Source organism: Dama dama, chromosome 5 (genome assembly GCF_033118175.1).
Source record: "Dama dama isolate Ldn47 chromosome 5, ASM3311817v1, whole genome shotgun sequence".
NCBI lineage: Eukaryota > Metazoa > Chordata > Mammalia > Artiodactyla > Cervidae > Dama > Dama dama.
Genome location: NC_083685.1, coordinates 96922535 through 97051503, shown reverse-complemented (window position 1 = coordinate 97051503; position 128969 = coordinate 96922535). Strand labels below are relative to the sequence as shown.

Here is a 128969-nt window from a genome sequence, read left to right as displayed (position 1 = left end):
TTATCCAATCGTAGTCAGGGGTCCCGGACGCGGTGAGAGAAACCTAATTGTGACGTCACACACAGTCCAATTGAAGCGTGAGCGTCTGGGGGGTTGTTGATAGCTCTGGGGGTGGCGGTTTTTGAGGACTGTCAGCGTCGTTGCCTGAAACTACCTGCCAGGGTTCCTTTGGACTCTTTATTCGTGGCTTTAAAACCTAAGTTTGGTTGGACTAGAGTTCAAGATGGGCTTGTCTAGAAACACCCGCGAACTCTTTTCGCCCCAAAAGCCAGCCCGCTCTGTTTCTGCGGAGAAGTGAAGGGATTGCCACACTGTCGAAAGACATATCCGGTCTCAAGTGGTACGGAGTGTGACCCTCTTTATTTACAAAGCTACCTCTATGTGCTCAAGGCCCCCTCACACCGCTTCGAGGCGCGTGGAGCAAATGAAAGGCCCCACCTCCTCTTGCCGTAAAGCGAATACTTCAAAGTGTTGCCTGTCCTCGACGAAGGCAGGGTCGTCGGTGTCGCAAAGCTGAAAGTGTTTGGGCACCACCCCCAAGTCGTAAAGGTGCCTGCGGCAGTCGTTTCTTCCACTGTCGCAAAAGCTCCCGGCGCGTCTTCGCCCCTCTCCGTCACCTCGCCCGTGCCGTAAAGCAAACCTGCCCGACCCAGTCGTCCTTTCTCTTCCCACCGTTGTAGTCCTTAGTTCCCTACTCCGGGATGCTTTATTGCCCGGCACTGCCGTAAAGCATATCTGGCCCCAGCCCCCGAGTCCTATTCCCCCAGGGCGTCCGTACACCGCGGTTGCCACGGTGCCGCCAAGCGCGGCTGTCGCGCGGCCCCGGTGTCAGCGGCGATGGCGGCGGGGTCGGGTGGGAATGGGGGCTCCGGGGGAGGCCCCGGGCCGGGGCCGGGTGGGGGTGGTGGCCCCGTCGGGAGCGGCCCAGGGCCGGGGTCCGGCGGGGGTCTGGGCAGCGGCGGGGAGCTGCACCCGCGCACCGGGCGCTTGGTGAGCTTGTCGGCCTGTGGGCGTACAGCGCGGCGGCAGCAGCCAGGCCAGGAGTTTAACCACGGGCTGGTGTTGAGTCGGGAACCCTTGCGCGATGGACGCGTCTTCACCGTCCGCATCGATCGCAAGGTGCGGAGCTGGGGCCGCGGAAGCGAGATGTGGAGGGTGGTGGGAGGGGACCAGAAGGCGATGGGGGAGGACAGCTAGGGTAGCCCACATTACCGGATACCGAGAGGGAACCGCTAGCCAGGACACCAGGTGATGGGCAGGAAGGGAGCATGAAGCGGAAACATTAAGTCACAAAGAGAAGGAGACAAGGAGAGCTTGAGTTTTGTCAAGACCCAGGAGCAGGGAAGGGACACGGGGCCCCACCCACTATAATGATTAGAGAACAATCCTCCTGCGATAATTTCTGGGAGATGGAGGATGGAGAAATGTCAGAGATGTGATGGAAGAAGAAGAGAGATAACCAAGAAAAGAGCAACCATTGAAGGACAAACGCACACCGATGGGGACAGAAAGATGGGTGAGGAGAGATACTCGAAGCAAGAGATGTGTGTGCCTGTGCAGTGATGAGGCGGAAATGCCAGGTGCACAGAGGTAGAATTTGAGAGGAGAGTGAGTTTGAGTGCAGCCAGAGCCTAGGAGAGAGGCCCAGAGAGAGCGAGCAATACACCAGCAAGAATAGAGAGCTGTGAATTTTACTGGTTGAGGGGCCACAGAGACCAGAGCAGTTAGAGATGGCAGGAGGCTGGAGCCAGGGAATTTAGCCAGCTTGGTGAGCCAGCGTGCGAAGTGCATGGGCTCATAGACAGCGTGCACCCAGAGTACAGAAGAGAGTTGCTAAAGGAGATCAAGCCTAATCATTCCCTGAGACCAAAGTCCAGAAAATACTTTCTGGGACTGGATCTCTGGATTGGGGATGCCTCCTATCTCAAGAGAGCAAAGCCCAGTTAGCTGTCTGAGAGGCGGGAAGAGGGGGACACAGTGACCTGTGAAATGTGGGAGACCCCTTCGTAGCCCATCCTGAGCCACTGTCCACCGCCCCATCACAGGTCAACTCCTGGAGTGGCTCCATTGAGATTGGGGTGACGGCACTGGATCCCAGTGTGCTGGATTTCCCAAGCAGCGCCACAGGGCTGAAGGGGGGCTCGTGGGTAGTGTCGGGCTGCTCGGTGCTGAGGGATGGACGGTCTGTGCTGGAGGAGTATGGGCAGGACCTCGACCAGCTTGGCGAAGGGGACCGTGTGGGCGTGGAGCGCACGGCTGCCGGGGAGCTTCGGCTCTGGGTGAACGGGCGGGATTGCGGCGTGGCTGCCACGGGCCTTCCGGCTCGTGTCTGGGCCGTCGTGGACCTTTACGGCAAGTGCACCCAGATCACTGTGCTCCCCCCTGAGCCGGGCTTCAGCCCCCCTACTCCCAGCCCCACGCCTCCCCTTGAGCCCTCTGCCCCCCCTGAAGATTCTGCCTTGGCTGAACAGGGGACCTCTGGGGATGAAGGTGAGAATGCAGCTAGGGCAGTGGTGGGGGGATGGGGCAGAGGGAATGGCTGAATGAGCGGGGGTGGGGCAAGGCAATGACAGGTGAGGCTGGGTGTGGGCTGGGAGAGCAGGGGCTAGCGGAGGGGTCTCCTGACTGTGGTCCCTGCAACAGGGGCTGAACCCTTATTCCCCTCCCATTCCACCTGGTCCCCAGCCTTCATGGTATCCCCAGCGCAGGCCCGACCGGAGACGTTTCCTAACAGCCTTGAGTCGCATAATGGTGAGGGTTCCTGGGAGGCCTGGGAAGGGGAGCGGGACGTGAGGTGGACAGGGGGGCACCTCAGGAGAGGGGTAGGGAAAGCATGGTGAGCCTGAGACTGAGAAGACTCATTTCTGCTTCCTTCCTGTGTCCTGCTGTTGCAGACTTTGCCAGCATGGAGCTCTCCGAGGTGGTGAGCAATGCCATCCTGTCTGCGTACAACGGGGGGCTCCTAAATGTGAACCTGAGCTCCCCCCCAGCAGGGGAAGCACCGGGGCCTAGCGGTGCTGCCACCTCGCCCATTGTCACCTCCAACGATGCTCTCCTTTTCCATGAGAAGTGTGGAACCCTCATCAAGCTCAGCAACAATAATAAGACTGCTGAGCGCCGCCGGCCCCTGGATGAATTCAACAACGGGGTTGTCATGACCAACCGCCCGCTCCGGGACAATGAGATGTTTGAGGTGTGCAGGGTGCTGGGGCCTGGCCAGTGTCTCACCCTCTGGGAACTAGAAATGGGGCTCGATCCCCAATGCTAGAAGAGGGTGGAGGTGGCCTAGGGAAGTGCAAAGGGCGGAGAGATTTTTTTTTTCCTCTGCGTTTACATTTCCCCTCTCCCTTCCACTGTCATTCCACCCAAGATCCGCATCGATAAGCTCGTAGATAAGTGGTCAGGCTCCATTGAGATTGGTGTCACCACCCACAACCCCAACAATCTGGAGTACCCAGCCACCATGACCAACCTGCAGTCAGGTACCAGCCCCTGGCATGGTGGGGGCGTGGCGTGTGGTCACCAAGGTGCAGGGAGCCCGTACCCTAACCAAGGTGTCTGCTTTCCCAGGCACCATCATGATGAGCGGCTGTGGGATCCTGACCAATGGCAAGGGCACCCGCCGGGAGTACTGTGAATTCAGCCTGGATGAGCTGCAGGTAAGGGTGGACACAGCGCCGGCCTCTCTCCAGGGGCACCCCGGTATATACCGAGCAGTCCTGCCTGGGCCCCGTGCTGTCTGACCTGGAGCAAGGAAGGCCCTTTATCTTTTGTCTGAAGGTTCCTTCTGAGAAGGGCTTCCCTGGTGGCTCAGACGGTAAAGAGTCTGCCTGCAGTGCAGGAGACCTGGGTTTGATCCGTGGTTTGGGAAGATCCCCTGGAGATGAGAACAGTTACCTGCTCCAGTATTCTGGCCTGGAGAATTCCATGGACAGAGGAGCCTGGCAGGCTACAGTCTGTGGGGTCACAAAGAGTTGGACACAAATGATTGACTTTCACTTTTCCTTCTGAGAAGGCAGGGCTGCCCAACTGTTAAGCACTCAGATTTTGCAGTCAGGTGGGTTCCATTCTTCTTTCAGTTTGGCCTTTGGTGGTGGTGACCTGCGGCCAGAAGCTCATTTTTTTGGGTAGTTTTTTTTTTTCCCTTAATGTCTGAAAATGATCCTGTCAGTACTATTTGATAGAGTGCCGTGAAGGTTGAGTTGGTGTTGATAAAATAGTTTAACATAGTGCCTGACTTGCCTTGAACATTCGGAGTGGTCTGAGATGCATGGGAACCAGTTGGAGCTGTTCCCCTGTCACATCGGTTGAGGGGAAGGCTGGAGGACTACTCTGTTCCCAGTCTCCAGGACAAGTCTGGAGCTAAGCTGTCAAAAGATTCCAGGTTTTTATTTTTCTGCTTTGAATAGGAGGGTGACCACATTGGTCTCACAAGGAAGTCCAACTCTGCCCTGCACTTCTTCATTAATGGCATTGATCAGGGTAAGGAGAAGTCAGAGAGAGCCCCTGGGCCAGGGCTTTCACTGAGGGGGGGTCTATCTCATTTTCCCTTTATTGATTCTTCTCCCCTCCTCCCATGCACAATGAGACGGCCATCATTCCTCCATTCCCCGTGCCTTCCACCCCTGCAGGTGTGGCGACCCCCTTGACGCCCCCAGTGGTGTATGGTGTGGTGGACTTGTATGGGATGGCCGTGAAGGTGACCATCGTCCACAACAACAACCACAGTGACCGCCTTCGCCGGAACAATGCCATCCTGCGGGCTCTGTCCCCTGAGGGTGCTCTCCGCCGGGCTGCTCCTACAACCCAGGCAGAACCTGAGCGCCTGCTCTTCCACCCCAACTGTGGGCAGAAGGCAGCCATCACCCACGAGGGACGCACTGCCCTGAGGCCCCAGTATGGCCCATGGGGTGGGGAGAAGCCTGCGGAGGGGCTATAACGGGATTGGGGGAGGGTGGGCAAGTGGGAGGCAGTGGGAGTCTGGTCGGGGGGCCTCCTGGAGTGTGGACCGTGGGTGCTTGACTTGGGCAATGGGTGTCACCTGGGCGTTGCAGGGCTGAGCTTTGGAGCACTGTTGGGGGGGGGATCTGAGTCCCCACTTGCCATGCCCTCAGTGCCACCGACGACTTCAATCACGGCGTGGTGCTGAGCAGCAGAGCCCTGCGGGACGGAGAGGTGTTCCAGGTGCGCATCGACAAGATGGTGGACAAGTGGGCTGGCTCCATCGAGATTGGCGTCACCACCCACAACCCTGCCTACCTCCAGTTGCCCTCCACCATGACCAACTTGCGCTCTGGTGAGCTCCCAGGAAGGGCAGGGCCAGGATAAGATGCTGGGGGGAAGCTGTCCCTGTTTTCCAGACCCTCTTTCGCTTGTCACGTTTGTGATGACACATTGAGTGCCTGAGGCATGCCATGTGTACAGGGCCTGTGGTTGGCGTGAGAACTGCAGAATTTTCTGGCTCTGCCCTGAGAAGAAAAGGCAGGCTGGACTGGTAGCTTCCAGCAGTAACTGGGGGACTACTGTGTAAAGGAAAGAAGCCTTGGCTTCCTCTTCATGACTTCTGCCACTCGTTGTCCGCTAGGGACTTGGATGATGACAGGGAATGGGGTGATGCACAATGGGACGACCATCTTGGACGAATACGGGCACAACCTGGACCGACTCAAGGTGGGAGACTGGGGGAGCCGCCACCTGTCGGTAGCGGGGAGGCAGGCCAGGTGGGGCTGCTGAAGGACCAGCCCAGGCAGGAACTCGGCCTGACTCCTCACTCCAGCCCCGCTTCTTCCAAGGCAGGGGACACGGTGGGCGTGGTGCGGCGGGAGGATGGGACTCTCCACTTCTTCGTCAATGGCATGACTCAGGGTCCCGCTGCCTGGAATGTGCCCCCAGGAGTCTATGCCGTCGTGGATCTCTATGGCCAGGCGGCCCAGGCCACCATTGTGGACGACGTGGGTGAGGGCCGGGCTGGGCAGGGGCTGGGGTGGCCTTGGGAGGCCTCAGAGATGGCTGTAGGCCTAAAGGGTGATGTCCACTTGCAGAGGTGCCCCCAGTCCCTGAACCACTCACTGAGGGGAACAACCAGATGTCCCCAAGCTCCCCATCGTCTGGGGCTGGGGGCTCGGACCTCCGCTTCCACCAGCTGCACGGCAGCAATGCCGTCATCACCAACGGGGGCCGTACTGCGCTCCGCCACAATTGCCGCAGCGAGTTCAATGACGCCATCGTCATCTCCAACCGGTCAGTGTCTGGACTTTTATGTCCCCACTTCTCTACTGCTCAGCATCAGCCACCCAAGTGGGGCCTGTCTGATGGCCATTCTCCTGACAGAGCCCTGAGAGATGGCGAGCTGTTTGAAATCGTCATTCAGAAGATGGTGGACCGCTGGTCAGGCTCCATTGAGGCTGGTGAGGGGCGTGTGTGTGTGTGTGTGTGTGTGTGTGTGTGTGTGTGTGTGTATACATGTGCTGGGGAGGTGCTGGCTGCCAGAAGCTGGGGCCTCGGCTCTGACCCACCCCTGCCTCCTTCTAGGAGTGACCGCTATTCGGCCAGAGGACCTTGAATTCCCCAACACTATGACAGACATTGACTATGACACATGGATGCTGAGGTTGGGCTGTCTGCTTTGGCAGCCAGCTTGGTGGAGCTGGCCGGGATGAGGGAAGCAGGGTTTGGGGCTTATGGTAACTGTAGACCATGACAGACCTAGGTGGTCTGGCTGTTCCCTCCCCCTAGACCCTTAGAGTAGCTTCTACTTTTGCCAGGGGGGTTCCCAGGGTATAGGAGACAAGATTGGGTCTCACACCCCAGGTTAGCATCCCAGTCCAAGGCCCTGGACAATTCCGACAAGCAGAGATGGGGCAGAGGCCTGTGTGGGGAGGAAGCTGGGAGGCCGACCTACCCGTTCTGTTATTCCTGCAGCGGCACAGCTATCATGCAAGATGGGAACACCATGCGCAACAACTACGGGTGTGATCTTGACGCGCTGGGCACTGGCGCCCGCATTGGTATGATGCGCACGGCCAAGGGCGACCTGCACTACTTCATCAACGGCCAGGACCAAGGCGCTGCATGCTCAGGCTTGCCTCCCGGTAAAGGTGACTATTCTGTGGCTTTCGACCTGCCACCTTCGGCCCAGCCCACCCCAGGCTATTGGGCTCCTGACACCTTACGTTCTTACCCAGAGGTGTATGCAGTAGTGGATCTGTACGGCCAGTGCGTCCAAGTGTCTATCACCAATGCCACCGGCCCCATGGACAACAGCCTGGCGACCAGCAACACCGCCACTGAGAAGTCATTCCCCCTGCACTCCCCAGGTTCAGCCGGCAGGGAGGGAGGGGGGAAGGGCTCTGTCTGCCTGCGGTGGGCCTGTGGGGTGCAGCCTCCAGGTCAGGCAAGCTGTTCAGACAGGCTGACTGCAGCAGTGGTAGACCCAGGGGCACGGGGAGGGCTCAGCCTCTGGTGGGGAGCTGCCAAGAAGAGGGGAGGAAGTTCCACCTGGACACAGGGCCTGGATGCTTCCCTGCCACCAAAGGGTTGGGACACCATCGCTGGGCATGGCAGGTTTGGGACTGAGTCCTGCTGTGGTGAAAGAGGTATCAGAGGTCTTGAGGGAAGACTGGAGGTGGGACCATCATGTCAACTTCCTGCTGCATCTGAAAGCCTCGCCCTATCCTCTCTGAAGCTTGCTGCCCCAATCCTCCCCCTCCTCTGGTGCTGTCTTCCCACAGTGGCTGGCGTGGCCCACCGATTCCACAGCACCTGCGGCAAGAACATTGCTCTGGAAGAAGACGGCACGAGGGCGGTGCGAGCAGCCGGCTACGCCCATGGCCTCGTCTTCAGCACCAAGGAGCTCAGGACTGAGGAAATCTTCGAGGTGGGCTGTGGCGATGTGACCCAGGGGGCCACCAAGCCTCCATGGCAGGGCCAGCCTGCTTCCCATCCTCCTGCAGTGTGCTAAGGGCTCCTCTGCCTCCCAGGTAAAGGTGGAGGAGCTGGATGAGAAGTGGGCCGGCTCCCTCCGCTTAGGGCTGACCACGCTAGCGCCTGGGGACATGGGGCCCGGTGCGGGCGGGGGCCCGGGACTGCCTCCCTCCCTGCCAGAGCTCCGGATGAAGACCACCTGGATGGTGTCCAGCTGTGAAGTGAGGCGTGACGGGCAACTCCAGAGGATGAACTATGGCCGGAACCTGGAGAGGCTGGGGGTAAGGCAGCTGACCCCGGGGCCGGGGGTGGGCCCGGGAGGGGGCAGTGGGGAGAGGTGGGCTGAGCCCTCGTCCTTGCCACGCCTTGGCCCTAGGTGGGAAGCCGTGTGGGCATTCGCCGAGGGGCAGATGACACAATGCACGTCCTGGTAGACGGAGAGGACATGGGTCCTGCAGCCACCGGCATCGCCAAGGTAGACCCCAGACCTTCCGTGGGTCTGGAGGAGGATCGAGGTTCTCCGCTAATTCCTAACCTCGGTCTGTGTGCCCCCAGAGTGTGTGGGCTGTGTTGGATCTATATGGGCCAGTGCGGAGTGTCTCTATTGTCAGCTCCACCCGTCTGGATGAGCCAGAAGGCACTCAGCCTCCTTCCCCCAGCTCGGACACCGGCAGCGAGGGCGAGGAGGACGACGAAGGCGAGGAGCATGGCCTGGAAGTAAGAGGTGGCAGCAGGAACCACCGGGCTCAGGGATGGACTGTTGGTGGGCCATCAGCCACCAGGTCATTTTCGGATTCCCTGATCTAGTCCTGGATGGGCAGAGGCTTATTGGCAGGCTCTATGTCCATCCTGGTGGGGTGAGTTGGTTTTGAGTCGGCACCCCGAGTAGCTCAGTCTCTCCTCCTTACCAGGGCCAGAACCAAGTGGCCATTATGCCCACAGCCCTCGAGTTCCTGGAGAACCATGGGAAGAATATTCTCTTGTCCAATGGGAACCGTACGGCTACGCGAGTGGCCAGCTACAACCAGGGTATCGTTGTCGTCAACCAGCCCCTGGTGCCCCAGCTGCTGGTCCAGGTGGGCCACACCTCCTTATCTGCAGCTCCTCTTGCTCCAGGTGACCCAGGGCCAACTTTCCTGCAGAAAGGCTTTTTTTTCCCAAGTGGAGGATGAAGTGGAAGGCATGCATGCCCCTTAGCTTTCTGGGTGTTTGCTCATACCCTGTGGTGGGAGTTGTAGATCAGTATCCACATGAGTACCTCAGTACCCACCTGAGGGCTGTGATGAGGGAAGCAGTGCAGAGGGGCTTGGGGAGGCCAGGAAGGCTCCTGATCCTGTATGTGGGAACGGGGCATGCTTTCCAGGGGAGGGGGCGTTATGCTGTGAAGATGTCAGTTAGGCAGGTGAAGGAAACCCCCGGGGACAAGAATCCTTTTAAAGGCAATAGCAAGACCAAGGCTGAAAGAGGGAAGGACACAAACAACTTGGCCATTCCGGGTCCCTCCAGGTATCAGAACGGGCTGCATCCCAGGCTGCACTCTGGGGTGCCGTCTTCTCTCCCTGGTTGGGGGTGAGGAGCCCGGTCCTGCTGGGTGGGGGACCTCTTTCCAGGAGGCTGTGATTGTGGAGCAATTGCCTTCTCCCCAGGTGCGGATAGACTTCCTGAACCGGCAGTGGACATCTTCCCTTGTCCTGGGAGTCATCACCTGCCCACCGGAGAGGCTCAACTTCCCTGCTTCCGCCTGTGCCCTCAAACGGGCAGCCTGGCTGCTGCGGGGCCGAGGGGTCTTCCACAATGGCCTTAAGGTGGGTGGGGAGCAGGGGAGGGCCCTGCCTCTGAGAGGGAATGGCACATTGACCAAGGGACAAGAGGGGCCCTGAGCCCTGGAGGTAGGAGCACAGGTGTATAGTGGCCCTGTAGCAGGTGGGCAGAGGTGTGAGTGCCATTACCTGGACAATCTCAGGCTCACTGCCTCCTCCGACATCCCTGCCATTGAGAATGTCACAAGGGGAGAAAGGGAAGGTGGACTTTAGATAACTGAAGCAGTGGGCAAGGGTAGAGGCAAAACCCAGGGACTGGCTGTCAAAGCTTAGTGAAGGGCGGCGGTGGCTGCTGCCAGTGGGGAGTCTGATCTCCCTGAAGACAATAGGTCTTTCCTCCTAGATCTGTGAGAAATTTGGGCCAAATCTGGACACATGTCCAGAAGGCACCATCCTGGGACTGCGGCTGGACAGCTCTGGGGGGCTGCACCTCCATATCAATGGAATGGATCAGGGGGTGGCTGTGCCAGATGTCCCCCAGCCCTGCCACGCGCTTGTGGACCTCTATGGGCAGTGTGAGCAGGTGAGTGGCTGTGGGAAGAGGGGCACCTAGGAGGCTGGGTGGTCCTAGGAAAGGGGAAGCCGGTAGTTCATGGAAGGGATCAGCAGGCCCTGGGGGCTGGTCACACCCTGACTGACCACCCCTCTCCTCTGCAGGTGACAATCGTGAGCCCTGAACCAGGGGCTGCCAGTGGGAAAAGTGCTGGAACCCAAGGGGACATGGAGAAAGCTGACATGGTGGATGGTGAGCCAGCCCAAGGGGCCAGGATCCCACCTCACCCTGACTTTGTACTTCTGGCTCCAGCCCCTGTGACATGGGCCCACTCTGCTTCCTCAGGTATCAAGGAGAGTGTGTGCTGGGGCCCACCACCCACCACTAGCCCCCTCAAAAGCTGCGAGTACCACGCCCTTTGCTCCCGTTTCCAGGAACTGCTGCTGCTTCCTGGTGAGTCCCCAGGCCCCCAGAACCTGCCTTATTCCCAGCCCAGCCCAGGGCCATGGCCAGAGCCCCAGGACTGCGTGGCTGAGACCCAGGGTGGGGGCCATGCCACAAAGTCTGCTGCTCACTCTCCACAGAGGACTATTTCATGCCTCCGCCAAAGCGTAGCCTATGCTACTGTGAGTCTTGCCGAAAACTTCGAGGGGACGAGGCCCACAGGCGCCGTGGGGAGCCCCCCCGTGAATACGCTCTGCCCTTTGGCTGGTGCAGGTTCAACCTCAGGTACATAGGGGGAAGGATCGTGTGCCTCCTGCACTATTCTTTGCCCACCTTGAGAAAAGGTCCTGAGAGGGTGTGTAGAAGACAAAACTTCCTGTCTGGGGAATGACCTTGGGGAGCCAATGACCTTTGTCCTATCTGTCTACCTGCTAGGGTGAACCCCCGCCTGGAGGCTGGGACGCTAACCAAGAAGTGGCACATGGCCTACCATGGGAGCAATGTAGCGGCTGTCCGGAGGGTGCTGGACCGAGGGGAGCTGGGGGCAGGTACACAGCGCCAGCAGAACCAGAGCAGGTGGGCCTGTGGGTGGTAGGAGGGCCACCCTGACCCAGCTCTCCTCCCTTGCAGGCACTGCTTCCATCCTGAGCTGCCGGCCCTTGAAGGGAGAGCCTGGGACAGGGTTTGAGGAGCCTGGAGAGAACTGTGCACCCCCCCGGGAGGAGCAGCCCCCTCCAGTGCTGCTTTCCCCCTCCCTCCAATATGCTGGGGCTGAGACCCTGGCATCCAAAGTGCAGTGAGTACATGGGAGGGGGCCCAGGGCCACATGGGTCTCCATGATTCCCTCCTGTCCACCTTGTCTGCCTAGTTCCTCAGTCTCCAGCCAGCCCTTCATTCAGTCTTTGTACAAGTACCATTTATTTTGTTCTATCACAAAGAACAAAGAAGGGAACCCAGTTATTTAGTATTTTTAAAGGTGACAAGTAAGTACTATGGAAGCGAAAAGTAGAGCAGAGTGAAGTGGATCAGGAGTGTGGTTGGAGCATACAAGTAGGTATCACTAAGAAGGTGAATCTGAGCAGACACGGGCAGGACGGAGTCAGTCGAGCACGCATTGGGAGGAAGACCATTTCAGGTAGAGATGAGGCTGCAGCCAAGCCCCTATAAGGAAGGAGTGACTACCAGGAATAGCAGGGCCTGTTGCTAATTGAGGTGGTTGCAGTTGCCAAGGGGCAGAGGTACTGGGGGCCAGAGGCCTCACTGCCCTATTTCTGCTTGTTACCTGACAGATTCCGGGACCCCAAATCCCAGCGGACGCACCAGGCCCAGGTGGCGTTCCAAGTGTGTGTGCGCCCTGGCTCCTACACCCCGGGACCCCCTTCCGCGGCCCTCAGAGAGCCTCCCGACCCTCACTTCAGCCCAGCCGAACTTGAGTGGGTGACCAAGGAGAAGGGGGCCACGCTCCTCTATGCCCTGCTGGTACGGGTGGAGTGAGGGGCGAGGCCGCACCACTACAAGCACAGTTGGGCCTCGGCCCGTGGACTCGGAATGATGACTGCCTCCAGGTCATTCCAGCGCCCCGCGACATGCACGGTGCTCAGCCTGGCAGATGCACAGAAGCGTGTGGGCAGGCTCTCAGACTAGCTGGGAAGCGGAGCTTGGCTCTGTGCCCCGGCGGAAGGGGACGTCCCTCCCTCCGAGGTGAGGGTGCAGCGGCGGGCCCGGCCGCAGACCCCGGGAAACCCTGTCCATGCACTGATCTGGGGAGCCTGACTCCCCGCGACTCCTCCCCCATACACTTAATTTATTTCCGTTTCTGTTCCCTGGTTACTGTGAATCCCAGAGGCGTCTCCCCGTGCCCCAGCGAAGCTGCTTTTCCGGCCCGGGCAGGAGTGGGGAAGGCGGGGGCCGGGGCTCGGGCCTCTGTACAGTTGTTACTGACTCTGATTTCTAAGGAGCCAATAAACGCAATCTAAGAGCAGTCGCCTCGGCCCCTCTTTCGCGTGCCTCTCGCCCACGGGAGGCGCTCCGTACCCGCCAACTTTGGGGGCTCCGCCCGCTGGGCAGGCCGGGTCGGGGAGTCTCGCGGGGCACAGAGGAGGAGTTTGGACGCCACGGGCACCCGTCGCCCGCACTTCCGTCTGCGCCGCCCCGCCCAACCAGCGAGCCCACAGCGGCCCGACTCCGGAAGGATTCGGCCCAGCGGCCGGATGTGACGCCGCGGCCCTGCCGCTCGTGAGGCCGCGGAGAAAGCGACGAGAAGGCGGGTAGGGTGGGGCGGGCGCCCGGGTGGCTGGCAGGGGCGGGAGCGCGGAGGCCAAGACCAAGGCTCGCGCACGCGGAAGAGCCACGCTGCGAGCCCGGCCGGGCGGCGGGCACGTGACCGGGGCGGCGGGCGGTGGCTTCCGCCTGAACCCGGCGCGCTCCCACTGAGCTGCCGCCTCCCCGTAGGCCCAGCCAGAGGTCTGGCAGCCAGCGACAGAGCCGGGCGCCCAAGGCCCGACCGTCCCCAGCAGCACCATGCCTGCGCTTCTGGAGCGTCCGAAGCTGTCCAACGCCATGGCCAGGGCGTTGCACCGACACATCATGATGGAGCGAGAGCGCAAGCGGCAGGGTGAGCCGGGCCCAAAACAGGAGGACGCACGGTTCGGGGCGTACCGCGCTCCACGGTGACCCCCACCCACGGGCAGACCAGTGAACGGCGGCCGAAGCCAGAGGGACAGCCAGCCCCGTGGTGATGGTGGTGGGAGTTAAAAGGCCACGTCTGGAGCTGGGAAGGACCTTGGAGAGCACCTAATAAACCTCCCCGTTCCAGCCCCCTCACAGTGATGAAGCCTGTTCCAGAGCACTGGGATAACCAGTTTTTGCTGGTCTTCAGTTATTAATGTTCTGATATTTTAACACCCTGCCGCTTGTCCATTCTGCATCTTATTCCAGAGGAGGAAGAAGTGGACAAGATGATGGAACAGAAGATGAAGGAAGAGCAGGAGAGAAGGAAGAAAAAAGAGATGGAAGAAAGAATGTCACTAGAGGAGACCAAGGAACAAGTAAGCAGTCCCTCCATCTCTCCCAGTTCTTTCTTCTCTTGGCTCTCCTGCTTTCATCTTCTCTCCCCTCCCCAGATCCTGAAGTTGCAGGAGAAACTTTTAGCTCTGCAGGAAGAGAAGCATCAGCTTTTCCTGCAGCTCAAGAAAGTTTTACATGAGGAAGAAAAACGGAGGCGAAAAGAGCAGAGGTGAGATTAAAGAGCTAAAAATAAAATCGAGGCCAAAGTGTAACAGGGATCAGGTAACAAAAGACCAGTGTTTAATGGCAAATGGGAAGGGGAGTGTGTGGGGGTGGGGACACAACAGACTTGTCTTTGACCCGCCTTCCTTTTGCTCCAGTGACCTGACCACTCTGACATCAGCAGCATACCAGCAAGGCCTGACCGTTCACACTGGAACTCACCTCCTCAGCATGCAGGGTGAGGGTTAAGAAACTACTGGTCAGAATGGGCCCTCCTGGGGGTTGCAACATCATGAAGCACCCCTCTCCCTCTCTAGGGAGCCCTGGAGGACACAATCGCCCAGGCACCCTCATGGCAGCTGACAGAGCCAAACAGATGTTTGGACCCCAAGTGCTTACGGTAAGAGGAGGACTGGGTGTCTAGGCTGAATTTTTTTTCCTACTTCCATCCAGACCCTAGCATCTTCACCAGCCAGCACTCAAGTCTCAAGTGTGTCTACATCCTGAATAGGGGAAATGGGGGTGCAGTCACTTGAATTTCTGCTTCATGGAGTTTACAGGCAGTGAGTTCTCATCTTTCCTTCTTAGACCCGGCACTACGTGGGCTCAGCAGCTGCTTTCGCAGGGACCCCGGAGCATGGGCAATTCCAAGGTAGCCCGGGTGGCGCCTATGGGACTGCTCAACCCCCACCTCACTATGGACCCACGCAGCCTGCCTACAGTCCTAGTCAGCAGCTCAGAGGTGAGGTGGGAAGAGGAATTTTCCTCAAGACCCAAAGGGAGGAGTGTTGAACAGGCTACAAGGAGGTTCTAATGGTCTCCTGCCTTCCTCAGCACCTTCCGCGTTTCCTGCAGTGCAGTACCTATCTCAGCCACAGCCACAGCCCTATGCCGTGCACAGCCACTTTCAGCCCACCCAGACAGGTGATGGGAACACTCCATGCTGGGGTCCAGTTCCATGCATCCTACCTTCCTCCTTTCCCCATTCTCTACTCACTTCCCACTCTTCCTTCCCCACCTAGGGTTTCTCCAGCCTGGTGGTGCCCTGTCCTTACAAAAGCAGATGGAACATGCTAACCAGCAGACTGGCTTCTCTGACTCAGTGAGTAGAGCCTTGGAAAGTCAAGGGCTGCCTATGCTAAGGGGAGCCTCAGGCTGCCTCAGTTGCTGACACTGTTCTCTGCAGTCCTCCCTGCGTCCCATGCATCCCCAAGCTCTGCATCCCGCCCCTGGACTCCTGGCCTCACCCCAGCTCCCTGTGCAGATGCAACCAGCAGGAAAGGTAAGGTTGGTAATCAAGTCCCTCAGAATCCCTGCATTGCAGGGAAACAGTATCGGGTAGGGTAGGTGGCCCCCACCCTGTTTTCCCTTCCCCTCCCTGGGGTGGCTCTCTGGTGTGAAGTAGAGAGGAGGGCGTGCACACTGACAAAGCCCTCCTTTCATCACCGCTGCCAGTCGGGCTTTGCAACCACCAGCCAGCCTGGCCCTCGGCTCCCCTTCATCCAGCACAGCCAGAATCCACGATTCTACCACAAGTGACCATCACATTTATCTTCAGCCTCGGCCCCAACCCCTGCCCTTGGGGAGGATCCCTGGTGTCCCAGTACCAGGCCAATAAAATCTACCTGCCACTGCCCCTGACTGTTTGTGTTGCCTCCCACTGGACTGCTTGGAGGGTGGGCAGTGGCTGGCAGGAATCACAGGGTGACAGCAGGGTTGGTTGTAATGAACTGAGCAGCAGAGTTCATTCAACCTGTACTCTTCAATTTCCAAATAAATACCCATTTAATTCGAAAAAGCAGCTGAGTTGGGGACTTCATATTAAACTTGTAGTTTTATTCAGGTTCGATTTTAACAAATGTGTCGGGGAGAGAGCCCGCAGGAAAGGATGAAGCCCATGGGAGCAGGGCCCTCCCAGATGCCTGAGGAGGGGGCAGGTCCCCTCCCCTCTCCTCCTCTTCCCTCCCCATCTAAAGGGATCTGGGGAGAGACATAGGCAGGGGAGGGGGCTGGTCCCCAGTCTGTGGGGGTGGTGCTTGGGATAGAGAGCTATGGAGGAAATAAGGGGTCAGATCAGGTAAGAGTTGGGGAAGGGCATAAGGACCATTTGCCAGAATCCACAGCTTTCTGATTCCAGATTGAATTAAAAAAAAAAAAAACCAAAAAAAAAAAAAAAAAAAAAACACTAAACCACAAGCAGCACCCACCCCGTCTCCCCCACCAGGGTTGTAGTGCGAGGGGAGTAGAGGAGGGCAGCTTCACCAAGGCCATGGTGCACTCACTCCTGGCCAAGGGAGCAGGGTGAAGGGCAGGGGCTCCCCGACAGATTGAAGGGGTAGGGGAAACCAAAATAAAACGTCAAATAAATCGTATAGGAGGAGTCCAGCCAAGAGCCAGGCCAGAGCTGGGCCACGCTGGGGGAGGGGGCCTCTGCAGGCTGGAGGATCACTGCTACCACCACAGCCACCCTGGGTAGGAGAGAAAAACCAGGTAAGACAGGGTAAACCTTCACAGGGAAAAAGGGTGAGGGGGCAAAAAATAAGCCATAAAGACTAATCTAGCTCTTTAATGGAGATAAAGTGTGTGAAAGGGGGGAGTCACACTTACCTGGGAGCCAGTTATTTTGCCATGGCCTTGATTGCAACAGCCGCCTCCTCTGTCATGGCGGACAGCACCGTGATCTGGGAGAGCACAGGGAAGGGGAGTCATGTCTGAGTGCAAAGCAAGGGAAGAAGCACAAAGAACAAAGCTGGGTACAAAGATGGGGGGCACCATACCAGGATCTCTTCTCCACAGTCATATTTCTGCTCAATCTCCTTGCCAAGGTCTCCCTCAGGCAGACGGAGGTCCTCTCGCACCTCCCCACTGTCTTGGAGCAGTGATAGGTACCCATCCTGGATGCCAATCAGCTAGGGGAAGACAGAGAAGAAAGCTGAAGATGAGCCCAAGTAGCCTGAGGATGAAGGGTGTGATGGGCAAACTAGGGCGGCAAACAGCGAACACCAAATACCCTCTCTTGCCCATCTCCCTTCTCTCAGCACAAGGTCTTTGGTCAGTCTCAACTTCTACTCCCCCCAGACTCCTAAACCATCTACAATCACATCACCTACATACCTGAAAATCGTTCCTTTTGATGTTGGGGACATCCATATTATGAGTTGACGGGCAGATATCTTCATATTTCTTCCCAGTGAAGATGTCAATACCAACCAGATGGACCTGTATGTATACATCACATCAAAGAGAAATCCATTTATACTCTAGGATGGAGGAGATCCTTGGCTGGTGGGGGGAAGTCACACTAGGTTGTCAGGACAAAGAAGAGTTGGAATTGAACCAATCAACTCAAAAAGGAAAACACTAAAAGGCTCACTACTAAAGGGCTCTAAAAAGAGCCTGAAGTCAAAAGACTGCCACTGAAATTGCAGCTAACCACACAAGTAAGGTTGTAGGGCAGCCTTGGAGCAGTTACCTCAAGCTATCAAAACATTAACAAGAGACCAAGATTCTAGGGGAGTAGGAGGAACCTAGGTAAAAGTTTACAAGAAGTTTTATTGACATCAATATAAAAGGCCAAGAACTTGGAAGGTAGGAAATAAGAGAGTTCAGAAAACAGGAAGGAATAAGAGCTGAAAATAAAAGGAGTTGGGAGAGAACAGAACTACACATATAGGAAATAGGGAAACCGGAAAGAACAGAGAATGATCTAGACATTTGGGGGTAACCCATGATGAATGGGAAGTCAACAGAAGACAGAAAAAGTGATTAAGGAACAAAAGCAGAGGAAATCCAAAGATGAATCAGGTTGAAGTTTTGGGTGGGGGTGGGGAGTCTGAAGTTACAAGGAAAGCTGTAAAGAAAAATGTTGACTAAGTAAGCAAGCAGGCTCCACAAGGGGGCAGGTAGAGGCACTCTGACCTTGCATCAGAGATCTGATGGGAAAGCTGGAACTGGAGAGTGGAGCAGTGACGTACAGAGGTGCAGAGATGGGCACTGGTGCCCTGCCAGGGGAGGGGTGCGTTTTATGTTAGGATTGGTGAAAACATGGGCAAAGCAATGGAAACCAAGAGCACCTAAAAAGACTCAAACGGAGACAAAAAGCAAAGGCCAGGAAAAAGAGCAACTGAACAGCCAGAACATAGACAACCACGAAGAAAAACTGGAGACACACAAAGATGGAGAAAGGAAGGGGCTTCCAAGGATGCTGGGGCACAGGGGGGAACCAAGGAGGAAGCTGAAGGCTGGTGCAATAGTTGGAAAAGGTGTCCAGGGCTGAGTACTGACCACAAGGAGCCAGATGGTAATAATACAAGAGCTAAGTAAGATAGGGGGTTAGTACTGATGACAGCAGGTGGGGAAGGCAAGGTATAGAAATGAAATTCTAACCTTGGCATGGCCGTGCTTGCCAGTCTTGGAAGTTGACATCTCCACAATCTTACATGGCCGGCCTTTGAGCACCACGAAGCCATTCTTACGTAATGCTGAGCACTGCATCGGGAAGGTGGCTGAGGCCCCTGCATCTCCTGTCTCGAAGTCCAAATCATCTGCCATTTTAAGAGGCTACGATTCCAACTAGAGTCAAGAAGAGAACTAGGGTCAGTAAGGAAAGAATTAACAGGGTCTCCAATCCATCCCACTCCACTCTAGAAACATGCTTCATTCCCCACCCCCCGCCCGCAGCACTTTATCCCTTTACACACGTAAAATAGCTTCTAGACTAAATGCTGATTAGATCAAAATACCGAAAAACTGGTGTATGTGGCAGTGGCGATAAGCTGGATCCCCACCCCAAATGAAAGCTAAAAGGGTGGCTTGAAGTACAAAAAGCTCCAGGAATTTAGGATCCCAAATCTCTGATATGGGCAAAGGCCTAATTCTTGGTCGAGGGAGGGCTCAGGTGTTACTTGCCACTGAAACCAACCACCCCTGTTCCCCACACATAACCAGGGCTATAATTAGGTGAGCAGCTATGAGCCAGCAAAAGGGCGGGGCTAATGTGGGGGGGGAGGGGGTGGAGACCGGAGGACTGGGAGCCCCACCCGTCTGTTACACCCCCCCCACTCTATCCACACACGAGCCCGTCATTGGTACAGGAAACCACAAGGCCGCTTTGGGGGATTCCCGCCTCTCCAACATGCATTTGCAGATGCAGCCGAGAGGGAGAAAGCAAAGTTGTTTTCTAACTGATCTCCCTGCCAAACACCTCTGGTTTCCCAAAGGGAACCCAGGAACCCAGCCTCTCCTCAAGGGCCCTCCCACTTTTCCCAGGATGCATCAGTCCTGTCGGCTTTTCAGGCCAGGCCTGTACAGTCAGTAGAAAGTGGGGGAGTGGGGAGTGGTGAATGACAATAAAATGAAAGCAAAATGCTGGTAGTAGTGAGTAGTGTAAGTTATAACTAGGCTAACAGAGTTAAGGACCGTAAAACCAGGCACTCTCAGGTCAGACACCACGACAAAGACAGTGACAAGGTGAAGAGCACCTATCACAGCGGGTAACTCATCTGCCCGGGACTTTAAGGCGCCGTCGGCACGTACGAGAAGAGTTGGGCTCCCGTCCAATCACCCTCGGTTTCCCCATTTCTCTGGCCTCCCAGCACGGACGAGCGCCACTTACACCTGGCTGGCCGCCTCACTTCACAGGAGGGCTGGGGGGAAAGCTCCAAAGGTCCATGAGGTGGGGGGAGCCGTAACATATGCCCACAGCGGGCTCTCCGAGGTGATCCGGGTCCGGGCCTTCGGCCTCTCCCACTCCTCAAAATTCCAAGCTCCCTCAGGCGCCCGCGAAGACCAGCTCTCTCCGCGCTGGGGGTTGCCGGCTCCCGCCCACCATGTGGCCGCCCGGGGCTTCCGGTGGCCGGGACCTGGGGGGAGGGGTCCCCGCGCTGCCATGCGGCCCCCGTCCACGTTCGGCCATGCGGCCTCCGACCCCGAGAGCAGCCTCCCGTGGGGGGCACTTCCGGTACTGCAGCCTACCCCCTCCTCAAAGGCCGCGCCAGGCCGGAGCCACGCCGCCTCCCCTCCCCCCCCCCCCCCCGCCAGCCGCCAACCCCCCCCATGCCCTCTCACCGAACAGCCCCCTCCCCCACCTCACGTGGCCTCGCGGCTCCCGGTTCACAACGGCGCAGGTACCCTTGCCCCGGCGGGCCGATCTGGCCCCCGGCTCTCGCCCCGGCGTGGCCGCCCGGCGGCCTCTCCCGCGTGGCGGCCTCGCGGCTCGCCGTCCCCCGCCCTGCGTCGCTCCAACGTCACCCGGCCAGCCCCAACCGTCACCTCGCGCGCCAACCGGGTCGCGCGCCCAAGTCTCTCCGCACCTCGCGCGGCTCGCAGACGGAACCCCGTGCTGCGGCGGCCGCCGCTCCCCTCTGCCCCCTCCCCGACCCTCGCGCAGTCCCATCTCTACTCCCAGGCCCAAGTCAAGGTTCCGCGCACGCGCGCCCTGCCCGCTCTCACCTCGCGCGAACGCACTGACTCGACCCCGTCCGCTCGCCGCGAGCCCAACCGCTGCCTCCGAGCCCACTGCCGCCGCCGCCGCCGCCGCCGCCGCCTCTACCGCCGCCGCCGCTGCTGCACACGGGTCTTAGTACGCAGGCGCCGACTCCCCACTGACCAACCAAGCAGCCCTGTGACAGCCGCGCAAGCGTGCTATCTATCTCCTCCGCCCTCCACCCCCGCACTGCGCAAGCGCACAGATACTCCCTGCTCTCCACCCTCCCTCCCACCTACCCATCCAATGACGCGGATACGTGACCCCGCCCCTCACAAATCCTAAGTTCGTCCCACCAGTAGGCAACGCGCAGGCGCATCCGGTTTTTTAATCCCTTCAACCTCCTCTGCCCTCCCCGTGTTAGACCACCAGCCCTACCGGACAATCCTTGCGCCTGCGCAATAAAGAGTCCTACACTCCACACCCTCTGAAGGAAACGCCTCAGCCTCAAGGCGCATGCGTGTTGGGAATACTGAACGCCCCTTCCACCTCAGACGTCGTCTGTACGCCAGGCGTTGAAAAGACCACGCCACTGTATTGCTGATCTTGTCTAGAACGCATGCGTCTTAGGAAACGCCCCACCTCGACTTTAGCTGGACTTGGAAGACTCACACGTTTCAGAAAACTTGTACTGTGGGGTGGGCCCCTTGTCGCAAAACCCATCCCTCTCCCCCTGCTCCCTCGTTCCAGACATGCGCGAGAGAGCTCTTTCCGCTTCAGTCTTCCCTGCGCGCTAGTGTGGTCGAGTTACCACCCATCTCAGCTTCACTTCTCTAAAACTGTGCGCCTCTACTCTGCCATAGAGTTTCACCCGGAAAGATAGAGCGGTCCCGTCCCAGCCACCATCTTGTTTAAACTCTTAGTCCGTATTGGTCCCTATGGCTTCCATAGAGGCAGTTCTGCTGAATCCTGGAATAAGATTTACATGGCATTTCTCTTTTCCCTTGCTGTCCTCTGCGGTCTCCAAACAATTGTCTACGAGCACCCTGAGAAAATGGAGAAGGAAATGGTAACCCTCTCCGGTATTGTTGCCTGGAGAATTCCATGGACAGAGGAGCCTGGCAGGCTATATAGTCCATGGGGTCGCAAAGAATCGGACACGACTGGGCAACTCTCAAACACGCACACACACCCCCTCTTAGAAGAGAATTCTCTATAAAGTGTGGTATATAGAATCCCATTGATGTTCCCTTTCATAAGAGGTGACCATGAAACCAGAAACTCGCAATGAATTTCCCTGGCCCTCGTTCTAGGGAAGAAAGCTGCTGCTTTTCCTGAAAGTTTGTAGTCGTCTACCTCTAGTTTCTAGGTTTTCAGCACTACCTTCGTGACTACCTTGTTTGCTTCCGTAGACTGGTGGACAATATTGTGGAGCAAGACAAGCAACTAAATAGCTGGGCTTGGAATCCAAAATCCTGAATCTGGTTCTTGTCTAAGAGGTGACACGGTAGATATGCACTACGAACACTAGCTTGAATTAATACATTTATGTAGCACATTGTACTATCACCCCCAAATTCTCCCACTCAATTTTCTGAAATTTCTGCCATTTCCTTTGGGAAAAAAATTTCCTGGGTGCATTGTTTAAAAGTCCAATTCCTGCTCTTCTCAAAGACATCCATATGACCCAAGAATTCCACCTAGTTATATTACCCCCAAATTAAGAACAGGTACTCAAATCATTGTAGGAAAGTGCTTAACGCTATTCAGTAGTAGTAAAAAGGTGGAAACAAGGCAAATATCCATCAACAGATGAATGAATAAACAAACTGTGGTGTATACATGTAATAGAATATTAATCACACAAAAGAATGAAGTATAAATGCATGCTATAACCAGACGAACTTTGAAGATGTTACAAGTAAAAGAAGCCAAACAAAAGAGTCACATATGATTCCACTGATGTGAGATACACAGAATAGGTAAATTCAAAGAAACAAAAAGCAGACTGATGGTCAGTAACTGCTTAATGATCATGGGGTTTTAGAATGATGAAGTGCTTTGGAATTAGATAGAGGTGGTGGTTGTACAACCTGTGAAGTTGAATGCAGTGAACACCACTGAGCTGTTTATTTAAAAATGTGAATTCACCTCAGTTATAAAACTCTTGTACACAGATGTTCATAATAGCCAAAAAGTAGAAACTACCCAAAGTCCATCAACTGATGAAGGAATAAATAAAATATGGTATATCCATAAAATGAAATATTATTCAAAAATAAAAAAGAAGGAAGGATTTCTATGGTGATACAATGCATAAGAATCCACCTGCGAAAGCATGGTACACAGGTTTGTTCCTGGTCCAGGAAGATTCCACATACTGAGGAGCAAATAAAGCCTGAGATTGCTGGGAGAAATATCAATAACCCCAGATATGCAGATGACACCACCCTTATGGCAGAAAGTGAAGAACGAAAGAGCCTCTTGATGAAGGCAAAATAGGAGAGTGAAAAAGTTGGCTTAAAGCTCAACATTCAGAAAACTAAGATCATGGCATCCGGTCCCATCACTTCATGGCAAATAGATGGGGAAACAGTGGAAACAGTGTCAGACTTTATTTTTCTGGGCTCCAAAATCACTGCAGATGGCAATTGCAGCCATGAAATTAAAAGACGCTTACTCCCTTGGAAAGAAAGTTATGAACAACCTAGACAGCATATTAAAAAGCAGAGACATTACTTTGCCAACAAAGGTCCATCTAGTCAAGGCTGTGGTTTTTCCAGTGGTCATGTATGGATGTGAGAGTTGGACTATAAAGAAAGCTGAGCACTGAAGAATTGATGCTTTTGAACTGTGGTGTTGGAGAAGACGCTTGAGAGTCCCTTGGACTGCAAGGAGATCCAACCAGTCCGTCCTAAAGGAGATCAGTCCTGGGTGTTCATTGGAAGGGCTGATGTTGAAGCTGAAATTCCAATACTGTGGCCACCTGATGCGAAGAGCTGACTCATTTGAAAAGACCCTGATGCTGGGAAAGATTGAGGGCAGGAGGAGAAGGGGACGACAGAGGATGAAACGGTTGGATGGCATCACCGACTCGATGGACATGGGTTTGAGTGAACTCCCGGAGTTGGTGATGGACAGGGAGACCTGCCGTGCTGCGGTTCATGGGGTCGCAAAGAGTTGGACACGATTGAGCAACTGAACTGAACCTCAACTACTGAGCCTGCCTGCTGCAACTACTGAAGCCCACGTACCTAGAGCCTGTGCTCCACAAGAAGAAGCCACTGCAAAGAGAAGCTCACAGGCCACAATGAAGAGTAGCCCCTGCTCACCACAACTAGAGAAAGCCTGTGTGCAACAACAAAGACCCAGAGTAATCAAAAATAAAATAATTTTTTTTTTTAAAAAGAGGAAAAAAAAGGAATGATGTACTGGGTATACACTACAACATGGCATAACTATGAAACATATACTAAATAAAAGTCACAAAAGATCACATACAGTAATGTATTATTCTGTTTACATGAAATGTCCAGAATAGGCAAATCCATAGAGACAAAATTTGATAGATTGTGGTTGCCTGGTGCCTAGGGAGATATGAAGACATGGAGAGAGATTACTAATGACTATAAGGAAAGAAGCAGAGGGTGTCTTTTGGTGTGATGAAAACGTTCTAAAATTGGAGTGATGCTTGCTCTCTTCAGATATTGAAAATGAATTGTACACTTTAAATAATTAAATTGTTTCATATGTGAATTACATCTTGATAAAGCTGTTACTTTAAAAATGTATTTTTAAAAATGTATTATTCAGGGGCTTCCCTGGTGGCTCAGTGATAAAGAATCCTCTTGCCAATATAGGAGACACAGGTTTGATCCCTGGTCCAAGAAGATCCCACATGCTGTGGGGCAACTAAGCCAGGCACCGTAAGTACTGAGCCAGTGTGCTGCAGCTGCTGAAGCCTCCCACTCTAGAGCCTGTGCTCGACCATAAGGGAAGACACCGCAATAAGCCCACACACCACAGCGAAAAATAGTCCCCTCTCACTGCAACTAGAGAAAGCCCAAGGAGCAATGAAGACCCAACACCACCAAAAATAAATACTTTAAATAAATACACAAAATTATTTTTAAAAAATAAAAATGTATTGTTGGGAATTCCCTGACTATTCAGGTTTGATCCCTGGTCAGGAAACTAAGATTCCCACAAGCTGCACAGGGTGGCCCAAAAAAAAAAAAAAAAATGTAATGTCATCTTTCTTCTTAATTGGGTCACTTCTCTGAGACATTGGTAAAGAGTCCTAGGTGACCTAAGTCACAAGCTCCATGATTTTAAAAGGGGCTGAGTGATGACAGCTCCCAACAATTCCCATTCAAAAAAAGAAGGGCACAAATAATTTTGACAGAAGGCTAAGACATACACACTCAGAGAAAGGGAAGGGCAAAATATTGCACAGTGTTGTAGAATGATAAGACAATCAGTATCTGAGAGACCACTCTGGCATTGCATCTATGGAATTACCAGAGCCCAGGGTACAGTCCTCTGCTTTGTAAGCCCCAACATTTTATTTTGCCAATCAAGTCACTTCTTCAGGGAGCACTTTCCTGACCTACCAGACTAAGCCAACTTCCTGTGTTGTATGTTCTCATAGCAAACATTATATCATTTACCACAGATTGTTGGTTACCACAAATCCATTTATTTGTTCGATTACTTTATTAATGTCTGGTCTTCTCCATTAGAATATAACATATATAAGGACAGGAGTCTGGCTGATTTTGTTTACCATTGTGCCCCCAACTCCTAGAACTGTGCCTGGCAAATATTTATTTGGTACATTGTAAATTTAACGTCGAGTGAAGGTACACCTGACTGAAACCAAGTGGACTCACAAAAAATTGACAAAGAAATGGCATATCAACTTCTTTATAAATGAATTGAATTGGTCAAGGACAACAACATCTGTGTTGGCTGATCCATCTGTTCATCCTCTCTATAAGAAAATATAAGTGGAAAGAAAAAACCTAGTCAAGGAACCTTGAAATCAAAGTAAAGGAATTAACTGCACTTACTTCATGACAGCTCTAAGACCATAGTGCTTTTGTCTTCAGTGAAAAAGAGGCCTACCTGTCTCACCTTCAGAAAGAATCCTGGAATAGTGATAATCCTGGATTGAAACTCCCCTGAAAATTATTAGACAATCTTTCTGGCCTTTTTTTTTTTTCCTGATTTGCACACTGAGTATTTGTCTTCAGTCCACACAGAAGACAAGAACTGATTTTGAGAATTGATTCAAAATACAATTGGTCAGATTCTATCTTGTCTTAATGACATCACATTCCTTTCCCACCTTCTTATGGTTACACCCACCCTTGAAAAACTCTCCAGTTACCCTTATGTAGATTTTTTTTTTTTTTTGCCTCACTGCATGGCTTGTGGAATTTTAGTTTCCCACCAAGGACTGAACCCAGGGTCCTCGGCAGTGACAGGGCAGAGTCCTAACCACTGGACTGCAAAGGAATTCTCTCTATAGACTTTCATTGGCTTTGGAGGATGTCTTGGCAATTAATTGCATTCATTATTTCCTCATTCCTTTCTCAGAGGGTAACAGTTTAGAGAGTACCCACATTTTGCTGAAAAGAAGTTTGTCAGCAAGAAGTGAGTCTAAATCTGTTCTGGTAGACATTTTTGGTAGGCTTTTTAAAAGCTCTATTTTGAAATAATTTTAGATTTACAAAGAGCTGCAAATATAGTACAAAGAGTATTTTAAAGAATGTCAGTGAAGAGTTGTAAATGGGAATCAATGGTGTGGTGAAGGTTGATTATATAGGCATGTGTCTTTAGTCACCAGGTCATGGCCAATTCTTTTGCAATGCCATGGACTGTAGCTACCAGGCTCCTCCGTCCATGGAATTTTCCCAGCAAGAATACTGGAGTGGGTTGCTGTTTCCTTCTCCAGGGGAATCTTCCTGACCCAGGGATTGAATCCATGTCTCCCGCACTGGGAGGTGGATTCTTTACCACTAGGCCACCAGGGAAACTGTTATATAGGCATATGAGAACCAACTGTGCACATCTCCTACTAATTCTGAGTTCAATAAAGTCTTATTAGTAACTTAAAGTTGGCACCACAGAAGTATTTACACCATGGAAGTTGGCAAATATTGCAAATCAGGGTCCCTTTACCCTGAGCTGGCTGTTAACCATTTAGCAGCACACCACACATAAGGAAAATATAGGGAAGGCAGCTCTGATGTATTCAAATAATGTTAGATCAAGATAGTCCAGCAATGGTGTAAGAGTTGGGTTGAAAGGGTGAGAGACTGGAAGTAAGAAGGCCCTTGGAAAGTTGTCGTGTAGTTCAGATCACAAGCAATGAGTTTGGACTAGGAGTTCCTGGGGTAAGAAGCATTTAAATAATTGGACTTTGAAAAATGGTTGGAATTTGGGGGAAAGGTAGAAATAAAGGAAAAGTGCATTCGAAACAATGGGAACAGTGGAGCAAGAGTGTGGAGGAAGACAAACAGAGTGAAGAGAGAGAGTTGTGTTAGTGGTTGGGCATGGAGGGCAGAGATGGTAAATGAAAGGTAGATGGGGAAGGGAAACCTGGACAAGATCATGGAATCTTGCATCTGTACGAAAGAACACACTCTTTTTTTGTATGTATTGGAGAGACAATGCCAGTCACTGAAGCTGCTGTGCTCTAGAAAACTCGTCTCAGCCGTGGGTGACAGAAGATCAAAATGAAAAGGCAGTACACACAGAATTTTCAGGGCAATGAAACTACTCTGTATGGTACTTATGTGGTAGATATAATCATAAATTCACCCAAACTCACAAAATTTATGACACCAAGAGTGAATCTAATGGAAACTATGGACTTGGTGATAATGATGTATCAATGTAGGTTCGTCAATCATGACAAGTGTGCTGCTCTAATGGGAGATATTGATAATGTGGGAGGTGATGCATATGTATATGGGAAATCTCTATACCTGCCTCTCAGTTTTGATGTGAACCTTATAACTGCTCTGAAGAATTAAAGTTACTATATTTGAGGGGAAACAATGGAGCTGGACTGGAAGCAAGGCCCAGTGAAGGGCCTCTGGCAGTAGCCCAAGCAGACAAGAATAAAAGTCTGGATCAAGGCATTGGTGGTGAGGCTGAGAGGAAAAGATGAGCACCAGAGACCTTTTGGAGATCTAATAGATGGCATTTTGTAGGTAGTTGAATGAGGAAGATGAGGTCAAAAGGTAGGTCAAAGATGTCTTCAAATCTGTGTGTTTGGGGGACATAATGTATTAATCAAGTCATTCCTGAGGATAAATGTAGTAAAACAGGAATGGGGAAATCCACCAAAGGTTCTGGGATTCTGAGATTCTTGGGGACAATTCTTGCTCAGAGCCAAATGGTGCGTGCTCATTAGTCTCACAGCAAAGCTGGGCTTAGAAAGGTGGGTAGGACTGGGGTTGAAGACAAATCTTTTTTTCAATATTTATTTATCTATTTGGCTGCCTTGGGTCTCAGTTGTGACATATGAGATCTTTGGTCTTTAGATTTAGCTGTGGCACATGGGAGCTATTTCCCTGATTGGGGATTGAACCCAGGCCGCCTGCACTGGGAATTCGAAGTCTTAGCCACTGGACCACAAGGCAAGTCCCAAAATCAGCTATGCTTTGTAACATGTTTCCCTTACCTGGAAGGGAAAGGTCTCCAGTTGTATAAAGAGGAATGGTTTTACATGGTTAAAAAGACTATTAAGTTTCCTTTATTATAAAAATACAAATCTATTGTTGAAAAAATTTTGGAAACTATAGAAAAGAATAAGAAAAAAGTTAACCCAAAACCCAACACCAGAGGCAACTGCTATGAATCATGTATTCCTTCATCCTTGGTTTTATGCCCTTTAAAAAATCCATCTTAGGTCCTAATGAACAGATTCTGTGTTGCATGTGAAGATAAATTGTTGACTGATGGAAGGAATTTCCAGATGCAAAGAAAAGCCAGGCCAGGACTGGTGGGGAAGTGGTGGGGGGTTTTCTGTGGTACAGATGTTTCACAGTGAGAATTTATCCTTATCAGAGGACCTTGGTAGGGACTATTGTCCCTTCTATCTTCAAGGGTTGCATGAAAGTCATACACACCAAATGAAGCTGTGGATGTGTGCTAAGTCGCTTTAGTTGTGTCCAACTCTGTGTTACCCTATGGGCTGTAGCCTGCCAGGCTCCTCTGTCCATGGGATTCTCCAGGCAAAAATACTGGAGTAGGTTGCCATTTCCTTTTCCAGGGAATCTTCCCAACCCAGGATCCAAACCACATCTCTTATGTCTTCTGCATTGGCAGGTGAATTCTTTACCATTGGTACCATCTGGGAAGCCAAATGAAGCTTGAGGATGAGCAAATGGGTAATGCTATGGTGAGGGTGTGTGGTGAGGGGTTCTTGGACCCACTTTTGTAGCACCCAGCTGCTACGATCAGAGCAGAAACCTTACTGCATTTGCTCACTCATCCATTCATTCAGTTAACATTTACTGAGTCCATTAAGTGCCAGATACACCTGATACAAGGGTTGTGAGTTTAGCAGTGTGGTCTCTGCCCCACAGTTGGGAGGAGGAGATTAACAGATGTATAACCTTGGCTCAGTTCAGTACCAGTGACTGATGGGTTTATGAGTGGCAGTTGGTTTGAGATAAGAGGAGCACTCTGAGAAGATGCCTGAGGGATATTTTGTGATTTTTGACCTTGCTTCTTTGGAAGCTAAGAGGGTGGAGATGGAGAAGAATGAAACTGGAGTGGTTCTGGGCCTGAAAGAAAAGACCAGAAATTCTCCCCACCCTTCATTCCCAGAGGTCTTGCAGAACCCAGGTGTTAGGGAGAAAAGTCAGAAAGTTTCTTAAAAACTGGACCAAGCGAGTAGGAAATCGGCTGGAGACGGAATAGGGACCCAGCTCATAGAGGAAGGAAACTCAGTGAGATCATCACAAATGACTCTAGAGCATTAGCTGTGATCATTTGTTCAGTCACTCACTCTCCAGGTGGAAACTGAGGCCCACTTTGTGGCCAGAGTGAAGCAGTAGCCAGGCAGCTGCAGAGCAGAGCAGAGCAGAGCGGCCAATGGCAGGGCACGTGTGGGCTGAGCGAGCACCAAGGTGGGAACAAACCCAGTCTGGAAGCCTGGCAGGTCTTTTGGTGGGGAGACACTGGAGCTAAGGAACCTGGAGAAAGATTGATCTTCAACAGGGTAAGGGAGGGCCTGGGAGCTCAGTAGGAGAGGGAAAAGGCAAACTTGACTGGGTGTGAGCCCTTCTTGAAGGATTTAGATCCAAGAAAATAATACCTCAAGGTTGGGGGGAAGAGAGATGGAATGAATTGGGAGATTGGGATTGACATAAATACACTAATATGTATTTTATCTTCTTGGGCTCTGAAATCACAGCAGACAGTGACTGCAGCCATGAAAGTAAAAGATGCTTGCTCCCTGGAAAGAAAGTTATGACAAACCCAGACAGCATATTAAAAAGCAGAAACATCACTTTGCCAACAAAGGTCCGTACAGTCAAAGCCATGGTTTTTCCAGTAGTCACGTGTGGTTGTGAGAGTTGGACCATAAAGAAGGCTGAGCACCAAAGAATTGATGTTTTCAAATTGTGCTGGAGAAGACTCTTGAGTCCCTTGGGCAGCAAGAAGATCAAGCTAGTCAATCCTAAAGGAAATCAACCCTGAATATTCATTGGAAGGACTGATGCTGAAGCTGAAGCTCCAGTACTTTGGCCACCTGAAACAAACAGCTGATTCACTGGAAAAGACCCTGATGCTGGGAAAGAATGAGGGCAGGAGGAGAAGGGGGCGACAGACATGAGTTTGAGGAAACTCCAGGAGATACTGGAGGACAGGGAAGCTTGGTGTGCTGCAGTACTTGGGGTTTCAAAGAGTCGGACACAACTTAGCAACTGAACAACAAGGAGAACCTACTATATAGCACTGGGAATGTTACTCAGTGCTCTGCAGTGACCCGAATGGGAAGGTAATACAAAAAAGAAGGGATACATGTGGATGTGTAGCTGATTCACTTTGCTGTACAAGCAGAAACTAACACGACATTGTAAAGCAACTATACTCCAATAAAAATTAATTTAGGTACTTGCCTGGTAGTCCAGTGGTTAAGCATTTACCTTCCAATGCAGGGGACACATAGGTTCTACCCCTGATCAGGAAGCTAAGATCCCACATGCTTTGCAGCCAAAAAACCAAAACACATAAAACAGAAGCAGTATTGTAACAAATTCAATAAAGACTTTAAAAGTGGTCCACATTAAAAAAAAAAAAAAAAAGATTAGGAGACCAAGGACTTCCAGGTGGTCTAATGGTTAATACTGAGAGAGGATTAAAGCAATCCAGGCTTGCACACACCCATATCTTACCCTTGAACCACTGCCATAAAAATTCTTCACTAATTCCTCCTGGGGTCTGGATGCACAATTTTGAGAGGCATGAGTCCAGTGTGCCTCTCTTTGCCTGGCAAAGCAATAAAGCTATTCTTTTCTATTTCACCCAAAACTCTTGTCTGTGTCTCAGACTCTATTCGGCACTGGTGCATAGAAGTTGTTTTCAGCATCACTTTGGTCCAGTCACTTAGCCTCTCTGAGACCAGCTCCTCACCTATGAGTTTAGGGAGCTCAACACTTACTTCATAGGGAGCTCAGCCTGACCTGGGCCTGTAAATCCTATCTATGCGCAGGGCTCCAAATGCCTGACTTCAGCCCCAACTTTCTCCTGAGCTGCAGACCTATCCCTCCAAATGCCTGCCTGAGCTCTCTTCTTGGATGTTTCAAAGAAGCCCCAAACCAAACTCCTAACTATGTTCCTCTTCCAGGGTTTTTCATGGAAATAAATAGCATCATCATCTACCCACATTCAAGCTAAAAACCTAGATTCCTTGATTCCTTTTCTCTCACCCCCACGTCCAGTCCACCACCAAACCTTGCAGACACTATTTTCTGTGTCTGCAAAACGTACTTCAAACTGGTCACTTCTCTCCATCCTCATTCATCCACGCCCCATCACTTCTGCCTCCCTCCAATTTTTTTTCCCCAAAGCAACCAGTCAAGTAGTATTTTTTAAACATAAATCAAGTAACGGAGGTTGTATGTGCCTGGGGACAGAGGGTATATGAGAAATCCCTGTGTTGTCTATTTAATTTTGCTGTGAACCTAACATTGTTTATATACATAGGCTTCCCTGATGTCTCAGTAGTAAAAGAATCCCCTTGCGATGCAGGAGATGTAGGTTAGATCCCTGGATCAGGAAGATCCCCTGGAGAAGGAAATGGCAACCATTCCAGTATTCTTGCCTTGAAAATCCCATGGGCAGAGGAGCCTGGTGGGCTATAGTCCAAGGGGTCAAATAGAGTCAGGCATGACCGAGCTACTGAGCACACAAATATATGTATATATAATTACATACTTATTTATTTTTGGTCGCACTGCTGCCGCTGCTGCTAAGTTACTCCACTCATGTCCAACTCTGTGCGACCCCATAGATGGCAGCCTACCAGGCTCCCCCAACCCTGGAATTCTCCAGGCAAGAACACTGGAGTGGGTTGCCATTTCCTTCTCCAATGCATGAAAGGAAAAGTGAAAGTGAAGTCGCTCAGTCGTGTCCTACTCTTAGCGACCCCATGGACTGCAGCCTACCAGGCTCCTCTGTCCGTGGGATTTTCCAGGCGAGAGTACTGGAGTGGGGTGCCATTGCCATCTTCAGGTCGCACTGCTAAGCATGTGGAATCTTTAGTTCTGCACCCCCTTCATGGGAAGCCCCTAAAACTGCTTTAAAAGGTACAAGTTATTGGGGATTTCCTTGGTGGTCTTCAGTAGTTAGGACTCCATGCTTTAACTGCTGAGGGTGTGGGTTCAATCCTGGTTAGGTAACTAAGACCCCACTAGCCATGAGGAGCGGCCTCCCCAAAAAATGCTTATTGAAAAAATAAAACAGACCATATCACTCACTACCCCTTTTTAAACCCTTCAAAGACTTCCTATCATTCTTAGGATAAAATCCAGATTCCAAACCTTGGCTGGTCTGACCCTGCTTATGTCATTCTTCTCCTTGTTCATATTTTCTTCCAGTCTTTTCTGCCTCAGGGCCTTTGCGCTAATTTTTTTCATGTGCCTGGAGCTCTCTTCCCTAATCCCAACATTTGGTTGCCTTCTTCTCATCTTTCAGGCATAAACGGCGACACACCTCCTAAGCAGTGTCTTCCTGAGAGCCTAATTCTAGATTATTCCCCTACATCCTCCTCTCCTCCATCACATCAATCTGTGCATTTCCTTTATGGCTTTTATTATATCTGATATTTTCATGTATCTCTGTTGACTTATCTCCTTTACTAGACTGTAAGCTGTGTGAAGTCAGGGAGTATCTTGTTGTTCAGTCGCTCAGTCATGTCCAACTCTTTTTGAACCCATGGACTACCACACGCCAGGCTTCCCTGTCCTTCACTATCTCCCAGGGTTTGCTCAAACTCATGTCCATCAAGTTGGTGATGCCATCCAACCATCTCATCCTCTGTCGTCCCCTCCTCCTCCTGCCCTCAATCTTTCCTGGCATCAGGGTCTTTTCCAATGAGTCAGCTCTTTGCATCAGGTGGTGAAAGTATTGGAGCTTCAGCTGCAGCATCACTCTTTCCAATTCACCACCATTTCCTCAGCACTTCATTTTTTTTTTGCCACACCTCAAGGCATGTGGGATCCTAGTTCCTGACCAGGGGTCGAGTATGAATATGCATATTTTATTGCAAACCACTGGAACTATTTTTGGTTATTTATTGGCCAAGCTGTGCAGCTTGTGGAATCTTAGTTCCCCCACCAGGGATTGAACCCAGGCCCTCAGCAGTGAAAACATGGAGTCCAAACCGCTGAACCACCAGAACTATTTTTAGTCCCACCTGAAGTTCCACTTGAACTATTTTTAGAAGATGCACACAGTTGCTAAGGAGCACTGTGATGATCATTCCATTCACCCTTGTCTTCCCCATCCCATGGTCAGAGGAAGGTACTCAGTAAATGTCAGTGAAGTTAATTCAAACAGGGAATCCCTGGAACTTTGAGAACAGGTTTAGTATTGTGGAAGCTGAGGAAGAGGGTGGTCTGGGTGGGAGGAATCTGTGTTTGGGTTGTCTGTTGGTTTCCTAGTGTTGCTGTAACAAAGTGTCACAGACTTGGTGCTGAAAACAACAGAAACGCATTCTCAAAGTTCCGTAGGACAGAAGTCTGAAGTCAAGATGCAGGCAAAGGCCGCACTCTCTTCCAAGTCTTGAAAAGAGATCCTTCCTGGCCTCTTTCAGCTTTTGGTAACTCTGGGGTTCCTTGGCTTGCAGCTGCCGCATTTCTGCCTCTGCTCCATCGTCACACTGTAATGTTCCTATGCGTCTGTCTTTACATGGTATTTTCCTCTTAGAAGGACACTAGGCATATTGGATTAGGGCCCAGCCCAAAGACCTCATCTTAATTTGAGTTCATCTGCAAAGACCTTATTTCCAAATAAGGTCATATTCACAGGTACCAGAAGTTGGGGCTCCTACACATTTTCTAGGGAAACACAGTTCTACCCGTAACAGGTCATTGCTGAAGCAGTGTGAGCGGACAAGTTCTCCAAGGGTTATAGAGTCAGGACAGGAGAACTGGGGACTCTGGCCTTTAGGAAGGGACAAAGAAAAGACCGAGGAGTCCACGAAGAAGTCTGAGACGGGGATGGTCTCCAATCACATCTGTCACATAGACAGAGGTGAAAGAACAAAGGCAAAAAAGTACCCCTTGAACTAAGTAACTGGGCAGATGTCAGTGTCTTTCCTCATGTACACTCACCATCCCCCCAACAAGGGAGGAAGCAGTGCCTGGGTATCACAAACAGTCTTTTAAGAAATTTAGTTTTGAAGGCTGGAATATATAGAATGGATAAACAACAAGGTCCTACTGTAACAGCACAGGGAACTATATTCAATATTCTGTGATAAACCATGACGGAAAAGAATATGAAAAATAATGTGTATATATGTATAACTGAGTCACTTCGCTGTGCAGTAGTAATTAACACAACACTGTTGTTGCTGTTGATTAGTTGCTTCAGTCACGTCCAACTCTCTGCAACCCTATAAACTGTAGTCCACCAGGCTCCTCTGTCCATGGGATTTTCCAGGCACGGATACTGGAGTGGGTTGCCATTTCCTTCTCCAAGGGATCTTTTCAACCTAGGGATGGAACTCTTGTCTCTTGCTTGGCAGGTGGATTCTTTACCACTGAGCTACCTGGGAAGCCCCAATTCAACTATAGCTCAATTTTAAAAAATAAATTTAAAAAATTAGTTTTGAAGGAAAAGTCTGACATATGGAAAGGACTAGAGGGAAAGTGGGGCCAAGGGATTGTTAGGGAAGATGTAAAAGTGGAGTCCCAGCACAGTTGAAGGAGGTTGATGGCTTAGAAGCTGGGCTCTGGAGGTGGGCTACTCTGCACTGGATTCTCAGATTGGCTTGTTCCACAACTGTCTGATTTTAGGCTGATTGCTTAACTTCACCACACCTCCGTTTCCTTATCTGGAAAATGGGCATAATTATACTAGTATCCACTTCCCAGGACTGTTGTAAGGAGTAAATGAATGAGGACATTGAACGTGCTTAACATAGCATGTGGCACATACTAAGTGCTCAATAATGTTAACTCTTACTGCAATTAGTTTTTAAAAAAAACAAAAACAAAAAACCAAGCAAGACAAGGAGGAGGTTTCAAGAAGGAGGCAGGAAGCAATATCAGACACAGTAGCTAGGACAGGAGGTAGAGAGAGGGTAGAGAAAAGGTCAAGGATTTGGCAGAGTGCTAGCAAAACCTGGAAAAGGAGAGGGCAGAGCTAACACTAGCTAAAGAGCAAATGGGGGAAGAGAGAAGGAGCTGTAGGTATGAAACACTCGGTAGCAGCTGAGAAATAAGAGAGCAAGTGTAAGAAGAAGCAGACCTTGATTTGGGCTGCATGGAGAAAGTCGGAGGGGAAAGTTGCTCAGTGTTTGGTTCTAGGAGCCAGACAGAGGCAACGGTATCTTGTAAATCATTCAAATATTTCAATTTGGTACCATAAATCTTCACATTTGCTGTGCTGAGCCTGGGCATCCAGGGACTGTTCTACAAAGAATGAATGGCTACCAAGGAATGATTGTGGATAAATGGTGACATAAATCAGCATGGGAGTGGGGAAAGAGGAACCTGGATGAGGACTTAGGTTTCAGAAGCCCGAGGTGCAGTTGGCAGAGGATGCCTGTCTCAGAGTCTGCTAAGAAGGTGGGAAAGACTCAGGGCTGGAGACACAGGGTTTAAGAACCATCAGTAGCAGAGTCATCAAAATCAGGAGAAAGGATAAAATGTCCTACAGAAGGCAGGGAGCAGAAGACAGTCCAGGAAAGACTGAGGCTGGTGGAGAACAAGGCATAGGAGGACAGGTATGAAGGCAGGGAGGAAGGTTAGGTTGTGGAAGCTTTGGCAGGAACACTTCTGTGGTTGGAGTTGAAAGAGAACCCCAAACCAGGTCCCGAATGTCTCAGGAAGAGGTTGTGGACCATTGCCAAAGCCATCTCAGTGGAGTGCTGGGGACAGAAACCAGGTTTGGGTTGGTGGGGTATGAAAGAAGGATGGGGAAGTAGAGACAGTAAAGACTTGTTTTTTCAGGAAGTTCGCTGTTAAGTTGATGGAGAGATGCAGAGCAAGAGTTGAGCAGGCAGGGGTTTTTATTTATTTATTAACAGTGAACAAGATCGGCCAGATTGCAGGTGGGCAGGAAATGACAGAAAGAGAGGGACAGAAAGAGGAGGAAACCTGGAGCCCTTGTTATCTACAGCAGTTAAAAATAATGAAAAAACAGGAAAACTACATGCACAAACCCTTCAACTGAACAGGGGTAGTAATCTGCAAATCTCTGTGGCACCTGCTACTTCTTATCCAAGGGGAAGGAGAGTTTATAACTGCTGCATGTCTAAGTATTGTTTCATGCCTCGTCTGCCAAAAGTCTTTTTCCTGTAGCACCATCCCACCCTTGGTCTCCTGACATTTTCAATTTTACTACCAACAGGGCTCACCCTTCCTGTGAGCTTCCTCTCTCTCACCCTCTAACCTTCCAGTCCACACCTGAGCTCCCTCTGTACCTTCCCCGCGTTTCCGTGGTTTTTCTTCAGTTGCCTGGGTCACACTATGAGTTACCTTGCTTGCCTCCCCCAGGCTTGGTCTCCTGCTTCTCCTATTCCTGGAGCTTGGAGTGTACATTCTAAGTTGCTTCAGTCTTTGATGCTGAAGTGGACAATAGTCCTCCAGGCTTCTCTGTCCATGGAATTCCCTAGACAAGAATACTGGAATGGGTTGACATTCCCTTCTTCAAGAGATCTTCCCAACTCAGGTATTGAACCCGCGTCTCTTACCTCTCTTGCATTGGCAGGCAGTTTCTTTACCACTACCGCCACCAGGGAAGCCAGGGAGGACACAGGTAAGTCGGTCCTTAATAGTCTAAGAGAGGGTGGTCATTTCTGTATCCTTTACATCCTGGACTTGATTTAGTTGTTTTCGCATCTTGTCTGTTTTTCGGGACCCGACGCCCTGGCAAATAGAATCTTCAACTACGAAAGGGCTGGAGCGGGTGGGGCGGGCTGGGTAGCAGTCGGAAGGACAGAGAGGAAGCCAGGGCAGGCCGCCTCCCGAAGCGGCAGGCAGAGGGCGCGCCGGTACCGGGATTGGAAGCGGCCGCAGCTGGAAAGGGGACGCCTGCCTGCCTGGCGGGGGCGGGGTGGGGTGGTACTCCGGGACTGGGGAAGCGCACGTGGGGCCGGGCAGCGCGTGGCTGCACGTGTGGTGCCCCGGGGATTGTTGTCCCGGCTAAAAATACGCGTCCTGCTGGGGTCGGGAGACTGCCCTCGGCGGGAGAGACTTCTGGAGCCACAGCTTTCTGGGTGGGAGATTGTGGCTTCCAAGCCTGACACCAGGGCTCCCAAGAAACCCGGGGCAAGCCTCGCACTGGGCCTCAGTTTTCTCATCTGTGGAATGAAAGTGAAAGTCTCTCAGTCGTGTCCGACTCTTTGTGACCCCCGTGGACTATACAGTCCAAGGAATTCTCCAGGCCAGAATACCGGAGTGGGTAGGGTAGCCTTTCCCTTCTCCAGGGGATCTTCCCGACCCAGGAATAGAACCGGAGTCTCCTCCATTGCAGGCGGATTCTTTACCAACTGAGCTATGAGGGAAGCCTCATCTGTGGAATGGGGACTATTTATCTGCTCAAGAAATAGGGAGCGCCTATGTTGTGCCAGACTGTTCCAGGCGTCAGACATAACTACACAGTTCTTGCCATGGAGTTCACTGTCTAGAGTTTCGGAGGGGGCAGGAATAATGTAAATAAGCAATTTCTATTTCCAAAACTGCCATGAGAAAAGTAAAGGATGAAGTGATAGTGAGGAGTGATATATAAGATGATACTTGAAGAAGTCACCTATAGAGACATAGTGTCACTCTGTCACTTCGGCTTGAGTGAAGAGCCTGGCTAGTTGGATAAAAGACAGGTGAAGGGAGCTGCCAGGGAGAGGGCAGGGAGCTGGAGAGCGAGGCCCAGCTGGAGACCAAAGCACCCAGTACTGTGGATCCTGAAACTGATCTCCGGTGGAAAAGGTCAGCGGTGGTTTGTGAGGAGTCTGGGCCTGCCCGGAAAGGGTTCAACAGCAAGGGAAAAACACCTTGATTAGGGTGTTGATTGCATAGATGAACGCGTTTATCAAAACTCAGCGAAGAATTGTGCATTTTGCTGTATGTAAATCGTACGTCAAAAACGGCCCAAAAAGTGTGAGAGTGCTCGGCTTGAGAGAGCAACCGTGATCTGGGAAAGTCTGGTTGGCCCCGCGGGCTGATCCCGCAGACCAGGGTACGGGGCATCCTCTAGGGAGACGGTCGCGCAGGCTGGGAGAAAGCAACCACACCCGGCGGTGTGCGGGCAAAGGTGGTCTCTAGAGTGGAAGTGAGCCGTGCAGCCCACAGCCAGGACCAAGGTTACGGGCTCAGGCCCCCGCCCGGGTTGTCAGGGGCAACCTTGGAGCTGCGCCCTCGCCCCGCCCTTCACTTAGAGGCCAGGTGGCGGTTGGGGCGAGACCAGCCCGTTTGATTTCCCGCGGCCGGTGGAAAGGGGCGGAGGGGGGAGGGGAAAGCGGCCGTCGGCCAATGGGTTGGGTTGGGACAGTCATGTGATGGCCTCGGGGCGGGGCCCAGGTGTACTTACTAGGCTGCGGGCGGGGGCCGCAGCCTCCGCGCGAAGTCCGGGAGGCGGGGCTGGCGTGCGGGCCCTGGGGTTGCTCCGCTAGGATTGGCCTGTGGCCGGGAGGCGGGGCCTGCACGCGCCGCGGCTGCGGGCTACGATTGGCCTCGGTTCAGGGCCGGCTGCCGGCGTGCAGGCTAGGCTCGGGGCGCGAGGACAGAGCGGGGCGGTGGGTTCGCGAGCCAGGGGGAGGGGCCGGGGCGGTGGCGGCGGCGGCGGCGGAGGTGGTGGTGGTGGCGGCGGGGGCCGGTACTGGACCCGGCGGGATGAGCGAGGCGGAGGCGGCAGTGGTGGCGACAGCGGCCCCCGCGGCGACGGTGCCCGCGACGGCGGCAGGGGTGGTAGCGGTGGTGGTCCCGGTGCCCGCAGGGGAGCCACAGAAAGCAGGCGGCGGGGCGGGCAGCGGCGGGGTCGGAACGGCCTCGGGCCCAGCTGCTGGGACCCCCTCGGCGCCAGGCCCCCGCACCCCTGGCAACCCGGCGACGGCGGCCTCGGGAACCCCCGCGCCCCCGGCCCGGAGTCAGGCGGACAAGCCGGTGCTGGGTGAGGGGCGGGGCGCGTGCAGCGGCGGCTCTAAGGGGGAGGCGGGGGGTCGACGGGCTGGGGGAGGGGCATCGTGGAGCCCGGCGGGGTCCGGAAAGCCGAAGGCCGGTATGGCTCGGGGCTCAAAGGACCAGCGGACCTTAGTGAGTTTACCTAGTGGGAAATTCTGCAGTGTCTTCCTGGGTGAGAGGGAGTGGCTGGCCGGTCCATAGGGTCTGGCCACGCCCCCGGGGCGGGAGACTTGATCTTGTTGATTTGGGCTAGTATTAGGTAAATATCTGAGCCCGGAAAGCAAGTGCACTAGTGACCCTTAAAATAGGAGGGCTAGAGAGACCCCAGTTATGACCTGAGGGCGGAACTTCGTGAACCAGGTAAGTACCCGCTTCTAGGTTAAGGGCCTAGATTTGTAGGATGTGAGGAACATGCCTTAGAATCGGAAGAGGTTTGAAACCCTGAGCCCCGCTCTATGGCCGGTTCCATTTGGTAGAATTGGGTAAGAATGCCTTGGAGCTACTGGGTAAAACCTGGTTCGCATGAAGTTTAGCTTAATAGATAATAGGTTGGTTAGATTTTGGAGTGTCCCAAAACTGAGTCCAACTCCATCTCTTCCCCCTATCTTACTGCCCCCACTGCATCTCTGCCTGGCAGCAATCCAAGTCCTGGGCACTGTCAAATGGTTCAACGTGCGGAATGGTTACGGATTCATCAACAGGTATCTGAGGAACCCAGGGAGGGGATGGAATGGGTGTCTTCCAAACTGATCTATGGGACTGGACACCTTCCCAGCCTCATCTCTACCCCTGCCAAGGCACATGGTTGCAATGTCCAGCTGATGCTGATTGAAAGTCTTTAACCACAGCACAGATGTGGGCATGACGAAGCCTTCTCCACATCTTCAAGGGCAGCAGAGGGTTAATGATCTAGGAAGTTGGCAAATCTGGCTCTGATCCTCTCAGCTGGTCTGTGTCACCTTCTGGTTTAGTTTGCCGCCGCCTTTGGGGCAGAATGTACCTGCAGAATGTGCCTCCGGCCGGAATCCTCACTCATTTCCTGTTTCGGGCAGCACACATAGCACTCTCATAACTCATCCCCCTTAGAGAGCTGTTAGCTCATTGAATCCCCCACCTGACGGGACTGAGTCTGGTGGGGGTTGGGGAAAGAAGGCACCAGCCCAGCCTGAGGCTGCTGCTTTCCTTCTGCAGCACCCCCGCACTCCCCAAACTGGGAGGGGCCATAGTGTCAGATTCTGAGCCGAGTCAGGTCTCCCCCAGTGGGCCCTTCCCCAGTCCAGGCACCTTGCCCGGCCCAGCCCTCCTGGGAGACCTCAGTTCCCTCTTAGCAGGCTGACCTTTGTGCAGATCCAAGTGCTTTAAAGCCAGAACACTTGTTCTAGGGAAGGGTCCTTCTCTAATTCTGGAAACTGAGGACTCCTGGAAGGTTCTGAAGGAAGACCTCTTCACACCCACCCCCTGCTGGGGTGCTAGGGTAAACTAGGGTGATGGGCAAAGTAGTGACAGAATGATCTAATATCTTCTTTCTCACCCTTGATCTCTTGGTGTGCTGAGAGGGGGCCTGACGGGGTTCACCTCCAGGCTGAGAATAAAGTTTTGTGGGCTGTTTGGAGCCAGTTTCTGACACATTTTCCCCTCCTCAAAGGTGTTCTGCACCTCTGCTCCTGTTCCTACTCACTCCCTCCTTGACTGCAGTAGGAAGGAGACTGAGAGGAATTCTCCACCCACGATGTGGGTTGGGGAGCAGGGGTTGTTGGCTGGGACAGTGACACCCAGCACTACCAGGTTCTAAGGTGCCCCGGGGTAGAGGGTGGAGAGCTCCACAGGTAAAGGCTGAACCAGCTCCTTCAAGGTGCCTTTGCCAACCCTGCAGCCCTTTCCTCATGAAGCCCAAGTTTTTCATGGAGGTTTTAGGGATCTGCTCTTCATACCCGCTTCAGGGGGCCCTATTGGCTCTTGTCTCACTCTCTGGGCCCTGTTTAACCCCAAGCAGCAATGGAAGGTGGAGAGGATGGGGCCACAGGTCTTGGGAATGGGCAGCTAGGGAGGCCTCAGCAGAGGTGAATGCCTTACCAAAATCATAACCTAACACCCCATCCTGTCCTGCAGGAATGACACCAAGGAGGATGTCTTTGTTCACCAGGTAAGAGCTGGGATGGCTTTCTGAGGGGAGGAACCCGCCCTCCCTGATGGTCTTTGCCACTGTCCTCTTAGCACAAGTCCCGGCTCTCCAGCTTTCACCTCCCACCAGGAAATAGTTCCCTATCCATCCCACAGGTGCTGTATTAACTGCATTGGCCCCACTTGTGCTGGGTTGTCTCTGTAAGAGTTGCCCTCTGGGTACGGGACCTGTGAACATCCCAGGAGCGAATCACAGGCACTGTCCGAGGGAAAGGACACAGGCTAGCGCTACTTGGGCACAGTGGTTCTCAAAGTGTGGTCCCCGCACCAGCAGCATCTCCTGACATCTGGATTCTCAGGCCCACCCCAGACCTAGCCAATCAGTCAGGCTTGGGGGCGGGGCCAGCTGCCAGTTTTAACTAGCTCTCCAGGTGATAGTGATGCACGCACAGTTTGAGAACCACTGCTTTGGTGGAAAGCATGCTCAGTGGGACTGAGGTAAGAAACACAGTATGTGTTACCCACTTTGCAACTTAAGACTGTTGGCCTTTTGTTTGGCTTTTGAGTTCATGTTTCTTGCTTCCCTTCTGGAAATCCCTGAGAGGTCAGGGGAGGAGGGAGTGAGTCCTGGGGACCATGGTAACTACACAGTTGTTCAGATTGTGGCTTTTCCCCTGCTGAACTTTGCCTTCTCCTTGCTTCACCCTCCAGCCCCAGCTCACAAGTAAAATTTTGAGAAGAATGGAAGTGGGTGGTGGGCCCCACAGGGGTGCGAGAGATCCCAGCCATTCTCACCTTTCTCCTGGCCTTTCCTTAACCAGACAGCTATTAAGAGAAACAACCCCAGGAAGTTTCTGCGCAGCGTTGGGGATGGGGAGACCGTGGAGTTCGATGTCGTGGAAGGAGAGAAGGTTCGGGGGCTGCGGTTGGAGAGCCCGCCAAACCAGGGGAGGGTGGCCTGGAGGTCGCCCCCAGGCTCTGCCCGGGCAGCACAGGCCATGGGGCTGGGACCGTGTTCTCGAGCAGAACTTGTCCTTAAGGCTCTGGCTGCTTCAAGGGGTGTCCGAAAGAAGGTGTCCCTGTCACAGTCAGGGTGCTCCCTGCAGTTCAACAGGCCCATGTCTGTTCTCCATGGGGCACCTGTGCCCATGTTCTCCTCTCAGAATCAGCCCTCCAGGAGATGCTCCCCTGCTGCCAGCCCTCTTTCTCCATCCCCACCACACCTCCAGGCTAAGCCTCATGAGGGTCCAGTGGCAGTTATTTCAAAAGGACCAGTTGCAGATGCGGCCCCTTCCATAAGGGTCCCAACACCACTGGCCCCTGCTCCTCTGGGGAGGGTGGAAAGAACCAGAAGTTAGAGGAGCTGGAGAGGGGGCAGTTATCTGGAAGGATGGAAGACAGTGATTCAAGCCAGACTGGGAGGATTGTGCATCTGTCATGGGAGCTGGTTCTCACCAGTTCCTCCCCACCTCCTCCCCAGGGCGCAGAAGCTGCTAACGTAACTGGGCCTGGGGGGGTGCCAGTGAAGGGCAGCCGCTATGCCCCCAACCGACGCAGGTTCCGCCGATTCATCCCCCGGCCCCGCCCAGCTGCCCCGCCACCCATGGTGGCAGAGGCTCCATCGGGTGGAACAGAGCCAGGCAGCGAAGGGGAGCGTGCTGAAGACTCCGGGCAGCGGCCCAGACGACGGCGCCCACCGCCCTTCTTCTACCGACGGCGCTTCGTGCGAGGCCCTCGGCCCCCCAACCAGCAGCAGCCCATAGAGGTGAGGGGGACTGGGAACATGGGAACCAGCTGCCCACATCCTGGAAAAGGAGCAGAGTTAATGAGGCTGGAGCCCAGAGGAAGCAGGGTGGAAGGTGGGCTGGGAAGAGCTGTGGACACCAAAGCAGCTAGTGCCACCCGGCTCCCCTCGGCCTTTGCGTGTCCCCAGGGCACAGACGGGGTAGAAGCCAAAGAGACAGCCCCGTTGGAGGGAGACCAGCAGCAGGGGGATGAGCGGATACCCCCACCCAGATTCCGGCCCAGGTACCGAAGGTAAGACTCCCTTTCTTGGGCCCTGGCTTCCCCTTCACCAGCCAGTGTGGGGACCCGAGGATGGGAAGGGGAGGGGCCTGAAGCCAGAGGTCAGGAGGGCTGGGCCACTGAGCCATTACTGCCCAGGTGCCCAGAGTTAGCAGGCACCCCTGGGATGGGACGGGAAGGCAGGCTAGTCTGCCCCTGCTGGGGGTGGTCCTAGGAGGGAGGGATGTGGTCTGCACTGGGCTCCTGTCCCTTCAGGGTCCTCGCTTCTCGCCCCAGGCCTTTCCGCCCCAGGCCACCCCAGCAGCCCACCACAGAAGGTGGGGATGGCGAGACCAAGCCCAGCCAAGGCCCCACTGATGGCTCCCGACCTGAGCCCCAGCGCCCACGAAACCGTCCCTACTTCCAGCGGAGACGGCAGCAGCCCCCGGGACCCAGGCAGTCCACAGCCCCAGAGGTGAGGACCTGGGACTGTCCGTGTCAGGGGCCAGAGAAGGAAAGAAAAGCCTGGAGCCAACTTCCCCCTGTCCCTTCTTCCCCCACTCCTGACTTCCTTTCCCTTTCCTTCCCACTCTCTTTGTCCCCCCTTCTCCTGCCCCCACTCACCCTGGCTTCAAGGCAGCCTGACACCCAAGAGCCAGGACTGCCAGGTCCACCCCTGGCAGCCACCCATCAACCCACCCACCAGGAAAGCCCAGCAGAGGCGTTGGAGCCCACGTCACACCCTGCAGCCTCCCTCTCGGCTCTGCTGGAGCCCCCACACCAGCCTGTGGATGGGAATTGAGGGAGGAACAGGAACAGAAAAGGTGCAAGAGGTTGAAACTGGGAGCCCTGAAGAACAAGAGGGTCTCAGCCAACCACGCTTGTTCTCTCTAGACCTCAGCCCCCATCAACAGTGGGGACCCCCCAACCACCATACTGGAGTGATTCCAACTCAAAGGACACCCAGAGCCACCATCTGGTGAGTGGCAGGCCCAGGGCTGGGTACCAAGAGGCGGGGGTGGGGCTGGGTGGTGACAAGTTGCTGGTGTGATTTTTTTCCATCTCTCCTCCTCTCAGGTATCTGCCAGTTTTTCCAACTGACCTGTATCTTACCCAGCACCTCCCTCCCCTCTTTCCCATAATTCATGACATCAAAACACCGGCTTTTCCCCCCATTCCTTGAGACTCAGGAGGGCCAAATCAACAGCCTTTTGCTTTTTTTTTTCCTCTCTCCCTTACCAAGGGTTGAAGGAAGGGATCCATCCTTATTGTTCAGAGGCATCAACTCCCTCCCCTAAATCAGGCTGAGAAGGAACCAGCCAGCTCTTCCCTCCTCCTGGTTGTTTTTCTTTCCCACCCCAGTTTATTTTTTGTTTCCCTGCTCCCCCTACCTCTGAAGCCATTTTATGAACTGTCATGTGCCACCTGAGCCTCCAGTAAAAACAAAAACGGGCTTTCCTGTTGTCTTGGTCTCTGCCTCTTTTCTGTTCGCCTTGTTGGTAATGCACTGTTGAGGGTGGCAGGAGAGAGAGGGGTTGGTGGGCAGGGCCTGCTCTCGGATCCTTGTTCCCACGGTTCTAGCTTTGCAGCTCTGCAGAAGTGCCTTCATCCCTGGGACACTGACTTTTCCCATCTGTGAAATGGGACTATTGCCTCCCTGGTCGAATGAGTGATTCCTGAACTGCCAAGAGCAGGGTCTGGCAGCTGCAGCGTCAACTTACTGAGGCTTTACTACTGTTAACAAATTCAGTGATTCCAGCTCTTAAGTGGAGGCATGAGTGACAGCGTCCAGTCCAGAGGATTCTGTGGCCTGGAACTGAGGCAGAATGGAGAAGAGGTCGGGGTGGGGAGGCTGCGGTCCGGGTCTCAGCCCGTCTTGGAGTGCCTCCACACGACAGGATGCACATCTCATACAGTAACTTTATATACGGATCTCTATATATACATTTAGTACAACAGACCTTCAGTTTCTTCTCCCTGCCCCTGCTTTTTCAAACATATACAAAAATATCTGAAGGCTCCTCCCAGCCCAGTGTTCACAGGCAGCCTTTCAAATCCCTCTTGCCCTTAGTTGGTCAAAAGCCTGTGGTATAATACCCTCCCAGGATGGGAGAGGAGGGAAGAGCTGGGGCCCCCACCTGGCAGCCTTGGGAGCAGCAGGGGTGGAGCCCAAAACCCTGAGTCTAGAGGGGAGCCCACTGTCCCTTCCTCTCACCATGGATGGACATGTGTTCCCTCTCGCCCTGGAAGGCTGAGCAAGAGGACTGAGCCTGCCATATGACAAGTGAGATTAGATTTTAGGAAGGGGGGTGTGTCCTTTGCCCTGGAGGGGACAGACAGACCCCCTCCCCTTTCACCCAGAGTCTGTGGCAAGAATTCCAAGGAAGTGCCAGAGAGGGAGGAGTCCAAGGTGGCAGGAACTGGATCTCTCTTCTCCTGTCCTGCTCTCGGCTTTGGTTCACCCCCACCCGAAAGTCAGTCCTAGAGTCTCTCCTCCCTGTAAACCCCCTTCACTAGCCAGGGCACAAGTATTCTGGAGCTGAGGCGGGGTGGGGATGCCTACTGAAGAAGGAGGGGATGGAGGGGAGACTGACCCACCCCACAGCCACTGCCTAACCACAACACAAATAATCGAAGAGGTCACACGAGGGGAATGAGGGGGTGCTCAGACCACCCTTCCCTCCAGCTTCCCAATCCCACCAGGCTGCAGGGGTTTTCTCCGCCCTGGAAGTAATGGGGGAGAGAGGGTTAAAGTGCTGCAGAGGAAAGGAGAGGGGTCTCTGGGCAGGTGGAGAGAACTGGCTCTCCTACTCCTGTGTGGCCCCTCAGTCATTCTCATCTGGCCCTAAGTACTCCAGTTCTGTGCTGGGTTTCACTTCCTGCTCCAGAAGAGAAGGTGTCCGGCGGAAGACGGCTGAGATCTGGTCAAACGTCCTGCCACGGGTTTCAGGCACTTTTAAGAAGGTGAAGATGAAGAAGCCAAGCAGGAGGACCGCGAATAGAAGAAAGACGTAGGGACCCATAGCATCCTGGGACAAGTGGAGAAAGAGGTGTTGACAGAGGGGAGGGAACGGGTGGCTTTGGGCAAGCCAGGACTAAAGGACTGGCTTGGGGCCAAAGGTCCTCACAGGGAACTGGGACACTGCACGAAGCAGGTTGCTCCTTGGTGGGCAATGGAAATTACCAGGAGAATTTAGTGAAAAGAGAATTCTCTGAACCCCATCTCTCCTGGTTTTTCCCTCTTTTACCATCCTGAGTTACTGCACTCAGTGGATTCCTGGCCATTTGCACTATTAATATGAAGTTTGTAATTTTATTCCTAAGTAAGTTATGCCACTAGTTGGCTTTGAAGACAGCTCTGTTATTTTCCATCTAGCTCAGTTCCCTTCTTTGCTTTGATTCTGGTGGAGCAGGTGGTCTTCAGGACCCACGTGGCCCACTAAAGTGATCCCCCGACCAGCAGTCTGTGGGCGAGGCAGAGTGGGGGGGGATGCTGAGTGGAAAGCATCTGGGCTAGTGATGTGTTGCCCTCCTCTGGCTGACGGTGTGGGAGATGGGGGCAGGGGCAGGGGACCTACCGCCACATACTGGAAACCCATGCCGATGATGAAGTTGCACGTCCAGTTAGAGAACCCAGCCACTGCCATGGCCGCTGGGCGGGGTCCCTGGCTGAAGAGCTCGGCCACGATGAACCAGGGGATGGGGCCAGGGCCAATCTCAAAGAAGGCCACGAAGCCAAAGATGGCCACAATGGAGACATAGCTCATGGCTGGAACCCGCTCCTGGGGGCCGGGCAGGGAGGGTGGAGAAATCAGGTCAGGTCTTTCAGGATCTTCCTTTGCCCTCCACCCAGGAAACTGGCATCGACCCCTACCAGCCATTCACAGGCAGGGACCTGCCACCTAGGTTGCAACAAGCCTTCAAGCATTTGACATTCAGCTGGCTGCCCTGTGATGATTCAGGGCAGAGGGAACATATGGTCTCTCAGCTCTTATGTCGATTCCCCCATGATTCTAGAGCTGGGTTCGTAGGAATTACTGTCCCTGAGGTTTGACAGGGGCTCTCCCCACTGGCTGCCAGGCTAATGCTACAGTGTCCTTCTAGAGCAGGAGGAAGTGCATGCAGCCTGGGTCCCTTGGGGGCATGGTCTTGGCACATGGCCTGGGCCCAGCGTCAAAGGCGTGTATGTTGAGGAATGACCCTGGCTGTCCACAGAGCCCCTTGGGGCAGTTCCCTGGGGTTTGGAGGCTGGTCCCCCTCCCTCTCCTCAGGCCTCACCAGCAGAAGCAGAGCCACAGTCATCAAGATGGCGCAGCCACACATGCCTGCCAGGCCCAGGAGATGGAGGGTCCGGCGCCCAGCCCGTTCCACCAAGAACACCTGCAGAGAGAGTCAGGGCTTGCCAGGGGCCTTCAGAGCTTGGGACGTGGGAGGGGTTGGGTGGGTGGGGTCAGCCAAAGGTTGGACCTTTGGGACACCCAGGTATGTAATGGTGGGGACCCTTCCAGAGGCCAGCAGTTACCGAGACCAAGGTGAAGACTGTGTTGACCACGCCGGCTCCGATGGTGGCATAGGCTGGTTTCTCTACCCCCGCTGACTCAAAGATGCTGGTTGAATAATAGAAAACCTAGAGGTGGGCCAGAAGAAAAGGTGATGACAAGGATGTTCCTTCCTCCCTTCAAGCCACACCAAGCTGGACTAACCCTGAATTTTAACAAAGCGGGGGCTTGCTCCCTTCATTCCTCTGGGGCTGTACCCTAACCCTGACCCTCCTGGAGATGGCTGCATCCACACTGCACTGATGCCCGTACCGCATTGATGCCTGACAGCTGCTGGCTCAGCTGCAGCACAATGGCGATGACGAGGGGCTGCCGGTGGGTGTGGCTGCCCAGAAGCTGGAGCAGGGACAAGGGCCGCTCACGCTCCAACTTCCGCTTCTCCTCCTTCAGCTCAGCCAACACCTCAGACACGTCGGCCCAGCCCGTCAGGCGCTTCAGACCTGGAGGTGAGGGGGGTCAGGCCTGAGAGGGCAGGCAGAGGGCCTGGGAGAGGCACAAGTGCCTGCAGGATGGTGCGGGAGCTCACTCTTTCTGGCGGGCCCCTCCAGGTTCCGGATGATGTAGAGGTAGCGGGGGCTTTCTGGGCAGAGGGGCAGCAAGACCATCTGCAGGAGGGCAGGCAGCACAGTGATGCCCAGGAGGAGTGGCCATAAGGTGGCCGTGCCCAGCATGGACTCCAAGCCTAGCACCTGTGAAAGAAAGCAGGGAAGAAGGACAGGATGTTCAGCCTGTACCCAGAGCCCCAACCCCCTGCCCAGCCTCCCAGGAGGCCAGGCCCAGTCACCTGGGCGATTAGGATGCCAGTGACGATGGCCAGTTGATTGAGGGTCCCCAGGGCGCCCCGCAGGTGAGTAGGGGCGATCTCCCCCACGTACATGGGCACCAGTCCCGACGTCAGCCCTGAGCAGAGGGAAGAAGAGAGCTTCTCAGGGCAGCTGCCCACCCACCCCCATCACCATCCCCAAGGCCAGGGTTAGTGAAGGAGAGCAAGGCCCTGGGCAGGGCCACAGTGCCCGTGGGTACCTGAGTAGGCGCCAATGAAGAACCGTCCAAGAATGAGCATCTCGTAGGAGGCAGCTGCCTTGGCCAGGCCCATGAGGGTGCCCCCCAGCACTGCCAGGGCGTTGTTGAACAGCATGGCCCTCTTCCTGGCAGACAGAGAGTGGGGCTGTGAGAGTCCAGGAACCCGTGTTCTGGCTCCCTTCCTGTCCCTCCACCCTCACTCTCCAGCCCCATACCTTCCCAGCCACTGAGAGATGATGCCAATCAGGAAGGATGAGATCATGCCACCCACAGAGAAGATGGCCACAGAGAGAGCCCAGAGGGTGGTGAGGGTGCCTGGTGGGATGGAGCCGGGTCCCTCAGGCCCCTGCCTCCCCAGCCAGGTCTCATTGTAGCTCTGTTCAATCACCTGGGGGCACAGCAAAGGAGTGATTGGCTGCCAGACTCTTCCCTCTCTGCTCACCCCCCTACCTTGTCTGGGAACCCCACTCTGCCAACTGTAGCCCCTCACCTTCTGGGGGGCATTGATGACCCCAATGTTGTAGCCAAACTGCAGGGATCCAAGAACAGCGGAGAATACGGCAAGGACCAAGGTCCCAGTGACTCGCTGCCGAGGGGGCTCCCCATCCTGGACAGGCAGAAGCATAGAGGAGGCATGTCACATGGAACTGTGGCATCTTTCCTTCCTTCAGGGGCCCAGGCCCAGTAGGAGCCTAAAGATGCTGGGTTTCATCCAACATGTGGGATGAGGGAAAGTGGACCATATTAGGAATCAATCAAAGATCTCAGTGTAAACAAGAGCAGGAAGAACCCAAGAGTACCAAGGCAGGAAGGAGAAACTGATGTTTGAGTCCAGCAAGCAGAGAAACGTTTGAGAACCTGGGTCTCACAATTCCTCTCTGACCTTGGGACAGGCTTGGCATTAACAGACCCCCGTTCAGATTTGTGTGACCTTAGGTAAGTCACTTCCTCACTTTGAACTGAAGAGATAGGGGTGATGTTGCTTGTCAAGTGAAAGTGTGAAAATAAAAACTGAATGTTGAGTGTCCCCAACAGTGCTGCTTTTATAAGGTAACAAGTGTGTTAGCATCATCAGTCTCTGTCCTCTTCTCTTCCATCTACGGGTTCTCTCCGCGGGCTCCTGGAAGCCCCCAATAGTCTCAAGAAGGACAATTCCAAAAAGGACATCGCGGTCATTCCTCCTGGCTTATGGCCTTCTCTGTCTCCGCCCCGGCCTCCCTTCCCCCTCCAAGCTGCGACAAAGGGCAGGGGGCCATGCTGGCTTTTGCCTGAGCGAGCCTTGCGCAGGGGATGGGGGCGGGAAGGTGGTGTGAGGGGCGGTAGCCTTGGTGGCTGACCGCTGGCGGCACAGACTGTCTCCAAAAGGAAACCTGAGCTGGGGGAGGGAGGGCTGACACTCCCCTCTACCCCTCCACCAACCGTAGGGCCGAGGGAAAGTTCAGCGTCCTGGAGGACTGCCAAGAGTGGGGGTGGGGGTGGACCTACGGAGCACCCCAGGTCTTCGAAAAACTGCGGGCGGGCGAGCCGGGACAGACGGACAGCTCCTGGAGGGCAAGACTCGCCTGAATCTGCTTTCTTGAGGGCAGGAAATCCTCGATCCCGGCGCAAAGCGCCGCGAACTAGAGAAGAGGGAGAACCCAGGACGCGCAGAATCCAGCTGTGGTTCTTGCCCACAATGATCCCCCAGACTCATTCTGTCTCTTGGAGTGACTGGAATCTGACAGTCACGGGTTGTCCTGCTCGGGTATAAATAGCCAGTCCCCCACCCCACCCCCTGCGCCTGCGCAAGGACCGCCCCCTAGCTGACCCCAACCGCGACCCCAGCCCGAGAAAAGCGGGACCCTTGTCCCCGTCCCGCCCCCTCATGCTAAATCCTACTTCAGAGCCGATCTGCTGGAAGCCCGACGGCATCTTGTCTTAGAAACTGGAGACGCAGGAGCTGCAGTAGACGAGAGGAAGGCGACTGAGGGGTCTGCGACCCCAGCCTGGTGGGCGGAGGACGCGAGGGTGATGGGGGTCCCGGAGTGTTGTGAGGAGGGCGAGTCTGGCGGGACCCACAGCTACAAGCCCAGGAGCCAGACAGCAGCTCCCGGGCATCTGGCGAAGCTTGGCTGGGGGGAAAAGACCCGAAGAGCAGCCCCCGCAGCCCCTAGGGCCACGCCTTTCACGGCACCCATTGGCCAGGAGCCCGCACACCCCAGCAGGCCACGCCCCTCCCTGAGCCTGGGGCTGAGAGTTTGGCAACGGCTGCGGGGTAAGCCAGCGAGGCCACGCCCCTCAGCGTGCCCGGGAGACACGCCCCTCGGGTTTCCGCCAGCCTGCCGCCGGGAAGTTTTGAGAACAGGGTCCTGGGAAACCTGGAGGCCCTGTTCCCCTTCATGTGAAGTCTCCGCCCACCGGCCGAGGTTCGGGGCTAAAGAAGCGACTTCCACGGGATGGGAGGGGACAGGCCAGGTACACTTGCCCAGGAGAGAACTAGGGCGGCCGGAGACTGAGCGCTAGCCGGCGCGCGGGGTGGGTGCAGAGCAATGGCCTGGAGTAACCCACAGCGGTTATTTTTAGCTCCTACGTTGGGAGACGCCAAATGTCAGGTCCCGGGTGTCCCAGCCTGTCCAGGGCGAGGGAGGACAGGGAGATGGAGCCTTAAAGGATCCGCGACAGGCTTCCCACGCGGAGATGACCCGGGGCACAGGAAATTCCGTTCCTAGCGGCTCAGGTGTCTGTCCTCGGGGGTCGTCTTTCCATGCATCCGTGCTCGGAGCACTGCCTCTCTGGCGCTTCTCCTACACCCATTCCCCACGTTGGTTCCTGGAGGTGGCCGGAGGGACAGGTGGTCACACCAACCACGTCACCAGCCCTGAGGTGCCTGAGCCGCCAAGAATGTGCTGGCCGCGTGAAAGAGTTGGACACGCTTTCTGGAGGTCGCTCCAGGTTTGAATGCCCAGCGAGGAGGGCGCGACCTAGAGTTGGCAAGTCCCCGGAGCAGCAGCAGGACGCTCTGCACAAAGACAGCGCGCGCTGCGAAGAACCGGACTCAGAAGCACGGGGCTCTAGTGCCACCTGGAGGGAGAGCGCGGATCCTCAGCGGATCGGGCCGGGGTGGTCTGCTGCCCACTGTCCCCCCTCATTCCACATCTTTAAGGCTTCCATTACTTCCAGCCCAGGCCTCTCTCTGGAGCTTCAGATTCGAGTTGTTCAGCTGCCGCCTGGGTGGGCAATTCACATGATCAGCATGTTCAAACCTGCTCCTCCGGCTAACTTCCTCATCACAGTGAACGGTCCTGTTAGCCAGCCTGTCACTCCTATCAGAAAGAGGAAGTCATGCTTGGTTCCTCCTCTCCTGCACCCCCCACCTTTATCCAGTTATCAGCATTGGTGTTTTGACCTCCTAAACCCTCATATTAATCTGATGTTTTCCCACCTGTACTGTGGCCAGTTCGGTTCAGACAGCCATCACCCTGCCTGATCTTCCTGCTCCTCTTCCCCTACAGGGAGGGGCAGAGTACAATTCAAAAAGAGTTCAACCTCCTCACTCTCCCCTCAGAAGTCTCTGTTGCCCACTGTCAAGTTCTAACCCCCTCTCAGAGTGAACAAAACCTCTTGCCTTTCCTCTTATCTCTGCCTCACATTCTATCCCCTCCCCTCAAGTTTTAGTCAATTCCTAGCTATTTCTTGTATCCAGAACACATCGCACTGTTTCACCCCTTGGTGGCTACTAATCCCTTAGTCTGGAATACCAGAGGACTCCCATTTGTCCTCTGAAAAACTCTTCCCCCCCTACCCCGCCCCCCACCCTGAGATACCTTCCTTGGCTTTGCTCCAGAAGACCATGTGTCCCCAGTATAGTACATGGTCATAATTTCTTCTCTGCACATTAACCCTGAGGACAGATAATCATCTTGTTTTACCTCTGTATCCTCAACACTCAGCTCACCCAGGGTGAGCACTCAATATTTATTTGTTGAATGAATGAAATGAGGGTCTGCTCCTGATGGTCAGGAATATGGACTGGGGAGCAGTCATGAATGGGGGAACCCTTTGGTAAATGGCTCCACATACCTGACCAAGGGGAACTAAAGTAGAAGAATTAAAGTCTGCTAGTTGAGAACAAATTGTTTATGAATAAAAAGGAGCAGAAGTGATTGTTGGAAGCCGAGAAGGAAGGTAATTGGGAAGGTAAAAGGAAAACCAGGGATGCTGGAATGCCATGAAGGGAAGAGGGCAGGGAGAGAGGGAAAGCTGAGAAAGGTGCCAAGAGGAAAGAAGGGAGCTGGAGGGAGGCACAGGTGGGAGGCAGATGATAAGTCAGGGTAGCAGATAGCGTGCAGGCCTTGGGGTCTCTCCTGGTACTCGGGTCAAGGAACTTTCTCAGTCTCATTCAGATGCTTTGTTCTGATGCTTCTAGGAGTTTAAGCCCCAGGGAAAGTAGAATCAAGGAAAGCAAGTCAGATCTAGATAAAGAAGATAAAAAGAAGGGAAAAAGTGATGGGGAGTAGAAGAGACAATGGGAATAAGAAGAGTCAGGAGGGAGGGAGAGAAATGGCTGGGAAGGTGGGAGAAAGAGACTAAATGAGAGAGGATGGAAAGGGAAGAAATGAGACACAGGACACAGTGGGCATTTAGCATTGGAGCATGTGTGTGTTCATCTTGCTTAGAAATTTATCGTTGGCTCATTTGATCTCAGAACCAGTTGTAGCCCTTCCTAAGCTCTGCCCAATGACATGGGGAGCTGATCCCTTCAGGCTTTTGTTTTCAAATTCCCATATTCACTGTCTTCTGACTGGATGTAGCCCATAGGAGGTGAGAGATTGGAGGGCAGGAGAAAGACAGGATGTTTCTTCACTCTCTCTGCCTCCAGCTCCTACTCTTCAGGCCCACTTCACTTTCAGCTTCTAGAGGGAAACCTTAGACCCCTGAGCTCTAGCAATGCCATCTCCTCCCTTTGTCTCCTCCCTTTGTTTTTGTCAATATATGAGGGTCTCAGGTACAGAGGATTGAATTAATGGCACAGTTCTTGGTACATGATCCACACTGATCAATGTCTTATCTTGTATTTATTAAAAAAATTATCCTTTTTTAAATTTCCATATCCATTTCTCATTTGTCTTCTCTCAAAAACCCATCATCCCAACGCATTTAAGGCTCCCTTTTGTTGTACTCTTGCAAAATATGAATTGTTTTATGTGCAGGTGGCTCAGTGGTAAAGAATCTGCCTACCAATGTAGGAGACGCAAGAGATGTGAGTTGGATTCCTGGGTTGGGAAGATCCTCTGGAGAAAGTAATGGCAACCCACTCCAGCATCTTGCCTGGGAAATCCCAAGGACAGAGGAGCCTGGAGGGCTACAGTCCATGGGGTGGTAAAGAGTCAGATACAACTGAGCACAACCCAGTACACAACATCTGTTTATATCTTTCAATCTGATCTTACTTATTTTCAGTAAGCACTATGTTTTGAAAACCCATTCATGTTCTGTGATTATCCAAGTGATGGTTTCATAATTATTTTATCGCATTATTTATTGATTCATTGCATAATGTACCATTGCCTAATGCTCCACAATGCCAGTCATCCCATTGATAAGCACCCATATCACTTCCACTTCCCAACCGTGACAAATAATGTGGCAGTGAACATGGAGCTATGTCTCTGCCTCTGCCTATGTCTTTGTCTTTATTTATATCTATCTCCATGAGCAGAATTGCTGAGTCATAGGGTATGCTGCTGCTGCTGCGTCACTTCAGTCATGTCCGACTCTGTGCGACCCTATAGACGGCAGCCCACCAGGCTCCCCCGTCCCTGGGATTCTCCAGGCAAGAACACTGGAGTGGGTTGCCATTTCCTTCTCCAGCGCATGAAAGTGAAAAGTGAAAGTGAAGTCACTCAGTCGTGTCTCTTAGCGACCCCATGGACTGCAGCCTACCAGGCTCCTCTGTCCATGGGATTTTCCAGGCAAGAGTACTGGAGTGGGGTGCCATTGCCTTCTCAGGAGTCATAGGTTATGCTTCTACCTAATTTGACTAAGAACTACCAGCTTTCTTTTGAGAATGACTATCACAGTCTCCACTTCCATCAGCAGTTCCGGAGAGTTCTGCTACTACCACACCACCCTCTTAGGCAGCAGCCACCCAGAAGCAGCTGAGTGAAGAGTATGGACTCTGGGCCTGAATTGCCTGAGTTTGAGTCCCAGCTCTGATAGTTAATAACTTTGCGCCCTTGGGAAAGTTACCTAAGCTCTTTGTGCCTTGTTTACCTCATCTGTAAAATGAGAAGGGAAATAATAATAGTATCCACATCTTAGGGTTTTAATGAAGGTGAATACTGTAATACTCATATAGTGCTTAGAAAAGACAGAAATAGATACAGTTTATTGTTTTTGTTTGGTTTTTGAAAAGCTCTATTGAGAAAGAATTGACAAACAATAAACTGTACATATTTAAAATGTACAGTTTGGTAAGGCAAAAGATTTTTTCTTGGGACTTCCCTGGTGGTCCAGTGGTTAAGACTCCCTGCTCCCAATGCAGGGGGCCCAGGTTCCATCCCTGGTTGGGGAACTAGATCCCACATGCTGCAACTGAGAATTTGTCAATTTTTGTCAGTTCAGTAGGTGAAAGGTGATATTGTACTTCAGTTTTCTCTGATTACTTATGTCTTGGAGCATCCCTTTAAACTCTTGTTAGCATTTTGGCTTTCTATTTTTTGGCAAATCCCCTCTACATATTCTTTGCCCATTTTTCTCTTGGAATATTTTTACTGTTGATTGGCAAGACATTTAAACAAATAATATTAGTTCTTTGTCATATTTGGATATTGCAAATATTTTCTCTTGTTCTATCATCTGCCTGTTAATTTTTCTTTGGTACTTCATTTAGCAGAAATCTTTAAATTTGGTATCATCAAAATGACCAATTTTCCCCTTAGGATTTGTGATTTTGAAATTTTGCATGTGTTCTTTTCCATTTTTGCATCAAAACTTACCTTTTCTTCTAATAACTTTACAGCTTTTAGATTTACATTTTTGTTTGTTTGGTTGGTTGTACCATGGCAGCTGGGATCTTAGTTACCTGACCAGGGATTGAACCTGCACCTCCTGCATTGGGATCACAGAATCTTAACCAGTGGACCACCAGGGAAGTCCCCACATTTAGGTCTTTTTCTTTTTTTTATTTCTACCAGTTTATTGCTACCAACCCATTTCCCTCTACCCTCCTCACATGTGCGTGCTCAGTCATGTAACCCAATGGACTGCAGCCTGCCAGGCTCCTCTGTCCATGGACTTTTCCAGGCAAGAATCCTGGAGTGGGTTGCCATTTTCTTCTCCATGTTTAGGCCTTTTTAATCCGTCTAGAGTTCATCCTTGTTTTGGGTATTAGGGATCCAATATATTTTTCTCATATTGCTGCCACATTTGCCACATGTCCACTTCTGGTCCGGGCTTCCCAGGTGGCACTAATGGTGAAGAACCCGCCTGCCAATGCAGGAAACATAAGAGACGCATGTTCGATCCCTGGGTTGGGAAGATCCCTGGAGAAGGAAATGGCAGAGAGAATTGCCTGGAGAATTCCCTGCAATTCTTGCCTGGAGAATTCCATGGACAGAGGAGCCTGGTGGGCTGCAGTCCACAGGGTCGAAAAGGGTTGGACACGACTTAAATGACTTAGCATACAGCACGCACTTCTGATATATATATAAGCACCTCTGTCTCTGGTATTCTGTTCCATTGGTGTATCTCTGTTCTTGCACTAATACTATACGGTTATTGTTGCTGAATGCTTTGTAGCAAGTTTAAATTTCTGGAAGAGCAAGACCCCTCTTGTTACTCTTACTTCTCAGTGAAGACCTAACTATTTGTGTGTATGTGTTTTAATTACTTCAAAAAATTTGAAGGTAAACTTACTAATTAAAAAAAACCACCAATTTAATTTTTTTGGGTAATATATCAAATTGTATGTTATTCTGGGGACAACTGATATCTTTATAATGTTAAGTCATCCCATTTAAGAGCACGGACTATTTCTGTATTCATTCATCTTCTATATTCTTACAGTACAGTGCAGTCGTTCAGTCATGTCCAACTCTTTTCGACCTCATGGAGTGCAGCACGCCAGGCTTGTCTGTCCATCACCAACTCCTGGAGCTTACTCAAACTCATGTCTATCATGTTGGTGACACCATCCAACCATCTCATCCTCTGTCGTCCCCTTCTCCTCCTGACTTCAATCTTTCCCAGCATCAGAGTCTTTTTCAATGAGTCAGTTCTTCACATCGGGTGGCCAAAGTATTGGAGTTTCAGCTTCAGCATCAGTCCTTCCAATGAATGTTTAGGACTGATTTCCTTTAGGATGGACTGGTTTGATCTCCTTGTAGTCCAAGGGACTCTCAAGAGTCTTCTCCAACACCACAGTTCAAAAGCATCAGCTCTTTGGCGCTCAGCTTTCTTTATAGTCCAACTCTCACATCCATACATGACTACTGGAAAAACCATAACTTTGACTAGATGGACCAAGCAGAGTTAAAATTTTTCTTCCATTGAGGTCTTATGAATACTTGGTTAGTTCCAAGATGTTCTATAATTTTTGCCAGAGTTTGCAAATTGAGTGTTATTTTAAAAATTATATTTTCTAATTAGTTATTGCTGGTATAGTAAAATACTAGTGACTCTGTGGGTGGATCTTGTGTACAGTAAACTTGCTGAACACCGTGGATAGTTCTAACAGACTCTCTGTTGCTTTTATTTGATTTTCTAGTAGGTGATTATATCATTTGTAAATCAGTTTTATTTTGACCCTTTCAATCTTTGCACAATGTATTTCTTTCTCTTCCTTGTAGTATTGATCAAGCTCATTGTCGTCTTCTTTATGCCTATGTTCTCATCATCATTGTTGTTGACTTCAAAACCTACCAGGGTACTCCATTTACTCACGTCCTCTCAGCCCTCAGTCTCATCTTCAACCATCTGTCTCTTCAGTCCACCTTCAGGCCCCTACCCATGGCTTTGTTATCTCCAAAAACACCCTCTTCCAATTTCGTGAATTCAACCCTGCCACCTCTGATGATCACCTCCTAGGCTTCTAGATCATCCATTCATGTATCCCCACTTCTCTCACTTTACGGAGACCTCAAAACCATTGACTGGATCAGTATTTCACTATCCACTGACTCCTTTTTATGTTTGCTCTCGTTAATACCCAATTTATAGCAATGATCTAGCACATAATCACCCTCGAGCAAATTAAAATTCCTTCTCTATTCTCTGTCTCTTTCTTTCTTTCTTTCTTTTGGCAACACTGCTTGGCTTTTAAGATTATCAGTTCCTTGACCAGGGGTTGCACCCAGGCCACAGTAGTGAAAGCCTGGAATCCAAACCACTAGGCTACCAGGGAACTCCCCCTTTTCTCTCTTTTTAGCAAAATCCCAACCCTGGCTAATTCCAACCATCCATCTACTTTCTTCTCACACACAACTCTTTACTTGAAGGTTTCTAGAGCAAAAACTCACAGTGATGCTGCTGACTGGTGGTACTTTAAATCAGTGGTTCTAGACTGGGACCAATTTTGCTCATCTCATCACTGGTACATCTGGTGATCTTTGCAGACAGATTTCTTTTTTTTTTAAATTTATTTTATTGAAGCATAGTTGATTTACAATGTTGTGTTAATTTCTGCTGTACAGCAGTGATTATATATATATATATATACTTTTCCATTATGGTTTATGACAGGATAATTGAATATGGTTTCCTGTGCTATACAATAGGACCTTGTTTATTCTGGAGACATTTTTGATTGTCACACTGGGGTGTGGGAGAGGATACTGGCATCAAATCAGTGGAAGTCCAGGCTGCTGTTAAATATCCTATGATGCACAGAACCATCCCATAACAAAGAATTATCTGGCCCCAAACACAATAGTGCTGAGGTGGAGCAATCCTGCTTTCAGTTAATACAAGTCTCAAAGGGACCAGAGAAACAGGGTTGTAGCACTTGCTGTTCCCTATGCCTATAATATGGTTCTTCCTGGGTGGCTCATTATTCAACAGTCCCTTCCTAGGTAGGTCTCCCTGACCTTACTCTGGAATGGACCCAACCTCATCACATTACCCTATTTTATTGCCTTGAAAACATGCACCATTTTATGTCTTTATTGCCTGCTTCCTCCCTCTAGAATCTAAGTTACCTGAATGAAGCGTCCTCTTTTTCTTTTTTGACCCCATAGAATGCCACGCAGAACTTCCCCGACCGGGGATTGAACCTGTGCCCCCTGCAGTGGAAACACTGAATCTTAACCACTGGCCCACCAGGAAGTCTGCAGTGTCCTCTTGTTTACAGCTGTGGCCCCAGTGTCAAGCATGGTGCTTGGTACATTATACAGGGACTCAGAAAATATCAAATCAGTAGATGAAAATCATGTTAATTTGCAATTTAGTCATTTATTCATCCACTATTTATTGGGGATAAAATCCAGACACATCTCTTAGAACTTACAGTATAGTGGGGAGACTGACGTTGAATAAAGAATCACACAAAGTGAATAGCTTCCAGTCATGATAAGAACCTTGAAAGTAAAGTACAGGTAGCAGTGAGAGCATTCAGCAAGGTGATCTGACTCAGTCCAGGGTGGGGTGCTCAGGCCAGGCCTTCCAGGAGAAGTCATATTTGAGTTGATAGCTAAGGATGAGTCGGTTAGCTGGGTAGAAGGAAGGTTGGGTGGGGGTAGATGAGAAGAGCACCCAGGCATAGAGAACAGAGTGCAGAGGCACTTTGGTGGGAAGGAACACAGTATAGTTCAGGAAGTGTGGCTGACATATGGAGTCTCATAAACCATAGTGTAACATTTATTTGCAAATCCAGTGGAGCAATAGGAGCCAAAGAATGCTGTTGGAAGTTTTAAGGATTTTAAAAAGAAGTGATAAGCTAAAAGTTTATTAAAAAAAAAAAAAAAAACTTGTTTCTGGAAAATAGATTTTAGAAGGACAAACAGGGAAGTAGAGAGATTGGTTTGGAGGCGGTTGCAGTGTCCAGGCAAGAGGTGATGGTGGCTTGGTCTGAGATGGTCTCACTGAGCTTGGAGAGGAGCTGGATATATTTAACTAACGAGAAACGTGGATTTTCAGAGCTGGAAGTCACCTTAAAAAAATACAAAACTCACCATTAATCAAAGGTAGAAAAATTAAAATGAATAATAAAGAGTTCCTTAAAGTCTGCATTTTACAGAAAAACAGGTTAATTAGATGACTGTGAAGGGCCATTAATATTTTTATTGAATAAAAGAAAGACTGAGAAATGTTTGAGAAGGAGCAAAGATGGGAAATATGAGAGACTTGAGGTTAAAAAATGAAACGAGAGAGACAGAGTAAGAAAGGTGTGTGAGCCTGAGAGTTGTCAGGTTGGAGAGGGAAAGACTGAAAGGAAATGACCATGAGGGAGCAGGGATGTGCTCTCGGGTAGATGCAAAGAAAGGCTACTGGGTGATGCTGGGCTCCAAGGGGTCTGGAGACAGGGTACACAGGTAGACTAAAAGATGAGGAGTAAAATAGGAAGCGGAAAGGACAGGAAGGGGAGATGATAACAGATGAGGGAGGAATGGGTAAGTGGGGGATGCTTGGTGGGATGGGGCAGAACTCAGGGAGAGTGACAGAAGAAACCTGAGGGTGAGGTGGGGGTCTGAGGACTGACTCAAAGGCCACCTTAGAGCCAGATGTTCTGGAGGACGGCACGGTGAGAGGGCGGGAGAGGGCACACAGACAGGCAGGTCCAGGCTCCCGATGAGGGTGAGAAACCAGTGCAGGGCTGGGGGAGGAGGAAGAGGGAAAGGTGGAGGACCGGCTGGAAAAACTCCAAGCGAAGAGAATGGTGGGTGTGGCCAAGACTCTGACCCAGGCCCTACCCGGCTCCCTCCCTTCGCTGGTTTCTGGCCTCAGTGGTTTCTTCCTTCTGCGGCAAGGACCCTTGAGGCGGGATGGGACAGTAATTGCGGGGCGGGGGGTGCCAAGGGCCCCCGCCATTAAGTTACGTCCAGCCAAGATCGGAATAGGGGGCGGAGGAGATGGGTGCTGGGGCACCGCGCCTGGAAGCCAGGTGTCTGGTGGAGACGACAGCGGTGAGGGGCGCTAGGCGGTGGCTCTGGCGGTGGAGACTCTAATTAGGCAGCTGAAGTGGGCAGTTTTGAGGAGTCCCCGGAAGGTGGGGTCGGCGAGGAAAGAAGACTTAAGAGAAAAAGAGTAGAACAGAGGGTGGGGGCGAAAGTAGGGCAGGATAAACAGCGAGCGCACGGAGTAGAAGCCGAGAGTCCCTGCGGGGGGTGGGGGTGGGGGTGGGGAGGCGGAGCCAGGGCTAGCCCGGGGCATCTCTCCCGCTCAGGCTCCGCCGCGTTCCTGGCGCACCTGTCCGGGAGCGGGGAAGGGACGTCCTTCCGCCCGAGGGACCTCCAGTCCGAGGGGCTTCCTCAGAACTCGGGACTCCAGAGAAGACTCCACCTACCCCCTCCAGCGGTCCGAGCCCAGCAAGTGAAGGGGCGTGACGCTGGGGCTCAGGTTTCTTCCTCCTCACCTGAGCCAGGAGGGGTGGGGGCAAGGACTTCCGGCTCAGGTGAGTGTCCCTTCGGTGACGTCATGTCACCCTCGGCCGCCCCTCGGTCCCTCCTCGCCTCGCGCTCCCGGTGCCCGCGGGGGCGCGCCCCCGACGCCCTACTTATACTCAGGTGCGCGGCACCTGTCCGCCCGCACCTGCCCGCTCACCGCTGAGCGACCTCTAGTTCGCACAGCAGCCTCGGGCCGACAGCCCAGGATACTCTGGGGACTTCCAGCACCCGGGGGCCGCGCCCGTACGGCCCCTCCACCTTTTGTTTGGGAAGAGTCGCCGAACGCCCGAGGGAACCGCCAGGCCTTCGCGGATCGCTTTTGTCGGTCACCAGTCCTGTTCCCTCTGCCGTGAAACTCTCGCCTTGCCGGAGGGGTCTGTTTGTGTTTACTCCGGAGACCAGATTTGCAAGCAGTCGACCAACTTCTTTTTTGCCTCTTTGGGTGACTTAAAAACTCGCCCGCCCGGCGCCCCCCGTCTATTCTGAGGGCGGAAATGGCCAATTCGGGCCTGCAGCTGCTGGGCTTTTCCATGGCTCTGCTGGGCTGGGTGGGCCTGGTGGCGTGCACCGCCATCCCGCAGTGGCAGATGAGCTCGTACGCGGGCGACAATATCATCACCGCCCAAGCCATGTACAAGGGGCTGTGGATGGACTGCGTCACGCAGAGCACCGGCATGATGAGCTGCAAAATGTACGACTCGGTGCTCGCCCTGTCGGGTAAGACCACGGGACCGACGGGGCGGATGCTCCAGAGGTGAGGTCGCGGGGTGGGTGAGGGGCCGGGCTCGAGGCCCCACGGCCGGACGCGCTGCGTTGCCCCGGAGAGCGGCTGGAGAGGAGGAAGCGGTAGGGCCGAGGTCCTGGGACTGCACGTGCGCGGGCCCGGCTGAGCCCCTTTTCGCCCACGGGCGGGCCTCGTCTCGCGGCCGAGCGGCCAGCGGCCCGCGGCCCAAGCCGCTCCCGGGAAGCTGAGTCCTAGGGCGCGGCCTTCCCCTCCCCCTTCCCCGACGAGGCCAAGGTCTCCGCCATCTCCCGCCCTTTTCTCGGACAAAAGGCGGCGCGGGCTGGAGGCCGCCGGGGTGGGTTGGGGGCCGCGGGGTAGAACCGAGGGCGGCCGAGGAGCCGCGCCCCCTGTCTGCCCCCTGGACCGCCGCTTGCGGCTTCTAATCTTATCGGCCTATTAGCCGAGGCCACAAACCGTGGCCTTGATAGTGGGGTCAGAGCTGAGACGAGAGCCGGGACTGCGGGTGGCACCGGGGCTGCAGCCACCGCTACCGGGGCTCAGGTCACCACCTCTGTTTTCCTTCGACGTCCCCTTTCACCCTTCCCCCTCCGCGGGGGCAGTTTCATCGAAACCCTGGCGCCCCGGGCGGATCCTAGAGCCGAGAGGGCGGGGCAGAGCGGGAAGGCCACGGAGTCGGGAGAGGGCGGGATCCGCCGGCTCCGGCCAGGGACTCGGGGTCTGAAGCGGTCCAAGGGCCGCCCCGTCATTTCCAGCAAGGATGGCATTCTTACCCCTTTTCCGCAGCGGCCATGCAGGCCACTCGAGCCCTAATGGTGGTGTCCTTGGTGCTGGGCTTCCTGGCCACATTCGTGGCCACGATGGGCATGAAGTGTACAAACTGTGGGGGAGATGACAAAGTGAAGAAGGCCCGGATAGCCATGACGGGAGGCATCATTTTCATCTTGGCAGGTGAGCCACAGGTCCAAGGTGGGGCCAAGGACTCTCTTTACCATCCTGAAGGGGTAAGTGTGGACACAGTGTGGGTTTGGCGGGTGGCTCACAGTATCTGAATCCTCGTTTTTTCTCCAGGTCTTGCTGCCTTGATAGCTTGCTCCTGGTACGGCCATCAGATTGTCTCAGATTTCTATAACCCCTTGGTCCCCATGAATGTTAAGTAAGTATGAGAGCCCTACCTCCTAAGGGGTCTGGGGTTGGGAGAGGCAGACCAGGGTTCGTGACCCCAATCCCTTCTCTCCACAGGTATGAGTTTGGTCCTGCCATCTTCATTGGCTGGGCAGGGTCTGCTCTGGTCCTCCTGGGAGGTGCGCTGCTCTCTTGCTCCTGTCCTGGGAGTGAGAGCAAAGCTGGATACCGTGCGCCTCGCTCCTATCCTAAGCCCAACTCTGCCAAGGAGTATGTGTGAGCTGGGATGCCCCTGCCCCAACCTGGCAGCCTACAGGCGCCTCCTTATGAAAGGACCTGGGGCAGAGAGCTCAGCCAGTGGGCAGGGTGCCAAGCAGAAGCCTTCGGTCACTCTAGCCCAGCACACCATGTACAGTTTCCTGGGGGGGTTGGGTGGGGGGGACAAAAAAGGGAGGGTGTGCTTTTTGTACAGTAATAAAAATATGTTTTGGAAAGTAGGCTTTTTTCCCCATCTCCTTCATGGCATCTGCAACGACTCAGGGGCTGGGCTTCCCTCATCCACTCCCAGCCTCCAGTCCTGTCTACTTGCGAGTCTTGCTTAAATAGCAACCAAAGAACTTTTGCTTTTAATAAGAAAATAAAAGATTTTATTAGGCTTGGGGGGAGGTGGTATTCTTATCTGTCACTTTCTCTTATGCCTCCAGCCCACTTTCTTCTCACTGGAAGCCGTTCCCTGGCTCATGGGTCACAGGGCAGGGCCTCCATGGAAACAAGAAACAAAGATGGAACAGAGAAAGGTTAAGGCCAACACACACAATTGAAGGACGGTTATGGGCCCATTGTCTTCCTCTTCCCCTCCAACTGCAGTCTAATCTCCTAGACAGTCAAACATCTAGATCATCGTCTGGGTCTTCTTGATCCAGGTCATCATAAGCATCTGGCTCATAGAAGATGTGGCTGGTAGCTTGGCCCGGCCCAGGGCGCAGTAGAGCCTGCTGTCTGAGGAGAGATAAGGGGAGAATTGGTGCTGGGGAGGGTGGGTAAAGGGTCACGTCTGGACACCCTCTTTCTGTGTGACAGTCACTCCCCCTCTGGCTTCTATGTCTTCTTGGTCTAAATTCCTTTGTCCGACCTTGTGTAGCACCAACTGGTACAGGGATGGATACTCGTAGACAGCTCTTGTTAACACCCTAAGTTCTTAGCAGCTTGAGGGCAAGGATACTGTGTAGTCTTGCTTCACCCGCCCACATGCTGGGCACAGAACAACAGGTGTCTACTAAGCCCTTATTAACCTGCCTCTGGCATACCATCTAGCTTTCTGCCCTCCCAGTGCTGCTACCTGGAGATAGGGCCACTTCCCTGGGGTCTGGTCTGGCTCAGCCCAGGCCCAGATTACTTTGGGGACATCAGTGGAGTTGGGACCCAAGGCTCTAATGGAGAGAAAAGAGACATCAAGGTCCTTCCTTTGACATTGCTGGAGTTTGGGTGGGTAGAGAGCCACTCCCCAGACTTGATTCTGGAGGTGGACTTCAGCCCCTATAAAGTTGAAAAAGTTAATCAACAACCTGCTGTCGCCCCACCTCTTAGGCCCAATGTTGGGCTCAACTCAGGGCTTGGGCACTGAGGCCCCAACCTTACTTTTCCGAGCTGAACTGGAAGGGCAGAGTCAGGCTATCTTTGGCTTCTCTCTCCTCCTTGGACAGATGAAGGTTAAAAGTCAAATGAGTAGTGGGGTCCACCTGCAGGTACAGAAGAAGCTGCGGCTCTGCGCCATCCCTGGAATCCCTGACCCCACGCCCCCAATGTCTGCAGTTTTTATCCCCCTCTCCTTTTTCCAGACCCCAAATTCCATCCCCTTGTTCCTGCCCTGGCTGTCTTAGGTACCGAGGGAGTATGAGGATCTGAGCGGGGCCGGGATTCCAGTGGCGGCTCCGCTTGGAGCTCCAAGCTGAAGTCAGGAAGGATGGAGAACCACTGAGTCTGGAGAGAAGTAAGAAGAGGGTTAAGAAAGTTTTTTCTCTTACTGAACAAACCAGAGAACCAGGACCTGCCACTCCAGCTCCTAGCCACCTATGTGACTGCCTTCTTCCGGCTCTTGCATTCCACCTCTCAGCCCCCCAAACCTCTCCACGGGGACCACTTTTGGCTTTTTCTCCTTTTCCATTTCCTGGAAGGTAGTGTCTTTTGCTGGTTAAGCTTATAGGATTTGAGCTTTCCAGGCTATAAAATGGGGATAATAAAACAATCTACCTCACAAGGCCTCTCACATAGGAGCTAAAATGGGGGAAATGCTACAAGGATGAGGGCCCAGGGAAGTGCTCCATCACATCATCTGTTTTACTGCTCTCCCTCTCTGTCTGACCCCAACATCCAGTCCCCTGTTTCTCCTGACCTGGTGGGTGGGGCGCTGTCTTGGCCTCCGATAGAGGATGTGAGCCGATGCCTGGCCCATCGTACCGCTCAGGGTTACCTCGGTCTGAGCAAGGCTGCTCAATGCTCCCAAAGGGCCTGGGCCGTGAAGCTCTTCATGCAGCAGACCCAGCACACGCACTTGCTCACCTGGGGGGCTATCACCTGCAGAGGGACAAGAAATGTGCACGAAGGGCAGTAGGGAGCATTCCAGGGATGCTTGGGATCAAACAGTGAAGAGGAAAAAAAAGGCCCACATCTCAGAACTCTGGCCAGATCCTGACTGACCTCGGTTAGTTTCACCACCCTGCTCTGACTTCTTTCAGGCCTCACCTTAATACACATTCTTATTCCAGCGTATATCGAATCAAGGCACTGCACTGACCTCAATCCTCAGGAGCACCCCAAGGCCTCCAGGAAAGAACTCACTTTCAATGTTTGTTCTACACTCGCTTTCAGTCTCAGCTCTTGTACACTGAACTACCTGCAGTGTCTGGAACTTGCCAAAAATCCCAGTCGGTGCCTTAGATCCCCTCCCATCTTTCTTTTTAGCTGAATTTAGTGTCAGGCACTACACTAAAGACTTGCATTTTTAGGTTGAACTGTATGAAATTGCTAACATCTGATCATATCTGACCTATAAAAACAGCAGTTCCAAGTGGTTCATCCTAATACTATATAAACTCCATCCTCCAGAGGAAACTGAAGCACTGTCAGACCAAACACCTGTGAACCGAGCTGGGTATCTGACTAAAGCCCATCCTAGGACCCACTGTACTTTAGGGCTAGTCCCAGAGCTATCAGCTGGACAAACTGGTCTGGCTGACCCTTTGATCTTCAAGCCTTCCTTAAGGTACTCTGTGCATGTCCCTTTATCATCACAGTCCTTATCAGACTATCCAGTAAATTGCTTGTTTACTAGTCTGTACCCTTTATGGGACTTTGAGCTCCTGGAAGGCAAGGACCCAACACAGTGTATGTATATACCTAACATTTGTTGAATGAATGAATGAGTGACAGAAAAACAAAAAACCTTGGAAAAGAAAAAAAGAGTCATTGATAGCATTATGAAGCAACCAAGAAATAGAATAAAGATAAAAGTGATGGAAGAAGGCCCAACTGGAGATCCCTGATATGTTTCTTGTTAGGGTGGAGAGGGGCACAGGGTTGGCAGGGGGAATGTATGAGGGGAAGAAACAAGAAGCCTCACCAGGGCAGGAGTCCTGATGGCTCAGCGCATGCAGGGTCTGGCAGAGTGTGGGGCAGGGAAGATGATGCAGCAACCAGCTGAGGGAATCAAGAGCAATGGTGGCAGGGCCAGAACCTGTCCTCTTGTCCAGGGCCCTCAAGGCTTCCAGGGGCCCGCCAGGAAGGGCTTTCCCAGGTTTTGACCAGCTGAGAGGGTCTCTAAAGAGATCATGGTAAACCAATCTGTAAAGGGAAAACAAAAGGCATGATTATACTACTCCCCTGCCCCTGCCATCTCCAACTTTGGCTTCTGATCTTTGTGGTTCTGTTTCCTTGATTTTCACTAATATTTTAAACATCAGTGAAAAGGTGTTTTTCTTTTTAAACTGAGAAGTAGAATATAGTGATTGACAGCAGAGACTTTGGTGTCAAACAGACCTGAGCTCCAAGCTTGGTTCTACTTGCCCAAGGTCACCTGATACATTATTTCATCTAAGACTCAGTTTCTTCACTTATAAGACAGGAATACCAACCTCCTGACATTTAGCACATTGCTTGACAAGTACTAAACACTTAATAAATGTTAACTATCATCATTATCAAATATTTCCTGAGTGGTGCCTAAAATGTATCATTCTCTGAATGGATAAAGAGGAAGGAGAAGACCTGAGACATGGTTCCTGCCTGTAGAACAGCTTAGAGACGGTCAAGCAGCAAGTCCTGTCATACTAACTACAGATAAAATAACAATTCAGGTAAAGAAACTGGCATGGACTAGAAATCCTGGGAAAGCTTCACAGTGGCAGAACTTGTTCCCAGACACCTCCTTTGTATCTTCTGCCTCTCTTGTGACTGTTATCTTTACAGCATCATGTCTGCTCTAACAACTGATACAAAATTTGGGCAGATGTAAACTACCGCTATCCAGCTAACTACACAGACCAGGAAATAATTTTTCTTAACCAGCCATGGGTTCAGGGACCTCCTGATCTGGGTGCTTTCCTCTGCCCCACATCAGTCTGTAAGTCCTGGAAGATGTACCTGCTAACATCCTTTTACATTTGTCCCAAACTGTCCACCCTGCCTTAAGCCAGGCCTCTGTCTCCTTCTACCATTATTCTCTGAGATTTCATTGGAATACAAATTCTACTTCAATCACTGCTCTAACCAAGCACAGTTCCTAGTTCACAACTAGCCCTTAACCAGCACTTCTACATCTGAGAGAACCTGCATTTTTGCAAAACCCTCCTCACTTGGTCTCCCTAAGTCCAGGCTCCCCCCCACCCGCCAACCCATTCTCCACAGTGTGGAGTCTTTGTAACAGGTATGATGTTATCACTCTCCTTTCAAGTTTTCCTTTTCATGCTCTGTAAGACGTTTCACTATTATCAGATACTGCTCTTTGTCTGACCTCAGGAAGCTCCTACATCTCCCACAAACAGGTATGGCTTCCATGTTGTTGTTTAGTCACTAAGTCGTGTCCTACTCTTTTGTGACTCCATGAACTGAAGTCCACCATGCTCCTCTGTCCATGGGATTTCCAGGCAAGAATACTACAGTGGGCTGCCATTTCCTTCTCCAGGGGATCTTCTGACGGAGGGATTGGACCGGCAGCTTCTGCCGCATCTCCTGGACAGTAGGCAGAGTCTTTACTACTGAGCCACCAGGGAAACCGGATGGCTTCCATATCTCCCTAATTATGCATAAATTGTTCCTTCTGCTTGTAGGACAAATCCCTATGTAGCTTGCAATTAGTGTTGATGTACGCTGATCACTAGACTCAGAACATGTTTATTCTTATTCTCCAGGGCAGTCTCTAATGCTAGCCTGTACTGTTGGCCTTTTACTACGCTATCCCTTTCATCTTCTGTAGTCCCTGTTTTGGATTCTCCATATACTACTCTTCATCATTCCACTTACTAATTCCTACCTCATTTGAAAGACCCATTTCCATTCAATTAATTGTTAACTAGGCTTTAAGCTTCTCTGGTGGCTCAGATGGTAAAGAACTGGCCTGAAAGCAGGAGACCTGGGTTCGATCCCTGGGTGGGGAAGATCCTCTGGAGAAGTGAATGGCAATGCACTCCAGTATTCTTGCCTGGGAAATCCCATGAACAGAGGAGCCTGGGCTACAGTCCACGGGGTAGCAAACAGTCGGACACGACTGGGCAACTGACACTTTCACACTAGTACATAACAGGTTTTTTCCCTGTTGCTGGAAGGGAAATTTCTCAGCAACATTAGTCCCAAATTCAATTAAATTTCTTCCAATTTGTACTTACCGGCTGTTGATACTGGAGTCAAAACCTTCACGAAACTCTTCTTCGCTGACTTCACAGCCCAGGACGTGGACTTGCTCCCCACTGAGACAGAGATGAGGGGGACTGTCAGAGTGGGACCCAGGCTCCCTTATCGGATGAAACGGCAAGACCCTGCGGGATACTCACCGCAACGCCGATTTCTTGACGAGCGCCTTCAGGAGACTACGCCCTTCCCACTCCACGGAGTCTGGAAAGAACGAATGACAAACAGCTTGAGAACACTGAGGTTTTCGTATTCACGAAGTAGTCGAGACCTCCACCCCTGGCTTGTGACCTATAGCCCCTCGCCTCCACTTCCGCCTCTTGAGCCGTGTTCCAGAGCCCCTGTGCCTTCGACCCTCACCCCGAAGTAGCACCAGGCCATCAAGAGCCAACAGCGACTCCAGCATCCCCAAAATGCGTCCCGTCCCTCTTCGGACGCCCTCTGATGGCGTCACTGTCCATTGCCCCGCCCCCTCCACGTGAAAGGGGCGAGACATCCGCGATCCCTCCCACCACTGAGACCTGGTATAGCCTGGAGAAGTGATTAGGTTCACTATCCCAGAAAGGCGAACAGGGAATAGTGCCTCCTGACTGCTGGTACACACACGTAGGGACGACGCCCCTCTCTACAATTTTACCGTGATCGGGGCGGAAAGAGCCGTTGGGGCAGTTGTCCGTGGGAGGGGGAGGTGGTCGCGCGAGCCCTTCCGACGGTCTGCGCCTCGGGGAAAAGTGACGTCACTCCGCTCAGCCCAAGCAATTCAAGGCGGGCCTGCTGTGCTCCAGGCCCCGCCCACCCATCGCCCCCGCGCATGCGCAATATTGGGGACTTGTTCGGAGCACGCCCCACTTTCCTTATCCCCACCCCCATAGACCGAGTAGGGGGAACTTTAGTCCAGGTGAAGCGAATACACGTCACCACCGGAAGTAGTGTCAGAGGGGAAGAGGAGGGGGGAAGAAAGGAGGAGGGAGCCCTTTGGGCGGTAAAATGGCGCCTGTCAGAGTGGGAAATCCAGCTGCAGAGGCTGCAGCCCCGCTCCCCAGCGGTTGAGGCACCCCCGACCTCGGGGAGGGGGAGGCCGCTCTGGTCCAGCCATCCGCGTCCTTCGGCTCCCCCTCCCCTTCTTCCTGGATCCTTGGCTCACCCGGCCCGTTCGCCACCGCCTCCTCGGCCCTTCGCGCGCCGCTGCCCCCGCCCGCCCCTTTCCCGCGGGCAGCCCCCTAGCGCGCCTGCGCAGCGGGCCACCCTCCGCTTCCCCCCTTCCCCTCCCCCTTCCTTCTCCCTCCCTCCCTTCTCCCTAGCCCCCTCCCCCATAGCCCCCTCCCCCAACTCTCCATCCCCTTCCCTCCTGGTCTCGGAGGACCCCACTGTAGCCCGACCTATCTCGGCCCGCAACCTCGGCGAAGCCGTCGGTGCCACTCCCCGCCCATGTGGGCCCCCGCGGGCTGCCCACGCCTGTCCCCCAGCTCCCCGTTCCGCTGGGCTTTTCCCTCGTCGTGGGTGGCTTTGTGAGCCGCCCGCTCCGTGCCCCTCTCTGCAGCCTCTTCTGCCACTCGGGGCCCCCGTTCCCCCTCCCGGTGGCGGGGGGCTGCCCCCGGGGGGCTGGCGGAGCTGGGCCGCGGGGGCCCCGGGGCCGGCGGTGCCGGGGTCATCGGGATGATGCGGACGCAGTGTCTGCTGGGGCTGCGTACGTTCGTGGCCTTCGCCGCCAAGCTCTGGAGCTTCTTCATTTACCTTTTGCGGAGGCAGATCCGCACGGTGAGCCTTGGGTGGGCGCTGGTGGTGGTGGGGACCTCTGTCAGCGGTGCTCAAGGGTTTTCGGAAAGTGTCGGGCCTCTGTTTGGGCCTAGCAACCGAGTCCTGGCGGCAGCTTCTACCGCTAGAGAATTAGAACACCCGTAGCTGGGCATGAGGTGGGATGGGAAAAAGGAAGACCCTTGCGGTAGAACCGAGATGGTGGAGGGGGGCTAGATGGTAAAAGGGTTTGGCAATTCTTGGGGGCCAGGGTGGTGGGTGGGGCGCTCTTTAAGAAAGCTGGAGTTGTTGCTAAAGAAACCGAGAGGCGGGGAACACCTGTTTGATGGCAGCAGATCCATCGGTGTGGGCTAGTCAAAGACCCTCCTATTATTTGGAGTCTCCGTGTGTGTTTGGTCTTAAGACAAGGAATATACCGGCTCCTGTGCCAAGGGTGGGGGTGGGTGGGAGAGCGTATGTGACAAACAAGAGTGGGAACTTAGGAAAAGCCCTGGGTGTGCAGGAGAAGCCCCTGCGGTTCAGATTAAGGAAACTCTAACCAAAAGGTCCTCAAAACCCGGTTCATAGTGTGAGTGTGAATATTTAGGCTTATCATGACTCTGGGATTGAAAAACGCATAAAAATGCGTTTATGATGGTCATCTTTATTTGCAGAAGGGAGCACATTAAAGTTTGAGTGTCCTCATCAGAAGACGGTGCTTGTCAATTGTAAAGACTTCAATCTGAGGGCATGCTTGTTTTTCCAGGAGACCCCAGTGTTGTGAGGGATACTGTGGGGAGTGTATCTCTGGGTTCCCTCCCCCATAGCTTTTCTCCAAGGTCAAAGTTCCTTAGGCTAACATAATTTAATAAATGTGCTCTGTGTTCTCACCCCCATGGGGGAGAATCCACTGAAGGAGGCTGGGGAGGACTCAGGGAGTTGGGGTGTCGAGAATCTCCAGTCTGTGCTCTGGCATAACTCAATAAAACTGGAAGAAATAAAATGTGGTAGGGGCTGCCTAGGTCAAATAATTTCCAGACAACCCTGAGTGGTAGTGGTGGAATGGGCCTGGCCTTGGCTTCAGTGTCTCCTTTATCAGTCTACTTTCACTTTTTGATTTAGGGTGAGGATTGTTTCTGGGTGGTCATGGTTGTAGGCAGGACTGTTTCCCCAAGACAAGGGTTAGGAACTAAGAAGAATCTGAGGTCAGAGATGCTGAGATGCGTATGTGGCTAGCTCCTGGGGTTTTCCTTCCATGTTAGGTGCTGTCCTCTCTTCCTGGCCTTGCAGAGAGCATCCCCCTTGCTTCCCCTTCTTTTAGGGGAGAAAATGGTTTTCTGGGTGCAGAGATGTGCACCAACCAGCCCATCTAGAGACAGGTTCCCTGACCTCCCAGTCTTTTGTCTTCCCTTCCTTCCTTCCAGTCTGGTTTCTACCCGCCCCCCCCCACCCCGCCCCCTTTCTGGCAGATGCTTAGAGCATTCCCTACATGCTCAGCATGTGCAACCCGAGATAGCAGAACAGGACACCCGAGCTGTCGCGGCCCTCATCTGCAGCCCTGCGAGAAAAGAAGGGCAGATGCCTTGGGATTAGGGGGAGAGGGCCCTTTGGTTTGCAAGTGGGGAGCCTGGTTCTGGTGAGGCTTGGAGCCTAGGGATGGACTGTGCCTAGAAGAAAAGGGCAGAGGAGGGAATCACCAAGCTCTGCATGCGAGAGACCTGAGTGTTGGAAACAGGAGTCTCTAGAGAGGCGGAGAAGCTGTAAGGCCAGGCTGGTGACATCCTTGTCCCTTCCTCACCTCGCACTCACAGCCCTTCACTCTGGCCTTCTTGGTGCTCTATCAGTCTGCCTAGTGAGTGGGGCTTTCCGGTGTTCTCTGCCTTGCCCTGGGTACCAGGATAAGGAGGCTGTTCAGAAGGCTGAGGCTCTCTGCAGCTTGTGACTTGGCTAGTAGAGACAGAAATGGACAGGTGGCTGGTTAAAATAGGCCTGGTGGCCCCCAGCCAGAGGAACTTAGCTGACCTGACAACCCCTGGATTCCCTCATTCTCTGTTCCCCTTAGTGACCCAAGGACCTCCCCTCCTGACACCTACCCTCTGTCCGCTAAGGATTCTGAGGTGCTCAGCTCCCAACAGGAGGTGATGGGAGTTGTCACAAAGGATTCTTGAGGTGGAGGTGGGCAGGGCCATGCGTTTCCATATAGCAGGATAATATCGTGGATAACAGGACAGGTTCTTGGGTCAGACTGCAGGGGTACAATCATGGCTCCACCATTTCATTGATTCTAGTGTGGAGTGACCACCCTTGCAATAGTGTTCTAGGAATACAGCCATGATCAAGACAACATCCATGCTTTGATGGTCTTCATTCTTACTGGAGGGGCAGACCACTAATTCCTAGCTGTGTGGTCTTAGGTTATTTAACTTCTCTCAGCCTTGGTTTCTTCATCCTTAAAACATGGGTGATATTGTTGTTATAATTATTATTAGGGTTGTTTTGAGGATTACATAAATAATCCTAAATTATACCATGCCCAATTTATAGGGGCTTCCCTTGTGGCTCAGCTGGTAAAGAATCCGCCTGCAACACAGGAGACCTGGGTTTGATCCCTGAGTTGGGAAGATGCCCTGGAGAAAGGAAAGGTTATCCACTCCAGTATTCTGGCCTAGAGAATTTCGTGGACTATACCCATGGGGTCGCAAAGAATTGGATACAACTGAGTGACTTTCACTTCACTTCAAGTTTTAGTAAATGTTCAACATGTGCTTCCTGTTGTTTGTGGGGAAGATTTCCTTGTCCAGGGTTTAACCCTCTCTCTTGCTATTCCTAGGTAATTCAGTACCAAACTGTTCGATATGACATCCTTCCCTTATCTCCTGTGTCCCGGAATCGGCTAAGTGAGTATGCTGGCTGGGAGGAACCCTAGGTGAGGTCGGGTTCAAGGTCTTGGCTGGAGGTAGGTTGGTGTTACCCCTTCCCCTTGTGGTTCAGGCCAGGTGAAGAGGAAGATCCTGGTGCTGGATCTGGATGAGACACTTATTCACTCCCATCATGATGGGGTCCTAAGGCCCACAGTCCGGCCTGGAACGCCTCCTGACTTCATTCTCAAGGTGTGTGGGAGTGGGAAGTGATGGAATAACTTGTGTCTGTAATTCTGCTCAGATTCTTTCCCAATCCCAGAGTATCTCGTCCCTGGCCCTGTCCTTGGGCCCTGGGGGCAGCCTGAAAAAGGGGAGCAAGCAGTGGGAGGGTAGGGGGTGTCCTTGAGGCCTGGGTGGAGGTGCTTAGGATTTCTCCCAGCTCTGGTATGGTTCCTCCGCAGGTGGTAATAGACAAACATCCTGTCCGGTTTTTTGTACATAAGAGGCCCCATGTGGATTTCTTCTTGGAAGTGGTGAGTTTGCAGAAGCTGAAGGCAGTTCTGGGATGAAGGAATGGTTTTAGGGCTCTGAGAATGTAGAGGATTTGGAGGAATTAAGGGATCAGGAGAAATGGGCAGGAGCAGTTTTGGAGAGGGGAGGTTGTTGGATGGTCAGAGAATGGCTTTCCATGGTTAGGGTTCATTTATTGTGCTGATGCAATTCTATTTTTTCGTGGCCTTCCTGCTCTTTTGTTCTTGCATCTCTGAATCTTAAGGGGGTATGATGCCTAAAACTTGGGAGTCTGAGGACAGTTTCAAAATTTTGTGTCCTCAGAGACATTCAATGTTGCTGAAAAGCCTGAAGGTCTACACTGGAGTCTTAGTAAAAGGGAAATATATGTCCAAATGAACAATCACCTCTTCTGACAGCTTCCTCTTCTCCAATCTATTTCAGGTGAGCCAGTGGTACGAGTTGGTGGTGTTCACAGCAAGCATGGAGATTTATGGCTCTGCTGTGGCAGATAAACTGGATAATAGCAGAAGCATTCTCAAGAGGAGATACTACAGACAGGTAGGGGACTAGAATCTAAGAATGAGGCTGGGGCGGCAGGCCATCGGGGAGGGACTTCAGTTTGAGGCAACTGCCCAGGAATGGGACCTTCTAAGGCTGTGTGTGGGGGTACTACATAATCCCCTTTTGTGGGAACTGGCTGCTTGTGGGCATTGTTGGGATTGGGGGAGCAATCACAGAGGGCGAGTCTCCTTTTGATGCCCAGCCCACCCTGCCTTCCAGCACTGCACTTTGGAATTGGGCAGCTACATCAAGGACCTCTCTGTGGTCCACAGTGACCTCTCCAGCATTGTGATTCTGGATAACTCCCCAGGGGCTTACAGGAGCCATCCAGGTAAGGGAGAAGGCAGTGAGTCTGGCAGGACAAGAAAGTGGTTCTAAGGAGGTATTTTGAATGCATGGGGCTGGGATTCCCTGGTTTACAGTAGGTCAGAATGCAAGCTGTTTCTCTTTCATATAAGAGTGTTCCCTGCCCCCCATTTCTGTTTCATAAATCAGATTTTTCATATCAAATTTGCTTTAGGTAAGACACAAGGCGGAAGTCTGACTAGAAGCCTTACCTTAGTATGAGATATGGTGATTAAAATTTAATTTTGTTTTGGAAGATAAATACAGAAGGTTTTACTTAGGTCATTGGGTTTGCGAGGGAGGTTATGTATTTTAAAGTTAACCACCCCCAAATAAAAGGGAAAACACCCTTTCTCTCTTGAACCCTTTATTCTCATGTGCCTTTTCACCCACCCTAGACAATGCCATCCCCATCAAATCCTGGTTCAGTGATCCCAGTGATACCGCCCTTCTCAACCTGCTTCCAATGCTGGATGCCCTCAGGTAAGGGAAGCTAGACACTTAGATTTCTGAGGAGAAGAGCGGTAGGGGATCCCAAGAAGGAATAAAAGTTTGTCCCGTTTTACTTCCTTATCTCTTTTCCCTAAGAATATAATTTTTGAACCTAGGTCTTAAGAAAACTCCTCACCTTTAGCCATTGGGTTTTGGGCAAACTGAACCTCAGTCTCAAGAGAAAATGGTGGTCCTTTCTGTCCCATGTTTTCAGTGAGGCTGCTTTACACTAGTGTAAGGAGGCTGTCCCTATGAGGACTCTACCAATGCAAGTTATTGTCGTCCCAGGTTCACCGCTGATGTTCGTTCTGTGCTGAGCCGAAACCTTCACCAACATAGGCTCTGGTGACAGCTGCTCCCCCTCCACCTGAATTGGGGTGGGGGGGAAGGGGAGGGTGAGCCCTCGGGATGCCGTCTGATGCCCTGTCCAACGGTGAGGACTGCCTGGGCAGGGTCTGCCCCTCCCACCCCTCTCTGCCCTGGGAGCCTTGCACTCCCTACGGAGTCTGGATGGACACAAGGGCCAGATTCTGAAGCAGCCTCACTCTTAACTTCGTGTTCGCACTCCTGGAAACCCCAGACTTGGACATAAGCGGAGACCTAGGAGAGCCGCAACAGTGTCTGGTGGAGAGACACGACTGGCCAGAGTGAGAGAGACATTCGGTAATCCGGGAGGCTCAAAAGAGAAGCCAAGCCAGCTTTGTTGTGATTTGATTTTTTAAAAACTCTTGTACAAAACTGATCTAATTCTTCACTCCAAGGGCTGGGCTGTGGGTGGGAAACTGGGATTTTGGGCCACTGGACTTTCCCCAAACTTGTCCCCTCCCTTACTTTCCCTCTATTTGCCCTTCCTCCTAGATTCCCTCAGATCTGTAACCAGCTTTCTCTTTTTTTTCCTTTCTTCTCTTTTAAACCATGCATTATAACTTTGAAACCAAAGCTGCCCTAGGTCCTTCTCTGGGGTTTGGGGGAATGAGGGCGGGGTTTTTGTTCACATCCACCCTGTCCACTAGGCAGAGAGAGAAAAGCCTGCTGTAGACCCTAAGGGTAGGGGAAAGGGGAGTGTTGGTTCTCCTTGGCAGGAAGGGTCTTAGTGACAGGATGGGCACCCTGGCGGGGAGTGAAGGGACAGCTGTGTGTCCTGAGAGAACCTGAGCTTCAGTGCCGTAGGTCGAAGTATTAAAAGAGTAGAAACCTCGACGACAAGAAAGGCCGGGCTTCATCTGGAAGACTGGCATGTACTAGCTAAGCAGACGCTTCCTTCGAGCGGCGGGCTGGCCCTGCCCCACGTCCCCACGTCCCCACGTCCCCACCTCCCCCGGGGCCCTCCTCCCCAAGCCCAAGCCGGCTCTACTTCCTCGCGCCCGCCACGTGATGCTCCGCCCTTTGAGATCACATGATTTAATCGTGCACACAGCTGCAGTGTTCTTCCGCGCTGACGTAGTCCTTACCTTTCAGACCTCCTCTCCAGTCCCTATTGGTCCACTCATTACTGGAACTTAAGCGTCCAGTGCGTCTCTCCAAACAGGTTTCGTTTCTGCCCTCCTCTATTTCCGGAGACCACTTCCTCCACTTAGGTACTACTTTGTTTTGGTGTCAACGGCCGCCTTCAGCGTACCAACAGGTTTCGTGAATAGCTATCCTTGTAATTATCTGCTTTTCGTCTGCATTACTTCCGAAAAGAGCTTTTGGAGAGCCAAGTCTCAAAATTACGATTACCATCTTTTAGTCCTTTTCATCATTACGTCCCTGGGGGGAAAGTCGGGAAATGGATTTTCAGTTATTTCCGACGATAGCAAAAGGCAACCATCTTTCCTACGCCGCCTGCGTAATTTACAAATTGATTCCAGAGCGATTACGCTGACGGCGTGAGAGAGGAGGTCAGTAGGTGGCGCTACGCTACTGGCGTTAGGGCAGTTACGCCAGTGGCGTATCATAGCAGCCTGGGAGGCCCCTGTTGGCCGGGGGCGGGGTTGGTGAATAGGGAAGTGGCGCAAGTCCGGGGATCGCTCCGCTGAATCCGCCCGCGCGTCGCTGCCGTCGCCGCCGCCCCCTGTCCCGGCCCCCCCCGGGTTCCCTCAGCCCAGCCCGGTCCAACCCGGTTCCCGGGAGGATGAAGTTCGTGTATAAAGAGGAGCATCCGTTCGAGAAGCGCCGCTCTGAGGGCGAGAAGATCCGAAAGAAATACCCGGACCGGGTCCCGGTGAGGACAGTAGCCAGGGCCGAGGGCGCGGGGCGCTGGCGCTGACGCCACAGCCTGGGATTGAGTCTGGGACCCACAGTGCAGGCATCAGGTTGCCGGTTGTGGCGGCGTTGGGAACGAGCCCCAAACCGCTGTTTCTGGGATCGGAGGTGAAAGGAATGGGGTACCAATAGAGCTGAAAGTGAGGAGATGTAGATTCGAGAGAGAGACCTTGGGGTTCGTGTGGGAGGCTGTGGGGCGTTTGACAGTCCGAGCTTAACATAGGGTTTTTGAAATTGAAGCTCTTGTTGGCCCCAATAAGTCATCCTCTGATTAACATAATTGTTTTTTATAACGCCGTATTCAGGGATCCTGGATGTTTAGGTGAATTAGTCAATGGGGTCAGAATTCCTATTCAGGGCTGCGCCGCGTGTTAAGAGACAAAGAAAAATGAGTCTGGGGTACGTGTTGGTGCTAGGAATGTTGAGTTCTTGACAGGTGGAATTGTGCGTCTGTGTACCTAATGTCTGCTAATTTTTATCTTCTCTTTAACAGGTGATAGTAGAAAAGGCTCCCAAAGCTCGGATAGGAGACCTGGACAAAAAGAAATACCTGGTGCCTTCTGATCTTACAGGTGGGAACCTGACCCAATACCCAGATTTGTTTTCTGGGGGTGGGAGTGCAGTCTCTGATGGAGGAGACTCCACATAGCAGTGTTCTTTTGAGGGTATTTGTGATCTCTGACTTTATCAGGCCTTGTATCTTTGGCAGTTGGTCAGTTTTACTTCTTAATCCGGAAGCGAATTCATCTCCGAGCAGAGGATGCCTTGTTTTTCTTCGTCAACAACGTCATTCCACCCACCAGTGCCACGATGGGTCAGCTGTACCAGGTATGGTGCCTGGGAAGTAGAAGAGGCTTTGGGGAGGAGTTGGAAGCGCTTGAGAGGCAGAAAGTTTGAAGTCAGCAGTTCTTGGACCAGCTGGCTTACTTAGCTCTCAGTTTTATATTCACCCTTAAGATTTCTGCATCGTCCTGGGTTAGGGATTTGGACAGGGCAGTGAGCCAGAGTAACTGCTGTGGTCCAGATTCCCGTCTAGCCACTCCGTGTTCCACGGCAGTAGAGAACAGTTTGAGATCTTATTGTCCAAGACTGTGGATAGGATAATACTGCCCAGCACTTACGATCTGGAGCAAATGAGAGGGAGAGTCAAAGCACTGGTGTTTGGGGTCTTCAAAAAGAGTGATTGTGGAAGAATATGTCCCAATGGTGGGTGGTTCAAATAACTAAAGCTCAGATGCCTGAACGCTGTTATTTTCTACCTTCACCCCAGGAACACCATGAAGAAGACTTCTTTCTATACATTGCCTACAGTGATGAAAGTGTCTACGGTCTGTGAAGCTGCTGCCCCTAAGATGGGGGGTCCCATTCTACAAAGAGAGAGGTGGCCCCCCTTCCTTGACCTACTCCTCCTTGAGGTTAAAACACCACCTCCCTTCTTCAGGACCTGCACTTCCTAATGTTTGAGACTCTTCTACAGACCCTCTTAACACAAGGGTTAATGGGGGAGATGGCCTCTAATACCTCTCCTTTCTGTCTTCCCCTTTCTTTACCACTTTTCCCATTCTGCTTTAGACTTCTTGGTTGTCAATCTCTGTCACATCTGGTGATTGTTTTGGTTTCTGTTCCCTTTCTAACTGCCCAAGGGGCTCAGAGCCCCAACAATCCTTTCTTTTCACTACCTTCTTTTTGGGGGGTAGATGGAAGGGACTGAAATTGTGGGGGAAGGTAGGAGGCACATCAATAAAGAGGAAACCACCAAGCTGAACTGGATTTTTTCTTTGTGTTGTTCCCCTCCCCCTTTTGTTCTCCTCTTCAAGTCGTGGGGAAAGAGTAGGTTAGAGGGAATAGTATATTTTGGTTTGTTCTGCTTATGTTGAGCTTCTCCTTGTGTATATAAAGAGTGTGCTTTTGTTGTGATGGATGGAATACTGAATATCATTTCATGAAAGTTCAGTTTTATATAATTGTATATGGGTTGGGTCCTGAGGTTATTAAAGTTTTTTACAGTGGGTTCCTGTGGATAAAGTTTGAAAGCACCTGCTTTCAAGTGTATTGTAACTTTTTGGATTAAGGAAGAGATTTTCGAGTATGGGAGCTAGTGAAAGGACTCCGTCCTCAGATGTATGTCGCTCTGCCAGACTCTGTGCCGGCGTGAGGGATCCACTGGAGTGGAATCCAAGGGAGGGAGACGACTGGGAGGAAGGAGCCATTATCACCAGGAGAACTTCATCTCCCAGCAGCCTACCTCTGTCTGGCCGGAAGTGGGGTGGTCCCCGCGGGGGTATAAAGCTGCAGAATTGAAGCAGTATGGTGGCCGAGAGTTCTAATCCCTTCTTCCCGTTCTTTCTTAGCTCCGCCTAGCCTACATTTCCCAGGAGCCTGCGCGCACTCTTCCGCTCTCCCCTCTGCTCCCAATCTCCCCGCCACTCCCCGGGGGAGGAGAGTAGTTTAGTGCGCCTGCGCCAATCCGTGGTTTGCTGGGAATTGAAGTTCCGGGTGCTTATCCAGGCCCCTTCTCGCTCACAGCGGACTGACTACAATCCCCTTGATGCATTGCGCGTTAGCGCCCGCGAAGGGAGGGGGAGAGAAGAGGAGGGAGGGTGGAGAGGAGGAGGGAGCAGGCGGCCGGCGGCGCGGGGGGAGGGGGCCCGGTCCGGGAGTGCGGGAGGCTGTGGTAGAGGGAGGTGGCGGCAGCGGCTAGCGGACTCGAGTCACAACCGAGCCGAAACAGACACCTCTGTGGAGCGAGGCAGTAGGAACACCGAGCACCGGAGGCGGCACCGGGATCCCCGGCTCAGGGGAGGGGGGCGCCGAACCGGGAGGAGGGTAGGGGGCGATGCTGGAAGCCATGGCGGAGCCCAGTCCCGAAGGTGAGCTCTCGACCGGCACAGGGCGCTGAGCCGGCGGGGGGCGGGCGAGGAATCTATTGGCAAACTTGGAGGTCGAGCCCCGGAGCCCAGCAGGGGAGCGCGGGGAGGGGGTCGGGGGCCTGCCCCTGAAGGTGGGAGAGTGACGAGTTGAGAGACCTTGGAGGAAAGAGGAGTGCGAGACTGGGCTGGGGGTAGTTGGAAATTAGACGCTATGTGTGTGTAGAGGGGGTGGGGTGGGATGGGGGAGTGGGAGCTGGAAACCAGAGCTTCGAGGGTTAGGGGCCGAAAGGGCCTCCGGCAGGTTGGGGCCCTAGAACTGAGAGGTTAGGGGAATCTGGGAGCCGGAGAGTTGTTGAGGAGAGAGGATGTAGGAGAGGATTGAGTGAGGTGCTCGGTAGTTCGCCGAGGTGGGGGAGTTTGTGGCGGTGGTGCCGGAGCTCCCGGTAGTTGCCGCCGGAGGTAGCCCGGTGATTGTTGGAGGGGTGGGCAGATAGTTGTGGGGAGAAGAGGGGGCCTGGGCATTGTTTGCGGTAGAGGGACTTATGCCTGTGGGTAGCTGTGGGGAGAGGGAGCCGGGGAGCGACGAGAGCAGGGTAGTTTTGGGGGCGGTGGGGCGGGGTGGGGGTTTAAGGCCGGCGAGTTGCGCCGGAGGGGGGGTTTGGTCGGCGAGGGTTAGAGCCTGGGAGTTGCGGAGGGTGAGGGGGGCAACGGCGGCGGCAGCTGGGGTTGCTGGGCAGGCAGAGTAGCTGGGGTGGGGGGCTAGAGTTTAGGGGTCCGTAGTCTGGTGACTTGGTGGCGAGTCCGGGGGCGGAGGGGGGGCGGCGGCCGAAGAGAGCTCGGAACTGGGCCCGGGGGCCCGGCGGGGAGCCCGAGGAGCTTGAGACGGGGAGGGGCCAAAGCCCCGGATGGGGGCGGAGGGACGCTGAAATTGTGGGGAGCGCGGCATGGGGGGGCAGGTGGGGCCGCGTCCGGGTGAGAGCTCTCTGGTCTGTCCCGGCCGCGAAGTGGCGTTGGATGTGTGAGCCCGTGTGTGTTTGGGGGTTGGGGGGGTGGGGTGAGGGGCGCGCCGGGCCTCGTGCTCGAGTAGAAGGGGCCGGAGGGCGGGGAGCGGTTCGGCGTGGTCATCCTGGACCCTGGGGGCCGGCGGGCGGCGTGTGAGGGCGCGGAGGGCCCGGGGCGGTAGAGCGCGGCGGGGTGGGAACTCGGGGCACTGAGCGCGTGTGAAGGACAGGGGCAGGCGGCAGCCCGGGCTCGGTCCAGGGAGCGGTATGGCGGGGTGGGGCGCGGAGAGAACCGAGGAGCTCGGAGTCTAGAGAAACCGTGAGTGGGGGGGGCGGGGCGCCAGGCCTCCGGTGGGGGGGGGGGGAGGGGAGCGCTATAGCGAGGCCTGAGAGGGCGCCGCGCCCAGGCTCCGCCCCTCGCGGGGCGGAAGGGGGAGCAGGGGCGGGCCTAGCACCGCTGGGGGCCTGCTCGCCTGGCTGAAGGACCTGGGAGTGGAGGGGGTTCACTTGGGACCGCGAAGGTTGAGAGGTGGGGTTTCACACTGACTCTTTCCTAGTGCCTTGACTCAGCTTTTATTGCTTTTACAGATCCACCTCCGACCCTTAAACCAGAGACTCAGGTGAGGGTTTCCCATTCCTTTGCAGCCCAATATTACTGCAGCCGCCGCCGCACGCCCCCGCCCCCCCAACCTTTTCCTGATTCCTCATTCGGGGGACTATGCCTTTGGAGATGCCCCTCTTAAACTCTGTGTGATAGATATTTCCTTCCTTTCAGCCACCAGAGAAACGTCGGAGAACAATTGAGGATTTCAACAAATTTTGCAGTTTTGTTTTGGCCTATGCAGGTTACATCCCCCCTAGCAAGGAGGTAGGGACAGAAGGAGAACTGACTGGAGGGTGGTGTCCTAGGGCTGTAGAGGAGCTCTTGAGCTTATGAAACTTTGTTACTTTAAAGACAAAGCCTCGAAATTACATGTGAAAGACTTAAGGAAATGGAAATTCTGGTGGGAGAACTAGTATCTGGGGTGGGAGTGGGATTAATAGATATGTGACTTGAGTGCAGTGAATGGTTTTGGGGTGTTCTTAATGGAAGGTCCTCTGGGATAAGTGTTAGGAAGCTGGAGATAGTAACAAATGAAGCTGTACAGAAACAGCTGAAGAAATACTGCTCTGGTCTAGGGGATGCATTGTTGTGAAGGCAATAGGTGTTGGGGAGATGGTGAGAATTTGAGGGCAGAGGTAACATGGAAGTGTTCAAGAGGAGATGCTGAGGGGAATTGGGATGGTGATAAGTTTTCTGAATACAGTGAGGTTTGGTGGTTTTGGAGGGATATTTTCATCTGTTAAGTTTGGTATGTAGAGGGGCTAAGGCTGGGCCCCCTCTGACCCTGGTTTTTTCTGTCCTTTAAGGAAAGTGACTGGCCAGCCTCCGGCTCCAGCTCTCCATTGCGAGGTGAGAGTGCCGCAGATAGCGATGGCTGGGACTCAGCCCCCTCAGATCTCAGAACCATCCAGACCTTTGTTAAGAAAGCAAAGTCATCCAAGAGAAGGGCGGCTCAAGCAGGTCCCACCCAGCCAGGACCCCCAAGGTCCACTTTCCCTCGTCTGCAGGCCCCTGACAGTGCCACTTTGCTGGAGAAGATGAAACTCAAGGACTCTCTCTTTGATCTAGATGGGCCCAAAATGGCATCTCCACTGTCCCCCACGTCCCTGACACATGCCTCCCGGCCCCCTGCTGCTCTCACCCCAGTGCCCCTCTCCCAGGGGGACCTCTCCCAGCCTCCTCGAAAGAAGGACCGAAAGAACCGAAAGTTGGGGCCAGGAGGGGGGACAGGCTTTGGGGTACTTCGGAGGCCCCGCCCAGCCCCTGGGGATGGGGAAAAGAGGTCTCGAATCAAGAAGAGCAAGAAGCGGAAGTTGAAAAAGGCAGAACGGGGGGATAGACTCCCACCTCCTGGGCCTCCCCGGGCACCCCCCAGCGATACAGACTCTGAAGAGGAGGAGGAGGAAGAGGAGGAGGAGGAGGAGGAAGAAATGGCAGCAATGGTAGGAGGGGAAGCCCCAGCCCCTGTGCTACCAACACCTGAGGCTCCTAGACCCCCTGCCACAGTGCACCCCGAAGGAGCCCCTCCCACTGACGGTGAAAGCAAGGAGGTGGGCAGCACTGAAACAAGCCAAGATGGAGATGCCAGCTCCAGTGAAGGCGAGATGCGGGTCATGGATGAGGACATCATGGTAGAATCAGGTGAGAAGTTTGGGGCTGCCCAGGGGCACCTGGGTTGATGGTCTTGGGGTAGTGTGGATCCAAGAACTCAGAACACCAAACATATCTTCTTTTTCCCAGGTGATGATTCATGGGATCTGATCACGTGTTACTGCCGAAAGCCCTTTGCAGGCCGGCCCATGATTGAGTGCAGCCTGTGTGGGACGTGGATCCACCTCTCCTGTGCTAAGATTAAGAAGACCAATGTCCCTGACTTCTTTTACTGCCAGAAATGCAAGGAACTGCGGCCAGAGGCCCGGCGATTAGGGGGGCCTCCGAAATCTGGAGAGCCCTGACACATGCCATCTCCAGGCTGGAACTTCAAATGGAAACGTGACTTGGGAACTGAGCTTCAGGGTCGATATGTCCCCTGAAGCTGGGATGTTGTCCCACTTTGAGGCAGAAATTCCCGAGGGAGACTGGTTTGGAAATGAGTGGTTTTCCTGCCCTACCTTTCCTTCCCACCTTGTGGACTTGAACTTGGACCCATTGCAGTTGTGGGTGGGAGGCTCTCTGGGTCCCTAGACACTTGAACTGTCCCTGCCACTGCTCAGTTTCTGGGCCAGGGTTGGAACTGGGATGGAGTGGGACAGTTGTCTATAAAACTCTAGTGTAAATATAGCACTCCCCTCCCTCATCTTTTCTTCTATCTCACTCCCCATTTATTCTACACCGGTTGTATTTTTAATTTTGGGCTTCCCCTTTTGAGCGTGGCAGCTCAGTGGTGGAGTGCCAACCAGAGCTTGGCCGAGGGAGGAAGGAAAACAGAAAGGTGACGATTCCTCACCTCTTTTGTTTTTAATAATACTGGCCAGCTGTTTGTACAGACAGCCTGCGTGTTGTAAATAAAGCAGAGTGGGCTCTTCTGTGTTTATAGCCCTCACTGACTGTGCTGGGGAGGGAGGCTTTGGAAAAGCGGGCTGGAGGTGGGATTGAAACCCACCTCTCTACCAAAAATGACCTGACTGCGCCTTTCCCACCAACCCTATGACCTCAATTGGTTTTGCCCCGCCTCGTCCCCAGTCAAGGACCCCTCCCCCCAATTCCCACCCGCACCTCCCACACGCGCGCTACAACGCATGAAGTTGCTTGGAGCTCCTTGCCAGAGCAGATAAAGCGGGCAGGCATTGCTTGCTTGCCCCCTGAGGGCAGAGCCCAGCCTGGTCAGGGTAGTCGGAGGACGCGGGTGGGGACACACATGGAGGCGGAGCCCCAGAAGGTTGGGAGACCGTTGCTGAAAGCAGTAATCATGTGGCGGGGGCACAAGGCGGAGTCGAGAGGTCACGTGACCACGAGAGGATCACGTGGTGGGGGCGTTTCGAAGAGGGGGTGGGTCGGTTCTGATCACGTGACGTGGGGAGAGGTGGGCGGGGCGCTGGAGGGCACTCGCGAAGGCGGTGGCGGCGGCGGCGGCGGAGCCCGCGGCTTTGGGTAGCACCCCACGGCCCGCCCCCCTCTCGCCGCCGCCACCCTGCTGACCCCCGCCTTCCTCCCTTTCGCAACTCTCTGGCGCTTTGTCGGTCCTGGTGCTCGTGCGTCGGTTCGCGGGAGTGCGCAGGCGCGGCGGGGGCGAACAGCCCCTTTGGGTGGGCGGTGGAGCCCGGGAGCGCGCGGGCGAGACCATGGCGGGCAGCGGCGCGGGGGGCGGTGGTGTTGGGGAGACGAAGGTGATTTACCACCTGGATGAAGAAGAGACTCCCTACCTGGTGAAGATTCCCGTCCCCGCCGAGCGCATCACCCTCGGAGATTTCAAGAGCGTCTTGCAGCGGCCCGCGGGCGCCAAGTACTTTTTCAAGTCTATGGATCAGGATTTCGGGTGAGCGCGAGGCCTAGACCAGGATAGATGGGGGCTGTGCTTTTGTGGAGTGGGTGGTATGAGGGTCACCGGGCTACTTTGGGACATGCTGGGATTTTCTGGGCACTAGTGGAGAGGATTTGACTGTGCTGGTGTAGATTGGTTATCCCAGGACCGACAACGTTATGCCTGGATAGATTGAGGCGCACGGAGAGCTGTAGGAGGACAAACTGGGCAATGCTAAACCAGATTAGAGGAGATTAGGCTGTACTGTAGTAGACTGGGGCACACTGGTTTTATTTTCGGGTGTTCTGGACAGCGATGAGGTAGGTTAGTGTACCCGCTGGTAACTACATTGTGAGCAGTCCTGTGCCACACAGGTTGTGGAGGGATATTGGGAAACCTGCTGATGTCAACTGGGCTATACTGGGCCAATTGGCATGTTCTCTCTGATACTAAGGCAGACAGGATTGTTTGGGGGATATTCTAGTTTGTACTAAGGCAGTGGGCTGCCATTATGGTCTGCACTGGGTTCTGTTGATTGATCATCGTTTCTTTGGGGGCCTAGTTTTTTTTTGGGATAGTCAATATAGGGGTACACAGGGCTGACCATGTCTCTGTTAGTACAGACAGCTGTATTGGGATATTCTAGTCTATATTGGTATAGACAGCTGTGTGTGGGGACATTCTAGTCTATACTGGAATAGTTTTGGGTTATCCTGGATAATTTGGGATAGTCTGGAACCTTAAATAATTCAGGGTAGGCCTTTTTGTGTTTTATACCTTTAGGACTATACTTTTTGTCCTCAGTCTCATCTCTTGAAGGGAGGCTGGCTTAGGCTGGGATAGCCTGGATTCTAGGAAAGCTGAACAGACTGGACTTTACCTAGAAAGACTTGGACCTTGGGATGGTGATACTGTCTAGGGAGTTATCTTGTATTGAAATTCTAGGTTCTTCTGTTTGTCAGCACTATATAACCTGGGGCATTTAACTTTGTTCATTGATTTCATCTGTGAAACAGTTAACCAGAGTAAAATGCTTAGCACAAGTGCCTGGTATGTCTTGATGAATGGTCATTGTCTTTATTAGCATGGAGTCTACTTCTTCAACTTGGCTACAACAATACAGGATAAAATCCCTTGGCAGGCTGGACTAAGTTGAGATTGGATTATGTTGTGAAGAATACAACTGTTACACTGAGACAGATTGGTAGTGACTGGGCTGTGTCGTCACATTAATAATAGATGGGATTGAGTTGACATATATCCAGGGTCCTATAATCATATTAGGCTAAAGGGTTAATTAGACAGGAGGTCCTATTTTGGGGGTGAATGTGTGTGAGAGTGTTCAGGGAAGAATGTCTTGTAGTCAGTATGTTTATTAGTTTGTGTGTGAATGTTGTGAAGTCACTCAGTCGTGTCCGACTCTTTGCGACCCCATGGACTGTAGCCTGCCAGGCTCCTCTATCCATGGGATTTTCCAGGCAAGAATACAGGAGTGGGTTGCCATTTCCTTCTCCAGAGGATCTTCCCCACCCAGCCAACAGGTATTTGTTAGTGCTTAGGCAGCATCAGGTACTTTTCTGTGTGGTCAGGGACTTGGTGTTGAACAAAATTGGCACTGATGATTTCATGTGGTGGTTGAAAAGAAGGAGCAAGTTCGGTCCATTGAAGGAACCCATGGGTGAGATCGCCCTCAGGGCTGGGCTTTGGGGTCTGTCAGGAGGAGCAAATTGCTTAATGCAGAGTTTGTGCCAGGTGAAGCTCAGAGGAACGGGGATCTGGGCTTCAGCACTCCTTAGGAGCTCAGTTTACTGAGTACCATTCTTTGATCTAATGGGTGTTTTTACTAGATGTGACAGTACATTTGAACATCCATCTGGAAGTGAGTTAGCGAAAACTAAGGAAAGCATAAGATTAGAGACATAGACAAGGACCACAAAGCCTTTGTGGGGCAATTGTGTGTGGAATGGGGTGGAAGTTGGAGGCAGGCTGCTCGTGAGGCTTCTAAGGTTAGATATTTGAGGCAGCTAGGGCAGCCTTAGGGGAAGGCCTTTGAAATTGGGCTGAGAGGTTTGAATCAGACTCTTGGAAAGCTCTGAATCAACACTGAGCCCAAGGATGAACTGGGGAGAGAAGGAGAAATAAGGGAATTCAGTTTGGTGATTTCTTGGGTGAAGTGTCTCAATGTCAGAGAAGAGGATTTGCAGTGGTGGGAGGAAATCAACATCCCTGAGCTGGGTGAAGATTGGGAGAAACTTCAAATGCAGGTGGGAGTGGGGAAAGCTGTTCCAGTTTCACTGACCTTTATCTTATCTCTCTGCAGGGTGGTGAAGGAAGAGATTTCAGATGACAATGCCCGCCTTCCCTGCTTCAACGGAAGGGTAGTATCCTGGGTAAGCGGCCTGGCTTTAAGGACCAGTCCCTCTGGCACTACCCAGCTCCTCCAAGCCTCAGCCTGTGCCCACCTGTCTCAGCTGCTGGAGTCTCTGACCGTTTGCTTCCTTACCTGTTTGTTTCTTTGTGTTTGGCCGTGCACTATGTGGCTCTCGCAGCTGGGGATTGAACCTGGCCTTTAGAGTGAAAGCTGCCAAGTCCTAACCACTAGACCGTTGGGAAGTTTTCGTCCTCCTTAGCTGTTTGGAGAGCCAGCCAGTTGCAGCCTCTCAGCCTTCTCTTTCTGGAGCCTCTGACACTTGCCGCTGCTCTTTTTCTGTGTGCTTTTCTCCAGGTTCTCTCAGGCCCCATTGCCTTTTCTAGTTCTTTCTCATACTCCCACCTCATAGGCCTTCACTTCCCCATTGAGCTGTGTTGGTTTTTTTTTTTTAAATCACTTGTACCCTCCTAGCTAGTGTCATCAGATAACCCCCAACCTGAGATGGCGCCCCCAGCCCATGAGCCTCGGACAGACCTGGCGCCTCCACCCCCACCTCTGCCCCCTCTGCCACCAGAGAGGACCAGTGGCATTGGGGACTCCAGGCCTCCATCTTTCCAGTGAGTCCTTGGGATTCTTGCATCCAGGGGAGGGACATAAGGAGGGAATCCAAGCCCCATGGGAGGGGAAGCCAAGGGTTTGGGGGCCTGTCCCACTGATGTGGGTCGGGAACCCTCTCTGCCCATCTAGCCCTAATGTGTCCAGCAGCCGGGAAAACCTGGAGCCCGAGACAGAAACAGAGTCAGTGGTGTCTCTGAGGCGGGAGCGGCCTCGCAGGCGAGACAGCAGTGAGCATGGCGGTGAGGGGGACCGGGCCCGGAGGCCGGCTAGAGCGGGAGCTGGGGAGGGGTTGGCTCCCACTGAACAGAAGCATCTGGGCCAGATGCAGTGAGGAGCCTGATTCCTGAGGTGCCTCTTCGTCCTCAGCGGGGGGCCACAGACCCAGTGGCCCCTCCAGGCTGGAGCGCCACCTGGCGGGGTATGAGAGCTCCTCCACCCTCATGACCAGTGAGCTGGAGAGCACCAGCCTGGGGGACTCGGACGAGGATGACACCATGAGCAGGTGAGGCTCCTCGGACCTCCCCAGGGCACTAGCCCTGCTTCCCGTCCTTTCCTTTGGCCCCACGACCACTGCCTGACCTCCCAGCAGGTTCAGCAGCTCCACGGAGCAGAGCAGTGCCTCCCGCCTCCTCAAGCGCCACCGGCGGCGGAGGAAACAGCGGCCACCCCGCCTGGAGAGGGTGAGGGACTTCTTGTGGGTCAGCTGGACCTCCCTTGGGGAAGTTGGGGGTTTGGGCCTTGGCCTAGACGGTCCAAGGCCTGGGAATCCCGGGGCTTGTCCTGGGGTGTTAGAGCCCGTCCCGCTCCTCCCTCTTTGCCCACCACAGGCCTCGTCCTTCAGCAGCGTCACCGATTCCACTATGTCTCTCAATATCATCACAGTCACGCTCAACATGGGTATGGAGGGGCCGGGAGGATCTGGTCTCCAGGGTCCCTGGGGGGCATGCAGCTGGCGCTTCCCCTCATCACCTGGTTTCCCTCCACAGAAAAGTACAACTTCCTAGGCATCTCTATTGTGGGCCAGAGCAATGAGAGGGGAGACGGTGGCATCTACATTGGCTCCATCATGAAGGGTGGGGCTGTGGCGGCCGATGGGCGCATCGAACCCGGGGACATGCTTTTGCAGGTGAGCTGGAGCAGGGCCACTCACTGACTTGGCTGGCGCTCTGAGCTCCTCTCTCTCACTTTTGACCCACTGTCCCTCCTGCCAGGTGAACGACATGAACTTTGAGAACATGAGCAATGATGATGCGGTGCGGGTGCTGAGGGACATCGTGCACAAGCCAGGGTGAGCCTGTGAGCTGGTCCAAGTCCTCAGTCCTCTTTCTTTGCCTTTTCACGGTTTTTTTTTTTTTGGTCATAATACAGAGTGGGGAAACATAATATAGAGCTGGTCAAAAAATTGATGAAATAAAAATGCATAGTGTAATGAGTCTGGGGTGAACGGGTGGCCATATCCCCACCACTTATGTCATGACCTAGAAGTTTGCTGACCCACAAAGGGTCCCTTCCTGCTCCCTCCCATCTCATTCTCCCAGAAGTAACCAGTCTCTTGATTCTTTGGTCATCACCACAATAGTTTGCTTGGCTTTCATTTGACTGGCCATGCACATGTCTTTGAACAACACACTTTAGTTTTACCTGTTTTTGGACTTTCTCTGAGTGGGATCGTGCAGTGTGTTCTCTCTCAAATTACTCAGCAGTATGTTTTTAAGAGTGACCTGTGTTAGTCACCCTTATTGTGGAGCCTTTCACTGTCACTTTGTCAGGCCCAGTTGTGCCTGTGGTCTTTCCTCTTTCCCCCTTTCTGTCCTTCACCCATTCTCATTCCAGGCTCTCCCCTCTCCTCAGGCCTCTGCCCTTACCTCCACTTGACTGACCTTCTCTTCCCCACAGCCCCATCGTGCTGACAGTGGCCAAATGCTGGGATCCCTCTCCCCAGGCCTACTTCACTCTCCCCCGAAGTGAGTGATGTTCAGGGGTCCTACAGCTAGGAGGACGTGGCAGGAGTGGGTACTCTTGGCTTCCACGCTACAGGGAGTGGAGCGATAGCAGGGCACGGCGGAGCTGGAACAGGAGTCTGAATCGGGGAGGGACGGGGGTGGCTCTTTGTGGTTGAGAGGTGACCATCCTGGTGGCCTTCGCTGTTGCAGATGAGCCCATCCAGCCGATTGACCCTGCTGCCTGGGTCTCACACTCTGCTGCGCTGACTGGCACCTTCCCAGCTTATCCAGGCTCCTCGTCCATGAGTACCATCACCTCTGGGTCCTCTCTTCCTGATGGTGAGCCCCCCGGCCTATCTCATCCTCGCTCCCTGGAAGGCCACCTGGTATGATGTGACTCCACTGGTCTGTGGGCCTTGGTCCTAACTCTGACTCCCTGATTGTCCTCCCATCAGGCTGTGAGGGCCGGGGCCTCTCCATCCACACAGACATGGCGTCTGTGACCAAGGCCATGGCTGCTCCAGAATCGGGACTGGAAGTTCGGGACCGCATGTGGCTCAAGATTACCATCCCTAACGCCTTCCTGGGTATGGCTGGGCTCTGGGCAGGTGGTGTGTGGGGAGGAAGAGGAGGAGACCAAAACTAGGAACGGGAGTTGGAAGCTAGAAAGAACTTGAGGTCTTTCTCTGTCTTCGGCAATCCAGGCTCGGACGTGGTGGACTGGCTGTACCATCACGTGGAGGGCTTTCCTGAGCGGCGGGAGGCCCGGAAGTATGCCAGTGGGCTGCTCAAGGCGGGCCTTATCCGGCACACTGTGAACAAGATCACCTTCTCTGAGCAGTGCTATTACGTCTTCGGAGACCTCAGTGGTGGCTGTGAGAGCTGTGAGTGCCCCTGTCCCAGCCCAGGTAGAGCAGCCCTGGCGGCCTTGTCCTGCGTCTCCAGCCCCAGGCCTAGCCTGGAAACCAGCCAGGGCTGCTGTGGACGCTGAGCAGCATGCGTCCTTCACTGGTCCCTGCACTGGCTGATGACGGGCATGGGGGTTGACGTCCACCCCTGTTGTGCTGGATGAGCTGTGTGCAGGTTCAGGGCTGTGTCTGCTGGGGAGGGGAGATGAGGGACTAAGGGTGGCCCTGGCCGCGTTCCTGCCCTGACGGCTGGGGCAGGTGGGACGTTTCAGAGGCCCTCCTGTTAACCTCTGCCACGGATGGTTGTGGGGAAACTGTTCCCGGTTCCTCATTCGATATCTTGGCATCCTGGCTTCTCAGTGCAGTGACCCTTGATCTCTTCTCTGCCTTCCAGACCTAGTCAACCTGTCTCTTAATGACAATGATGGCTCCAGTGGTGCTTCGGACCAGGACACTTTGGCTCCTCTGCCTGGGGCCACCCCCTGGCCCCTGCTGCCCACTTTCTCATACCAGTACCCAGCCCCTCACCCATACAGTCCTCAGCCGCCACCTTACCACGAGCTCTCGTCCTACACCTACGGCGGAGGCAGTGCCAGCAGCCAGCACAGCGAGGGTAAGTTGCCGACAGATCCCCACATAGCTGGGTCTGGATGTGGGGGCCAAGGCAAAGCCAGGGAGCAGAGGCTGGAGCAGGGAGTGGGGAGGCCGAAGGACCTGGGCTGTGGCTCAGTTGCTCCTATCCTCTCTCTCGCCACAGGGAGCCGGAGCAGTGGGTCGACGCGAAGCGATGGGGGGGCGGGGCGCACGGGGAGGCCTGAGGATCGGGCCCCTGAGTCCAAGTCCGGCAGTGGCAGTGAGTCTGAGCCCTCCAGCCGGGGCGGCAGCCTTCGGCGGGGTGGGGAAGCTGGTGGGACTGGTGATGGGGGCCCTCCCCCATCCAGGGGCTCATCAGGGGGTGCTCCCAATCTCCGAGCCCACCCGGGGCTGCATCCCTATGGCCCACCTCCTGGTATGGCCCTCCCTTATAACCCCATGATGGTGGTCATGATGCCGCCGCCCCCACCCCCTGTCCCTCCAGCAGTGCAGCCTCCAGGGGCCCCTCCAGTCCGAGACCTGGGCTCTGTGCCCCCAGAGTTGACCGCCAGCCGCCAAAGCTTCCACATGGCCATGGGCAACCCCAGTGAGTTCTTTGTGGATGTCATGTAGAGCCCGTGGTGGGGCCACATTGGCTCGGCTGTCAGTGTTTGGTGCGCCTGTCCTGTGATTGGATGTCTTGTCAATCATGTGTTCATCACTCCTCTGGTGCTTGGACTCAGCCTGTCCTGTGGGCTGCTGTCTGCTGTGAGATTGATTGTTGCCACTGTGACTTTCCAGCAGTGCCTGGTTCCTCCCCCTTTCTTTGGGGTTCAACAAGGGACCTTTGGTTATTTTTAGCTTTATTGTTTTTTATAAGCCTTTTGGGGGGGTTAAAATAGATTTTCTTACATTTTGGGGGCTATTTTTTTAGTAGATAATTTTTCTTTTATATGAAGAATCCTTGTTTCCTGGGCCCCTCCTTCTAACCCCTAAATGTGACCTCCTTACCCATTCACCCAGTCAGCTCCGTGCTGAGCAGGGTGGGAGGGTGGTCAGTGGTACCCTGGGATGTGGAAGGGGGTTGGTTCCCCTAGACAGCTGTCAAAGGAGGCTGGGGTAGTTGGTATTGGGGGCCATGTAGCTGCTTTTGTTACTCTATTTATTTTAGTTACTTGTATAAAACACTAAATAAAGCAATAGGGGCAAACTCCCCACGCCTCTGGCTCCTTTCTTTGGGAGGGAGGCAGGCAGCAAGGGAAAGGACAGAGATACAGTCGCAGAGTGTTGCTTGTTAGAAACTTTCTTTGTGAGGCAGTAAGTGCTCCCTCAGAGCAGGCACAGTTATGGGCCGGGGCCCCCTTCAAGGTAGAACCAGGATGGGCAGGAAAGGGGTCTGGGCTTTGGCTTGAGAAAAGGCACATTTGGGGCCAGGCTCTAATTGAGAGTACTCAGAAACCAAGGGGGTTGCTGGTGACCACGCCACCCCGCTCCACCAGGGCCTTGGAGATGCTTTTGAAGTTACGGAAGAGCTCCTGCTGCTGGGGGTCAGACTGCAGAGCAGTCATGTTCTCCCGGATCCGGGCTGCAGCCTGGGGAGGGAGGGGGAAGGAGGGGGTTCAGACCTGTCCCTCAATCCCCTCCAGCCCCCTGTACTTAGTAACTCTGGATCTCACCTCGATACACCAGCTGTCACAGAGCATTTTCTCATGCTGGGCTGTGGGGTGGCCTTCAGTCAGGGATCTTGAGGCCCTAGTGGGAAGCAGGAGAAAAACACATCTGGGCTGTGACCCTGGCCCAGGGACCGCCCCCCACCCGCCACTGCAACTCAGGCCTCCCCCACTGCCTCCTCACCTGGACAGAACCACCACCATGGCGTAGAGGTCAATGGCACTGTCCGCCAGACGCTGCAGCAGAAACTGTTCATCTGCCAGGTAGATGGGTTGAGGGGGGTGGTGGGTTAACGAGAGGGAGAGGGAAAATGGGGGTGGGAACGAGGTTGTGCTCACTCACTGATGATATCCTTCTTGTGCTTTATCAGCTTGGCCTCCACCACGGTGGCAAACTGCTCCAGAGCCTGCACTGCCTGAGGAGATGGGATGGTGCCCAGGGTGAGATGAAGCCCGGTCCTGGACCCTCAGCTTCTGATACAGGCTGCCCCTCCACCTTGACTGCCTACGTACCAGTTCACCGCTCCGACTCAGTTCCTGGTGGATGGTGCCGCTGAGACTCAGGCCACTGCCCAGCCCTGCCCGCCTTAAGAGGAAGCCAGAGGGTGACTGGTTAGTTGCCATGCACCGCCCCGCCCCACCATGCCCTGGTCTCTAAGCTTACCGCCTCAGCTGTTTGCCTGCCTCTCCTAGCAGGAGGCCAGCATTCCCAAAAGGATTCTTTAGAGCATTGCCAAGCCCAGAGAGTTCCTTCCCTTTGTCCTGTGGGGGAGGAGGGCCCCATAGTCAGGATTCACTATCCTCCCCACCAACTCCCCTATTCTCCTCGCTCTTACCATGCAGCCCTGCAGAGCCACAAACAGCCGGAGAATGTCATTTGTCCCCTCAAAGATCCGGAAGATGCGAAGATCTCGGAGCACACGCTCTACCCCAGGCTCCTACCGCAGGGGAAGACAGATCACATGTCCCAGCTGGGATGCGTCTGCCTCCTCTTGGCCCTGCAGCCACCCCGGCAGAGAAGCCTCTGTACCTTCATGAAGCCCATGCCCCCCATGATTTGGATGCACTCATCTGTCACCTTCCAGGCTGCCTCCTAAGAACAGAAACACCCAAGATTGCTTTTGGAGCCAAGCTCCCAAACGTGGCTCTCCCTCCCCACAGGCCTGGGACCTCACCGAGCCAAAGATTTTGCTGATGGCGGCCTCTATCTGGAAGTCCGTGGATCCTTGGTCCATGTTGGCACTCACCATGTACGCCATGGACTGAGGTTGGGACATAGGAAGGGAAATGGAAAAAGGCTGCATCAGACTTGACCTGGTCACCCAGATCTTACAAGACCAGGTCTGCCTTGGCCTTTGGCCCTTCCCTTCACCTTCCGATGCCATGGGTTAGGCACATCCAAGTATTTGGTCCCCTGGTCAGTTCATCAGGGGCTTGCAGGCATTTGACTTCTTGGAAGGGGTGAGGAGGTGAGGGTGGGGTGGGATAGACTACACTTAAGGGACCTCTGGAAGCACCTCGGTGGAACAGCATGGCTCTCCCCATCTTGCAGAAGCTGAGCTGGCTATGCCTCCCCGCATCCCCTAGGGCATTGGTGTAAAGCTGGAGACCCACTGCCCCAGGTGCTGCTGGGAGTTGTAGTCTGACCCATCTGGGAAGAAGGGCTCTGGGGACAGGGGGTGGCACTCACCTCAGTCACATAATGCAGCATAGCCATCCGGGCCAGCTTCTCCTGGATCATCCCAAAGTTGTGAATTTTCTCCCCAAACTGGGTACGATTAGCAGCATGATCCACCTGGAAGAGGGCACATGTGTCCCACTATGGTTCTCTAGTCTCCTCTTTCTGGGGGAGGGGCTGGGCTGTGCTGGGAGGGATGGACTTTGGCCACAGTCAAGAGTCAGACCAGGATGGATGGAGACCTAAGCCATCTGATGGTGGGGAGGGGTCTCTTGTGGAGGGAGGGCCTGCAAGGGACAGGGACACATGGAAAGGGAGACAGTATGACTTAGGCTTAGATTCAGGCTGGCCTGGGACAGGCAGGGTACTTACTGCCTTAGCAATGATGCCTTTCATGGTGCCTGCCAGGGCTGCAGCCATGCCAAACCTTCCGTTGTTGAGAATATGCATGGCGACCTTGAAGCCGCCCCCTACCTCCCCCAGTACGTTCTCTGCTGGCACCCGTACTCCGTCAAAGTACACCTCTGCTGTGTTTGAGGCTTTGATGCCCATCTTCTTCTCAGGGGGCCCACTGTGACAGGATGGAGAAATTGCCATTGGGGTGGGGGGAAATTAGTCTCTCATTCCTTATGAACCAGACCCAAAGAGGTGCAGGCAGCATTCCCCGCCATACCCAGAGGGCTGAGGAGGCCTGGCTTTATCCTGCTGCTGTGCTCTGGGCTCAATGGTTGGTGAAGCCAAACTTGAGATCAGTTTCCTTCATACTAGGCCCAGAGGGAACATGCTGCCCAGATGCTCTGGCTTTTGCACACATCCCCAGGGTGACCTGTGGCGGCCATCTGCCCTGGAACTCAGTACCACCAGCTCCCTGGCTCCCCCTCTTCCACCCCAGCCCACTCACTGGGTGACGCCGCCAAAGCTCCTCTCCACCACAAAAGCTGTGATCTTCTCCTTCACAGCGCCTGTGGCTGTGTCTGTAACTGGTGTCTTGGCGAAGACCGTGAAGATGTCTGCCAGGCCCCCATTACTGTGGAAAAGCGAGAGGCGGTCAGGGCACGGAGGATGGAGTGGTGGGGCCTGGATTGGGCAGAGGGTGGAGAGGAGGGAGAAATGGAAGAGTGCCTGATCCAAATCTTGCTTCCGTTGAGGGTATAGTATTTTCCACAGGGGCTGGGCACAGCTGAGGATCGGATGGATGCTGCATCTGATCCACTGGAGGGCTCGGTTAGACAGAAAGCAGCTATAGTCTCCCCTGTTGGAGAGAGCGCTCCTTTACCCTGGGTTCCGATGGGCATGGAAGTCACTTTGGTGCCACCACCCATGGAGCACAACCATCCCCCTTTAAGGCCTCTAGCGATATTCAGTGACTTCTGAATGTCTTTCCCAGATCTCACCGACCCCCTCCCCCCCAATCTAGCTAACACACCCAGCTATGCGGTGATCTAAATACGGCTGGCCTAATCCACCAAGCCCCAATCTCTGGCTCTCCTGGGGCTGCCTCACCAGATGCCAGTTTGGGGAGGTATTTTTCTTTCTGGGCCTTTGTGCCGAAGAGCAGGATGCCTTTGAAACCGATGCTCTGATGGGCTCCCAGGACGATGCCCACGCCAAGGTCATACATGCCCACGATCTCCACCAATCGAGCATACTGGAGGGGAAACAGGCATTGGGGACTGTAATTGGCTAAATGGGGACTTGCCCTTAACAGGGAAGCATGGGCAGCAGGAAAGAGCCCAACTTGGGTGTCCCTGCAAAGTGAGTAGACAGAGCAAGTGGGCCAATGACAGAGGACACTGGCGGGTCTGTTCTAGGCCTTGGTGGGAGGCAAGTACCCTACCACATCCTCAGGCAATCCCCACATTTGAGATCCTTTAGGACTTGGGAATGTGGGTGAGGTCCACGGCCCTATCCCACAGACCCCCAGGGCAGCTCATGGCAGAGACCTTTGCCCCGGGGGCAAGAAAGTAGAAGACTGGAACGCAGGAGGTGACTGTGGGGACTCCCTCACCTGGGTGTTGCAGAGGCCCACGCCACCCAGTTCATTGGGTACTTGAAGACCAAAGGCCCCCAACTCCTTGAGACCTTGCATGGTGGTCTCCTCCACTCTTTCCAGCATGTCATTCTTGGCAGCATCGTTCACCTCCTGGGGAAGGTACAGGATCTCACCTCCAGGTTCCTTTTAATAAGGCTCCTTAACCTCACTCCATCGGGAACCACGCCCTCTATTCCTCTGGCTGGCATTGCTCACCTCAAAGAATCGGGTCACAGGCCCCACCAGCTCTTTGAGAAACTGTGTCTGGTCCTCGTTGAGCACTGCGGTGGTTGGAGTGTCAAGAAGGCAGGGCAGGTCAAGCCAGGCGGTCAGGGGAAGCTGCCTGTCCCCGCCCGGCTCTGCCTACTCATTTCCTTACCAGATGGGTATGGAAACACCTGATCGGTGGTGAGCTGGCCCTTGAACATCCCCAAAGCAAAGGACTTAGATACCTGCGCAGGGAGAAGGGAGGGGTATCAGGGAAGAGTGTCGGGTAGGTCTGCCCCTGGCTTAGATCCTCCACAGCTCGGAGCCACCTACCGAGTTGGCCCGTTTTTCCCTGGTCGAAGACTCAGAAGGCTGGGAATCAGACTGGTCCACAGCCGGCTGGGGAAAGGGATTCCGAAGTGCCAAAAACAGCAAAGGTAAGAGGGGAGGGTGCATCTGACACCTTTCCCCTAGTTTCATCCTCAGGTCATCCTGGTTTGCCCTTTCCCCTACTTTGGGCGCCAGGCGACTGGCAGGTGACTAGGAGGGACCAAGAGGGAGACCCCTGCCGGCAGCGGAGAGGTGGGAGCCGAAGCGGACTCCGGCTCTCACACCCCTTAAAGGTCGCCGTCACTTACCTGGGCGACCCCACTCGCATAGGGTCGCCGGGCAGGGCCGGGCCGGGACTGCCCCAGGAGCGCACTGGGCCACGAGCTGTGGGGAGTAGGGGTTCAGTCCTGGCCCAGTGCCCAGGGCTTCCTGCCCCCCTCTCCCCTGTCACACACACACCTTCCGCTCCGCAGCCTCAGCAGCTGCCGCCCCACGCTCGGAGCCATTCTCGCTGCCCGCATCTCTGAACTGCTTCGGTCGCCGATGCCCTAAAAGCTGACCTAGAGCTACCTCGGGTCTGCCCAAGTCTAGTTCCCCGGCCCTGACTCATCCTCCACAATGCACCGGGTCATGGTGGGCGGGGCTTCCGGCCACCGGAGCATGCTGGGAGTTGTAGTTCCGGAGTGCCACATAGCTCCTGCAATCTGGTTGACCTAGGGTCATCTCCAAACGACTCTTGTCTTCCCCCAAACAGCTTCATCTGAACTAGATGAACTAGTTTGTACGAACTAGAGTGTAGCCAGCAGCAAGGGTGATGAGATAGGCTAAGACGGAAGAGGGAGAAACTTAGGCATCTGCCCCCAGAGGGGTGGAGGGTAGACTGAAGGGAGGACTTCCCAGCTGGAGTTAGAAGGGAGAGATGGAAAGAGAGAAGTGTAAGAAAGATACCAGAGGCAGAGGCAAGGAAAGAGGACTCTGAGGTCCCGCTCAAATCCGTCTCCGCCAACACAAAAGGGAGGGAAATAAAGAAGTGGGTGACTCCAGGTGGGTGTGAATTGCCCAGGCATATTATCTTGAGACCTAGAAGTTGTCACTAACTCTGGAAACACCTAAATTTTCACAGAGGACCCCCTAGGTTTGCTGCCTTTCCCTTAGGGTCTCTGACACCTTCCCGAACATCTTTGTGCTCTCTTGTTCTTCCCTGAGACTATGTCTAGGCCAGACCTCTGGACCTCTGGGCAGATGGATTCTTCCCAAGCCTGAGAGGAACTGTAGGAATTCTCATGTCCTGTCCCCTACACACACACACACACACACACACACACACACACACACACACACACACATCTAGCTTTGGGTCAAGAAATCCTAGGTAATGTATGACCATCTTATTGCCATTCTCACTGAGGACAAACTCAGGAGGAGACAGTGACAATTTCCTTTCTTTTAGGGCTTCCAAATCAGGGCACTTTGGGGCTAATCCTCTTTCCTGGCCCTCAGGAAAATGTAGTGGTCATGCTTGGCTTTGGGGAGAGGGGCCAAGGGTGTAAGGAGGAAGGTGGTGGTGGTGGTGGTGGTGAGAGTACCTGGGAACAGGGGAAGAATGGGACGGTGGGCGGGTCAGAGACTGCCTACTTTACCTGACAGCTCACACTGGGTGGAGAGAAGACAGCTCAGCTCCAACCCTGGTGGATTAGAAAGATTAAAGTGAGAGGAAAGAGAGATGTCTGAGGGACCAGGACCAAGAGGTGAAAAACAGGCGTCCTTGTGAAGGGGAGGCCTGGGGGTGGATGGGGCCTGGGATCCAGGGATCCCTCACCCTGGACCTTTCTAGAGAGTCTGGGGTGAGAAGACAAAGACTGGGGAAGAGGAGGTGAGTGTGTGTGAGGGTGTTGGTCCCTCTCTCTTCCTTGTCCCAACCCCTCCCCCTTACTTGCATTTCACCAGCTCCCAAGTCGGCCCTCTGGCTCTTGGCACCCCCGCTATTGCGATGGGCACCCCCTCTCCTTTCGGTGCTGCACAGTGACCTCTTCCAAGCCTTGCTGGGTGAGTAGCCCCAGTTTTCTGAGGGGCAGCAGTGACAAGGGCTGGCCTGTGCTTGCGAGGGCGATTACTGAACTTGGGGGCTGGTTGGGAGCCTGGAGATCAGGGGTCAGTGTCCACCAGTGTTGACTGGAGGAGTTCCTCCTTTACCGGATGGGGATGGAGGTGAGGTGATGGCAGGGGTGGCCAGGGAGGCCTGGGGTGGGAGGGGTAACTCAAGCTCTGTTCCTGTGACAGACATCCTGGACTATTATGAGGCTTCCATCTCAGAGAGTCAGGTAAGGGGGTTGGGGGATGGGCTCTGAATTCCTGAGGGTGCAGCAGGGCTGGAGGGGTGAACAAACTACTGCTAATAAGAGCCTGAGAATTGGGGGTCCTCGGGGACGACCTCCTGAGTCAGGGGCGAGGGGAGTGCTCTCTTTCTAGTCCTGTAGCCCATTTGCTCTCCTGCTTCCCCCTCTTCTTTACCTGCCCCAGTTTCAGGCACTTAAGAGTCCAGGATGCAATCACTTTTCAGGTTTCCTCCTGTAAATCCTGAGGGAGCCCTAGGCCCCCAGGGATTCCCTCCTGCCAGCCCCTCCCTCACTCCCTACTCCCTACCATGGCCTCTCTCCAGTATCTCAACCACCCTGGGTGCTCCCAGTCTTTGAGAGGCTGGGTGGGTGCTTCCTCCTCTGAGAAATAAACTCCCTCCTCACTGCCTTTCTGCTGTCCTCGCTGGTGGCTGGCCGGGACTCCATGTTTGCCTCAGGGCCTCTGGGCTCCTGCCTGCATCTCCTTTCCCATTATCCGGGTTCCTGCCAGCGCGGAAGGAGTTAACTCTACCGAGGCACCCCCCCCATTCTCGCTCTTCGCTCCCTCCCTCCCTCCCCCTGCTTCCTCTCTCCTCCTCTCTCCCCTTCCCTCCTCGGCTCCACGGCTCCCTCGGCCGCTGCCGCCTCCGACCCCCCCACCCTACTCCCCCGCCACGGCCCCTAGCCCCTGGCCGTTAGGCAAGACCTTCCCCTACCCCGGGGCTCCCCGACATCCAGTTCCCCTCCCCCACCTCAGCTCATGCCCCAGCCCCCGAACCCCGGGGCTGCCAGCCCCCGGTGCCCCCGCCCCTCCTGAGAATCGGGGTGTACTCCCTAAACCCCCTCCCCTCCACTGGGGACCCCTTTTAGGGCCCCCTTCCCCTCCCTCCCACGCTCCCCTCCCCTTCCCTTCTCCAACCCCCTCTTTCCCCTCTCACCCCTCCCCCCATCCTGGCCCCCCCTGCAAAAGTGGGGTGCGGAGGGGGGAGGGGTGAGAACCCACGGAGGGGAGGAACGAAACTCCGATGAAGTCAGAGCCCCTTACTCGCCGCCGCGGCCAGGCCCCCCAACATGGACTGTCTCTGTATAGTGACAACCAAGGTAAGCATGATAGGGGGGCCTGTAAACTGGGGGGAGGGTATGAGTTCGTGGGGAGGGGTTAATCAGGCCTAATCTGCGGCTGGGGGCCCTGGAATGAGAGCATCAGCAGATGGGGGGGTCATAATTTAGTTTGGGGTTCACATCTGAGAAAATGCTGGGTTTGGCCACAGGTGCCCCCTGGAGTGATCCCTTTGTACCTGTAGAGAAATGGAAAATTGGGGGGTATTCTGTGCCTTGGGGATCTGGTGGATTTTGAGATTCACCAATGATGTTGAGGGAGACTTATTTAAGGAGAAGCCTGGCTCACATGGGAGCTCTGCTTGGTGTATGTTAGAAGGTGGACTATGTGGGGGGGGGGGGGGTTCCTCTTCCCTCCTGGGGGACAAGCTGGCTTCCAGTTGCCTTGTCCAATTTCAGGGGCCTCCTGGCTTGAGGGTAGAAGGTTACTGGTTGTGAGTACCTGACTGGTCTGGGGGTGTCAGCTGGCAGGGAAGGAGTGGGCCTTTAGACTATAAAAGAAGCATCTTAGATACATTTGGGGGTGCTCTTAATTCGAGGGGACTGTTAATTTCAGGATAAGTCATATGGAATGGGGATAGTTGGGAGTTGTCAGAGAACTGGAACCTGACAGAGAATCACCTGAGGGATTGGACCAGGTGAGGTTAGGATTCGGGGTACTCCCTGGGGAGGTAGACGGTTGCAGCAGCTAAGGTTGCCAGCTTTTTGGAGGAGGATGAGAGGCTTGGGGAGAGGGGATTTGAGGAGGGGTACCAGGTGCGTGGTGAAAAATTTGGGGGTGGCCCAGGCAGGTGTCCACCATCCTCACTTCCTCCTACACCGTATCTACCCTGGTTCGGAAAGAGGGAGATGAGCAGATGGAAGGGAATGTTCCTGTTACCCCTGACCCTTGGTATCAAGGTGGGGGAGGACACCTGGATTTAAAATTACTAGGGTGAAAAGGTGTAGGAGGAGGGCCGGGCGGGCAGCAGTGAAGATCTGTACAAGGGTGTCCCTGTGAGCCTGCCAAGTGCAGGAACTCCGGGATGGGGAACACTGGCAAGCTTCTGGTGGGCTGCAGAATACCTGGGTCTTGACTCTAAGACTATGGGACTGGAAAGCTGGAAGCCTGGTGTGTGGAGGGAGGTTTGGGCGGCTGGCAGGCAGCTGGGGGTTGGGGGGTGGGACAGGAAGTGGGGGCCGGGGAGGCGGGGTCTGGGTGAGTCACAGGCTGGGGAGGGGGTTATATTTAGTGGGAACTGCAGATTCTCAGGGCAGGGAGCTGAGGACACACATGTTCCCTGCCACAAACTCACATACATGTATACACATGCATCTACACATGCGTTGTGCATGTGTGAGCATGGTTGGAGGAGACTGAAGGCTGAGGACCTTTAGGTCCAAGCCCCTATCCTCTCTTGAGGGCTCCTTGCTTTTCCTCCATTCTGTGGGCTTTGGGCTTTCTCCCATATTGCTTCTTCTTCCCATCTCCTGTAGTTGCAGTGGATTTTTGTGCCTCAGTTTCTCTGGCCTTTTCTCCTTTAAGGTCTGTCCTGAGTCTCAGTTCCTCTTGACTCCTGCCCTTAATCTGCTCCTTAGTCTTAGGCTTTCTGGCTATGGTCCCTTATGTGCAGGTGTACACAGAAAGCCAGTTGGAATGTGTGGGTTCTGCTTCCAACACGTGAACGCACATATGAGAAGGGAGGGTGAGGGCCTTGTCAGCATTGGTAGCTATTCTGGGAGGGTGGGTTTATTCATCTCCCTTCAAGAATCCTGCTTCTTCGATGGAGCCCAGGGTTGAGCATCCCCGAAGGAAAGAGTCTTGCGCAGAGAGGATCATGCATTTTGGGGTTTTACAGAGGCGTGGAGACCCAGGCTTGCCACATTCCTTGGCCGGAAAACTTGTCAGTCTCGGGATGGCGGGGACTCCAAGTCCCATAAGGCTTTGAGGCAGGAGAACCGTCAGTGTTAGAGGGTTGCTGCCCCTGGGGCTGTTGGGAGTTGTGGTTCATCTCTATCCAGGGCAGCGGAGGGTTCGCTTTGGACGAGCCAGCAGGGGGGGCACATGGCACTTGTCCCCCCAGAATGCTGGGTGGGGTAGAGGGTGCTCATGTTTTGCGGTCGTTGAGCTTCCCAGCTACATCTGATTCCTCCATCTTTCATCGCCTATATTTAGATTTCTGCCGCAGTAATTTAAGGAATATTTATTGAATGCCTACTATGTGCCAGGCCCTGTGCCTTGCGCTAACTCTGCCTTATAGCTATCACTTAATCTTACTCTCTGCCTCGCTCTCTGCCGGTGTCTCTGAGCATCTCTCTTTCTCCCACTCCGCCCCCGTCCCTCCCCCTACTCCCCGCGCTGCTGCCGCCGTTGCCATGGTAACCGGCGACGACTGAAGTTGCGTGGCGGACTTGAGGGCCGGGCGAGGGTGGCGGAGGGCGGAGCAGAACAAGTGGGGGAGGGAGAAAAGTGGGAAAAGACCGGGGGTATTTGGCTAGAGTCCCGGAGGCGAAGCGGTTAAACCCTCCGGGTGGTCCTTATTGGGCAAAGCTAAGGTGTCGGGGGCGGGGCAGTGTGGCCTACGGCCTCATTCATTGGTCGACTGGGGCGTGGCGGAGGGGCAGTGTGGGCGAGGCCAGGGGAGCGAATGGGCGGGAAGTGGACGCAGGCGTGGTCTCCTGGAGGCAGGTGGGCGGGGTCTGGCTTACTCTACCAAGGGAGGCGGGCAAACAACCTCAGAAAGGGGTGGGGCCTTAGGACTGGGTAAATGAGGGCGGGGCTGACCCGGCAGGGGCGTGGCGTGGTCCCATGTGCAAAGAGGAGACAGGGTTTGAGGGGCTTGTCCTAGAAACTGCGGGCAGCAGGGGTCTTTGGAAAGGAGAATCCGGAGGTTGGGCGATCTGACGTCTCAGTTTTTCTAAGATGGAGGACTGTTAAGATTTCATCAGAGCACAACCTCCTACCTCAACGCTATGTTCCAGGGAGACGGTTGCTAGGCGACGGCAAAGTCCTTGATCGTTGTGTTGCCAGGCAACGGGGAAACGGAAAATGGAGGGAAAAAGGAAATGGGGGATGGGGGAGGGTCTTAATGGCCATAGCGCCCACTGGTGGAGAACTAGGGCCTGTACATTTTCTTTTCTGTAAGGAATTTCCAGTTCAGCCCCTTCCGCACTGGCTCCCTCTGAGGATTACAAGCATTCTATCCAGATATGAAACTAGGGCCTTGGGGGTCATCGTGGGGGCGTATCTAACAGATTCCAGTCAACGGGAAGAGAGGGGGCATGGATCAGGTTCTAGGGAAATCCGTCCTCTCTACCATTTGTAGGCATTTTAGAAAAGCCAGGGAAGCAGATTTTAGGAGATTGCTCGCTGGGCTTTAAGAGTTGGAAAAGTGGGAGTTCAATGGGAGAATATTTAGAAGAGGTGCTTTTAGGTTCAGTTTGGGACAAAATGGAAGAGATCTGAGGCAGTCATTTTGGGGTGTTACGGGAGATTTGTGGGTCACTGGAAATTGCAGGCCAGATCTTATTTTGGTAAATAATTTTTGAGACGTCGGTGTCAGGGAGATAGATAAATTTGGGAGTAATCGTCCAACAGAGTTGAAATTCAGAATCATGGCCGGGGGGTGGGTAGGAATGTTGAGGGGTAGGGGAGGGCAGCCAGAAAAGGGAATAATGTATACATTTAAAGAGTACAGAAAAGGAATAGAGAAATATCTCTTAATCTAAAAGTCTAGTAATAAACTGAAGAGGTTGCAACTGAATTCAGAAGGTCAGCTTTAAGGTCCCTTAAGTATTCCCTGAAATGGGATCTGGTGGTACTGGGGCATGTTAGAAAAGTCATGAGTATCTCATTAGGTTCAAGAATTTGGAGAGGGGACCCCAAGTGGATTTGAGGACTGGTTATTTGGATGTTTACATTAGAACAAGGGTAATAGCTGCACTAATTTCAAGGTCTCTGTTAGCAGACTGGGGGAACAGATGTAATTTTAAAAGGGATGATTTAAAGGGTATATTAATTTAAGGGTACAACAGGATCTGTGGTCTTTCAACTCTTGGAAAACGTTGTCTGGCTATCATGTGGGGCTTTACTGATGGTTAGAATAGGAGACGTCTTGACATCTGTGGGGATGTTGTCTACATTAGCAATCATTGGGGAGGTTGGGGGGAGGGGATTGTGGGAGGCAGTTTAGATCCCTTGGGGATCTTTCTGACGTGAGGGAGAAGTGCTGCTTCCTTCCCTGCACCCTGAGAGTCCAGGGAGGTTTTGTAATAGGGGCTTGGTGATTTTAGGGGTGGGAGATTAGATAGCATAAGGGATCCCAGAGAACCAGAGCGATAAATTGGTAATTTTAGGAATGTCTGTATTTGTGAATGAATAGGAGTATACTGTGCACGGTGAAGTTCACAGAGAAACAGCTGGTACCAGGGAAGTTGATGGCTAAGAGGGTCTCCCCGCACCCCTTTCTCTCCCATCGTGACGCTCTCCCGCACTGCGCAGGCGCCGTCACCCCCCCCCCCCCCCCCCACTCCGGCCGCAGCCTCCAGTTGCCGCGGCCGCCGCAGCCCCCGCCCCTCTGCCCCTCCCCCCCCCCCCAACCCCGGGACCCTTGCTCTCCCACCCATCCCCTCCCCTCAGTCCCTCTCCCCTTCTCCATGTCGGCTCGGAACAGATTCGCCTCCATGTGTCTCTGCGTGGTACGTGCCGCGGTACGGGCTCCGGCCCCGCTCCCCTCTTTCCGGACCCCCAAATCTCGGGGTACAAGCTTCAAGTGCTGTCGCTGTTCCTTCTGCTTGGCGGGGTCTCTGGGTGGCAGTGTCTCTCGGACAGGCGCAATGGGTCGCCCCTCCTATGATCATTCACTTTCACTCACAACCCTCTATTCTGGGGGTGCAAGCCTCCGTTCCAGGTCATTCTTGCAACTGGGGCTGTGAAGAGGGGGCCAAAGGGAAAAGAGCAACAGCGACCCCCTAGGCCTTTGACTTATCCTATGCCTGTGCCTTAATAATATTACTTGTGCCTTACTATATTGGGGGTTCAGACTTGGTCCCAATTGTACTGGAGCTGTCGCTGGTCGCTGCCCTGAGCCCCAGTAGCATAAAAGAGGGGACCCTCCTTCCTAGCCTGCCTTGCGTTAGTAGTCCTTTAGTCTGGGATGAGAGGTGCTGACCTCAACCCCCACCTCCCAGTTTGCAGTTTCCTAATGACTCTCCCACCCCCACCTCTCCAGAGGTTTTTCTTTACTACATTTACTTTAAAAATTTCCAGGGACTGAATGTAGGCCCTAACCACTTTCAGCCACATTCTGGGAACTTTGGGATCCTTTCCTTGTTCCCCATCTCCCTGACTTTGTCACCGTATCAGGAGCCTTTTTCTCAGTCCCAGACACCCCACCCCCCACGGGGGTAGGGAAGGGAGAGGTGCCTGCAGCCTCAGTGTGCTACAGATTTTCTTTCATCTCCTCTAGAATAAACAATGACATGTCCCATTCCATGCTTCCATTTTCGTTGTGTGCATCCTAAGATTTCTTCATTGGGATTCAGGAATTTTCTCTGTGAGGTGGGGCGAAGATGGAGGGGCTTTGGGCTCAAACCCTCCCTGCCCTGTCCCAAACTCCACAAACTTGAAGCTTCAACCCTTAGCCCTACCTCAGTTGTCACACAGGGACTTGGGGGCTTTGTGAAGAGAGAAGAGAGCAGTCTCCTTGTCTCCTTCTTCCCTCCTTGGCCCCTCCAGTTTTGGGGCTCTGTCCCTCAGCTCTTGCACTATCCAGGCCAAAGACCACCTTTTCAGAATGTGGCACAACAACCTCTTTCAGTTCATTGAATTCTGTTACCCAAGAGGGCCCGGCTTGGAGGAGGATTATATTAGTTTCTACTTCCCCTAACTTCCCTTCTCCACTTTTTGTGTTCTTGGTATGGAAACCTGGAGGGAGCTAGGAGTTCTTTCTCCAAGTCTGTCTCCAAGGCCAGAAAACAAAGTGTACCTTGATGAACTGCTTTTCTTTCCTTAAGACTTCAAACATAACAAGGTGGGACTTCCCTGGCAGGGTCCAGTGGTTATGACTCCCCACTCCCACTGCAGGGGGCATGGATTTGATCCCTGGTCAGGGAACTAAGATCCTGCATGCCCAATGGTGCAGCCTTAAAAAAAAAAAATGTATCTAGGTGCTCCTTGATCTCAGCTGTCTCTGTGTTCTGGATTGGAGAGTCTTAATGGACCATTTTCCTCTTCCTATTCTCTTACTTTATCCTTAACCATGGCCAAAGTGGACTATATCCTCAGCCTTGGTTCCTCATCCTCAGAATTTTCAGAGTCATACTGTGTCAGGCATTGACCTTGATAAGCTTCCTCCAGTTTGATCTTGTAACTGTTGTCCTCTGAATGTTGGGGTCCTCTCAGCTTCTCAGATACTTTTTTTGAGAGGGAAATCTTGCCTTCTCTTTTTACCAATGTGTACTGGGGAGCGTATTCTGTCTTCTCCAGTCTCTGAGAGAGCCCTACACATGGTAACCTCCCCTTTCTCCACAGAACCTGGCCTTGGGGAGGGTTTGCTTCTGTGGGGGGCAGAGGCGCTACCCTTCATTAGTGTCTCCAGCTGCCCTCCTCTCTCTGGTCCCTCCGTTAATCTCATTTACTGGCGTCCATATTAAGCTAGTAAGGGAGGCCCCTGAGATGGTACGCAGTGAGTTAGGAAGGGGAATCAGGGGTCAGGTTGGGTCTTTCACTCCTAAAGGCCAAAGGGAGACCAGGAATTTACTCTGAGGTTCTACCTACTTCCTCAGTCATGGAACCTGGAAGCTGGCATGCATTCCTGCCCCCTTTCTGAGCCCTACCGTCTCTGTTCCTCCCCTACCCTCCCCCTTCTTCTAGTATATCCGATTAGCTGGCTGGCCTCTGGGCATTTGTAGAGGTGGGGGAGTCCTGGGGCCCCCTTGCTGAAGACTTGGGAACCAGCAAGGCCAGCTGGACCAGTTTAGCTTAGTCCTGCGAGGGGGGCTGATGCCAAGTACCTGCTAGTTGAAGGGCTCGACAGTGGTCCTTGCCCCGGGCGTGCAAGGTGATGGGGAGTGATTCCCTCCTGGGGCAGTGGCTGCAGTAGGGAGACTGAGGCAAGGAGGGTGGAGCGGGGTGGGATGGAGTACAGAATGGGAGAAGCAACTCGAAGGAGGGAGGTTACAACATGGGGAATGGGCTTAAGGTAAAGAGGAAGTGGGGGGAAGCTGATGAGGCAAGCTAGGATGCTGGGGATGGAGGTAGAGAAGGGGAGCGGTGCACGTGGCCGAGGGGCTGGAGCTCTGGGAAAGGGCTGAAGAAACGGACTTCAGAGGAGGTGGTGTGCTGGGGAGAAGGCGGGGGTCCTAGGCTGGGAGTAGGAAGAGTTGCGGGGAGGGTGCAGATTTGGAAAGAGAGGAGAGGTGCCAAGGGCCTGGCGGGAGAGGGGGCTGTGGGGAGGGTGGAGAGAGGGGAGCCAATGGGCTGGAGGACAGGGAGGGGGAGGAGCTGGTCAGGCCCCAGGGCCTTCCGCACTGCACTGGCAGGGGAGCAGAGGCGCGCCGGGGCGGGCCGCCTGGAGCCCGAGGCGCTGGGCCGGCCCCCGTGACGCCTCCGTCCCCGTCCCCAGAAATACCGCTACCAAGATGAAGACACGCCCCCTCTGGAGCACAGCCCGGCCCACCTCCCCAACCAGGTAAACGCCCCCGAGCTGGTGCACGTGGCGGAGAGGAACTTGTCCCACCTCGAGGCCGTCCAAGGGGTCGTGGGCCACGCCCACTTCTCCCCCCTCAAGGTAGGAGACTCAGGCGGCCCCCTCCCCAGTGCAGCCCTCGGAGCCTCGGAGCTACAACTACCCCCAAGGCCCGGTAGGGCGAGAGCCGGAGGTGGGGGGCAGCTGGGGCTGGGGGGCTGGGCTTGGGCTCCTGGGGCCAGGGGAGGGGGCATTGGGGGCGTTGGAAACACCTGGTTCCTAAAGAGGAGAAACAGAGGCCAGGCAAGTGGGAGCGGGTGTAGAGTTTACAGCCCTTGTGTGTGTGCGTGTGTGTCTGCGTGTGTGCGCACACGTGCGTTGAGATGCGAGCATTCCCCAGGATGCTCCCCGTGCCTGGGCCCTCTTCATTCCTTCACACACCCCCACCTCCGTTTCCATTTTCTGTGTCCAGAGCTCTGTTCAGAACTCCTGCTGCCCTCATTTGCTCTTGGCCCTTCGCTGCCTCCTCCCCCCACTTCCGGCCTCTGGGCCTGGCTCTCCAGCCCTTTCCATCTGTCTGGTCTGAGATTTCTGGTTGCCCGGCCTTTCTGCCTCTGTCCCCTGCCTCGGCCTTTGCACCCCTCCTGTGCCTCCCCTCCTCTCTGCCTTACCCTCTCTGCTGGCTGATGCTGGATGCTGTCTCTCTCTTCCTCCCACGCACTCTCCTTCTTCCTCTCCCCGATCCCCAGCTCAGGCTCTCTGGCCAGGATGAGTCCTCTGCCTGGGTCAGCCGGCTCCCTTTCTCCATGTTAACCCCCTTCCCTACTCATCACTTCTGTCCTTTCCTCCTATGCCTCCTCTCTCTCCTCCTCTTGGACGCTTACCTCCATGCAGATTTCTTTCTGTACTCGCCCCCCCCCCCCCCCATTATTATTCACCACCACCTGTTTCCCTTTCTTTTCTGTGCTCACAGTTATGTTTTCCCTTCTCCAGTCCTGGGAAGGCCCTGTTTTTGAGATCTTCCATTCTCCAGGCCACTTCCCATCTTCTTCCCCCTCAGTCTCCTCTTCTGGGGGTGTATGCTGGGAGGAATGGAGTGTACCAGGCTGGCTGTGAGATTCAGGGGAACACTGGGGTCAGGGGTGAGATTCTAGGATCTTGTGGGATGTCCCAGGAAGGGGGAGGTTGTTGACGTTTCACCAAGAAGATGGAGAGGAGGTTCCTGAGTTCCTGAGCCTGGGAATGAGGAGGCAGAGGCTGGGCAGCAGTAGGTTCTGGAGTGAGAAGGAGGTGGTTGGAGAGGAGTTGGAGAGGGAAATACCATTCTCATGCAGGTAGAAAAGTGGAAAGACAAGAGGAAGGTGAGAGGTCCTAGGTCAGGAGACAGGCAAGGATGAGACATGGAACCAGGGAGGAGGTTGAGCTGATCGAGGGCAAGGAGAGGAGGAGATGGGTGCAGAGGATTCCTGTGGAATGCTGGGGGCTGCAAGGACTAAGGAAAGAAGACGCTTTTTTTCCCTCAAGATGGGGCCATTCAGTCCCTGGGGAAGGGGAAGAGGAGCGAAGGTGGTTGTACAGAGGTAGGGAGACTTGGAATCTGTGCCCAGGAAGCAGAGGGAAGTGGGTGCTGGAGGCCCTGGGTGTGGGAGGGAGGACCCATGACAAGGCCTGAGCTGGGGGACAGGAGAAGCCTCAGTTTTCAGAGGGTTGAGAATGAAGGATTGTGATTTGGGTGTAGAATCTTGAGGGTCAGAGAATGAAGTAAGAGAGAGTGGTGGTGATCTCTCTGAGGAATCATAAGTTAGGATGGAGGATAACAGCAGGAGACTGATGCTGGATGGGCCTGGACAGGGGCACAGGGCGGGGAAGTGGATGGAGAATGGAGGCTGGGGTTGGAAGATATCGGATGGGGTGGAGAGAGGGGTGTTTTATCTACAGCTACACAGATGAGATGAGATGAAGGTAGTTGGGGATAAAAGATGGAGCCTGGGGCAGGAAGGTCTAGGGTAAGGTTGGGGATGGCAATTGAAGACAGGCTGTGGGGCAGAGGATGGACATGCAGATGGGATGTAGGCAGTCAGTGGCTATTGGCTGGGCAGTAGCATTTGCTGAGATTTGAAGGGTCAGAGGATGGATTTAATAGATTTATGGGTATGAAATCTATCACGGAGCTTGAAAATATGTAGTACTGACATATCGCCGTAGGAGAGAGGAAAGACCCCTTGGGGAGGAGAGAGCCAGGAGTCTGGAGAATCCTCGATGAGTGCCTCGCGCTTGGTAGGCTCCAAATAAATATTTGTTTAAGGAGGAGACAGGTTGGGGACCCCGGAAGGAGGCTTTTGGCTGCCTTCCCCATTGCTATGGAAACGTGGCTTCGGTTGCCCTGGCAACTGGGGAAGCCCCTAGGACCGGCCTAAAGCGGCCCTGCCCTAGAATCTAGAGACCCTGCTGTGTCGAGGCGACTGACGTCAGGGGCCTGGGCACACCCCACTTTAACCCTTTCCCGGATGAAATAGGGCAGGGGTGGGGGTAAGAGTAATGAGAGGCTAGGACCCGGATGTCTTTCACCACTCCCCTTTCCTGACGTTCTTTCCACTGCGTAGAGTGAGGGGCGTAGGGGAGGGAGGAAGGACGGTTATTCAGGAGGCGCTGCGCCCTCAAACCTCTTCAGCCTGGACTTCTTTCTGCCGGGCTACCTGGGGGGCGGGGCCCAGAGCAGGAGAGGCGGGGCTAGCGGACCAGATTCTGCCTTTGGGAATCTGGTCGCTCTTAGGCCACGCCCCATCTCCCCCTCCCGTTGTCCTGGCGACAGGGCCTCCAGGAGGTGGGTCTCCCCAGGCCTTGGCTGGGCTTAGATACCGTTGCTTGGCAACAGGATCCCTAAAGGAAGGAGTAGATTGAATGGTGGGTGGGCGAGAAGGAGGGTGGGGCCTGCATCTTGGGGAACCCCGGATTCCAGGGGCTCAGGGTTTAGGGCACATGTGTGTGAAAATGAGGGGCAAGTCTGAGGGAGGGTTATGAAAAGATCTGGGTGTAGGTGGGTAGATAGGGACAGGGATGGGGTAGGACCTAGTGGACAGGAGCCTTGTGGTATGTGTGTGTAGTACATAAGGCATGTAGCATTCTGTGGTGTTACATCCGGTGAGAAGCTCCCCCCACCAGCCGGCCCCCCCTCTCCCGGCTCTATACCATCTGCTGCTCCCCAATCTGGCTGTCTCTCTCTTCCTGCTTCTCAGACACCTCCACATGCAGGGGGCCTGGGCTGGGCAGAGTTGGGGCCAGCACGTGTACCTGTGTGTTTGTAACGTGGATCAAGGCTAGGTCCTTCAGGGAGTCAAAGGGAACAGAGCAGGCCAGGTTAAGAGGCTGAGAGGGTAGCCATGGTGGGGGGATCTCTTGGTTACGGGCTCCCTCTTGAGCCAAGGCTCAGGCAGCTTTTCATCTCCTTTTTTCCCTCGCAGGCCAATTCTCCCCCTGTGATTGTCAACACAGATACCCTAGAAGCTCCGGGATATGTGAGTTGTTTAGATTTTGGGGCTTTTACAGAAGGGAGGAGGGAAGGTCAGGTCCCAGCAGCAGGGTAGGGTCAGGTACTCAGGCAGGAAGTCTGTCTCACGTCTCTTGTGTTTCTGGCCCGTGCTGGAGTTGCAGGTGAACGGGACAGAGGGGGAAATGGAATACGAGGAGATCACATTGGAAAGGGTGAGCAGGCTCATGCAGCCCAGGTCCTCCCGCCTTGCCCCCTGTCTGTGCTTCTCTCTGTGCCCGTATTTTCTCAGTGGCCAGCCTCTTAACCCTGTCCCTTCCTGCTTCGGTCACAGCTCCCCGACCATCTCCCCTCCCCTCTTGCCCCGTCTAGAGTAGGCGGAGAGGGGAGCTGACCCTCTTCCCCTCCTTCTGCCCAGGGTAACTCAGGTCTGGGCTTCAGCATCGCAGGTGGCACTGATAACCCCCACATCGGTGATGACCCTTCCATCTTCATCACCAAGATCATTCCCGGTGGGGCTGCAGCCCAGGACGGCCGTCTCAGGTGGGGAGAGGAGACGGGTTAGGATGCTGGCTCCCTTGAAAGGGAGGACCAGGGCGGCAGGAAGCTCCTGGCTCAGGCCCACCTTGCTGCCCTCAGGGTCAACGATAGCATCTTGTTTGTCAATGAAGTGGACGTGCGGGAGGTGACCCACTCAGCGGCGGTGGAGGCCCTCAAAGAGGCAGGCTCTATTGTCCGCCTCTACGTCATGCGCCGGAAGCCCCCGGCTGAGAAGCTTATGGAGATCAAGCTCATCAAGGGGCCTAAAGGTAGCGACCCAGTTAGGTTGCCACCCTCCTCCCGCTGTCCTCTGCCCCAGGGGACCTAGGGACCCACCTCTGCCCTCCCCTCTGCCCAGGTCTTGGCTTCAGCATCGCCGGAGGTGTCGGGAACCAACATATCCCCGGAGATAACAGCATCTATGTGACCAAGATTATCGAAGGGGGTGCTGCCCACAAGGACGGGAGGTTACAGATCGGAGACAAGATCCTAGCGGTGAGTGGGGACCCCCATCACTCTTCTAGCCCACACCTGGGTCCTGCATGCTGGCCTGGTGCCTGCCGGCCTGGTGCCTGCCCAGGCTTCCTGATGGGCTCGCCCTCGGCACGTCTGTCTTGAGATTGCTTCTGGTTCCGTCTGAGCTCTGCTTCCCTTGGCCCCAGGTCAACAGCGTGGGGCTGGAGGACGTCATGCATGAGGATGCTGTGGCAGCCCTGAAGAACACGTACGATGTGGTCTACCTAAAGGTGGCCAAGCCCAGCAATGCCTACCTGAGTGACAGCTACGCTCCCCCAGACATCACAACCTGTGAGAGCCCTCCAAACCCTGGAGCTCCCCATGCCCCCCCACCAGTCACCCTATGACGTCCCCATTGACCCTGCCTCTTCAGATCCTTCCCCTGAGCTGGCCACAACCTCTGTCACTTCCTTTGGTTGGAGAATAGATGGAAGATTGGTCACCATGAAAGAACTAGAAAAGATTGTCAGTAGTCCCTCCCCCAGAAGGCACTAGATGGTTTTATGGCTAATTTTATCAATAGGTAATTCTTATGCTTTTTCTGAGTGTAGGGGAAGATAAAATGTTTCACATTTCATTTTATAAGGGCATTTGAAAAATGGTCACAAGGAAAATGTAAGAAAGTAGGGAGTTCCCTGGTGACCTAGTGGTTAGGATTCTGGGCTTTCATTGCTGTGGCCTGGATTCAGTCCCTGGTCAGGGAACTAAGATCCTACAACCCCATGGTTCAGCCAAAAAAAAAGAGGAAAGTATGGGTTAATTTTGCTTCTGAACATAGATGTAAAAGTTTCTAATAACATAGTTGCAAAATAAACACAGTGGTATATTAAGGGAGTAACATTGTCACAAAGTTGGGTTTATTTCAGGGAAGTAAAGGTGTTTCCATATTATGAAACCTCTAGGTATGAGTCATTGTTTTTAACAAGTTAAGGGAGGGATGACTTCTTTGGCAGTCCAGCAGTTAAGACTCCATGCTTCCACTGCAGGGGGCACAGAGTTGGATCCCTGATCACTGGTCATTGGGGAGTTAAGATCCCACCTGCCATTTGGCGTGCCAAAAAAAAGGTAGAAAGAACAGTACGTTCATTTTAGACAGATGTGGGGAAAGCATTTGATTAAATTCAACATCCTATTCTGAGAGGAAACTTAGTATACTAGGAACAGAGGAGTTTTCCTTAACATGATCGAAAAGTGTTACCAGAAATCAACAGTGAACACATTGTAATGATAAAATCCTATCTGTGTGTCCGTTAAGTTAGTAACTAGGCAAGGAAACCTCTTCCTGCTCCTGTTAGTCCACATGGCTTTAGAGCCGGGTTTCTCAGTGTTGGGACTGTTGACATTTTTGTCCTTGACAATTCTTTGTTGTGGGGGGTGTTGTTCTGTGCACGGTAGTATGTTTAACAGCAGCCCTGGCCTCTATCAGATGACAGTGGTACCCTTCCCCTCCAGTCAGAACAACCAAAAATGTCTTTAGACTTTGCCAAATGTCCCCTGGGGGCAAGGGGGTTGCAAAATTACCCTGCTTGTGAATCACTGCTGTAAAGATTTCAGGCAGTGTAGCAAGAGAAAAAAGAATAAATAAATGTTACATTTCAATGGGGAGAAACAGACTTATCCTTATTTGTAAATTATACTTTTGTCCATCTAGATTAAAATCTAAGTGAATTAAATAAAAACCTTAAAAATAATAGGTAGGATTAAGAATGTGGCCATATGTAAGATTAAAAAGCAAGAACTCATAACTTCCCGGCAATAAGAAAATATAATGGGTAAAAAGATCCTTTTTGCCATAGGGAAAATGCTCTATAAAATTCTTGGAGGGCTTCCTTGGTGGCCCAGTGGTTAAGACTTCACCTTCCAATACAGAGGGTATGAGTTCCCTGGTCGGGGATCTATGATTTCATATGCTTCTCAGCCAAAAAACCAAAACATAAAGCAGAAGCAATATTACAGCAAATTCAATAAAGACTTTAAAAATGTTTTAACATTAAAAACATTTCTAAAAAAATTCTTAGAAAAATAAGCTTGACCAGAGGGCAGATTTATACAGTAAATGACCTGTGTCAGATTTTATCAGGTAAATGATGAAACTTTACCAAAGGGCATAAAAGAACACTAAAGAACTGGAAAGTCACAGCATGTTTCCTGATGCAAAAAACATAATATGCTAAAGATCTCAACCCTCTCCAAATTTTTCTCTAATTTTATGCAATCCTCATCAGAATGTTAATGTTCATCCCCCCACCCCCAACTGGAAAATTACATTTGGGAGAAGAGCTAAGAAATTTTTGGAAAAGAATAATGAGATGTGACTACTTCATCCAAATCTGAAATCATACTGTAAGACCATATTAAAATCACACGGTCTTGTTTCTAGACACCATAACCTATCAGAGGGAACCTTTACTCCTTGAAGAAAGGGCCAGATCTAAGACTTGAGCAAGGAATGTGTAAGATGAACTTGTAACATCTTTCATATTAGCAAAACTCTTTGCGACCCCATGGACTGTCACCCATCAGGCTCCTCTGTCCGTGGAATTCTCCAGGCTAGAATACTGGAGTGGGTTGCCATGCCCTACTCCAGGGGATCTTCCTGACCCAGGGATCGGACCCAGGTCCTCCTGTATTGCAGGTGGATTCTTTACCATCTGAGCCACCAAGTTTTCACTTGAGAACTTTCCCATTTTCTAGCAAAATCATTAAAAGAACAAGTAACCTTTTAAACCTTTAAAAAAAGAAGAAAGCAAGGAAGATATTCATAGATTGTGTCAAAGAGACAGGAGCCAAATTGAAACTGGTTGTTCAACCAAAACTCAGTAAATATTTAAAAATCTACAGGATTATAAGGATACTTCAAAACAACTAGGTACCTTTGGAAGATGCTAGGGAACTTGTACATTCTGAATACTGGCAAGCAAAGGGAAAGAGTCAAGCATTTATTCTCTTTTCCTATGCATATTGCACTGTAGAGTGACTGGTGATTGACCTGGGAACATTCTTTTTTACAGACAAATTATCACTAATAAATGTTCTTCCCTAAAAAAAAAAAAAAAAAAAGAAATATACATGGGCACTATTTGCCATCCTCAGTGAACTGTCAAGTCCAGGCAGTGATGGTCAGTGGCTGCTAAAACTCTTAGGTGGGAGGCTAATGGTGAGCTTTATAATGGATGGGTCAGGCTGACAAGACCCCAACCTACAGATTTATATCTCAAAAAATGCAACCTGACATCGCGTCCTGTCATGATGCAGAAAGTACGCAGCAGCATCTAGGAAATACTTCTGTCAAAAATTGAACTTGAGTCTCTATACAAGTGACCACTTGACAGGAGATGCAAGGCAGGGATGTAAGTAGTGATCTACTTGTTAGGGTTTCCCACTATTTCCTAAAAGAAGGTGGGAAAATCTGCTGGACAAATGACCAAGTTTTCTCACCAAATGAATGACCAGGAAGTGGGGGAAACAAAGGGAAAGGAATTTTATAGATGATGTGAGAGATGGTTCAACTGAACGAAAATCCCCAAAGCCTGGTATTAATATTCCCCTTGGCTCCATACCCTTGGCATACTTAGGTCGTGTACCCTTCAGATCCACTCGCTCCTAAGAGAATCCATCCCTACCATGACCTTTGAATTCCTGCCCCCTGATATTGCTGTGACCAGATGTCCCCTGTACACCCCAGCCTCATTTCTCTGGCACAGTGACATCCCTTTCTCCTGAGCCTGGTTCTGCTGCTTTCATCGGGAGGAGGTGGAGTGGTGGGCGCTGTCTCCCTCCGTGCATTTTCCGTTGCATCCGTCCTTCCCCCATGTCTTCTCTCAGCTTATTCCCAGCACCTGGACAATGAGATCAGTCACAGCAGCTACCTGGGCACTGACTACCCCACCGCCATGACCCCCACCTCCCCTCGGCGCTACTCCCCCGTGGCCAAGGACCTGCTCGGGGAGGAAGACGTCCCCCGAGAACCGAGGCGGATTGTGATCCACCGGGGCTCCACAGGCCTGGGCTTCAACATTGTGGGTGGCGAGGACGGTGAAGGCATCTTCATCTCCTTCATCCTGGCTGGTGGCCCTGCAGACCTCAGTGGGGAGCTGCGGAAGGGGGACCAGATCCTCTCGGTAAGGGAAGGCCAGCCCCTGCCCGGACCGCCCCCTCCCCTCTAGCCGGGGCTCCTGTAGGCTGGAGCCCGGCCGCTATCTCCAGTAACTCAAGCTCTCCCCGCTCTCTCTAGGTCAATGGCGTTGACCTCCGCAATGCCAGCCACGAGCAGGCTGCCATTGCCCTGAAGAATGCGGGTCAGACAGTCACGATCATCGCTCAGTATAAACCCGAAGGTACTGGGCCTGAGACATGGGTTCAATCCCTGGGTCAGGAAGATTCCCCTGAAGAAGGAAATGACTACCCACTCCAGGATTCTTGCCTGGGAAATCCCATGGACAGAGGAGCCTGGCAGGCTACAGTCCATGAGTTTGCAAAGAGTTAGACACGGCTGAGTAAACGGGAATAACCAAGCCTGAAGCTCCCCCTCTCAGATGGTGCTCAGAACTCTGTCTCCTGGCTTCTGCAGAGTTTGGGGGAAGGGGAGGGGAGAGGCTGACAGTAGGGAGGGGCCAGAGCTCAGGAACCTTCTTGTCCTTCCTCAGAGTACAGCCGGTTCGAGGCCAAGATCCACGACCTTCGGGAACAGCTCATGAACAGCAGCCTGGGTTCAGGGACTGCCTCCTTGCGGAGCAACCCCAAAAGGGGTTTCTATATCAGGTTGGATGCTTCCTGGCTGGGCCTCTCTTTATTCCATGGCCCCTTGTCCCCCAGCCAGCTCTCGCTCCTCAATCTTGCCGGGCTCCTGTCCCGCCTCCCACACCAGGGCTGGAAACGCACAGGTTAGCATTGAGAAACACTCCATAGCGACTAGAAAACAGCCTCAGCCTCAGTGATCCCTACTGCTTCGAGCCCCTAGTCACCCTGGCATCTTCCCTGGGATCCCCAGCTGCCGCAAGGCCTGGTAACTCAAAGGTTAATGCCTGGCAGAGTAAGGGATCTCTCAACTTTTGGAATATTGCCCAACCCCCTGGGATAACACATTCCAGGGGAAGTGGACCACCGCTGTCTCCAAGCTGACCCTGTCTCCCAGGTGGCATCTTGCTACCTTCTTAGGGCTCCTTCTCCCACTGGCTCCTCTTTCTCGTCTGCCCCAGGCATAGGCGCTTTGTCCGAGCCTCTTCCCTTCCCTCCCTCTGGGCTCCCGGTCCGCTCACATAGCTTCCCCTGCCGCTCGCTTTGCCAGTGTCTCTCAGAGCAGTCAGCCCAGGCCTGACCTCTTCCCATGGTCCAGACCTGCAGCTCCAGCCATCTGCTTTCTGGACACATCCCTGGGGTTGTCCCACAGGTGTTCACACTCAGCATGTCCCAAAGCTAGCTCACCTCTTCTCCCGCGCGCTCATGCTCTCTGTCCTGCCCAATTGGTGTCTCTCTTCCTGAATGGCACCGCTGTCTGCCGAGAAGGCTGGCTCAAACTGGAGCCTCGCTCAGCCCTTCTATCCTTGCTGGGTCCAGTTGGCTCCCAGGGCTGGTCAGTTCTAACTCCCAGATGATGCTGATGATCCTGGAGTCCCTTCCCATCTTTCTAGCCCTGGTGCTTTGCTCGGCATCTCTGGTGTCTCTGCAGTCATTCCCTCCCTTGTCCTCACCCTGGAGTTGTCACTTACAGGTTGTCACTTAAGGCTACCCTACTGCTGAGGGTAGCTGGACTTGGGTCCATGTTACCCTCTGACTGTGACGTGCCTGCATATGGCAGCTGCTTTCTTAGGAGGGCGCTGTTCTCAATCTTACTCTCGAAATCGCCCCCGATCCGTAGGCTGTCTGATCCCTGACACAGTGAGGATGGAGTGGCTGTTCATAGTTGTAGAGCTTTAGGTTCCCACACAGTTCTGGGGTTCCTCAGAATCCACAGCATCTCTGGGAGAGCCACCAGCGGCCATGCGGGTCTGTAGACCCCTAGACAGAACCTCTGGGCTGGGTCTCGGGGGCCTTGGCCCTCACCAGACTGACTGGGGCTGCCTGCCCCCCAGGGCCCTGTTTGACTATGACAAGACCAAGGACTGCGGCTTCCTGAGCCAGGCCTTGAGCTTCCGCTTCGGGGACGTGCTTCATGTCATTGACGCCAGCGATGAGGAGTGGTGGCAGGCGCGGCGGGTCCACTCCGACAGCGAGACCGATGACATCGGCTTTATCCCCAGCAAGCGGCGGTGAGCCTGCCTGCCCCTGAAGCTCCCAAGGGCCACAGGGTGGGCAGCCAGCAGGGAGAGCATGGGTCCACCCCCAGCTTCTTGGGGATCTGTCTGCTGACCCTTCCCAGGCACCACGACTCACAGGAGCCCTTGGGACAAACACCTCATTTAGGAGCGTGGGGCCCAGGGGCTGCTGGGAGATGGAGTTCTCAGCTGCCCTGGGAGTGGGAGCAAGAGGGCCCCTCACTGGGCATTTCTCTACCCCCATCCCTCCATGTATCCCTCAGGGTTGAGCGACGGGAGTGGTCACGGTTAAAGGCCAAGGTAAGTGGAGAAGGCCGGGAGCTCTGGTGGAAGAGCGGAGGTGGGGGGCGGGGGTGTGGTGCTCGTGGGTCTGGACTCCTGACCAACCACATGGCCTGCTCTGTCTCCCTAGGATTGGGGCTCCAGCTCTGGATCACAGGGTAGGTTGGGTCAGTTTGGGAAGACCTGCGGGGAGAGGGGCCCTGGGCTTCTCTTGAGTCCTCAGGAAGGCAGGTGGGGGCTCTGCATCCTCTGCCTCCAAGCCCTTGCAGATGCCCTGCCTCCTGTTAGGTCGAGAAGACTCGGTTCTGAGCTACGAGACGGTGACACAGATGGAAGGTGAGCCCTGGCAGCGCGCCCTGGCCAAGACCCTCTGTCCCGGCTCTGCCCCTCCCTTCTCCCCCCCCCCCACGCCTGACCCCGATCTCTGCCCCCGCCTGACCCCCATGCTCTCCTCAGTGCACTATGCTCGCCCCATCATTATCCTCGGGCCCACCAAGGACCGTGCCAACGATGATCTCCTCTCCGAGTTCCCCGACAAGTTTGGATCCTGTGTTCCCCGTGAGTGCAGGGCCTTGGGGGGCAGTGGGGGTGGGGGGTGGGGCCCAAGGGGTCACAGGCAGAGCCACTTCTGAACACAGGGGTTCTCAGACAAGGGTGCTACTCAGCCACACTCACGTCCACTGGGACCATCCCAGGCCGGGGACTTGGATGACCCAGAGATGCTGGGGGAGGCAGCTCCACCCGTCTCCCCTGGCCTGGGTCTCCCCAGCAGCCCCCTTCCCCGGAGGACCAGCTGGGCTCTCTGGCGGGTCACCGTAGGCAGGGTTGAAGCTGGAGGGATGGTGGTTAGATCTTTGGGGGGCGGGGTGACTTCCTGGCAGATACGACGAGGCCCAAGCGGGAGTACGAGATAGATGGCCGGGATTACCACTTTGTGTCGTCCCGGGAGAAAATGGAGAAGGACATTCAGGCCCACAAGTTTATCGAGGCCGGCCAGTACAACAGCCACCTGTATGGAACCAGCGTCCAGTCCGTGCGAGAGGTGGCAGAGCAGGTAGGAGCCGCGGCCCGTCCTCCTCCTCCTTCCCCCCATGGCCTTCCTCAGCTCTCTAACTCTCTTTCTCTCTCTGTCTCTTTCCCTGCTGGGTCTCCACTCCGCTCCTCCACCTCCTTCTCCTCTTGGGCAACTCTGTCTGCCTGCCTGCTCTCCGGTGCCCTGCTCCCCACCCCCCGCCTCCCCTCCTCCCTCCCTCCCTCCCTTGGTCCCTGACCCCAAACTTCATGCTGCCATCTGTCCCCTCTCCCCCTCTCCTTGCCCCATTTCACCTCTCTTCCTGTGGCCTTGCCCTTGGTGGCTTGGCCCCCCACAACTCGGTCCCTCCCTTCTGCCGGCTCCCCTTTGGCCCTCTCCCCTCTCCCCTCGCCTTTCCTGGGGTCTCCACTTGCCTCTCCCACTCCTCTGCCATCACCTTCTCCCCGCTGCCCCCACCCTGCCCTCTTCCCTCCATGGCTCCTTTCTCCATCTGCCTCTCCTCCTCCCATCTGTCTCTCCTTGTTCCTTCCATCTGTCTGTCCTCTGTCCGTCCTCCCCTCCCTCCTCCCTCTATCCTACTTCCTTTCTCCTTCGTTTTCTCGCCCCACCTGCCTGACTCCGCCCCCTTGGCCTTGCTCTGCGCTGTCTTTTGGGTCCCCTCCCTGCCTGTCCTCTCTGTTCCCTCCATCCCCTCCCTCCTGTGCTGGCCCCTCCCTTGCTCTCCGTCTGTCCCTCTCCTTTTTTCACTCTGTCTGTCTATACCCTTCCTGCCTCCACTCTCTTTGCCCACGCGTCTTTTGACATCCATCTCACTTCCCTTTTGGCCAATCTCGTGTCCTCCACTTTCCCACGTCCTGTGTGTGGGTCCTGTCCTGCCACCTCTGTCTGTCCTTTCCCACCACCTGCTGGTCCCCCTCCACCCACCCTGCCTGCCCCCAGGGGAAGCACTGCATCCTTGATGTCTCGGCCAATGCCGTGAGGCGGCTGCAGGCGGCCCACCTGCACCCTATCGCCATCTTCATCCGCCCCCGCTCCCTGGAGAATGTTCTGTGAGTATGGTCTCAGGGGGTTTCCCCTCGGCTCTCCCATACCAAGCCCCGGGCCTCAGATGGCCTCTGTGTTGAGCTCTTCCCTCAGAACCCTGGACAGCAGCTCCAGCAGCCCCTGAGGGGAATTGGAGCTAGAATCCAGAGGGCGCAGGGAAGCCCAGGCCTCTTCCCTCCTCTTCTGCCCTGGGCTAGGCGGGACTACAACTCCCAGCAACCCCTGGGGCATACACCTGCTGGGCATCGGGGCTGTTGGGAGTTAGAATCTGAATCCCTTCACTGGGCTGCCGGCTGGAAGGATGAGGCTCTGGAGAGGTCCCTGAAGTGGCCACACCTGGCTGGGGTGGGTTGTGGGGAGGGGGCCCATCTGTGGCCCCAGAGGATACTGGGAATTGTATTTTTTGCTTCATGCTCTAGATAAGAAAATACTGGGGACATCCTTGGTGGTCAAGTGACTAAGGCTCTGTACTTCCAATGCAGGGGACCCAGGTTCATTCCCTGGTCAGGAAACTAGATCCCACATGCCCCGTCTAAGACCTGGTGCAGTCAAATAAATATTAAAAAAAAAAAAAAGAAAAGAATGATTGCAACTTAACATCCCTGGACAGAGGAGATAAAGGCAGGGCAGGACCCACCCTCAGGTCTGTGTTTCTCTCACTCTCCACAGAGAGATTAATAAGCGGATCACAGAGGAGCAAGCCCGCAAAGCCTTCGACAGAGCCACCAAGCTGGAACAGGAATTCACAGAGTGCTTCTCAGGTGAGGCTGAGGCTAGCCTGTGGCCAGCACAGGAGGTGCCTCTGGCTCAGATTCAAAAGAGGGGGCCCCCACAGGGTGGGTGGTTTAGAAGGAGGTATCCCCTTTGGGTGGGTGCATCCCATGGCTCACGGACTGGAGAATTAGGAGAAGGTGCCCTTTGCCCTGGGCGTGACTCCCTGCCCCGCCCCCTCCTCGCCCCTAGCCATCGTGGAGGGCGACAGCTTTGAGGAGATCTACCACAAGGTGAAGCGAGTCATCGAGGACCTCTCAGGCCCCTACATCTGGGTCCCTGCCCGAGAGAGACTCTGATTCCTGCCCTGGCTTGGCCTGGACTCGCCCTGCCTCCACCGCCCGGGCCCTTGGTCTGGACTGAATTGCCCAAGCCCTTCCAACCCCCAGCCTCCCTCCCACCCCTTCTTATTTATTTCCTTTCTAACTGGATCCAGCCCATTGGAGGGGGGACACTCCTCTGCATGTATCCCTGCACCCCAGAACTGGGCTGCGGAACCCCAGGAACCTGGGGTCTGGGGGGAGCCCCGGGCTCCTGATCCCAAGCCCTGGCTCCTTAGGACCCCTTGCCTCTGCCCCTGCCCACCTCCAACGCACACACACACCCACTGGGGGGCCACCTGCTCTCCCCCATCTCCTCCCACACACTTTCCAGAAGTCAGGGCCCCCCTCCAGGAGCACCCCATTGCAGGGCTGCAGGCCTCCGCGCTCCCCCCGAGGCAGGGTCTGGGGTCACTCCTACCCCCATCATAACTCCCCAGGTCCCTTGATTTCTCATTTTATTTTTCCATTTTTTTCTTCTCAAAGGTGGTTTTGGGGGGATTAGTGGGGGGATTCCACCAAGGGCCCCCTGCCTTCCACATGCCCCCCACCTTTTTTCTTTGCCGGTTTGCATGAGTGGAAGGTCTAACTGTGGCTTTTTTTTTTTTTCCTGGGATCTTTTTCTTTTTTTTTTTTTTCTTTTTTCTTTTGGGAATGGGGAGGGATGGGTCTAGGGAGTGGGAATGTGGGGGGGGAGGGTAGGGGGGGCAGGGTTGGGGGTTGGGTGTCTGGGAGCCAGGGGAAGACTGGAAATGCTGCCGCCTTCTGCAATTTATTTATTTTTTCTTTCGAGAGAGTGAAAGGAAGAGACGGATACTTGAAACCCGGTGTGTGGCCTGGTTATTTGGGACCTGGGTGAGGAGGGAGACCGGGTGGGAGTATAGGGATGGGTCAGGTAAAGTCAGATCCTTCTCCCCCCCACACTCCTCACCTCCCCCCACCTCCCCCCAGACAGAACAGAGTGGCCTGAAGGGGGCCTTGGAGGAATCTGCAGATCAAGGCTCCAGCAAAGAATGGGCCTGGGGTGGGGGCGGGTCTGGAGTTCCATCCTAGGTCCCTGATAGAGCCAGGAAGAGGACCTGCAAACGTAGCCCAGCCCTGACCCCTTTTCTGAGCCCTCTCAGCCCTGTCGGGCAGCGTAGAGTCTGCTGTCAGTCTCTAAAGAAAAACAGAGAAGACGGTTCATTCATGTTCATGGAGCTGTGGACAGAGCTGGTCTTTGGCAATGACCTTCACAGAAGTGTGCCCATAAGAAATGCTGCATAATTATTCATTGGATTTCTTTTTTCTTTTTTTCATTTGATTTCTCTATGTCTGCCCCCTCTCTGTAGGAGATATTTGTTATTTATTTTTTTTATGTATTCCCCATCCCGATTGTAGGAGATATTTGAAGCAATTTTGCAGATAGTAGGGTGGGGAAATAGAATGCGATACCAAAGATAAAAATAGAAACAGATGTGTTAGCTGTGAGGATGAATATGATTTCTGAACTTCCTGGTACACAAGGCAAAAAGGGAAATGGTCCATTACATATATGTATATGTATATATATGTATGTATGTGGACTTCCCTCTTGGTGCAGACGGTAAAGACTGCCTGCAATGCAGGAGACCCTGGTTTGATCCCTGGGTCAGGGAAGATCCTCTGGAGAAGGTAATGGCAACCCACTCCAGTATTCTTGCCTGGAGAATCCCATGGACTGAGGAGCCTGGCAGACTACAGTCTATGGGATCCCAAAGAGTCGGACGTGACTAAGCGACTAAGAATGTATGCGTGCATATATGTATATGTATACATATAAAATATATTACGAAGGAGAAAATGTGGTTCTTTTAGGGAGTCAGATGTTCCTGGCTTTTGGTCCTAACTGAAGCTTCTCAGGTGCTCTGTTGGGTACTGGTTCCCAGCTTCGCGTCTGCCACTGTTCACATGCTTGACAGGCTCCTCTTACTCCAGGCTCAACTACAGCATAAATGAGCCATTGCTGGCACCGCCGGGGGGATCCCACCTACCCATTTCTCTCTCATTCAGGGACCCCAGAAAGGAAGGCTGAGGTGGGGTGGTTAAGTCCTGAACTGTGCAAAAGGGCAGTTTTTTTGTAGCCCTCCCTGACAAAGTTAAGAGTTGGATGGAAAAGACTAACCCTCAGGGGCAGTGTTCAGGTGATGGGGGTGGGGAGGTAGGTATGGGAGGGGGTTGGGAGGGTGGGGGGCTGCCCTAGCTTGACTGGATCCAAGGCTAGAGGCAGAGATCCCCAGAGTTGTGACCCTTAAACCAAAGGTCCTCTCTGGGCTGCCCCAAGGTTTTCTGAGCAGCACTGTATCCAGCAGAGGCCAGTCCTGGGGGCCAGGCCCAGCCGTCTGCCTTTCAAGAACCCTCCTTGATGATTCTGAGGTCTTGCTTGGATGGAGAAGCACCACTTTCCCCCATAACCCTTCTTTTAGCATGGTTCTGCGTAGGAGCAAATGGTTTGAGGCTGTGCTCACATTCTCCACCATTGGGCCCGAAGGGAGAAAGCTGTGAGCCGAGGAAGGTGTGTGCAGGTGATGCGTCTGTATCTAAGGGGTTAAGGAGAATTCACCAAGAAGGGGTAAAATTCCCTGCTTCTGCATGCGTTGTGTTCTAGATTACAGAACTGATACATGTACCTTATAAAACTGCAAATAAATATAGAAATACATATGGTTAAAAAAAGTTCCTTCCCCATCTCATTCCACATCCCCTTAGAGAGAAGCATATTAGCAGTTTGGGATGAATTCTTCCAAATCTATAAAGAGCTCTTTACAGTTGGCTCCCACACAGTTGTCGCTCAGTCGTGCCCGACTTTGCGACCCCATGGACTGCAGCACACCAGGTCTCCCTGTCCCTCACCATCTCCCGAAGTTTGCACAAGTTCATGTCCGTTGTATTAGTGATGCTGTCCAGCCATCTCATCTGACGCACTCTTCTCCTGCCCTCAATCTTTCCCAGCATTAGGGACTTTTCCAATGAGTTCAAAAACTGACTCCTTCCCCCCTCATCACTTTTATTTATTTTTAAATTTATTATTTTTTAAAAGCCTATGTCCTCTCCACCCCTGTCTGCTTCCTTCAACAAATACTTACTTTGAATCTCCCCTGGTGCCAGGCAGTGTTGAAATGCTGGGGACACAGTATCCCTGCCTTCAGGGAACGTGGGTCTCCTCAGTAGAGACAGACAGTGGGAAGTAAGGGTGTTCAGGGAATTTAAGGTAATGATGATTCTGTTGAAGAAAGGAAGTGACTGCTGGGGGTGTGTCCTTGCTGGTTGACACAGGGTGGTCAGGAAGGTCTCTTCTTGGAGCAGCCTTTGAGTTGAGAGTGGACAAAGTCTAGGGTAGGGGAGTGTGCCAGGTAGAGGAAGTGAAGTAGGAAAAAGTTTGTAGTGTTGAGCAGGAGGAGGTCAGGGAGCGGAGCAGGGTTGGGGGAGAGAGAGAAGTAGAAAGGAGGTCAGAGGAGTCGGCCAGGCCTGAGGCCTTCAGGTGGGTTTTTGGGTTTTTTTCTAAAGTGTAAAGAGTTTTTTCCTTTCTTTTGAATTGTGTATAACATAGGCAAAATTTATCTAAGTCAATAAAATTTTAATGAATTTCACATTCCTTAAAATTCCACTGATTCTTTCCACTGCCAATCACCTTGGTTCCTCCACAGTCATAATCTTCAAAATAAGATAGCTCTTTCAAAAACAAGTTTTGCTCAATCCACAGCTGTTACGTAAGTCAGCCCATAATTCTTTTAGTTGAGCCTCTTTGAGCACCAGTGGAATATGGACACACTTAAAAATTCCCCACCTGTAATCTTTGGGATCCAATTTCCTCAAGTAATTTACTTTAAGACTCTAGAAGTTAAATGTAGCAAGTAGGTTGCTATTTATTCCTTCATCTTTCCTAATATTGAAAACCCTTGTTATATCCAACTTTTACTCATGAGCCTAGCAAAAAAAAGAAAAAAAAGTTACAGGTCTCACTGTCACCACTGCAATAAAATTACAGTGACAGAAGCAAAACCTGTGTTCTCAGTATAGCCACATTAACATCACGTGGATGTTACAAACGCTGTGAAAAGTCCACTTGGATGGGAGTGGCCAGGTTGCCCAGGGTCCTGGTGGAGAAGGTACCATAGGGGGCAGTAGAGAGCCAGGGAGGAGGTGGTCCTGAGTTTTCAGATGAGAGATGTGGTGTCACTCACTGGCCAAGGAGCTCCACTTCTCTGGGTCTCAGTTTCCCTAGCTGTTAAATGGGAACAATAACCACCTGGTTGGATTCTTGCGAGGAATAAAGGGAAAAAAACATAAAACCTATGGCACACTGCCTGGCGGATATTAGAATGTGGTAAGGATGGTTGCTCTTGGCCTCTTGATCTATTCTCTGTTACTGAGTAAAACTGAAAGTTAAATAAAACTTGGAAGCATTTGGAGTTTTAAAATTTTCACCCTCTAAATCAAAGTAGGAAGGAGGAGTCCCAGAGAGAGTCCTGGATCACAGGATCCTGGATGTCCCAGCACAAAACACTGGAGCCAGGGCCAGGACCACCTGTGGGAGTGGGAGGGGGAGGGGCAGGGGGGCTCTCACTCTGTCCCAGGGAGGGGATGCTGTAGCCCTTGGGTGGGCTTATCGGGTCACCTTTTAAACTCCTGGCACTGAGCCCTTCCAGCCCGAGTGCATCTCCCAAGCCTCTCCTGTCTTCCCTCCACCCAAGGCCAAGTCAGCCTCGGCTAGATCTGGGGAACCACAGGTCACCGTCTTTGGAAGGTCAGCACTGAGCCTCCTCTGTGCCCCTCTGGCTGTTTGTCATCACCTCTTCTACTGGGATGCTGGGTATGTGACTCTGCAGTCTGCAGGGTGATGAGAGGCGGCTGCAGTTCCAACCTTCTGTGTCTGGGGTCCACTCCAAATGCCAGGTTGAAAGCACTCAGAGAGGTGTGGGCAAGGGTTGAGGGGTCAGGACCCAGATCTCCTTCTCCACAGAAGGGGAGGGGGCTGTCTTAACTCAGAAAACACCCCAGGACCCCAGCTCTGTCCCAGGGAAGTTGCTCACACCCTCTGGGATTTGGGGAAAGACACCCCCTGCTCTGCTGACCAGCCTTCCCCTCTCCCCTCTTGCAGAGGCTCTGAGATAATGCAACTCTTGGCTGTCCTGCTAATAACAATGATAAAAATAGTGTGCACAGAGCACTTGGTATGTGCCACTGTGCTAAGGGCTTTCCACTCATGAGCTTATTTAACCTTGACCTGACTCTCAGGTGGGCATTAAAGCACTTTCCAGATAAAATGAACTCAGATCTGTCTGACAGTGGCTTCCAGGTTCTTTC

General features: G+C 53.5%; 13 protein-coding genes and 1 non-coding gene across 34 annotated transcripts; 9 read left to right on the top strand and 5 right to left on the bottom strand.

The window, feature by feature from the left end:
• The first annotated feature begins 822 nt into the window (after positions 1–822).
• NEURL4 (neuralized E3 ubiquitin protein ligase 4) lies at positions 823–12661 on the top strand. 4 transcript variants are annotated; one of them, XM_061143314.1, is made up of 29 exons: positions 823–1119; positions 2046–2490; positions 2686–2751; positions 2895–3193; positions 3371–3482; positions 3571–3659; positions 4410–4482; positions 4632–4896; positions 5115–5296; positions 5585–5670; positions 5793–5955; positions 6042–6240; positions 6331–6407; positions 6532–6610; positions 6922–7097; positions 7185–7316; positions 7731–7876; positions 7980–8204; positions 8300–8398; positions 8479–8640; positions 8835–8999; positions 9570–9728; positions 10087–10266; positions 10401–10488; positions 10582–10689; positions 10821–10965; positions 11116–11228; positions 11311–11476; positions 11970–12661. In XM_061143314.1, the coding sequence occupies exons 1-29, from the start codon at positions 838–840 to the stop codon at positions 12172–12174; spliced, it is 4686 nt and encodes a 1561-aa protein (XP_060999297.1). In that variant the 5' UTR covers positions 823–837; the 3' UTR covers positions 12175–12661. The 4 variants fall into 4 exon arrangements, with proteins under 4 accessions (XP_060999297.1, XP_060999295.1, XP_060999296.1 ...); XM_061143312.1 differs by having other exon boundaries at positions 838–1119; positions 6922–7091; XM_061143313.1 differs by lacking the exon at positions 2686–2751 and having other exon boundaries at positions 838–1119; positions 6922–7091.
• A 153-nt stretch (positions 12662–12814) lies between these two features.
• GPS2 (G protein pathway suppressor 2) lies at positions 12815–15554 on the top strand. The gene is made up of 11 exons (XM_061143306.1): positions 12815–12947; positions 13132–13294; positions 13618–13727; positions 13803–13915; positions 14067–14146; positions 14226–14308; positions 14497–14650; positions 14743–14832; positions 14931–15010; positions 15095–15190; positions 15364–15554. Exons 2-11 carry the CDS (start codon positions 13201–13203, stop codon positions 15445–15447), a joined length of 984 nt encoding a protein of 327 aa, XP_060999289.1. The 5' UTR covers positions 12815–12947; positions 13132–13200; the 3' UTR covers positions 15448–15554.
• Positions 15555–15723: 169 nt separating this feature from the next.
• EIF5A (eukaryotic translation initiation factor 5A) lies at positions 15724–20508 on the bottom strand. 5 transcript variants are annotated; one of them, XM_061143308.1, is made up of 6 exons: positions 20359–20508; positions 18295–18480; positions 17023–17127; positions 16686–16817; positions 16516–16589; positions 15724–16376 (listed from the first exon to the last, which is right to left on the bottom strand). In XM_061143308.1, exons 2-5 carry the CDS (start codon positions 18457–18459, stop codon positions 16527–16529), a joined length of 465 nt encoding a protein of 154 aa, XP_060999291.1. In that variant the 5' UTR covers positions 18460–18480; positions 20359–20508; the 3' UTR covers positions 15724–16376; positions 16516–16526. The 5 variants fall into 5 exon arrangements, 4 of the variants coding, with proteins under 4 accessions (XP_060999291.1, XP_060999292.1, XP_060999294.1 ...); XM_061143309.1 differs by lacking the exon at positions 20359–20508 and adding an exon at positions 19995–20126; XM_061143311.1 differs by lacking the exon at positions 20359–20508 and adding an exon at positions 19523–19665.
• An 18411-nt stretch (positions 20509–38919) lies between these two features.
• YBX2 (Y-box binding protein 2) lies at positions 38920–44764 on the top strand. Of its 2 annotated transcripts, XM_061143304.1 has the most exons (9): positions 38920–39196; positions 39845–39908; positions 41317–41350; positions 42150–42239; positions 42809–43093; positions 43262–43365; positions 43630–43807; positions 44227–44311; positions 44410–44763. In XM_061143304.1, the coding sequence occupies exons 1-8, from the start codon at positions 38920–38922 to the stop codon at positions 44275–44277; spliced, it is 1083 nt and encodes a 360-aa protein (XP_060999287.1). In that variant the 3' UTR covers positions 44278–44311; positions 44410–44763. The 2 variants fall into 2 exon arrangements, with proteins under 2 accessions (XP_060999287.1, XP_060999288.1); XM_061143305.1 differs by lacking the exon at positions 38920–39196 and having other exon boundaries at positions 39277–39908; positions 43609–43807; positions 44410–44764.
• Positions 44765–44779: 15 nt separating this feature from the next.
• On the bottom strand, positions 44780–51064 carry SLC2A4 (solute carrier family 2 member 4). Of its 2 annotated transcripts, XM_061143302.1 has the most exons (11): positions 50793–51064; positions 49405–49521; positions 49130–49302; positions 48915–49039; positions 48676–48791; positions 48418–48580; positions 48144–48331; positions 47855–47959; positions 47611–47712; positions 46911–47114; positions 44780–46361 (listed from the first exon to the last, which is right to left on the bottom strand). In XM_061143302.1, exons 1-11 carry the CDS (start codon positions 50823–50825, stop codon positions 46158–46160), a joined length of 1530 nt encoding a protein of 509 aa, XP_060999285.1. In that variant the 5' UTR covers positions 50826–51064; the 3' UTR covers positions 44780–46157. The 2 variants fall into 2 exon arrangements, with proteins under 2 accessions (XP_060999285.1, XP_060999286.1); XM_061143303.1 differs by lacking the exon at positions 49130–49302 and having other exon boundaries at positions 50793–51063.
• Positions 51065–61986: 10922 nt separating this feature from the next.
• CLDN7 (claudin 7) lies at positions 61987–64019 on the top strand. Its single transcript, XM_061143300.1, has 4 exons — positions 61987–62209; positions 63021–63185; positions 63306–63390; positions 63477–64019. Exons 1-4 carry the CDS (start codon positions 61987–61989, stop codon positions 63637–63639), a joined length of 636 nt encoding a protein of 211 aa, XP_060999283.1. The 3' UTR covers positions 63640–64019.
• On the bottom strand, positions 63978–69725 carry ELP5 (elongator acetyltransferase complex subunit 5). The gene is made up of 8 exons (XM_061143298.1): positions 69621–69725; positions 69404–69464; positions 69239–69319; positions 66979–67199; positions 65752–65933; positions 65244–65339; positions 64998–65098; positions 63978–64358 (listed from the first exon to the last, which is right to left on the bottom strand). The coding sequence occupies exons 1-8, from the start codon at positions 69664–69666 to the stop codon at positions 64244–64246; spliced, it is 903 nt and encodes a 300-aa protein (XP_060999281.1). The 5' UTR covers positions 69667–69725; the 3' UTR covers positions 63978–64243.
• An 890-nt stretch (positions 69726–70615) lies between these two features.
• On the top strand, positions 70616–76705 carry CTDNEP1 (CTD nuclear envelope phosphatase 1). The gene is made up of 8 exons (XM_061143299.1): positions 70616–71018; positions 73825–73891; positions 73986–74104; positions 74317–74388; positions 74810–74926; positions 75149–75260; positions 75673–75757; positions 76055–76705. The coding sequence occupies exons 1-8, from the start codon at positions 70917–70919 to the stop codon at positions 76113–76115; spliced, it is 735 nt and encodes a 244-aa protein (XP_060999282.1). The 5' UTR covers positions 70616–70916; the 3' UTR covers positions 76116–76705.
• A 1044-nt stretch (positions 76706–77749) lies between these two features.
• GABARAP (GABA type A receptor-associated protein) lies at positions 77750–79775 on the top strand. The gene is made up of 4 exons (XM_061143301.1): positions 77750–77969; positions 78504–78582; positions 78720–78838; positions 79281–79775. The coding sequence occupies exons 1-4, from the start codon at positions 77880–77882 to the stop codon at positions 79344–79346; spliced, it is 354 nt and encodes a 117-aa protein (XP_060999284.1). The 5' UTR covers positions 77750–77879; the 3' UTR covers positions 79347–79775.
• Positions 79776–80638: 863 nt separating this feature from the next.
• Positions 80639–85010, top strand: PHF23 (PHD finger protein 23). 2 transcript variants are annotated; one of them, XM_061143296.1, is made up of 5 exons: positions 80639–80880; positions 82470–82501; positions 82657–82749; positions 83292–84126; positions 84226–85010. In XM_061143296.1, the coding sequence occupies exons 1-5, from the start codon at positions 80847–80849 to the stop codon at positions 84438–84440; spliced, it is 1209 nt and encodes a 402-aa protein (XP_060999279.1). In that variant the 5' UTR covers positions 80639–80846; the 3' UTR covers positions 84441–85010. The 2 variants fall into 2 exon arrangements, with proteins under 2 accessions (XP_060999279.1, XP_060999280.1); XM_061143297.1 differs by lacking the exon at positions 80639–80880 and adding an exon at positions 81813–81898.
• Positions 85011–85529: 519 nt separating this feature from the next.
• On the top strand, positions 85530–93571 carry DVL2 (dishevelled segment polarity protein 2). Of its 4 annotated transcripts, none has more exons than XM_061143293.1 (15): positions 85530–85960; positions 88266–88335; positions 88788–88933; positions 89064–89161; positions 89301–89436; positions 89521–89614; positions 89762–89831; positions 89921–90060; positions 90146–90222; positions 90831–90898; positions 91088–91216; positions 91333–91464; positions 91582–91761; positions 92180–92398; positions 92543–93571. In XM_061143293.1, exons 1-15 carry the CDS (start codon positions 85767–85769, stop codon positions 92989–92991), a joined length of 2202 nt encoding a protein of 733 aa, XP_060999276.1. In that variant the 5' UTR covers positions 85530–85766; the 3' UTR covers positions 92992–93571. The 4 variants fall into 4 exon arrangements, with proteins under 4 accessions (XP_060999276.1, XP_060999274.1, XP_060999277.1 ...); XM_061143291.1 differs by having other exon boundaries at positions 89064–89173; XM_061143294.1 differs by having other exon boundaries at positions 85531–85960; positions 89524–89614.
• Positions 93572–93645: 74 nt separating this feature from the next.
• On the bottom strand, positions 93646–98897 carry ACADVL (acyl-CoA dehydrogenase very long chain). Its single transcript, XM_061143295.1, has 20 exons — positions 98735–98897; positions 98584–98659; positions 98279–98344; positions 98118–98190; positions 97955–98019; positions 97715–97849; positions 97210–97354; positions 96829–96958; positions 96608–96733; positions 96079–96277; positions 95719–95823; positions 95204–95290; positions 95059–95121; positions 94865–94966; positions 94693–94790; positions 94542–94614; positions 94372–94444; positions 94213–94285; positions 94035–94110; positions 93646–93950 (listed from the first exon to the last, which is right to left on the bottom strand). The coding sequence occupies exons 1-20, from the start codon at positions 98794–98796 to the stop codon at positions 93810–93812; spliced, it is 1968 nt and encodes a 655-aa protein (XP_060999278.1). The 5' UTR covers positions 98797–98897; the 3' UTR covers positions 93646–93809.
• On the top strand, positions 98262–124307 carry DLG4 (discs large MAGUK scaffold protein 4). 8 transcript variants are annotated; one of them, XM_061143290.1, is made up of 22 exons: positions 98262–98382; positions 100223–100321; positions 100556–100596; positions 109335–109400; positions 112859–112912; positions 113049–113099; positions 113303–113427; positions 113524–113693; positions 113783–113919; positions 114087–114231; positions 117766–118061; positions 118175–118277; positions 118587–118701; positions 120012–120188; positions 120458–120494; positions 120607–120634; positions 120765–120812; positions 120933–121034; positions 121358–121530; positions 122449–122558; positions 123223–123314; positions 123517–124307. In XM_061143290.1, the coding sequence occupies exons 6-22, from the start codon at positions 113070–113072 to the stop codon at positions 123621–123623; spliced, it is 1995 nt and encodes a 664-aa protein (XP_060999273.1). In that variant the 5' UTR covers positions 98262–98382; positions 100223–100321; positions 100556–100596; positions 109335–109400; positions 112859–112912; positions 113049–113069; the 3' UTR covers positions 123624–124307. The 8 variants fall into 8 exon arrangements, 7 of the variants coding, with proteins under 7 accessions (XP_060999273.1, XP_060999272.1, XP_060999271.1 ...); XM_061143289.1 differs by having other exon boundaries at positions 112859–112913; positions 113041–113099; XM_061143288.1 differs by having other exon boundaries at positions 109335–109499; positions 112859–112913; positions 113041–113099.
• Positions 124308–127607: 3300 nt separating this feature from the next.
• On the bottom strand, positions 127608–127744 carry LOC133058167 (small nucleolar RNA SNORA1). The gene has a single exon (XR_009693275.1). It is a non-coding gene; the product is annotated as a small nucleolar RNA SNORA1 (small nucleolar RNA).
• Between the last annotated feature and the right edge of the window lie 1225 nt (positions 127745–128969).

Excerpts from the sequence above, each read along its gene's own strand:
- DVL2 (XM_061143291.1), top strand. The coding sequence starts at position 85,767 with ATGGCGGGCAGCGGCGCGGGGGGCGGTGGTGTTGGGGAGACGAAGGTG. Across the intron at positions 89,832-89,920 it reads CACAGTCACGCTCAACATGG|AAAAGTACAACTTCCTAGGC; the intron begins GTATGGAGGGGC and ends TTCCCTCCACAG. Across the intron at positions 92,399-92,542 it reads CAGCAGCCAGCACAGCGAGG|GGAGCCGGAGCAGTGGGTCG; the intron begins GTAAGTTGCCGA and ends CTCTCGCCACAG.
- GPS2 (XM_061143306.1), top strand. The coding sequence starts at position 13,201 with ATGCCTGCGCTTCTGGAGCGTCCGAAGCTGTCCAACGCCATGGCCAGG. Across the intron at positions 14,147-14,225 it reads TCACCTCCTCAGCATGCAGG|GGAGCCCTGGAGGACACAAT; the intron begins GTGAGGGTTAAG and ends CTCCCTCTCTAG. Across the intron at positions 14,833-14,930 it reads CTTTCAGCCCACCCAGACAG|GGTTTCTCCAGCCTGGTGGT; the intron begins GTGATGGGAACA and ends TTCCCCACCTAG.
- CTDNEP1 (XM_061143299.1), top strand. The coding sequence starts at position 70,917 with ATGATGCGGACGCAGTGTCTGCTGGGGCTGCGTACGTTCGTGGCCTTC. Across the intron at positions 71,019-73,824 it reads TGCGGAGGCAGATCCGCACG|GTAATTCAGTACCAAACTGT; the intron begins GTGAGCCTTGGG and ends TGCTATTCCTAG. Across the intron at positions 74,389-74,809 it reads TGGATTTCTTCTTGGAAGTG|GTGAGCCAGTGGTACGAGTT; the intron begins GTGAGTTTGCAG and ends AATCTATTTCAG.
- PHF23 (XM_061143296.1), top strand. The coding sequence starts at position 80,847 with ATGCTGGAAGCCATGGCGGAGCCCAGTCCCGAAG. Across the intron at positions 82,750-83,291 it reads ACATCCCCCCTAGCAAGGAG|GAAAGTGACTGGCCAGCCTC; the intron begins GTAGGGACAGAA and ends CTGTCCTTTAAG. Across the intron at positions 84,127-84,225 it reads GGACATCATGGTAGAATCAG|GTGATGATTCATGGGATCTG; the intron begins GTGAGAAGTTTG and ends TCTTTTTCCCAG.
- DLG4 (XM_061143284.1), top strand. The coding sequence starts at position 101,683 with ATGGACTGTCTCTGTATAGTGACAACCAAG. Across the intron at positions 101,713-109,334 it reads TCTGTATAGTGACAACCAAG|AAATACCGCTACCAAGATGA; the intron begins GTAAGCATGATA and ends CCCCGTCCCCAG. Across the intron at positions 118,062-118,174 it reads AGGGGGACCAGATCCTCTCG|GTCAATGGCGTTGACCTCCG; the intron begins GTAAGGGAAGGC and ends CGCTCTCTCTAG.
- ELP5 (XM_061143298.1), bottom strand. The coding sequence starts at position 69,666 with ATGCTGGAGTCGCTGTTGGCTCTTGATGGCCTGGTGCTACTTCGGG. Across the intron at positions 67,200-69,238 it reads GACTCCAGTATCAACAGCCG|ATTGGTTTACCATGATCTCT; the intron begins GTAAGTACAAAT and ends TTCCCTTTACAG. Across the intron at positions 65,340-65,751 it reads GACAGCGCCCCACCCACCAG|ACTCAGTGGTTCTCCATCCT; the intron begins GTCAGGAGAAAC and ends ACTTCTCTCCAG.
- NEURL4 (XM_061143314.1), top strand. The coding sequence starts at position 838 with ATGGCGGCGGGGTCGGGTGGGAATGGGGGCTCCGGGGGAGGCCCCGGG. Across the intron at positions 2,491-2,685 it reads GGGGACCTCTGGGGATGAAG|CCTTCATGGTATCCCCAGCG; the intron begins GTGAGAATGCAG and ends CCTGGTCCCCAG. Across the intron at positions 10,489-10,581 it reads GAAAGCTGACATGGTGGATG|GTATCAAGGAGAGTGTGTGC; the intron begins GTGAGCCAGCCC and ends CTGCTTCCTCAG.
- GABARAP (XM_061143301.1), top strand. The coding sequence starts at position 77,880 with ATGAAGTTCGTGTATAAAGAGGAGCATCCGTTCGAGAAGCGCCGCTCT. Across the intron at positions 77,970-78,503 it reads AATACCCGGACCGGGTCCCG|GTGATAGTAGAAAAGGCTCC; the intron begins GTGAGGACAGTA and ends TCTCTTTAACAG. Across the intron at positions 78,839-79,280 it reads CGATGGGTCAGCTGTACCAG|GAACACCATGAAGAAGACTT; the intron begins GTATGGTGCCTG and ends CCTTCACCCCAG.
- CLDN7 (XM_061143300.1), top strand. The coding sequence starts at position 61,987 with ATGGCCAATTCGGGCCTGCAGCTGCTGGGCTTTTCCATGGCTCTGCTG. Across the intron at positions 62,210-63,020 it reads CTCGGTGCTCGCCCTGTCGG|CGGCCATGCAGGCCACTCGA; the intron begins GTAAGACCACGG and ends CCTTTTCCGCAG. Across the intron at positions 63,391-63,476 it reads TTGGTCCCCATGAATGTTAA|GTATGAGTTTGGTCCTGCCA; the intron begins GTAAGTATGAGA and ends TTCTCTCCACAG.
- EIF5A (XM_061143307.1), bottom strand. The coding sequence starts at position 20,302 with ATGGGACTGCGCGAGGGTCGGGGAGGGGGCAGAGGGGAGCGGCGGCCG. Across the intron at positions 19,770-19,974 it reads GTGGGGGAGGGGGCTGTTCG|GTCCCGGCCACCGGAAGCCC; the intron begins GTGAGAGGGCAT and ends CCCTCCCCCCAG.
- YBX2 (XM_061143304.1), top strand. The coding sequence starts at position 38,920 with ATGAGCGAGGCGGAGGCGGCAGTGGTGGCGACAGCGGCCCCCGCGGCG. Across the intron at positions 39,197-39,844 it reads GGCGGACAAGCCGGTGCTGG|CAATCCAAGTCCTGGGCACT; the intron begins GTGAGGGGCGGG and ends TCTGCCTGGCAG. Across the intron at positions 41,351-42,149 it reads AGGATGTCTTTGTTCACCAG|ACAGCTATTAAGAGAAACAA; the intron begins GTAAGAGCTGGG and ends TTCCTTAACCAG.
- ACADVL (XM_061143295.1), bottom strand. The coding sequence starts at position 98,796 with ATGCGGGCAGCGAGAATGGCTCCGAGCGTGGGGCGGCAGCTGCTGAGG. Across the intron at positions 98,345-98,583 it reads ATGCGAGTGGGGTCGCCCAG|CCGGCTGTGGACCAGTCTGA; the intron begins GTAAGTGACGGC and ends CCCTTTCCCCAG. Across the intron at positions 95,291-95,718 it reads TGCTGCATTATGTGACTGAG|TCCATGGCGTACATGGTGAG; the intron begins GTGAGTGCCACC and ends TCCCAACCTCAG.
- SLC2A4 (XM_061143302.1), bottom strand. The coding sequence starts at position 50,825 with ATGCCGTCGGGCTTCCAGCAGATCGGCTCTGAA. Across the intron at positions 48,332-48,417 it reads GGAGGGGCCCGCCAGAAAGA|GTCTGAAGCGCCTGACGGGC; the intron begins GTGAGCTCCCGC and ends CCTCACCTCCAG. Across the intron at positions 46,362-46,910 it reads TGGGTTTCCAGTATGTGGCG|GATGCTATGGGTCCCTACGT; the intron begins GTAGGTCCCCTG and ends CACTTGTCCCAG.